Genomic DNA, 144,179 nt, shown 5'->3' with positions numbered 1-144,179 from the left:
TTCCTGAAGTCTGGGAATGTCTGTTTTCAAGGTCTATACTGGATTATTTTACAAGAATTAGCATCCTGTATCACAAACCCTTACTCACTCCAGCTGTCTGCGCTGGTGATGATGACTGGCTGGCTGCCTGGTTACATGTTTTCGAAGACCATTCCTACCAGGTCTATAGCATGTTGTCCCATCCCCGCTCTACCCATGCAATCTGTTTCTTTAGATTCTTTATTAACTTGATCTATTACTCCATATGGAGTAATTAGACTGAGATTATGATGTAAATAGATCGCAGGTGTACAGTGTATAGTGCAGCCTTGCCCCAGGAGTTGTAAAGTAAATAAGACTGATGATAACACTTCAAATGTACAGCACATTGGTTGATCAGAAGTCAAATTGCGGTAAATGCAGATAATCTCTTTTAAAAATGAAGGTTGAAGTGAGGGTTTTTTTAATGAAGAGTTTGAGTAAAGAATGTTGTGATATCTGGTTAGACCAAGTGTATATAGTGCATGAAGTTTCTGGCTAGAGCGAACAAATGACATAAATGTTAGTGATTGTGTACAACAGTGGAACAACTTAGTGAAATACCTTTCGCAAAACTGATTTAATTAAAATGTTGTATAACTAGCTTTTCATACACAAGGCATTTTAAGTCTTAAGTATTTTATACTTACTCCCCCAGGATAATAGCTAACTCTCATTAACTGTGTAGTACTAGTTCATATTATGTAGATCATGTCAGAGTACATTGACCAACAATATTCATAAACTAAATATAATTGTAACTTAAAAACTGCCCTTCATATTCCCCTGAAAGCTTTAATTAGTATGCTGTGTGGTTCCTTGTCAAACTATCTCTGTATCTTTTAGGAATGAGCAGATCGAGGTCCGTCTTGTTAAACGCCGAGAATATGATGAAGACACAGTTCAATGGGCAGATGCTGTTATATCAGCAGGAGGTATTAACTAGTGCCTGGGGAAAGGTGTCTTGGATTTAAGTAAATTTTAGTAGATACGTTTGAAGCAGTATGAAGAATTAAAATGCTTTATACTCATAAGAAAGTATACCTATTGTATTGGAAGTATATCTGCTATGATTAATTTGGCATTATTGAATGGCTTGGCCCATTTATTGTCTTTTTACTCTTGCTTTAATTTTAAGATTTTTAGTAAGTGAACACACATGCTTAGTGGCTTTGGGGAAGTTTGTGATACAGCATGAAATATGTAAATTGTAGAATTGAATAAATGCTCAGCTTGTGTAAAAAGCAAACAGTATGTTCTGCTGGAGACCCTGTCATACTTAGGTGTCTGTGTTAGTAAAGATGAGCAATTTATTTTTCTCCTGCTACTTTCGCTTCCCCCCCCCCCCCCAACCAAATCTCTTGCTCACACTCTCATTCATCCAGTTAGCTTGATCATTGAACTAAAATAATAGCCATAAGACTAAACCTACTAGTTCAAAGACTGATCATAAAGAGGGGGATCCCAGTGCAAAACAAATACCCTGCTAGCTGTTGGGATTCTTTCCAGGCAGTTGTCCCTAGATGGTGCTTGTGGGTTTCATCGTTAGTGTTAGCCTAACATCGTTAGGATAGTAGGTGTTCGACAAATTCAGAGACCTCCAAATCCCCTCTCCTGCAAGTTGGGAAGAACAGTCTCCTCTTCTTCTTCATCCATACAAAATGTATTTGCTGCTGCAAGGGAGCTCTGGTCTCTGCTGCTCTACTTCTTTCCAAGTTGCTGCTTTTGAGGGAATGTCTGTTATTTTTTCTCCTTCCCTTAACCTCTGACTTTTGGTGTTCCTCCCAGTGATATCTCCACTACCCACCTGTGCTACTGCTTATTGCTTTCTAAAGTAGCAACAGAGAAATTGACCTGATTCTTGTCCATTTCAAAGCTGCCTACACAATTCTGAATAGCAACAGTGAAAACTGATGGAATTATGTTCAGTTTTTACTTTGTTGGCAAAACTATAATTATCAGGAGAGATACTGGAGCTGTTTGCAGTGTATTCTTGGGTCTATATTAGTTCACACTTGCTCACGTTTGGAGATCCTCTTTGCAAACGTGAGGGCTAGAAATTTAATATGTATTTTCAAATGAGAGCTTAAAATTTAAAGAAGTTGATGGTACTTACTTGGAAAAGATTCCTACTTGACTGAGTAGTTGATTTTTAAAGCCCTGTTATTAGGGAAACATCTATGTCCTTTGTTGGATAATAAACAACTGGAAGTCGTAATTTAAAAAAGAGAACATCACGTACAGTTGAGGCAGAACTAAAACCCAAATGCTATTTCTGAAGTGCATGATGGATGTTAAGAGTTGTATTACAGATGTACCTTATTCCCTTCTTGTATTGGTTGTAGTTCTGATAAAAAAATAATTAACAGCCCCTTTTTCTTAGAAAAGGTAGCCAAAGAAGTTTGGCTTTTCTTAAAATTTCAGTTTTTGTTAATGTATAAAAACCTCCAGATGCTAATCTAAGATTTGCCAATGCAAAATGTGTTGTCCAAGCCTCAGATAAGTGGTGCTTTCATTGCTGCTCCATTGTGCTGCTTATAAATCTTTTGGATTTTCACTGCAATTCTGAATTCATTTAATATCTTGGTAGTATCCAACATTTAATTTGAAGGTCAGACAAATGTTTTCAGTGCAGAATAACAATTCACTGTTTTATTTTTGTGCAACCTATTTAACCTACTGTCTAGCAACATTACAAATGTGATTGCAATGTTAATGTCTATATACGACACTGAATGCATCCGATGAAGTGAGCTGTAGCTCACAAAAACTTATGCTCAAATAAATTTGTTAGTCTCTAAGGTGCCACAAGTACTCCTTTTCTTTTTGTGGATACAGACTAACACGGTTGCTACTCTAAAACCTGTCAGTTTAGTTTGGAATACTTAAATTCTTAAGTAAAAATAATCAGCTGTTCTTCATGCTGTTTTTCTTTAGGTGATGGCACAATGTTGCTGGCAGCTAGTAAAGTCTTCGACAGATTTAAACCAGTTATTGGAGTAAATACTGATCCAGAAAGGTAAGAACAGTCTCTCTACTTAACGTAAACCACAGTACTGTACATACTACATAGAGTACAATTATTACTCTGTGTGCAATTTTAGTTATCAGATTAAACTGTTGCCATTATTAAGGTGAACAGTATTATCAAGCAGAAATGTTTTCACTTATATCTATAGTCAGTAGCTCTTTCCATCCATGTTCATGTGAGCCTAGCATCATTTGAATCCCATGCTGGCTCCAAAGCAAAAAGCAAGCATACACTTGATGAATGGAGATTAACTACTATTGTTTCAAGGTGAGAATATTTCTTGTTTCCTGAAAGTCTCTTGACTGCTGTTGGGCTTTTCCTAGGCTAGAGTTGTTGGTCTTCTTGTAATGTGAGTTAATTGACAGGTGACTCAAGCTAATAGAATTGTACATGATCTAAATACTCCACAAATGCTTTTCCAGGATACACGCATTTGTTCCCAGCTATGGGACCAGGAACAAATATTTGCAATCATGTAAACTCAAGTTAATTGTGTCAATTAACTACTCCTAGGGGGATTCTGTGTTTAAAAAAAAAAAAAAATTAAAAATTCTGTGCACAATATTTTAAAATTCTGCCTATTTTATTTGTCCAAATAACACCATATGGTCACACCATTTTCAATTATTTTGGTAATTTATTTCAAAATACCTGTCAGTGGGTATGTCAGTAGCAAAAAAGATTCAGGAATTTTTTTTGACAAATAGATTCCTTACTAGGCATATTAATACAGAACCTTAAGTAATAACTCATTTAAACTACAATAAAGAAATGTATGTCCTGCACCCCTCAGAAACATTGCAAAGGCTTCTGGGGGTCAGAGGTAACAGAGGAGCTGAGGGAGAAGCAAATAATTCCTGGGAAGGAGCCTGAGAGTGAACCTGGAGGGTTGTTGGGTGACAGTAGGAGCAGTACGGAACAGGGTTTGTTTTTTTTTTGGGGGGGGGCAGGGTGGAGAGGAGTTGTTAGAGTTGGGGAGCCTCCCTCATGCAGAGACTGATCCCTAGCCTCTCCCATTCAGTAAAGCACATCTGCCTCTGTCCCTCTGTGTCCCTGCACCCCCACTCAGCCACCCCTCCTCCTTGTCTCTGTGTGTCCCTGCACCCCCACTCAGCCACTCCTCCACCCCTGTCTTCATGTGGCCCTGCATCCCCCTCCTACTCAGCCCCTGGCTCAATGCTGTCATCCCACTAGCTCCTGTGACCCCCTCCAGCAGCCCCCTCAGTCTGCCCCCCCCATATCCTGTGCGGGGGGCAGGGTGCTGTGAGGAAAGCAGCTTCTCCTCCTCCTTCTCCAAAGCTGTCTGCTCTGGTCCTGAGCCAGCTGCCCTCTCTTCTGGAACCACAGCAGCCCCTCGTGGGTGAAAGGTGTAATTGCAGCGCGTCTCCAGTAGAATGTATTTTCTGCAGGCAGGGGAGAATCTTCAGGGGGACATGAATTCTGCACTTGCACAGTAATGCAGAATTCCACCAGGAGTAAATTAACAGCAGGACAAAATCAAAATCTCTAGTCTAGACAAGGCCATATGGAGTTAGTTGAAGACCAAGATCTTCAAAAATAGGAGTCTTAAGTTAGGCATTCAAATCTGTGTTTAGACACTTGTCTGATTTTTTTTTTTTTTTTTTTTTTTTTTCAAAAATGGCAAGCACCCAACAGCTCCTGTTGAAAATCAGGCAGGTGCTTAAACATGGTTTTCCTTAGAGTGACTGTGCACATCTGCATTCCACTGAAGATGTGTGCATCCAGTGTACTCAAGTTGGAGACTTTTGTCAGCAGTACAACTAGGTCGACCGTGTGCCTCAGTTCTCCTCCTGCTCTCAGGTGAGGGTATAAATGGGATGTGTCTGCCACCTACCTCTCAGTTCCTTCTCATGCCTGTGATGAGAGGTGGAGCCCCTGTAGCATTTGCTTCAGTTAGCCAGTGTCTCTAAAACTTTTAGTATATAGTTAGCAGTGGTTAGTAGTATAGTTAGTTAGAAAGTTTCAGTTTTTAGTAGCTAGCCTGGATGATTTTGGTGTAGAAAAAATTCCCAGGTTTTAAGCTGTATGCCACATGCAGGGCTGTCATCCTTGTCACAGGTAGGCGGAATTGCTGCTTGATTTGTCTTGGGGAGGGCCATGTGAGGGACAGATGCTCTATTGTATCTCCTTCCCCACCATAACTGAAAAATAGAGGGCTCCCCTCATGAAAGAGGTGATGTGTCCGCATTAGAATTGAGCTCTGGTTGTGCGGCCGGGGACTCAGAATCAGACAGAAATGACCCTCCAGCTCCTTCTGATTCAAAATGCAAGTCTAGTGACAAATGTCATGCTTCATCTTTCCTGTCAGCTTCCTCGAAACAATGCAGGCATTCTGATGCTGATGAGCTTGAAGTCTTGGACTTCCCCAGAAAATTTCTGGGAAGGCCTCTAATACCAGTTTGAGATACACTCGTCCTGTCTGAGGCTGCACTTCTGACTTGGCACCTTCAGGGCTGTTGAGGCCCCGTATCTTTATCTGTGCTGGATTCTTAGTCCTCCTTTCACCCATTTCAGTCTGTCTTGGCTCCATCAGCACCATCCGCTTCACTGACATGCTTACCTGAGGTGCCTTCCACTGTGTAGGCCGTCTTGTCTTCTCGGAGTGTGTGTGGGGGTCCTCCTTTGTTTTCCATACTAGACTCTCCTCTGGTGCAACCAGTGTCAGCTCCCTCATGCACCTGGCACCCTTGGCTCCATCTGTTAGTCATCTCTCCGACCAATTAGGCTGGCACCAATCATTTTGTCTGCATTCCCTCCACCCTAACCCTTGCTTCCTTCGGACCTTAATGTGTCTCCTATACTTGGGTCATGTAGAACATCAAGGGGAACTGCTCCTCCATACTCTGAGGATGTTTGTTTTTTCTTCCAACTCTGAAAGAGGAGCCTGTCTAATCCTCAAGGTTGTTTAGGTTATCTTACAGGTCTTGTTCTACTACAAGACCTCAGGGTCAGCACTGGTCTTCCTATAAGGAAATCCTAGCATGGGGTCTCCCACTGTGGATGGCTTAACTCGTGCAGAATCTTCCAGGACTTACTGGTCCAAGAGACTGTAGACGTCCATCACAGTCACACTCTAGGAGGAAGTCTCCTACTTCCTAACTGAGGAAAATTTCTGCTCGGTATCCTGCTACTATCCTTCAATCCACTGAACTGGACCTGTGGAGAAGGAATTAACAGAGGAGCCCTTAGATCTTCCTCCCCATGTTTTTCCATCTTCACCAGATAAGGCAATCACTTCAGAGTCCTGCCCTCCCGCGATTTCTTCCTGGAGGAATTCAAGTCTTTTGGGACCTCATGAAGAAGGTGGCCTCCTCTTTAGGGATGCAGGCAGAACTTGTGCAAGAGAATCCACATACTTTCCTAGATGTTTTACAGTCTCCTGCACCAGGAAGAGTTGTCCCATCACTGAAGTCTTACTACAGCTGGTGAAAACTCTCTAGCAGACTCTGGCCTTTATACCTCCTTTGGCAAAGCAAGTGAACAGATGATACAAAGTCCCTCCTGATTTTGACTGTTTCTTTATTCATCCAGTTGATGATTTTTTGGTGATCGCAGCTGCTAATGACTATTCCAGTCAATCTCACCCAATCACTCCCAAGGATAAGGAATTTAAGAAGCTGGAGTTATACATCCAAAAGGTTTATTGCACCATCACTCTTCAAATGAGCCTCACTAACTCTCGGGCTCTTTTGTCAAAATATTATTTTAATAATTACTTTGCAATTTCCAAATTTGCTGACAGGTTGCCAGAGGAATATAAAGAACAGTTTCTAGCTCTGATTTCTGAGGAGCGTATTATAGTTTGTACATCCCTTCAGGCAGCCATGCCACTGATACAGCTTTGTGTTCTGTAGCCACTGCAGTCATCATGCAGCATGCTTCCTGGCTGTGGCCTTCGGGCATTCCAGGGGAGCTTCAGAACACAATAGGGGACTTACCTTTGCAGGGTTCTGAACTCTTTTCTGCTGAATCAGATGACGCTGTATGCACACTGAAGGACTCTTGCATAATACTTTGTTCGTTAAGAGTTTATACTCTGGTTACAAAGAGGAAACAGTTTAGGCCCCAGTCTTACTCCAAACCCTATTTCCAACAGAAGTCACAATATGCCTCTAAGAGAAAGTCAAGATCTCTTTGATGTCTCCAACCATTTTCATCGGAAGGAGGCCCTTCTTACCAGACAGTTTCATCCTCCAAGCAGTCATTTTGACTTCTTGCTCAAGGACAACACACCAGCTATATTTGCTCCCTTTTGGATCATGCTTACCCTTCTTTCACTGTGCTTGGGAAAGCATCATATCAGAAAAGTGGGTGCTCAGTACAGTGAAGGAGGAATATATTATCCAATTTACCTGAGCCCCACCTCCCTCCATGTCTCCGTCTCTTCCCCACGCCCCATCCCTTTTCAGGGACACTTCTCACGAGACTGTATTACTTCAAGAACTACAATCTCTTCTAGAATTGGGAGTGATAGAAGTTCCTCACCAACACAGAGGAAAAGGCTTCTATTCCTGGTATATGTGCACAGTCACTTAAAGGAGAAAAAAACATTTGCCTATATAGTAACTGTTCTTCAAGATCTGTTGAGCACATATACATTCCATGACCCTCTCACATACTTTGGACATTACATACAGTGGTGTGAAGGAACAGAGAGGGGGGTGGCAGCCATATCCCTTTTATGCCCTCGCCTGATAGGACTAGTTGTCCAGTGGTACTGCTGGCAAAAGTCTCCAACTCAAGTGCATTGGGCACACTTATACCTGTAGGGGAATGTATTTGTGCACAATGCATCTCGAAGAACAACAGTTACTCTGCAGGTATGTAACAGTTTTATTTAGGATTTTAATTTGTCTCCTAATTTTGAAAATCTTGGTCTCTGTCTCGTAAATCATATAGAGTAATCTGGAGTATAAATTTGCATCTCTCTGCCACCAATGAACTGTGATTAAACCCGTCTTATGAATGAATGTTGGGTGTGTTACGAATTACACCTGGTAGGACACGCACACCAATGCTGCGAATTACACCTGGTAGGTCACGCACAGTTCGAATCTAGGCTGAGGCACAGAAACAAAGTCCACAACTGCAGAGTTCCCAAAAAACACTAAGTTTATTACGCTCGAGCGTGGTGCCCCCCTGCTAGCCGGGGGGGACCCTGAATACAGATTATACAAAGGTTATATATTTTTTAGCAAAGCATGTTGCCCTCGTGCATCGGAAACCTTAGCCAATAAACAAACCCTTGTCTTATCTACCACCTATCCCTGCTTGGTGCATTCCTCGTGCTATACCAGTATGTTAATTACACAGCATGGTCCTAAAGCCATGCATCAGTAACTTTTATTATCAGAATGGGAGGCCTCACATCAAGGCCAAGAGACAGGGAGTTAGACTGACAAAAACCAGATACTGGGAGTCAACGCAGGCTGGAGACGAGGAGGATTTTCACAGGGATTCAGTATCTAAGGATCACTCCTCCTGGTGTATGATGTGCTGGCATTTAAACAATGGTGGGCCCCAAACCAAAATGGACTCACATGTGCTAACTTTTCCTTAACAGGTGCATGAATTTGCCCACCTCCCTCCCCATGTGGACCTTTTCCCTTGAAAAAAGAAAAGAGGGGATGGAGACATATTTTAGATCTAATACTTTTAAGCAACTTTGTGAAAGCACAGAAGTTTGGGGTGCCTCTTGTAGGAATAAGAAAAGGAGTACTTGTGGCACCTTAGAGACAAATTTATTTGAGCATAAGCTTTTGTGAGCTACAGCTCACTTCATCGGATGCATTCTATCATTGGGTCCAGGGGATTGGTTTTCAGACCTTGATCTTCAGGATGCATATTTTCACATTGCAATTCACTCCTCTCACAAGAGATGCCTTTGCTTTCTGGTCAGGCAGGACCACTTCCAATATAGGTACTCCTATTCAGATTTTTCTCTGCTCTGAAAGTATTCTCAAAGGTTCTGGCAGTGGGCACTGCCTGTCTTAGTTGAAAGGCAATGATAATTTTACCATACCTTGATGACTGGCTATCAAGGACCAGTCTTACAAAGTTTGTTTTTCTGTAAAGATAGCCTTAGCCTTTTTCCTCAGGCTTGGTCTCCAGTTCATCAACAAAAAGTCCATGCTGACTTAGGGGCATCCTTAGATGCAGTATCAGCAAGATTTTACATCCCCACAGAAAGATTCATGACTATCATACCTCGTTGCAAAGATTCAGATAAGCCAGCAAACTTTGGCAAGAAACTGTCTCCAACTCTTGGGACATATGGGAGCTTGTACAATTGTAACACATTATGCAAGGTTACACCTTTGCTGCTTCCAGGGGTGGCTCAGAACAGTTTATTCATGGAACAGAGTCTGGATAGGTTGATATTAGTCCGTCATCAAGTATGAGACTTCCTCACTTGATGGAAGGACCCTCATAACATCTGTGTGGGTGTTCCCTTTATCCAACAATTACCATAACGACAGATGCATCTCTGTTGGGAGGAGGGCGCACCTAGGGACACATACCATTCAGGGAAGATGGTCTATTCAAAAAGTGCATTTGTACATCAACCTTTTGGAGCTGAGGGCAGCTAGGAATGCCTGTATTCACTTTCTTCCAGTTATCAGAAATAAATCTATCAAGATCATGACAGACAACATAGCTTGCATGTTTTACATCAATCCACAAGGGAGAGTGAGATCCTCTTCTCTTTGTGCAGAAGCAATAAAGCTCTGGAACTGGTGTATAGTCAGTCACATCCTCATTATGGCGACGTGTCTTCCAGACCTACAAAACAGCAAAGTAGATGCTCTCAGCAGACTCTTTTCCTAAGATTACAAGTGAGAGTTGGATTCTTGACCTCTGTCACATCTTTCTGGCCTTGGTGTTTCCAGAGTTGAGCCTTTTTGCCACTGCCACCAACAGGAAGTTGAGATAGTATTGTTCAAGAGGGGGGCTTGGCCTTCATTCATTGGGAAAATCTTTTCTCATTCCATGGATGAGGAGCCTTCTGTATGCATTTCGCCCAATGCTTCTAATATTAAAAGTGATGAACAAGATCAAGCAAGACAAGGTCATACTAATAGTTCCAATGTGCCCAAGACCATTCTGGTATCCTTACCTCGTTCACCTGGCTGTTTGTTGGGTAGTAAGTCTTCCGACCATTCCTCATCTCCTCTTTCAAGATGCTGGTCAGACCTTCCACCCCAATTTAGGAATTCTTCAGGGCTTGGCTACTCCATGGTTTGTAGAAATAGAAACTTCCTGTTCCACAGAGGTACAACAGGTGTTAAACAGTAGGAAAGGATCCATGTGAAATATTTAGCTCCAAAAGTGGAAGAGATTGAACCATTGGTGTGACCAGCATTGCCTTTCCTCCATTCATTCTTCCCTCTTGGCTTTTCTTGACTGCTTTCTGAAATTGAAAGTCAGGATTATCTGTGAGTTTTATCAGAGTCCACTTGGTGGGAATGACTGTTGTAGCCCAGTTGAGGGATTTTCTGTTTTCACTCATCCCATGACATTGAGGTTTATCAAGAGATTGAAGAACTATTTCCCTCAGATTAAAGAATCCATTCCTGTATGGGATCTAAACTTGGTACTTTAGGTGTCCTATAAGACCTCCCTTTGAACCAATGGCTCCCTGTTACTTCCTTAACCTTTCCATGAAGATAGTCGCCAAAAAGGCCATCACCTCTACCTAAAGAGTCATGGAATAGGGGGTCTAATAGTGTGCTCCCCCCACTCCATTTACAGTATTTTTCAAGTATGAGGTTTTGTTACGTCCACATCTTAAATTCTTTCTTAAGGTGTTCTCTGAATTTCACATCAGCCTGGTCATCATTCTCCTAGTCTTCTTTTTTCTGAAACCGCATCAGACCAGGGAGGACATTGCAAGGGTGTTAGCCTTCTGTCTGGACAGAACCAAGCTGTTTTGGAAATCTCCCATCCTGTTCATATCAATTGTTGACAGAGCCAAAGGGACCACGGTTTCCACTGAGAGACTCACCAGTTGGATTTCTGTATGCATTATTTCTTGTTATGAATCTGCTGATATACAGTCTCCTCCTACCATGTATAGCCCATTCCACAAAATATCTATCTTTCTCTTTCTCTCTCTCTCTCTGTCATTACTCAAACATGTTCCTATTGTGGAGATTTTCAAGGCTGCAACTTGGACTTTGATACACACCATCGCCAATTATTACATGGTGGTCCATTCTTCTAGATCAGATACTACCCTTGGAAATCCGGTCTTGTCTTCGATCTTGAACTCAGCTCCAAAGCTCCTACCCCTGGCTGAGGGTACTGCTCGGTAGTCACATGAAGTTAAGCACCCAAAGGGGCAGTACTCGAAGGAGAGATTTACTTCATTCAATAACTGGAGTTCTTAAAGATGTGTCCCTATGGTTGCTCCACCACCTGTGCTGCCTCCCATCTATTTTGGAGTTTCCTCTAGGGACTTTGCAATGGAGAAGGAACTGAGGGTGGTTCGCCTGCACAGCCCTATATCACCTCAGTGCTGGCAATGAGGATGTGTACAGCAAGCACATGCACGGGCCAATGGGCACTGCTACTGAAAATCTCCAATCAAATGTATGGATGCATGCACATCTGAAGTGAAGCACCTAGAGGAGAACACCTCTCAAAGAACTCCAGTTACTGCACAAGGTGAGTTAACCTCTTCTTCTGTGGTCTGTTTAGAAGTGTGCATATGCCAGATGGTGAAACTGATGAGGTTCATACCTGCTATAGTGTACAGACAGCACTGGAGATCTGTTCAGCTCCCAGAAAGAAAGAAGGGGTTGAAAAACTTTGGTCTGCTATCAACAGGCTTCCCAAAAGTACCTGACCTATTAGTATGTGTTAGGGGTAGCCAACCGGCGGCTCTGGAGCTGCATGTGGTTCTTCAGAAGATAATATGCGGCTCCTGTTAGGAGCCAACTCTGGGGGGGGGGAATGGTGGGTGTTCAGCAGCCCTATCAGCCCTTCAGTGCCTCCTGTCTGCTGGCAGCCGCCCCCCCCACCCCCCATCAGTGCCTTCTGCTCCCTCCCCATGCCTTCTGCCCTCCACGATCAGCTGTTTCGCAGCATTGAAGAGGCTCTGGGGGGGGAGGAGCGAGGATGCAGTGTCCATCCCCCAGCGCCACCTCCTTCCTCTATGCCTCCTGCCCGCTGTGATCAGCTGTTTTGCGGCTAACAGGAGGCTCTGGGAAGGGGAGGAAAGAGGACACGGCTCACCTGGGGAAGGGGGTGGAATGGGACAGAGGTGGGGCAGGGGCAGGAAGAGGTGGGGTCGGGGTAGGGACTTGGTGAAAGGAGTGGAGTGGGAGGCGGGGTTTGGGGCAGAGCCCATGCCTGTGTCTCCTTGAATAAAGCACACAGTGACTAGCTGGTGTGGAAATTTTTAATGAAAATTTTTCTTACGCCATCTAACAATGGAAGGCAAGTGCAAATGGAAAATAAAGTACACAGATGAAAATTGAGGCTTCCAACAGGAGTGGGAGAATAAGTACTTTTTTGGTGAACGTACTGGTAAGACCGTGTGTCATCTTTGCCAGACGTGTGTATCTCAGTTCAAATCTTCAAACTTGCAGCGTCATTTTGCTTCTAGCCATGCATGTGTGGATCAAGAATTCCCACAAGGTTCTGAACCCTGCACTTTAAAACTGAAAACTTGGAAAAAGCAAACACGTGTAGAAGCCCAGTTCTTCACCAGATTTGCCAGCTGATCGCAGACTATAACGTTAGCCTCCTATTATGTGGCTGTCAAATAGCCCATGCAAAAAAGCCCTACTCTGAAGGCGAGTTTATAAAACCATGCCTTACTGATACGATTTCAATCCTGTCACCAGAGAATGAGAATCTAAGGAAGGAAATTCCTGGCCTACAGCTTTCATGCCACATAATAGAAAGCAGAATCTCCAACTTGAATAGTGACATCAAATCACAACTGCACTTGCAACTTCAGCAGTGTGAGTATTTGAGCATCACTTTGGATGAGTCATGTGATGTACAGGATAAACCTCAATTATCAGTATTTTCCCGGACTGCGTCTGATGACTCTGTAAGGGAAAAACTCCTTGATATCGTGCCACTAAAGGATAGAACTCGTGGATGAGATCTAAAGGAGGCATTGATGATGATAGTTGCGAAACACCACTTCCCTTTACAGAAGCTCACTGCCATTGCAACGGATGGGGCTCTGCCCATATGGGGATCTGTGAATGTATTAGTATGACGAGAGCTTTCCTGAACTTTAGACATTTCACTGTAATATTCTTCGGGAGCAATGGTATCTAAAAATCTCAAATTTGATCACATCATGAAACCTGTCTTGCACATTGTGAATTTCATTTGCTCAAATGCACTCAATCACAGACTATTTCAAACTCTAATTGAAGAACTGGATGAAGACAACTTCCTTGCCGATTTGCCATTTCACTGCGCAGTTCGATGGCTCTCGAGAGGTAAAGTTGTTTCTTGTTTTTTCAAGCTCCTGGAACCAGTCATATTGTTTATGGAGGAGAAGCACAGAATACACCCTGAGCTTACAGAAACTGGGTGTGTTCTAGATTTGGCATTTCTTGCAGACATGCTGCTGCATTTGGATAAGCTAAATGTAGATTTACAAGGAAAATTCCAGTTGCTGTCTGATCTAGTGCAAAGCGTATTTGTGTTCATGAACAAACTGCAGTTGTTTCACAGACAAATGGTTGAGGGAGCGCTGACGCACTTTTTCCCTCAATGTAACAACTTCAAGCCAGATCAAAAGAGGATGCAGCCGAACCCCTAAAACGGAGCGCAACTAGGTATGCGAGCATGATTAAAGATCTTAAGGACACTTTTGAGGAAAGATTCCAAGATTTGCAGCGGAAAAGATCTCAGATCAGATTTCTGATTGACCCTTTTAGTACTGAAGCAGATTGTTTGGAGCCCCCTTTAGTCACTGATGAAGAAACATCCCGGAAGGAAATAATAAAACTTTTGGAAGATGGCAGATGGAAATCTGCTCAGAAGACAGAGGGGACCCTTAATTTCTGGAAATCTGTACCAAAGGATAAATACCCCAACATGAGAGATGCAGCCCTAAAATTAGTCTTGATGTTTGCCTCGACCTATCTTTGTGAGTCTGTTTTCTCAACATTCAAACATGTGAAATACAAACACTGATCCATTTTGACAGACAGCCACTTAAGAGAACTGCTGTGTGTGCGCACAGGTGAACACAAACCAAACTTCAAGGGAATTGTTGAAAGCAGTGATTGCCAGAAGTCCCACTAAGTAAAAAGTTAAGACAAATTGTTATTGTTAACGATACATTATAAATGCATAATAAGTATACCTTATCAAATTATATGATTGTGCATATATATAGATATCTATACGCACACGTACGTACGTTCCTCCTCTGCCTCGGTGGGTCCTGCGCTTATTGGCGGATTGCCTTAGAGATTCACGGCAGCCCTCAGTTTGGCCACTCTTGCTAGTGGCTCAAACCTGCTGTCCACTCAGCTAACCTCATCACTGGCCAGCATGAGGGAAATGGAGAACAATCTCTGCAATCTCTGTGTCCCACCTAGTGGGTCGGGGACAGGGCAGATCCCTTTCCAATTTAGATCTTCCCTTCTGGTGTTTCTCCCAGACCAGGTTAAACTCCTCCTGTGTCCGATCAGGGGATGGGGGGGTACCCGGGCCCACCCTCTACACCGGGTTCCAGCCCAGGGCCCTGTGGATAGCAGCTTTCCACAATGTTCCCTGTATCAGCTGCGTGACAGCTACAACTCTCTGGGCTACTTCCCCATCGCCTCCCCCCAGCACCTTCTTTATCCTCACTGCAGGATCTTCCTCCTGAAGCCTGATCACTCTTGAACTCTTCACTCCTCCAGCAGCACACCTTCTCACTTCCTGCTCCTGGTGCACCACCCTACTAACTGATGGGAGGTCCTTTTTAAACCAGGTGTCCTGATTAGCCTGCCTGCCATAATTAATCTAGAAAGTTCTTAATTAGCTCCAGGTGTCTTGATTAGCTTGCCTGTCTTAACTGGTTCTGGCAGGTTCCTGATTGCTTTAGGGCAGCCCCTGCTCTGGTCACTCAGGGAACAGAAAACTGTTCACCCAGTGGCCTGTATATTTGCCTTCTACCAGACTCCAGTATCCCACTGGTCTGGGTCTGTCTCACAATATATAATCATTACATATTACTGTGGCGCTTCAGCAGTGTACATTGGTAAATTCTGGTTCTTTCTCAGGCTCGGGTTGGGCACCCCTGTTATATATGTACTCATGTGGCCCCCTGTCAGCATATTATCAGAATGCCTCACAAACAGTTTAATCTCAACAACCCCTATGAGTAGGGAAACAGTCTCTCCATTTACAGAAACACAGATCAAGTGACTTGCCCATGGTCATAGTATGCTTGTGTAAGTAAATCCTTTTCCTCATTTCACATAAAATATTTGGTAGCCTAAGGCATTCTGCTCTTTTGCACACTCTTAGTCAGAGCTGCCATGGCAGAAAACAAAAACAAAACAAATACTTTTCATATGCCAGTTCAGATTGAGGGCAGAGAAATACTGCTTAGCTGTCAGTTTTTAAAAAACATGTTTGAATATAGTACTGGTGAAAAGTGGTTCGACAGCCTTCGAGACTGAAGTCTGGTAGCCCCAGAGCAGGTACATATCAGGCAGTGCAAGTTTGCCCACACTTCTTCCATTGTGCCTCAGTCCTGTTCTTCAGGGATAATTGCGTAGGTCTGTTTCTCTGCTGTGTAATTGTTTGCTTCTTTGCAAGAATTGCCAGCAGGATTGCCTAGGTGTACTAGTTGTGATTTTGAATGTATACAACTTGTTTGTTGAGATGAGTCATATTCTGTTTTCACATAGGCTACCAAATAGCCATCTGATAGCAGTAACTGCCAGTAGCATCCTTGTCTGGATTTGACTCATCTACCTACAGGTGAAGGGCTCTATAACCCATTGCCATGGAATAATGCCGAACTTCCTAGTGAGAGAGATTACAACTGCTTTTAGGAAATGAAAATCTAACTTTGCTTTAATGTAGCTAGCAGAGCACTCCCAAAAGGGTCCTATTCTCACTGCTTTGACTGCCAGCTCAGTTGTTCTGTCTTCTTTTCACTTTTAGATCTGAGGGCCATTTGTGTTTGCCTGTACGATATACACACTCCTTTCCAGAAGCATTACAGAAGTTTTATCGTGGTGAGTTCAGGTAGGATTCTATCATCTTTGTTTTTACAAAATATATTTCCGAAGGAAAGCATGTGTAATGATGGCAGTTGTACAAATAAGAGAATAAAATTTAATAAAATAAATGCATTAAATCGTGAACTGAATTTTGAGGCTTAACATCTTGAAGGATGACCATGAGCCGTGGTGAAGACATTGAACTGGGGTTCGGGAGACCTAGGTTCAGTTTCGAACTCTACCAGAAACTTATGATGTGCCCTTGGGCAAATCACTTAAACTCCCTATCTTGGTTCCCCATTTGTAAAATAATACTTCCGTCACAGGATTGTTGTGAAAATAAATTCATTAATGCTCGTGAGGCACTCAGTGCAACTATAGGGCCATATTCGTATCTAGAGGGATAGAAAGGTAACTAATTCCAACATTATACAAATTGCATAGTTAATCAAAGCTAATGTGAGGGTCTTGCAATTGTTAATAGAGTGGCTTAGGCACAAAGTAAAATGGGGGAAGCATTTTAGTGCTAATGCTAGCTTGTTAGCTATAGCTACTAGACACTTGTACAAGAACTGATGAGCAGGTAACTAAAACTAAGCATGATCTTATTGCAGTTTACATTAGAGGGCAAGCTCTAACTGTGGAATGAACAATGCTATGAAACAGGATAAGAATTGTTCCCTTGTACATACCAAATTTGAGGCAGAAAAGGGACAAAAGGGACAAAATATTTGTGGAATTTTAATATACCCTAAAACATAATTTGTATGTTAATGTTTTTGCTCAAAAAGAAAAGTAGTACTTGTGGCACCTTAGAGGTGCCACAAAGTACCCCTTTTCTTTTTGTGAATACAGACTAACACGGCTGTTACTCTGAAACCTGAGTTTTTGCTCAAGAAATTTTACTAGTTATGAAAATAAATCTCATAGTTGCGATGTATTATTGTAATGTATTGTAATTGTATCTAGGAGGGCTAGACATAGAGCCTTTTGTACTAGGAACTTTACATGTTAATATTTGGTGCATTTTATTTACTGTCATAGACAAATTCAGTTTGTAGTTGGATTATAACGTAAACTAGATCTATGGCATGGCAGAGTTGACATGTAGCATCGTGACTGAAACAAACTAATATGGTCAGTTTATCAAGACTAGGTATGAATAACTAGATGATTCGATCTGCATGGGTAAATGGAGTATCACTTCAACACTGGTAATTCCATTCGTACTCTGACCTGGTCTGTAGTGAGGAAGCTTTCTAAACTTTGCACCATTTTAAGTGGTTCAGTTCTACTGGTGTTAATATTGGAGTCCTGGTGTGGATGGCCTTCATGCTGCTGCAACAATTGATCAGACCTGGTCACAGCAATGTTTAGATGACCTGGTGTTAAAAAGTTATTGCAGCTTGTAGACTTGTATGCTAGTGCTCTGGAATTGATGTTAACTCTGGAAATAAACCTATTGTGATGAGGCTTTAGCCTCTCCACAGGTAAGATTCCAGCTTGGCTTTTGTTATAAGCCCAATTTTGCCCTCTCCTGCAATCTAAAATCCTCCAAGTTGTTATACTAGATCTTGTCTAAGAGAGAACTTTTCTATCAATTCTGAAGGAAATGGTACAAGAGATTCTTGAATTGTCACTCTAAAAATACAAGTGATTGCTGGAGTCCAATATCGCATTTAATATCTAAAAAGCTATTTTGGCTCACCTCAGGAGGTGGCTTACATTTATTTTTTTAATTTTCTTTGTCTGAATCCTGTACCTGTTGGACCCATGGTAACTTAGACACATATCTTTACAAGTGGAATAGTGCCAGTAAGACTCCCGATCTGTCCTCCTCCCCCCCACACCTAGTCTGTCTCCTTACCCAGCCAGTCCAATACCCCACCCACTCGTTTAATCTCCTTGCCCAACTAGTCCCAGCCTCCACTTCCCACATCCCTTGGCTCCTAGTTCTAGTTTCTCTTCTCCAGTGCCAGTCTCACCAGACTTCATGTCTCAATCAACTCCTTTTCCTCACCCCTGATCTGGCTTCTGTCCTGTCTGCATTCGAATCAGGTGTCATGTTGCCTGGATGTCACGGGGGAAGAGTGCGGGGATGGACGACACAGAAGAGAGGCTCCCTGCTCTCCCTTCCAGTGTATGGCCCTGGTCCAGAGCTGCCCTTAAAGACAGGGAAAGTCTGGCTTCGTCTTTGTAGCCGTGGGTTGGAGGGAGCATGTTCAATCTGATCAGAGCTAGGAGCTGTGAGAGGTTCAAGCACATTCAGTGAGGATGAAATCTTTGGGGATTTTAGGTGTTAAAGTATAACAAGTCTCCACTGATCATGTGTGACTTGCAGTTTTTCAGAAGCTTATAACTTGGCCAAATTTACATGGATTTTCATGGGGGACAGCAGAAGGCACATCCATGACAGAAAAGGATACCACGTGACAAATTCAGCATTCCTTCTCCAAAACATGGGGGTATTAGAACCGCTCAAAGAAAAGGTCACTAGAATTTTTTAATGTGGGCAAAACGTATTTTCCCCTAATCTCTCGCACAGAAACCTCTGAACAATTTTGGCTGGAAATTTCTCCCAAAATTCTACCGGAGGCAGACACCTGGCACGTAAAATTTCAGTCAGATGATTAGTTTATAAAGCAGGGTCTTGTAATGGGAAGTGTGGGGCAACCTTAATAGTTTGGTGCCACCAGCCCCACCTACAGCACATAGTTCAGTGGGATGGTATAAAGGTTCCATGAGCGCATTCACTTATGTGCTGTCGTGTATTTTTTCATGTCTGGGTCCTTTATTGTTTTATTTTGTTCCTCAAACAAGTTGAGCAGTCTTGTTTGAGGAACAAAATAAAACAATAAAGGATTTTATTTCAATCTGTAGTCTCTTTTTTTAAGCCTATCCTTAGAGCCTTCTGAGTGAGGGATGTTGTGATTTGATAAGCAAACTGTTTGCTGCTAAATTGCCGTACCTAATTCTCATCACCACCAAGTGGGTGGCACTGTGTTTCAATTATCTGTTTGTAACTGCTGCAAATATTCAGGCTTTCTGCTCAAAACTGGAGAAGAAACTGCTGTAGTTTCTTCCAGGTAAAATAGGAAAGAGTGAGGAGGAATTATTTCTTTTCTACTCTGGGGAATAGACAGAATGTTGCAGCAATTTGGGGGGGAAAAAAGGGAAGGACATGTAAGTAGCGTTCTTCTTTGAGTGCTGGTCCCTATCTGTATTCCACTGTGGGTATGCCCAGACATAGAGAATTTGTCAATCAGCATTTAACAAAACAGAAATGGATGTGAAATACATGTTTGTATCAGTTCTGTAATGAATTTGAATTATAATTGATAGATTTGGTGGTTGAAATTGGTAAGCTTTTTAAACTGACTTATGAATTTGGACGTCTCCTGCCTTTTTAAAAAAAAATTGCTCTATCTGATGAATGGTTTGACTGCTCCAACACTGGTACCAGTCTCTTTTCCTTTTCTAAGGTGGCAGTGGCGGCAACGAATTCGGATGTATCTTGAAGGAACTGGTATTAACCCTACCCCTGTAGATTTGCATGAACAGCAGTTAAGCCAGGAGCAGCACAGCAGGGCCCTCGTTAATGGAAGATTTCATGATCAAAGTAGGTTGAAGCTGATACTAATGAATGTAATCAACAAAACTTAGCAGTGATCACTTGAATGGTCAGTTGTGTAATAAAATAACTCAAATACTTTCCTGATGAACTCTTTCTAAATGGACAACCTATTCTAAATTCTCAATTACTGAGGGACAGTCTTCACTCATTGATATATTTTGCTTTCCGCCACCAACTCTCTGAATAACATTTTTCATGAGTAGTGTACCCAAAGACTTGTATTCTAAATATCTAAACTGTATTCTTAAATTCATTCACCTAAATTTGGGTTATTACTGATTATGCACTATATGCATCTTATAACTTTAAAAACAAACCTTGTATTTGTGGATAATCTAAGCACTGTACCCAGATGTACAAACACTCTTTTCTCAACCTGTATATTATATAATTTTAACATTAGCTTTAATAATTTTTTGGGGGAATGTAGTTATTATAGGCTTGTAAAATTGTCATAAATGTAGCAGCACAAGCTCATGGAGATGGGGTTTGGTCCGTTAGATCAGGACCCAAACTTGGAGCAGGGACTCTGTCTTGAGTGTTGAAATATGTCTACCTGTCACTATGTACGTGTGACCTTCTAAAATTGTTCATATATATTCGTTGACTGTCTATCTTAAAAATTTCATCACTGGTCTCTGGAAACTTGGCTAGATGGACCACTGCTACATTCCAGTATAGCTCTACCTGTTCATAGATTCTAAGGCCAGAAGGGACCACTGTGATCATCTAGTCTGACCTCCTGCATGATACAGTCCATAGAATTTCCCTGAAATATTTCAAGTTTGAAATAGAGCATATCTTTTAGGAAAATATCCGTTCTTGATTTAAAAATTGCCAGTGATAGAGAATTCATCACAACCCTAGGTAAGTTGTTCTAGTGGTTAATTACCCTAACTATGAAGAGAAGAATTCAGTTTGCCTGGTCATCCACTTGTCTTTTGACATGACACAGTCAAAACTTACTTTTTTCATTCTCAGATTCATATGTCCAAACTGGCTTTTCTCAGCTTTCCTGGAAGAAGTCTGTCTGAGTAGAGACCAAGCCTGAAAAGTCTGTCAGAAAAATGAACTCTTCAGAAAAACTATGAACAACTGAATAGATATTAAGAGTGCATAAGTTCACATTCTTAATTATAATCAGTTACTGCTTTTTTTAATGGATTGAGAAAATTTTGAGAATTCTGTTTTTAGAAATGTAATTTAAAACTCACCCCACTAATTCATGTTTTAGTAACTGTCATTTGCCCAATACCTGCAGAATCTGAAGTTTCTGGACCACATCTTTTGCCAGTGAGAGCACTAAATGAAGTCTTCATTGGAGAGTCTCTCTCATCCAGGTACACTTAACTTCTGCATTGTTAAACATTGAGGTGTGACACAGTCTGAATTTGTTTTCATTTAAATATCAATTTTATGAAAATTCAGCAGGTAATCTTTGTGTTTGTTGCCATATTTCTTTTCAGCCTATGAATATTAGACTTTCATCGGTTACAAAAATAGATATTTGCTAAGATGTGGGAGAACAGTTGAGTGACATACCTCTATTCCTGATCGTTGTCCTACCTCTCTAGCCAATCCTTCAGATCTGTTCTTCCTCTCCTTGTGCCTGTGGGGTCCCACAGGGCCTTGTCCTGGATTCTCATGTTGCTTTATACCCTTCCTTTTGGTGGTTTCATGTTCTCACCTGCCTTCAATTGCCATTTTTATGATGACTTGATCTACCTGTCCATTCCTAACTTACTGAGATATGAGACTGGATAGAGATCTGTCCAACATCTCCTCCTAGATGTCTTGTCATAACGTTAACATGGTCAAAACCAAACTTCTGATCTTTATTTCCACAATCTCCATCACTAGCAACATTACCATTCTCCCTGTCATTCAAACGTTTGTGTCCTAGGAGAATATCTGAATTTTCACTCCCTTCCCCTACAAAACCAATCAGTATCCAAAGCTTGGTGCTGCTTGCTCCAAGATATCTAATTACTTTTTGTCCCTAGGTTTAAAATTCTTGTTTCAGGCCTTTATCTCCCATTTCTGTTCTTCGAGTGCTTGCACATGTCCATTCCACTGTAGGTGTGTGCTTGCCTTGTGCACCATTATCAGATAATTTTTTTTCTCTCAACTGTACCTGTCGGGGCGACTCGAGCGCCCTCTGCCACCTCACACCACTGCATGCTGGTATAAGAGATTGGAGCTGCCCTGACTCCCCTCAGTTCCTTCTTACCACCAGTGACAGTTACCAGAACGATCGTAGACTAGTTATCGTAAATGCTTTCCTCGCTCCTTTGTACAGATATACCCTCTTGTTGTTAGGAATTAGTTAAGTTAGTTTTAGCTGTTTTTACTGATAGGTCTTTTGGACTAAGTTTTTTTTTTCATTTTTCGGTACCAGGTTGGGTGCCAGAATGATGCTTTGCTCACCGGGGATTGTCCTGCTGCACTTGCGCTAAACCCCTGTCAGTCAGTTACCCACACCTGGCCTGTTTAGAGTGTTTGGGAGAATCCCCTATCAGTGAAAAATGTCACACCTTTAAGGGATTTAAGCTCTGCTCAAGAACAGAGTGGAGAGGCTCAAGTGTCTACTCATGGAGGCAGCGCTTCAGCCCAGATCAGACTCATTACACAGGGAGAGTGCCCCAAGCTTGTCGGCCTCGGTGTAGCGTGCACCAGAGATGTCTGTGGCTCCACAGTCCCACTCATTGGTACTGAAGAAAAGAATTAGACCTTCCTCAGACTCAGTACTGTGTTCTGTTGTTTTGGTTCCTAAGCCTAGTAAAGGCAGAGACTCTAAGAAATATGCTGTGAAGAGTCTTTTGCAGGAGCAACCTTCAGCTTTAAAGAAGGGATTGCTACTTCCAGAGCCTGTGCTAGCTCCATTGGGGGCATCCCCTGAAAGGTGTCTGAGACAGAGCCATCAGCCACTTCTGCTCCCAAGCTCTCTGGAGGTGTATTCAGCCACGAGAAACTTACTTAGCCTCTCAATACCAGTATCCCCGGCAATGCAAAAGATTCACAAAGATCTCTTTGAGCTAGAATGTGTTTTAATTAAAACTATCTTTAGATAGGTTTTTTTCCTCTAAGCATTTTATCAAAAAGATCCCATTTAAATAAAAAAAAAAATAAATCATTGATTTTTATCCACCCTGGTGACCGTTGCCAGGGTGGCTCTGCCAACTAAGAAAGCCATTATGAAGTTAGTCAAGGTGCTATGGCAGATGCTGTCCTCCTTACCTCCTGTAGCAAAGCGAGCTGAAAGGAGGTACTATGTCCCCTTTAAGGGATATGAATATTTGTATTCCTCCCCTCCCCTTGGTTCCTTGGTGGTGACAGTTGCTAATGAGTGAGAGGGGTAAGGTCACCAAGCATTGATGCTGAAGGGCAAAGAAGTGAATAGGCTGGACTTGTATGGACACAAGCTTTATTCTGCAGGGAGTGTACAACTCAGGATTGCAAACCAACAGGCACTCCTGAGCTGCTATGACTTCACCCTCTGGGAGAACGTTATAAAATTTAAAGACAAACTGCCAAAGGACTATAAGTAAGAGTTTGCAGTAATGGTAGATGAGGGCAATCTGATTTCCAGAATTGTTCTCCAGGACAGTTTGGATGGTGCAGATGTGACAGCTTGAATCATGGCATCAGCTATTACCATGAGAAGATGTTAATGGTTACAGTCTTCTGGTCTCCCTCTGGAAGTCCAGCAGACCATTCAGGACCTCCTTTTCGAAGGTCCCTCTTTGTTTTCATATAAGATGGATGATAGGCTTCATAGCCTAAAAGGTTCCAGGGCAACACTAAAATCTCTTGGGATCGCTATTGTTACAAGAGAGGAAACAGTTCCATCCTCAGCAACCATATAGACATCATGATCTTCTCCCCAGTCTCAAGATCCACTGAGGAGAAAGGGCAGGAGTTAGAGGAAGTGTCTTCCACTGCCCTCCACTCCTTCTTTGAGTAGTGTCCCTATGGGTGCTCCACTTTAGGTGTCTCTTTGCCCCTGCACCTCTAATCTGAGATTTTTGGTAGCAGTGTCCCATTGAGCCCACGCATGTGCTCTCCCTTCCTTGTGGTCTGCCTCAAGGCACTTTAGCACTGCAGGGGTGAACCCCCCTCACTTCCTTCTCTACCACCTTTGGCCTCTGACTGAACTAGCAGTTGTCCCTTCCTTATCTGTGTCATTAGCATAAGTAGTGTTTGTTTTGTTACCTTTGTTCTCCCTAAAAGTACTCAAGCTAGTGTTTTTGTTTTGTTTTGGTTTTATTTTATTTTATTCCTTTTGGTTTAAAAAGGAAAAGAACTTCTTTGCTTCCCTGTGGGGGGGGGGGGCATCCAGCCCTCCCTCCCCCCAGGCATCTAGTAGACTCCTAATTATTTCTTTTTCAGTTTAAAAAAAAAAAGTAAAGACAGTGTTCTTCTGCATATTCCTCCCTGCTAGAGGATGACAACCCCCTGCCCAGGGGCTTGCCTGCTCTTTCTGCTCCAAGCCCTGCCTCTCCTGCCAGGAGTCAGTTCCTGTAATGGCCAGACACTCACTGTGCTTGGGAGACCCTCACAGAAGTGCTTTATCTGCCACACTTAAAACTGCAGCGTCACAGGAGCTGGGAGCTGAAGTAAAAATTCCTCCATATAGAGAAAACACTTCAGTCTGCCGGGGACTCCGGTGGGTGTTGACCCTGGGTCATCCCCGGAGCCTTCACTTCAAAAGGGGTCCAGTGGTGGGGGGAGAGAGAGAGAAGAAGCCACCAGCAGACTCCCCCTGGAAAGGCTCTTCCGAGCAACTGGCCAGCCAGAGGGGTGTTCTCTAGTGCGGCCATGCCATCTCCGTAGCACAATACCAGCAGAGGAACCTCCTGCTGTGAGCTCAGCTGCCCCATGATTGGCACCGAAGCTCTGGAAGTTGAAACCTCAGAAGGGGCTTCCTGCTGTGAGCTCTGCTCTCGACACCAACAAGGGGCTTCTGTAAGCTCTGTGTTGCTCTGAGTTCTACTCTGGGCAACTACTGCACCAAGAGGGCACAGTTACTATACTATCTCTAAAAGAGTGACACAGAAAAGCCCTGCTGTCAGCTCTGCTTCAGCACAAAGACACCAGAGGCTTCCACCATCATGCTCTGAGGCTACAGTACAGTCCCCTAGGGAGAGGGGGACTGTAACACATCTTGAAGAACAACAGTTATAGAAATGTAGGTAACTGTTTTTTATTATAATCTTTTGCTCTATCTTTCCTGACACCTAGGTTTGACCCTCTTCAGACTAGAAAATCCAGCTGATAGGATCCTCTTTCTTACTCATACATTTGACATTGTTCCCTCCTCTTAGAATTCCTATCTCCCCCTCATCCCTGTATCCGTTTTAAACTTCTTGTCCTTGCCTGGCATAAGTTTGCCTCTCTCTATGTGCCCTCATTTATTTGCATTGCCCTATCCTTTGCATGCTACCATGCTAACCTCAACATGCTCTTTGTTCACTTCTCCCACACTGCTTCCTAGGCATGAATATCCTTTCTGAGCAAGTCCACAGGGCTGTTGCTTTTTCCACATTCAAATCCTTCCTGGAGACCTACCTGTGATACCCAATCAACTGATCATGGCAGTGTTGTGGGATGGGCAGTTAAAACATTATCATAAATCATGATCTGATCAGTTACCACGTGGTCACTTTACTTCTATCTGTAATTTTTTACCTTTAGAGTGTAACGTCTTGTGTTTGTACGGTGCCTAGGACATTGGTACTGCTGAAAACAGTATAAATATTTCATGAGTGCTTCCTCTTCCATCTGAACCGCAACCACAGACTGGCTGTAGGAACTTGATTCAAAGCGTGAAATGTTTTGCATTCTATAATTTTGAAACCTACTTCCACATGAGATTCTAAAAAAGTTTCCTCATCACAGTCTCTGTATAATCTTGATAGATATAGGCACACACAGACGCATCCCAATACTTTTCAGGCACCTTTTTAAAAAATAGTACTTTTGCTCATTGACTATACATTACGTAGAAAACACTCTTTGGTTCCGTTGTATTCCACAAACACAGTTGCACATGGTCTCCCTTTAGGAACATCTCCTGGATCAAAGATTCTTATAGCAAAGATAGTGTGACTAGGATTGACTATTTTCTGTACATTATATTGTAATCCTATTAGTAGTAATACTGGTATTTATGCAGTGCTTGGAAGATCATTTAGAGATTATGCCTAGATGCCGCAGGGATGGTTGCTTTACAAATACCAAGAAAGACAAATATACAAGTGCTTATTTAATCTTTTGTCGCAGTAACAGTGGAAAGAACCTACTAGGAAAGGCTTTAAAGTTCCCTACAAGAGCTTACTCAGCAGGTCAGTAAAGAAAATGAGTAATGACATTGGAATAATTGTCTATTCTAAACTTGCTTTGAGGTGCTTGTCACGTCTTTGACAAGTTAGTCCACTTTATCTGTGCTCCATTTCTTAATAACTTGGTTTCAATTTCCTCCATCTTTCTATGTTGAGTTCTTTAAAAATGTGCTCATCCAAAGCTCTGGGTTCATGTACAAAAATGAAGCCAGTTAGGACCAATTTTCAAGGTATAGTCTTCCTAGCCTATCTAGGTAAGAGCTTTCGTCATCCACACAGCTTACTTTCTAATAAGAGCTTTTGAAGTGTGACTCAAATGTTACTATGATTGTGTGCTGCTGACATACTCTGTTTATCAGGAAGCTAGATTGCATGATCTAGATTGGATTTTATAAACTAACTCTCATATTTCAGCAGCTCTAGCCAGGGAAGTTTGAGACTTAAAGAAAAATGCCACTCTCAGTGTAGCTTAGCAGATGTACCATAATGCATTGCACAGAAAAATGATTACTTTCCAAGACAGTCATGTAACAAGACTACTACTTTACTACATTTATAGTTTAGAAGGAATTTGTATAGAGCAGAAACAAAGCTTGGTGATTTTACTTAAGTCAAAGCTCTTTGAAGAATCCAACTGTATTTATAACTTGCTATTGAAGTGATCACAAATTCAGTTTGAAGCTTTGCTCTTACTTACTGGCATTAGAATTTTTTTGTTCATTGGAATTTCCTACCAATTTGAGTTTTCTGATGTAATCTGGTAACATGAGACCAAATGACGGTATTAGCATAGTTTATGCAGTAGTTCAAGAACTGTACAAGTAGAGATAGTTGCATATGTAATTTCATTTCTGAAAGCACAGAAATCCCAGCTGTACACAAGGTTGTGACCAGTATATAAACTATAAAGAATTTCTCACTTGCACAGAATGCAATATGAATGGTATCAACAGTTGAAGAATCTGCTTAGAAAAGCTCATGTTGAAATATGGAAAATACTAGTATCTTCAAAACATGTCATAAGCTATTTTGTAGTAGAAACACAATGTTTAAATTTAACATTTATGTTGATTGGACAACTTTGAAAGGTTACCAAAATAGTTTAACTTTGTGATTTCCTGCAGGTAACACAATGCAAATTATTTTTTATGCTAGAAAAGTAGTTTACTTAATAAAACTGTCATGAGACGACAAAGCAATACTTACCTCCATATCAAAAGTTACTGTACAAAACTCTATTGTGAAATTGTCAGCCATATATGAAACCGGTCCTTCTAGATTTATACATGCCTGATATAGGGCTATGTGTTCTGTCTTATTCAGGGTGAACTATAAGTCCTGCAAACCCAGTTTTAAATTCTCGCTTCATAGGGCCTCCTACTATGAGGTATCAGTTGATGATGGTCCATGGGAAAAGCAGAAGAGTTCAGGGCTCAATGTATGCACTGGAACAGGATCAAAAGCCTGGTAAGTTAGTTTCACAATTTTAATATTAAAGTACTAAATGTTTCTCATCTGAAACAAATTTTGAATGACTTAAAGTTTGTAAAACTGTGTTTTCTGATATGCTCATTTTCTTTAGCTTGTAACGCATCGGGTCAATTATTTTGAGCAATATATGTTACCATAAACAAGTTTCTATCTGATGAATAACTAATGCATAATTTAAAAGAAAAATTGTTGACCAATATGTGCTCAGTTTTTCTGCCTATCGTGGCTCTCGTGGCTGGGAAAGGCAGACAGACAACCACATGATGTAAAGGGAAAGTCTTGGAGGATCTGGAGAGTGAAAACTACATTGGGGACACAGGTTGTAGTCAGGAGAATGTGAGGGGGAAGCCACCTGGAGGTGAGAGTTGGCCTAGGGGGGATGGGAAAGAGCCAGCCTCTGTTGGATTTGCAGAGTCCACCAAATTTCATGTCACTCATTGCAGTGTAGCCCGTGTGTTTTTATATTAAATTGTTGTTTCACAGTGGCCAGACATTTTTTCAGTTTACATTGTGCTGTAGACTATTGTATTGGAAAATACATAATTTCAGGTGGTAGTTGTTGAGGATGAGCATGGAGGGCTTGGCAGCCAGGCAGGGCGAGCCGCTACAGTGTTTGGCAGCTGGGAATGTACATTAGGCAGATGATTCTGGATGGGTGATGGCAGATGGATAGCAATAAAATAGTTGTCACTTAAAGACAACTCAATTTCAAAGTTAAAAATCCAGTGAGATGAATGGGGCAGGTCACATGGATGCTTCCTGCACACAAGAAGACAACACTGCACTATTCCTATTTTCATGATTATCTTCACAATCTCAAGTGTTAGAAACATCAACTTTTAAAATGAATCTGGAGCATAAGATGGCAAGGGTTGAAGTTTATAGCAGATTCTGTGGCTTTTGTTCCAGTAGTGCCCAAATCCTAACTGGGCTTTTTTCTTCCTTTGGTTCAACAGCTAAAAAGAATGAGAACTTGAATCTTCCTTTGAGCAGGAATTTAATACAGGATCAAGGCCTTGTGCTACTGTACTGTGTAAAAACATAGTAAAAGACAGAGCCTTCTAATCTAATTTAATATAAAACATAATGGGCCTGATTTTCATTTACACAAAGACTCTTTTACTTTGGTATAAAAGGGCCTTAAAGCATAAATATATATTTGTTTCAGTGGTGGAAAGCCTGCCTCAATGAGAATCCAGCCCACTGGGTCTTCTATTAAATTGGAAGACCTAATGGTCCTGATTCTAATTTACGCTCAGGCACCTTTACATTACTCAAGCATAAATATATTCCATTTTGAGTCCCTTTTACACTTCCAAAGTAATGGAAAGAAGTCTTTTGTATATGACAATCGGGTTCAATTAGGGTTGCCAGTTTTGGCTGGACATATTCCTGGAGGTTTCATCACAACGGTCTTTAATTAAAGATTAATCTTTCGTTCCTGGAGATTCTAGGACAATCCTGGAGGGTTGGCAACCCTACGTCCAATAAGTAGGTGGAAGAATGAGGGTAAGAGGGATATGCACATAGACTAACTGTGCTCAATTTGCAGGTTTTGAGCTGATTTTTCTTTTAGATATAAAGAAAACAATTGCCAGCTATTGCTTGGTGGATCTAAGGATGGCGACAGAGGCAGAATTAAGTTTATATAACTTTATTTATGTCTTTCCAAAATGTAGATGATTTTTAATCCAACAGTTGTGTTAAGGCATTTTCTGAAATGGTTATCATCTTTACTAAACTTTGATTACAAACATTTTTTCTGCTCGATAATTTTGAAATCTTTGTGGAAGAGATTTTGTCAGCTCGTGTTACTCACCAAACACTATCTTTACTTCCGTGTTTAGGTCCTATAATATTAACAAGGTGGCTACCCAGGCTGTTGAAGAGATCCTTAAGATTGGTGAGTTGACAGCACGCACAGCATTACATGTTAATTTTATCTGAAGATGATCATGTCTAATTGGGTCCTTTTCTTCCTTTGGTTCAACAGCTAAAAAGCATGAGAGCTTGAATCTTCCTTTGAGCAGGGAACTAATACAGAAAGGTTAGTGAAAATAACATTTTTAGTAGTTTTATAGCATTTTTTAAATAATTCATATTTATTGTATTCTATTACTTAACAATTACAGCACTTAAAAGTGCTTCATTATGCTAAAGATTAGTTTTTCCTTAAGAGAAAGCACATTTAATTAAATATAATGTACCATATGATCTGCAATTCAAGAATCTTTATACTTTAATGTGTAACAGGCATAAATATTTTGGTAGAGAATTTCAGATCTTTACAATTGAGAACGGATACTTGGAATAATGGTTCTGAATTGAGAGAGCCAGTCAGTGGTTAGTCATGCAGTGGAACTATAATGACTCCTCCTGTAAAGATGTATCCTTTTAATTTTAACTGGGTACTTCTAAAAATCATAAATGCTTTCTAAACAGTTTTATAGTGGAACTGTTTCCTCTGCTTGAAATGTGAAACCTTGAGAATGACTAACTCCTTTAGAGAAAGTGATGGTCCAATTTCTGTATTTACAGTAACAAATGAATATAATGACTCCCTGCTGTATAGTCCAGAAGAACCAAAGATGTTTTTCAGTATTCGAGAGCCTATTGCAAACCGGGTTTTTTCAAGTAGTCTGCAGCGTGGGTTCTTTTCAAAGTAAGTATTGCCTATAAATGTAATTGAACACTTAGCATTTAACTGATATGTAGAATAAAATAGGTAGCCTGAGAGCTTGTCTTAAATGTGCTTGATACTCAAGTTTTTGTGTCCATACTGAGTGGGAAGCAAGTGTCCTCCTTTCTCTTAGATGCTTTCAGGACTAATAGTGCAGACCAAGGAAAGAATTTCACTTCATCTGAATAGATCACATGAGATGGACAAAAATATAAACAATATTAAAGTGAACAAAACCATGGAGTTTACTCAAAGTGCTGAGGTCTGAATGTGATCGAGGCCCCCAAAAAATAATAGTAAAGGAAAACTATTAAAGCAGGAAGCTTTTGATATGGAATGTGTTCTTAACAGTGTTCACCACCAGTTGCATATTTTGTATTGGAGACATTCTATTTGAGTATAAATTTACACTAGGTTTGTTTGGTAGAAAGTTAAAGATGGGACAGTGGAGAGGTAAAATGCTGGATAATCTCATTCCAATTTAATAGATTAAGCCTTGAAATTCCACACACACACCCCCACATCCCCACTAAGATTGCTTTGTTTCTATGAAATTCTTTCCAAAAGTCACATCACAGTCACCCTCACTAAAGGAGTGAGTCACTGTTTCTTTTCTCCCAGCAATGGACACTGTTCATACAGCCTTTAAAACTGACTCTGCCGCCTCTTTCTCCCCATTCCTCTCTGCACACCAGTGCCCCCTTGCAAAGGAATGGCTGATCCTGTCTTTTTGTGGGCTAGTTAGAAACTCCTTTTCTTAGGAAGTTGGACAGAACCCTTGCCTAATGGGAACTATGTAGTAGAATGAGACTTTGCTTGCAGGAAATGCATGGGTGGTAGCGGAACATAAGGGTCTATAAAATGTCATCCTCATCCCCATGAAAATATTGAAGCTTTTAATATGACAGGTCTTCCTCAAACTGTCCAGATTAAGGCTACGCCCACACTGCCCAGTTTACAACAGCACAGCTGTGCCTCTGCTGTTTATCGGCAGGAGAGAGCTGTCCATACTGGCGCTTTTTGTCGGTAAAACTGTTGTCGCTCAGGGGTCTTTTTTTTTTTTTTCATACCCCGAGCGACAAAAGCTTTACCAATGAAAAGTGGTGAACTCTACCCCTGCAACAGCAGTCCACCCAGGCCAGAGATTGGTAGCATTGTTTCTGAGGGTGGTGCTTTGGAACGTTTAAGGAGTTACCATTTCGTACCAGAAAAGATTGACAGGGACCTATTCCTTCCATCAGAGGCAGGGGGCAGGACATTTGACTGTACCTCAAAAGTAAGAGGATAATCAAGTAGAAATATAAAAGCTATGTTTAAATTAACCTTTTTTGAGATCACATGAAGACCAGGATTGGTCTTTGGCTTTACTGGAGCTTTTTTCCTACTTTAAGCATGGTTGGAAGAAGGTGTCTGTTTCTGAAGGCTTTTGGCCTGAAGTTTAGGTTATACTGAGCTATTGTAATACTTGAATATATTTATGTTATAAGATATGAGCCGTGATAAACAGACATTAATGACATTCATTGGTTGTCATTAGAAAAATGATATTTTTCTGAATATTTATCTGAAATCATCCACTCCGTGTGCAGCGGCAGTCAAAAAAAAGTGAACAGAATGTTGGGAGTCATTGAGAAAGGGATAGATAATAAGACAGAAAATATATTGCTGCTATATAAATCCATGGTATGCCCACACCTTGAATACTGCATACAGATGTGGTCGCCCCATCTCAAAAAAGATATATTGGAATTGGAAAAGGTTCAGAAAAGGGCAACAAAAATGATTAGGGGTATAGAACAGATTCCGAATGAGGAGAGATTAATAAGACAAGGACTTTTCATCTTGGAAAAGAGATGACTAAGGGGGGATCTGATCAAGATCTATGAAATCATGACTGGTGTAGAGAAAGTAAATAAGGAAGTGTTATTTACTCCTCCTCATAATAAAAGAGCAAGGGGCCACCAAATGAAATTAATAGGTAGCAGGTTTAAATCTAACACAAAAATATTTTTTCACGCAACGCACGGTCAACCTCTGGAACTCCTTGCCAGAGGGTGTTGTGAAAGCTAATACTATAACGGGGTTCAAAAGGGAGATAGGTCCATCAGTGGTATCCCTAGCCTCTGTTTGCCAGAAGCTGGGATTGGGTTATGGCATGGACCACTTGATGCTAACCTGTCTGTTCATTCCCTTTGGGGCACCTGCCATTGGCCACTGTCAGAGGACAAGATACTGGGCTTGATGGACTTTAGGTCTGACCCAGTATGGCCGTTCTTATGTTATATTAATTCATTCTTCTAAATGGTTGCATTGTACTTCTTATTACAGATGGCAAAGTTCTGGGTTCTAGATAATGTACAATAGAGCAGTGTTTCAAAATAGTTTTTACTACATGCGGATTGTGCATGGGGGTCAAAACTAGATTAAGACGATCTGGGGTGCTAGTTATACCCCAACACAAGGCCCCCTGAAGCCCTCTTTTCTTATTGTGGTCCTGCCACCCCATCTGAAGTGATGGTGATGGAGAGGCTGTGGCAGTCGCCCCATTAACATCCCCCAGGAGTGGCAGCAGGAGCCTCCCTCTCCCTGGGAGCAGCAGGGGTAAGGGCCAGTAGGAACTTAGTAGTGGGGGTGAGTCTGCATGGGTGTGTGGGCTGGGCTTACTGCATTCTTCTGTCACACTCTCATTCCAGTTTCTGGGGGTGATACATAGGCCAGTTCACACCTCTCGGAGCTATTGTTTCAGACTTTCTGCACTCTCAGGCAGACATCACTGCATCAGGTATACTTGAGTCATATTTTCCTTGTGACGGTAAGGATAGAAACTTTCCTTTTTTTTAAATGAACATTTACATTCTGACTTTATTGTGTTGGATCTGGGACCAGGGCTTGTGACTATAGTGCTCATCTCTGCCTTAATCCATCCCTGCTCACAGAAGTCCCCCATATGCGTAAGTGTAGATTTATGGCTTTAGGATTCTTCTTGCTTTAATTGCTGTCGCATTTTTGGTCAGTGTGACATTTTTGAAAACTTATTTTTTATTTATACCACTCTCACTTTCTACACATTCTGAAGGATAAACCCCAACAGTTGAATTCCTTTTCATTTTAAAGGTAAGTTAACTGGAAGAATATGATAGTGGCAATGTCTGTTGGTGTTTTGTTCAGTATTAGAAGAGGGTGCTTCTAGAAAATTTATAGGTAAAGTTTTAGCTTAAAATACATGTAGTCAAACTCATTTAATATTGACAGTAATCAGCCAGTTCTACATAAGGGATTTTCCAATAAGCAATATCACTTTCAAGCTTGCAGTTCTTTAGTGGTAAAAGGCAAAATCATTCCCATCTGCCCACATCTGTTTTGCATACAGTGAAGAATGTTTAAACCTTTCACCTTGTTTGAAAATCACTAGTGCTGCTGATTAGAAATACTGAAATTGCTTGTGCGGTATGCAATGATGAATTGATGCTCATGACTTTAATTGGACATCAAATAGGTAGCATTGTGCTGAACTGGTTTCTTACAAAACTACACGGAACATAAATCTTCCATTAAGCAAGTCAGTATTAAATGGGTTTAATTGTAGCTTCCTTTCAAAACTTAACTGAGCAACAGCATTCTCATTATTTGATCAGTCGCACTATGTAGGCTGTCTTCCTTTTCTAGCAGACAATATAATTCTGGCTGGATGGCATTTGGATGGCTACTTTCATCCTTCATGTAGATTCCTTCCCTCTCCTAAGCAAAGTGCTAATACTGTAAATTTTTTACTGTTTAGTACAGTTTGAAGTTCGTTTGAAAAGATGCTTAAAGGATAGTGCATTCTTTCAGTGGGATTCTATATGGATGGAGACAGGGAGGATTGATTTAAATTGATTTAATTGAATAATTGATATAAATAATTGATTTTTAACCTTGTTTTGCATTTGTAGTTAAGTTATTTTCTTCAAGTGTAGTTGATTCTTCTTTGAGTGATTGCTCATATGTATTCCACAATAGGTGTGTATGCTCACCATGTGCACTGGTGCCGGAAGTTTTTCCCCTAGCAGTACCCATAGGGGAGCGCCCCTAGCAACCCCTGGAGTGGCACCTCCATGGCGTGGTATAAGGGGCGCTGCGCGGTCCCCGCACCCTCAGTTCCTTCTTGCTGCCAGTGAAGGTGCGTCAGGACTGCTCTGCTCCAGCTTTGCTGTAGCTCGTCCCCAGTACTTCTTGTTTGTTCAGTGTTGGTACCTGTAGGTAGTTATTTAGTCTAGTTTAGCCAAAGCGCCTGAGCGCATCCCGGGTTTTAAGTTGTGTGACACTTGTAGGCAATCTATGCCAGTGAGTGATCCACATGCAGACTGTTTACGCTGTTTGGGGGGAACCCATCTCAGCGATCACTGCATGATTTGCAAGTCATTTAAGCCTTGGACCAAGAGAGAAAGGGACATTAGGCTCCGGGCTATTCTTACGGAGTCGGCGCTGACCCTGGCTCCGGTGCACTGCTCCAAGTTGGCACCGGGTACCGCGGTGTTGGTGCGTGGTGACCCATCAACTAACTGGCACCACTCCCTGTTCGTGGGACTCTCCGAGAAGCCTAGGAAGAGGCTTTCCTCGCCACAGCACCAGAGTAAACCTGGGACAGGGGCTAGACCCATGTCGGGCAGTCCTCAGTCCCAACTGGCCCCTAGACCTCTGACTCAAGTCGAGTGGAGTAGCCTGGCCCATTCGGAGCAGGCCTCCCCAGATGTCCTCCACACTGGAGGCCCTGCAAGCGGCCCGGGATGTTATGTCCATGCCGGTACCAGGAGCACCACTGGTGTCGGCCCCGCACTCCAGAGGCAAGCTGCCACTGGGATCTCCACAGTCGCCCCGGCTCAGTACCGGTCTTGGTCGAAGGAACGTTCCAGATGCCATTCGCCACCCAGCGACCGTTCAGGGCAGAGTCCACGTGGATTGCCCTCAACTTCCATCAGCCTGTCTGGCTGGGTTCCATCCGATCAGGACTCTCCGCACCACTCTGCCTCGAGAAGCGAATACCAGCAGGACCGAGGCAGACAACGCCATAGGTCCTCACCTACGAAGGGCTATCGCAGCCTGTCACGGCACGGGCGTCGACGTCGTTCCCGTTCGTCATCCTGCTCCAGGACCCCGCCTCGGCACTGCCTCTGCAGTCCCGGGCGTCGATTGCCGGCGTCTCGCCATTGTGGGTCCGCCTGTTGGAGTCAATCGCAGTTTACTGATGGTACTGGTCCTTCATGTTGGGATCATGGTCCCATGGTCAGCACCGCTCCCGGCTCTGCCACTCCTCCAGGTCCAGGACAGCAGCGGGTCATATGTCAGCCCGGCCTCCCTTTGTAGTCGTCCATCGATGGGCCAAGCCAGCCAGACCGAGCAGCTGGCTCCCCTGGTGCTGCAGCAGGTGCAGTGGCACCGGGCCCCGTGGTCGGCCCAATGGTACCAGTGGGCGCCGTGGCCCCCGACGCAGCCCCCGGTGGGGGCTTGCTCGGTGGCCGGAGCCTTGGAAGGACTATCGGCCTCCCTCTCCAGACCCCCGAGGAAGGAGTTGGTGGGACGTACATCCTTGGGACTGTGCCTGGAGAGCTACTATGTGGTGGACCCTCCGGTGCCAGTGGACACACAAAGTACCGCACCGGCCTCCTCACCCTCCCCAGATGAGGCGATTACAGCCCCTTCTCCCTCCGTTCCGCAGGAGGACTTTAGGGCCCACCAAGAACTCTTTAAAAGGGTGGCATCGAGCCTCCACCTCCAAGCGGAGGAGATGGAGGAGCCCTTGGGCTCCCTGTTTAACGTGCTGTCCTCCTTGGCACTGGGCAGGGTGGCCTTGCCTCTCCACGAAGGGGTGGCAAAAATTTCAAGTGCCCTGTGGCAAACCCCGGCCTCATTGGCCCCCATCTCTAAGAGAGCAGCACACAAGTATTTTGTACCCACGAAGGCACATGAATACTTATACACTCAACCACAGGGATCGGCAGGGCCAACCAGCCTCTACCCCGAAAAATAAAGATTGAAGGAGGCTGGACTGATTTGGAAGGAAAATTTATTCGTCCTCGAGCTTCCAGTTATGAGTGGCGAACCACCAGGCTCTCCTAGGCTGGTATTAGTTCAATCTGTGGGGCTCCTTGCCCAAGTTTGAGGACTTACTCATGGAGCGCAACACGAAGGAGTTCAAAGTGCTGGGGGAGGAGGGCACAGCGGCTGCCAGGGCAACCCTGCAGGCAGCTCCAGATGCAGTGGATACGGCCGCGCGGTCCATGGCCTCTGCGGTATTCATGAGACGAGTGTTGTGGCTCCTGCTCTTTGCACAGCGATGCGCGGACCTCCCATTTGATGGCAAAGCTCTGTTTGCGGAACAAACGGATACAAAGCTGCATGGCCTGAAAGGGAGCCTCCCTCCCACTGGACAGGTTCGAGAGCCTGAAAGGGCTCATCGACACGGTCACAAGGTTTCCAGTGATAACAGCCAGAGCGTGCCTCCAGGTCTTGGGTCACATGTTGGCGTGCATGTATGTGGTCTGCCACACCAGACTCAGGATGAGACCCCTCCAGTTCTGGTTGGCCTCGGAGTTCTCCCAGGCCAGGGACAGGATGGACAAAGTCCTCATGGTGCCCGAGCCAGTGCTTGCCTCCCTAAGGTGGTGGTCCTCCCTGAGAAATATGCTCCAGGGGCTCCCATTCAGGGTCAGGGCCCCGAAGGATCAGACCTGGGGTAGGGGGCCCATGTGGGGAGCGTTCAGACCCAAGGTCTGTGGTTGGCTCAGGATTTGACCCTACACATAAATGTCAAGGAGCTCAGGATGGTGCGGCTGACATGCATGGCCTTCCGTTCGCACCTGGAGGGCCGGGTGGTCAGGTTCCTCACAGAAAACACGGCCTCAATGTTCTACATCAACAGGCAGGGCGGGGACAGATCCTCTTCCCTCTGCCGCAAAGCTCTCAGGTTGTGGGACTTTTGTATAGCCCACATCATCTGCCTACAGGCCTTCCATCTGCTGGATGCCCAGGTGGATCACCTGAGCAGGAACTTCTCCTCTCAGCACGAGTGGTCTCTCCACCCAGAGGGGGTACACCGACTTCTCCAAGAGGTGGACCTGTTCACAACTCGGCAGAACCATCGCTGTCCCCGGTTCTGCTCAGGGGGGGCTGGGACAGGGCGCTATTTCCGATGTCTTCTTCCTGTCCTGGTCAAGCCAGTTTCTCTGTGCCTTCCCCTCATTCCTGCTGATCAGCATGGTCCTGGAAAAGATAAAGACGGACAAGGCCTGGGTCTTCCTGATTGCCTGGCATGGCCCAAGCAGCATTGGTATGGGACCCTCACGGGCCTGGTGGTTGCCCCGCCGTGGTTGTTGCCAGCCTGCCCGGACCTGCTCTCCCAGGACCAGGGCTGCCTCTTCCACCCCAACCTTGTGGCACTCCACCTCACGGCGTGGCTGCTCAATGGTTAGGTAGGGAAGAAAAGACGTTCTCGGAAGGGGTTCAGCGCGTCCTACTGGAAATCAGGCAGCCCTCCACATGCCGAGCCTACTTGGCAAAGTGGTCTTGGTTTTTCCAGATGGGTGGACGAGCGGGGAGTGTCCCCAGTGGCTGCCCCGATCCAGCTTATTCTGGACTACTTCCTTCATCTTAGAGCCCAGGGCCTGGCACCCTCGTCAGTCAAGGTGCACCTGGTGGCCATATCGGCCTTCCATCCACCGGTGCAGGGCCACATGGTATTTTCCGATGCTATGACTGGCTAATTCCTTAAGGGGTTGGATAGTCTCTTCCCGTACGTTCGGCCCCCAGTCCTCCAGTGGGACCTGAACCTGGTGCTGGACTGCCACACGGGCCCCCCGTTTGAGCTGCTAGCTACATCCTCCTGGTCACACCTCTCGTGGAAGGTAGGCTTCCTGGTGGCGATCACGTCGGCTAGGCAGGTCTCAGAACTCAGGGCCCTGACCTCCGAACCCCTGTACACGGTGTTTCATAAAGATAAGGTCCAGCTCTGCCTACACCCCTCGTTCCTCCCGAAGGTGGTCTCCGCCTATCACATGGGTCAGAACATTTTTCTACCAGTCCTCTGCCCCAAGCCCCATGCATCCAGTGAGGAGCGCCGCCTCCACACGCTGGATGTGAGACAGGCTCTGGCTTTTTACCTGGAGCGGACTAAGCCATTCAGGAAGTCCTCACAGCTCTTCATCACGTCGGCCGAATGCATGAAAGGTTGGCCGATCTCCACTGACCTCGTGCATCCATACCTGTTATGACCTGGCGGGAATTCCTCCGCCACCAATTGTAAGGGTACACTCGACTAGGGCGCAGGCCTCGTCGGCTGCCTTTTTGGCCCATGTCCCCATTCAGGATATTTGTAGGGCTGCCACATGGTCTTCAGTTCACACATTAACCTTGCATTATGTGATAGTCTCCCAAACCAAGGAGGACGCTGGGTTTGGCCTGGCCAGCCTCCATCCCAAGAGTCTGTGAACTCCTACCCACCGCCAACAAATATAGCTTGGAATTGCCTGTTGTGGAATACACATAAGCAATCACTCAAAGAAGAAAAGACGGTTACCTTTTCCTTAACTGGTGTTCTTCGAGTTGTGTTGCTCATGTCTATTCCACATCCCGCCCTCCTTCTCCTCTATCGGAGTTGTCTGGCAAGAAGGAACTGATGGTGGGGGGAGTGCACAGCGCCCCTTATACCGCCCCGTGGAGGCGCCACTCCAGGGGTCGCTAGAGGCGCTCTCCTACGGGTACTGCTAGGGGAAAAACTTCCAACACTGGTGCACATGGTGAGCACGCACACCTATTGTGGAATAGACATAAAGAATACATCTCAAAGAACGCCAGTTATGGAAAAGGTAACTTTCTTTTCTTAGTGGTTGGTTTGCAATTAAATACAGCATTTACACTAAATTTACTGTTTCTTTTTGCTAACTAGGAACATATATTATATCTATATACCTTTTTTTATATAGCTTATTTTACACTTATTAGGATTATTCGTTTTCAACTTCTAATTACGTTGCAAAATGAATGACGCATTTCTTATTTACTAAATCACTGGTTTTCAACCTGTAGTTTGCAAACCTCTGAAGGGTCTGCAAAGTATGCCTTAAGATTTCCAAAAGGGTCCGAAACTCCATTCGAAGTGCAAGGGTCTGCAAATGAAAAAAGGTTGAAAAACACTGTACTAGATGGTTAATTATTTTACTTGTGATTTGTGCCAAGCTCTATTTGGATGGAAATTCAAATTCAATTAATATACAAACAGAAACATTGTAAAATGATTTTATTAGTTAAATAAAATTACTTTAAATGTGCTGGATACATACATTTTATGATAAACTTTTTTCTTATCAAAACATGTTTTGCATTTAAAACTGATTTATTAAAGTAAGTGTCATCTGTATGAACTGAGTTGAACAGATTGTTTCTGGTCACCATGTCTTACAAGATTTTAGAACTAGTCGATCTCATCTAGTTTTTATTTGTAGATTGGAAGAGGGAAAACAAGCTGTCCTGCTTTTCTAACTTCCAATTAATGTCTCAGTGTTGGATTAAGTAGTCATTTAATTGAACTAGTTGAATAAACTGAAATAAATAAAATATTCTTTATGTACAGAAGAGGCTGCTGCTGTCAAAAGCGGGTTCTGCAGTTCAACCATTTCTAGTTCCTTCTGCTGACCCAGTGACTTCCACCAGTTCAGTGCTTTGACTTTATAGATGTTTGCTGGCAAGTTTTAAACATACTGCTTAATATTTTTTATTTAATTTAAATTATTTTAATAGATTATAGTAAATTTAGGCCTTAAAGTAGACTGTCAGTTTCAAATGTAATTTTAAATAGGTTTATTTTAAAAAAATTGATTATTTTAAAATAAACGTATTTAACTTAAATTTTAAAAAATCTATTTTTATCCACCCTGGCTTGGGATGTTTTTTCTGATTTACTAACACATAAAACAAAAGGGGCTATTCAGTCTATTAGAACTAACCCTTTGTCCGATACTGTAGTGTATTTTCTAAATATTTTATAGGAAATCTGAGTGTAACACTTGATGACTTGTCTCTTTTTTTGCAGGGTTTGTGTCCGATCACGTTGTTGGGATGCCTGTATGGTGGTAGATGGAGGAATTTCTTTTGAGTTTAATGATGGGGCAATAGCTTCAATATTGATCAATACAGAAGATGCATTGCGCACTGTTTTGCTAGAAGAATGAAGAAATGTCATACATTCTGTTGAAATCCTACTAAATCCTGCACCCAGAGAAGGGACTCACTGCAGAGATAGACAGTACATCAGAATGCTGCATTATTTTGTGTTGGAAAATTTGCTTCTCTTGATGCAAGAATATTGAGAAAAGTGACCTGAAATAATTTCCCATCCCTGGGATGGGGAAGTCTTGGAAAAAACTGTTTTTTGAGCTTTATTGCACCTGACACAAAGGAAGTGTATCCAACTTCAGTGAAATGTGATTTTTTTTAACCTTTTAAGATGAATGTGACAGAACACTTTTTTTAAAAATTAGGTAGATGGGTTCAAATGAAATAAAGTGGTTAGCCTTGAATATTCAACTGTACAGGTTTTTAATAGCAGTCTGGAACTGAATGAACCAAACACCTCAACTGTTCATACATATTATACTTTTACAGAAAAGTACGCTAAGATTCATTGAGTTGATGCAAGCATAAAGAATAGACTTTGGAAAATAAATGCTGATGTTGGCCTAACTGAAATGGAGATTTTTTTTTTACCCTCTTCAAAATTTTATAACACTACTTTGTGGTATGGTTTGTGGTAGATGTTTCAGCTCTTCCAGTGATTTTTCTACTCTTTTGGTATTTACTTCAAGACTTTTTTTTGGAAAGTGTTTGTTCCAGTGACTAAAAAAACTAATTTATTTTGAGTGAGGTAACTCTTCCCTATGTTTCATCTGAAATCTAGATTTTTGTTGTTGTTGCCTGCTATAAATCTCTTTTTTTAATACAAATTATTTTAACTACAATAAATTATGCTGCTTCAATGAATACATTAACTGGCCAGCAAGTGTTCTGTCAATCAGACAGTTGAAGAGAATGGTATAGAATTATATAGTTTGGGTTTTAAAAAGCGGTATTTGGAGTTAGTAAGTAAAGTGACTTGGTTTTAAATTGACTACTTGATCTGCTTCATAGCTATACTTCTGAAAATGCAGAGAAATCACATACCATTCTTTTTGTATGCCAAACATGTATGGGAGACATTAGGGTCTAATGGAAGAGGCACAGGATTAACCTCTATACCTGTTTTCCCCATTTGTAGAATGGAGATAGTATTTTGAAGGGAAATTAAATACTTTGATATTTATGCATAAAGAGCCCTATATGAGTGCTAAATTATTCTGCTGACACTCTCGACTGACTGACCAATTTATTCTTTTGGTCCCATACACACAACTTCATTATGCAGATAAGTATTTAAGCACAATGTGTCTGCAAAAGGGAAAAGCCCATTGTTAGCCACAGAAACAGTAAACAACTCCATGATCATCTCTGGAAAGGTGGTGTTCTGAGTAGCATGTGGATTGCAGGGCAGAACTGGGCAAATAGCAGTTTGAATTTTATGCATGTGACTTAATAGCAACAAAAAGGGCTTGTTTCTACTGTAGAATTAACTTTTATTTCAGAAGTTACTCTTCAAATGATTCTTGTTTGAAGAAATGTATACTGCAGATTTACTCAGAAATTCTAATGGCAGTCAATGTATTTATTGTTTACATTTTGAAATGATAAACTCTTACTTTACAGGTGGAGCAAGTAGATGAATGATTTTACCCTTATTATCAAATAAGTAGTTTAAATAGGCTTATTTTTTCTGTACTCAGCTTGAAAAGTTAAACTCCAATTAAATGTTAAGAGGATAGCCCTGAGATGGTTGAACCAATGATGCCATTGTAATGAGATCAGTTATAGTTACAGGTTTATGTACACTTTAGATACAACCTTTTCTTTAAAAAAAAAAAAAAAAATGCTGTAGGCTGAAATGTGGCATAAATGTCCACTTGAAAGCTCTTTGGGCTGCAAGTGGGAAGGTGGAGTCAGAATAGCCCAATAAGCTCTTTTGAAGCCATTGAAACTATTGGGCTTTACTGTTACCAAACTGATGCTCTTCTACATGTCTAATGCAAAAAACCTGCAAATTTGTTCTAAAACTGAATGTTAGTACACATTGTGGATTAATCCCTTTTTCAAAAGAGAGATGTGACTGTGCAGGAACCAGAGTATTCCAGTAAATTCATTGTTATGTAAAAAAGAATCCCCCTTTCAACAGTAGTTTCTGCATTCTGTCAATGGATAGGTTGTTTGGCAAATATCCACTGCTGCTGATTGAAGTGTTGCAACTCCTCCATGTAAATATGCACTTTAAATGCGCTAACCCCAAAATAGCTCTTTTAAGTATTTAAATACCTTTTAAGAACACTTTATTTTTATGGCGTTTAAACTAAAGTTAAATAATAGTATGATTTAACTTACTAAAGTAAGAACACTGAAAAGTAGGGCAAAAACTATATCTTCCACTCAGCCAAAATTGTGAAGACTCTCCAAACAAATGAGGATAGATATCATGTGCTGTAATATTTAGAACGGGATGGATGGATTAAACAAAATGAGGTTTTTTTGCTTTTGAGTTTCAGACCCTTAAATTGAGAATGCTGTGTCTTAAAAGCAACACTGCCAAGTAGTATAGTTCCAGTCTTTGACCTGCTTTTAAGCTTTGGTATGAAATATCAGTTGGATTCATAACTATTAAAAAAGACCACCGAATGAGTTAGTGGACCTGAACTGCTCTTTTGTGCCCTCTACTGGCTTTGTAGCTGAAGTTAATCACTTATTGTATTTCTGCTGCTCTTGATGCTGGTGCACAAACTTAAGTAATGAGACGGAACTGTTAGTTTGTGCTCATTAGAAATACTAGCATGGGGTCAAAAATCCATATTGGACAAATCAGTAGGAAGAGCTTATGTGTATTATACAAATTAAGTGTAAACATCCCTTTAAAATTTGGTAAATTCTAGTGTTTATAAAGGAATGTAATATAAACAACTGATCTGATAGTCTAGGATACTTCTTTGACAAGTCACACAATCTAACTGCTTTGTCCATCCAAACAGGTGCTAACTCCAAAATCCAAAGGTGTTTTAGCAGCCTGCTCAATCCAGAACGTTTCGGTTAAGCGATAGTTAACACCACTTAACGTTTTGCTAAACTAAAATTTGACATTCTTTGCTTTTTAAAAAGAAAGTGGTATGTTGATACAGACATGTAATAAATGAAATCTGAAGAGTTACATGAAACTGTTTAACGCCTTGTACTTATCTGTATCTTGCAAGTGCTCTTTTAAATATTTATTGAAATCTTTTGACTTGATATGCAGTTTTTCCAATGTTCATTAGTATTTGGCTAAGCAGGAAACATTTCTTTATAGCAGGGGTGGGGAACCAATTTTCAATCACGGGCCACTGACCCACAGAAAAAAATCAGTCGTGGGCTACACACAGCACTGCGGGGGGGTGCAGAGGCTCTGGACTTCCCCCCACAGCAGGGCAAGCTGATGCTTGCGGCTCCAGGCCCCCAGAGGGCATGGAGGCTCTGGGCTTCCCCTAGGCTCTGGGGTGGGGTTCAGGGTGTGGGGGGGGCTCTGGGGTGGGGAGTGGGTTGGGGTGCGGGAGAGGGTTATGATCTGGGGCAGGGCGTTTGGAGTGCAGGCTCCGGCTGGGCGGAGCTCACCTCAGGTGGCTCCCAGTCGCCGGGACAGCGGGGCTAAGGCAGGCTCCCTGCCTGCCCTGGCTCTGTGCTGCTCCCAGAAGCGACCACCATGTGCAGCCCCTAGGCGGAGGGACCAGGTGGCTCTGCGTGGTGCATGCTGCCCACACCTGCAGGCACCGCCCCCGCAGCTCCCATTGGCTGCGGTTCCCAGCCAATGGGAGCTGCGGAGCCAGTGCTGGAGGTAAGAGAGCTCAATCCAATATGGTGATTATAAATGTTTCAGGATTTCCTGTAAGCGACTACTATGGTTACAGCAAGCTTTGCTTGATTTATATCTACATAATAGTACTGAATCTTTTTTTTCAAACAATTAAACTATCTTTACACACTTGTCCATATAATGAGAGCTAGATTTTTTTGTTAATGTATGAATGGCTGTCCTGGGTCAGACCAGTGGTCCATCTAGCCCACTATACTGTCTTTGACAGTGGGCAGTGCCAGATGCTTCACAGAGAATGAACAGTACAAGGCAATTATCGAATGATCCATCTCTTATTGTCCAGTCCCAGATTCTGGCAGTCAGAAGTTCAGGGATAGCCAGAACATGGAGTTGTGTCCCTGACCATCTTGGCTAATAGCCATTAATGGGTCTATTCTCCATGTACTTATTTGATTCTTTTTTGAACCCAGTTATACTTTTGGCCTTCACACCATCCTGGCAATGAGTTCCATAGGTTGATTGTATGTTGAAGTACTTTCTTATGTTTGTTTTAAACCTGTTGGCTATTAATTTCATTGGATGACCCCCTGGTTCTTGTGTTTATATGAAGACATAAATTCCCTATTCACTGTCTCCACACCATTCATGATTTTATAGACATGTCTCATGCCCCCCAACCCCCCGGTCATTTCTTTTCTAAACTGAACAGTACTAGTCTTCTTTAAATTTTTTCTCATGGAAGCTGTTCCCTGCCCTTTTTTAATTCTTGTTGAACTTCTCTGCACCTTTTCTAATTCTAATATCTTTTATGAGATGAGTTGACTAGAACTACACACAGTATTCAATGTGTGGGCATACCATGCATTTATATAGTGGCTTTTTTATTTACTGTCATGTCTATCCCTTTCCCAATGGTTCCTAACATTGTTAGCTTTTGTGACTGCTACTGCACATTGAGTGGATGTTTTCAGGGAACTATCCCATGATATCCAAGATCTTTCTTGAGTGGTAAGTGCTAAGTTAGACTGCATTTTTGTATATATAGTTGGGATTATTGTATTTATCAACACTGAATTTCATCTGCTGTTTTGTGGGAGCCCTTTAACTTTTTGTAGTCTGCTTTTGACTTGACTGTCTTGAGTATCATCTAAACTTTGCCACCTTACTGTTTACTCCCTTTTCCAGATCATTTATGAATATGCTGAACAGTATAGATCCTTTGTGGACCCTGCTATTTACTTCTTTCCAGTGTGAAAACTGTTGGTTTTACTCCTGCCCTTTGTTCCCTAGCTATCCTCTCCAGTTACTGATCCATAAGGACCTCTATCCCATGACTACTTGATATTGCTTTAGAGCCTTTGAGGTGGGACCTCACTGAAGGACTTCTGAAAGTCCAAGTACACTGGATTACCCATATCCACATGCTTGTTGAGACCCTCAAAGAGTTCTAATGGGTGAGGCATGATTTCCTTTTATAAATAGTCATGTTGACTCTTCCCAACATACTTATCTTAAATATTTAATTTGGACAGGATTTAAAGCATTTTCTATTCCATCACCATGCTGTGAGTTTAATTTCAGTGTACAGACTTGTACCTCACTTTAGGTTGTATGGACTTCAGGTTTTTCTCCCATGCTCCATTTTCCCCCAGTCCCTTGGTGAGGGTGTGGAAGAGCTCAGTTAAAGTAGGTTTTTGCATCTTACTCTGACAGATTTGCACCATCCCGATCTTGATGAACACAGTAGCATGTTGTGAAAGTCTTCAAATAAGACAGACCTAAAGTAAGAGTGTAGTCCAAGTATACTTATCCATAGCTACAGCTTTTAGTGCACTTCAAGTGTATCCCATTCCACAGGTAACTGATATTTTATTCAAGTTACTTTCCTGTTACCACAGCAAGAGGGGGGTTGATTTTTTAAAAATTAGTTTATTGGAGTACAACAGTGAAATGCTGTAGCTTTTGCTAGTACAATAGTTATGGAGAGAAATACAAGTTATAATACTCTTCTGTATTCCAAGCTTAAAGACTTTTACTTGATCTAGATTTATTACTTATCAACTTTAGTTTTGTTGTAGTTTCCTAAACTATGAAACACATGCAACTGTGTTAAACCTAAGTTTTTTTTTAAATGTATGAAGTTATGCAGAGAACACTTCAGCCCTTAATGCCTTTGTCTTTATAATTATAAATTAAGTCTTTAGGATCCCATGCTATGAAGACCTTACTCAGGCAGGTATTTCAAAAATGTGAGGCTGCTTAGATATGAAACTTGGCTGTCCTCAGTAAACTCAAAGCAAGATGTCAAGTGGGAGAAATAGTTTGACTGGAAGTAATAGTGCCAACACAACCCCACACTGTTATATGTGATAGTAAAGGGTCTAATTCCATACCTTAATAAGTGATTCACCTCCAGCTGGAGATGTTTAAGGACTTTTGAATGGGTTAAGAGTCATCAGATGAAAGAAAGCGTATCTATCTTAGGCCTGGTCTACACTAGAAAATTAGATTGGCATAACTGTATCACTCAGAGGTGTGAACAATTCAAGCCCCTGAGTGGTGTAGTTAAGCTGACCAAAGTCCCTGTATAGCACTAGGTTGACAAAAGAATTCTTCCATTGACCCAGCTATGGCCTCTTGGGGAGGTGGATTATCTACGCCAACAGAATCCCTCCTATCAACATAAGTGATACAATAAGTACAATATAATACAATATAATAAGTACAAAATACAATATAAGTTACAGCAGTGCAGCTGTAGTAGTAAGTGTAGATGTACCCGTAATGTTTTATACTGCTGCTCCTCACTATAGCACTTGATCACCTTCCATGTAAAACTGATTAGCAGTAGCCATCTCTAGTAGACTGGATGGTCCTGTTGCTAGTTGGAGGAGAGGGGGTTCTTTTTAAACTCCCTACTGGGGACAGACATAGAATGGGGGGGTTAGTGCTGAGTGCCATATCTTGTCACACTGGTTCCAAGTATAAATTCAGAAGTGAGACTTAATGGAGTGTTACAGCAAAAGACTGACCAACTATGGTGAATCTGTGACCAGATTGGTGGGATATAGAAATGGGAGTATCCAGGAAGACTTAGATTGGTCTCAACTTCTGTTAGCTGCTTAAAGTGAAAGCACAGTTAAGGATACCTAGGATATGTGAATTGGTACATAAATGTTTAAGCCTGCTGCAAATTTGTCACCCCTTCCACCTCCAAGGGAATAAGGGTGGGGAAAAGTTAAAACCTAGGTTCTCCTCTTTCTCTGTTCACACCACACATTCGATTACTGAAACTACTTTATGGTTTCAGAGTAGCAGCCGTGTTAGTCTGTATCCGCAAAAAGAAAATGAGTACTTGTGGCACCTTAGAGACTAACACATTTATTTGAGCATAAGCTTTCGTGAGCTACAGCTCACTTCATCGGATGCATCCGATGAAGTGAGCTGTAGCTCACGAAAGCTTATGCTCAAATAAATTTTAGTCTGTAAGGTGCCACAAGTACTCATTTTCTTTTTACTTTATGGTTGTACAGTAGAATCTAAGAGTTACGAACATCTTGGGAATAGAGGTTGTTCGTAACTCTGAAATGTTCATAACTTTAAACAAAACATTATGGTGGTTCTTTCAAAAGTTTACAACTGAACATTGACTTAATACAGGTTTGAAACTTCATTATGCAGAAGAAAAAACATGCTTTTAACCATTTTAATTTAAATTAGAAGCACAAGTTTCCTTACCTCAAATCTTTTTTAAAAACTTTCCCTCTTTATTTTAATAGTTTGTTGTTTAACACACTTCTGTACTTTTTTTCTTCTTCCCATCTCTGCTGCTGCCTGATTGTGTATTTGCGGTTCCAAATGAGGTGTGTAGCTGACCAGTCAGTTTGTAACTGAGCTTCTACTGTACATATATTTTTTCTGAAGGTAATCTTATGGCCTGGGTACCTTTCTGTCTAGCCACCTCAGTCATGAATAAACTTATTCTCAGCACCTCAAACATAGGGATGTACTACATCCATTTTACAGATGGCGAACGGTGGCCCAAAGAAGCAGATCTAAGACTTACACCTGTGCCTTAGGCCCATATCTATCCTTTCCCTTCTTATGGGCTTGAATAGTTATCTAGTTGTTCATTTCTATACTTTCATATTTTTCTTTGCTGAACTACGATCAAAGTTGCTAAGTTTTTGGTGGGTTTCTTTAAAATACAGGAACTGGGACAACAGAGCCTAGAACCTTAAGGTTTGCCACATTTTCTGCATTGTAGAACTTAAGGGAGTATGTGGGGACCTATATCTCCCTTTGCTATAGCAAACATATCTGCAAGACTGCTGCTTCTGTACTGTGGAGTGCTTGACACCCATTAGATCCCAGCAATCCCTTCCTCTCCTTGCCCTGAAGAGCTCTGGAGTTCTATGTATTTCCCTCTTTATTGCTCCTTAGCCCTCCAGTGTCTCAATGAAGGGATGTGAATACAGGGCTATATAAAAAGAAACATCATACTAAGCTTACCTATGAAGAGATTCTTGCATTAATAATGCATCTTTAGAAACTGTGGAAATCACAAAAAGTTAAATACTGATTAAGTAGCACAGAACTGGAATGTAAGTCAGACAATACCCAATGAAAACTTCACCCTGACAGGTGAGATCTTGGTTTCAAAAACTTGCAAAGGGGTTTCAAGTTTTAAACTACTCAGCACAGTCATTTTGAGCCAGTGAGGGTCACTTCTGTAATTGATAGGAAAAAATGCACTGTAGCTCTGTTCTGCTGCCTTATAACTAGTGTCCGATTCAGCTTCCTCATAGCTCCTTTTGTGTGGATCTCCCTTCCCATGGCTCCTATTGCATTAAATTTCAGTGAATTTAGTGTCCAAAGCCATGGTTCCTTCCCGGTCCCTCCAAAAAGTAGATAGCACCAAATATTCCATCCTGTTCAGTTAAGAGTCTAAATAGACTTAATGCCCTTACTCATTCTGAGCTCTAAACTCTGAAACAGTCAGGATCGTACTGAGTTGTAATGAAATAAAACAGTTCCTTAATGACTGAGCATCACTCTATTTTGCAAGGGCTTTACTCAAAGCTGTGTATTTAGAAAAATATTACAGAAGCACCTTTGGACTCTCACAGTTCAAATAAAGCAACATCACAGACTGCAGAATTAAGCACATTGCCAAATAACTAGAACAGCTGCAATATTTACCAAACTTTCTAACTTAATCATGTTTAGCATAGTTGCAATAGTCACTTGGCTTTTGCAAACATCTTTCTAAAAGCAAGATTGACTTAAAATGCCTACAATTACTCATACCTGATTAGATTTCGGGACACATTTCTGAAGGCAGTAAGAGAAGGACAATATAAAAATATACTTATGAAAGTAAATTATAGCATAAGACCACGTTGAAACACTTTTTACAAGAAGAACTAGAGTGATGCTCCAGTGTTTGGGTTTCTTGATGAAGCATACCACGCTTGGTGCCAACAAAAGAAAACATCCAGCAAACTCTGTATCACAAACCACTAGGATTTCTCAGTGTCAGTCTGCATTTGATGCCCCAGATCTCCTGGTTCTTTTTGCTGCCAACAGTTGGCCGTGCAATGGTTGTAAAATGTGAACAATTGATCTTTATGTGGGGAAGTGTTTCTTTTAGGAGCTGTAGGGAATTGTCAGTCACTATTCCAAAAGCTTGAAGAGTCTTTAGTGTGGGAAGTTCACCAAGCTCACTATAAGGAGAGAAACAAAAGAAGCAGATCAATGAGCTGCAAAAATGGCTTAAACCTTTTACCCAAACTGAATACTACAATTTTTTTCATGAAAGTCTGGAAAATAGTTTTTGGATAAATGTTTGCTCCTATCTAAAAAAATCTGATTTTAAATATACTTAATTGAAACTTTATGCTCTGTTCTGGTCATTCAGTAAGAAGTTCAATTGCCAAGCCAGACTGAATAGAGAAATAGGAATTTAAGTGCAGTGAAATGTAAGTAACTTTATTCATAACTAATGACCCTCACACATGCTAGGTTATTGCAGGAAACGGTTGGTTTGTTTATTTAGTGTCTCTGCAATAGCAACGGACTATTAAAATCAACATTCAGAATAAGTGGAGCAAATTGTGCCCAGATGGCAAATCCTACACATCAGTCGTCTCCTTAGAAATACTTTTAATAATCTTAGTTAATGATTACCTATTCTTCACTGTATGGAATATTCTATCATCATCAATGGTGTGCTAAGTCCTTTACAAGCGAGAACAGAGGTAGACAAGAATCAAAATGCTCAGGGTGGAGAGGGTAAGGAGCTTAATCCTGATAACACAGGGCAAGAAATAACCAGTGAACAGACTCTGGAGTGGCCAAGGTTTGTGACTTTTGTGGTGGCGTTTTGAATGGATTGAAGGGTTGTGGTAACAGGCCAGATAAGGTGATAGTCGCAGTAACAGGGCTGAGATTACAGTCTGGACAAGGAATCAGCAGAATGGAATTTGTGGTGATGTTTGAACTGGTCATACAGACCAAGTTCCTTGTGTTTCTCCAGCTATCATTTAAATGTGTATTTGCAAGTACAGTCAGGGACAGATGGATTCATCAGAAGGAACAAACACTACAGAGCTATCCCATAGCCGCATCACTATTCCAGTATTAAACGTCTTCCAATTCCCATTTTAACAGCCTAGGTTTAGGAATCAATATAGATCTGTTGCAAGTTCTTTTTTTTTAAACTTTGACAAACAATTTTATTGTACATAAATTGTTTCAACGAGTTTTATATTATCATTAAAGTAACAGATTTGGATTTCTTATACATCCAACCATTTAATGCTTTGTTTTACTAAATATTGTTTTTTCACAATTTTTTGTGGAGCCTAGGTAAGGGAATCTATCTTGTTTAGAAAACAGAAATGGCTTAATGAATCATTTCCTTAAGGATATTATACTTCAACAGCCCCTTCATAGACATCAGAGGCTGCAGTACCCCTGTACTACTGAGCAAATTATCGGAGTTTTAAAATTCTTTCAGAGCAGCTACCTAATATCCCTTTAAAGAGTATGTAAATATTTACAGAGCTATTAGTCTGTGATAAGCTTTCACATACTTACTCCCTTCTCACTACTACTGAGAAAAGTGACTAACATTGACATAGCTGACCCAGTAACAAACAAGGAGTAAAGTGACAGGTTTCAGAGTAGCAGCCGTTAGTCTCTAAGGTGCCACAAGTACTCCTTTTCTTTTTGAAAGAGTAAAAGGTTTCACCAGTCATCCTTAAGTCTCTCCATTACACATAAGTACTGAAGGAATCTCAGATCAGTGTAATGTGCTGTTCAAAAGTTCTTTGCACTTCTATAACATCTTCCACCGGAGAATATCAACATGTCTTTGGAGGAGATTTTTAAATGACAGGTACCCAACTCCTACTGAAAGTCAATAAGAGTAAGATGCCAAACTGCACTTGGCACCTTTGAAAACTGCTCCATTTGCTAAAAATCTTCACGGACCACCCTGAGACAGATGTTCCCATTTTACAGATGGGGAAGTACAGTTAATTGATTTGCCCGAGGTGTCACAACAAAGCTGTGCTAGCCTACACAGATTCTGACTTAAAATGGAGTTTTAACACTCAAAGCATAACTTCCTTTGATATTTATTAAGAACAGCAATGTGGCCCATCATATATTTGAACTAAAACCCAAAATGTTAAAGAGGAACAAGAGGGAAAAACAAGAAGTTTCACCTATTGTTAACTTTAAACTTTAGGGGCAGATCCTCAGCTGGTGTAAATGGAAGTAGCATAATTCCACTGATGTCAGAACCATGCTGATTTATAGGAGCTGAGGATCTGGCCCTCTTTCTTTGTTTTTGGTCAGTTTGACACAACCATAATTTTGTATTAGTTTTTTGTTTAAGTTAAAAGATGTTCAGGTTGCAAAATCAAGCACTCAAAAGTTAGGAAATGCTAAAGTTAAGGTTGCCTGTGCAACTTTAATTCATGCATTGACAGTCTTTAGTTATATGACTGCATACTACTATTCTCCACAACACTTGCCCCATTCAGTTCACAGGATGGTTCTGGTGTGAGGGATGACTCAGGGTTGAGTAGTGAATGAGGCTGTGGCTTCAGAAGTTTTTGAAGGTGTGTAGCGAATGAGGAAGGGTATTGCAAGAAGAGACAAGATAGTCTCGTGGTTAAGGCGGTTGAATGCTGCCCTGGAGAACTGGATTCTATCTCTGCCTCTGCAACAGAGTTACTATGGGATGCTGAGTAAGTCACTTAAACCAAACTTGTCACAGGTGGCCACCGGTGTCTCATTTTCTAAGTGCCCGATGTGAGACTGTTGTCTGCTTTGCAAAAATGCTATGCACGCACAACTGTAACCAAGTCAACGAGAGCTGTAATTTGACCATGTAAAAAGATATATAATGCTAACTACTCTGAAGAAAAAATAATAATCAGGTCTTAGGTGTCTCAAATCCAACACCCATTAGTGGACACTTCTGACAATCTTTTGGGGACAGATTTTTAAAGATATTTAGGTGCCCAGTTAAATTTTCAATGAGTGTTCAGCAGCTAAATATCTTTAAATCTGTCTCTCTATGCCTGAGTTGTCCATCTGTAAAATGGGGATAATACCCTCAGACCTCAGAGGTTTTGTGCAAATCAATTCATTAACGTTTGTGAATCATTCAGATACTGTAGTAATGAACATCATAGAAAAGCCTATAAGGAAATGAATTTTATATTCAGAGTCTTTTTGAATGGTGTGCAATAAGTAAGGCATAGGGCCACAGCAAGAAAAAAATAAAATAGTAATTAGTTGCTCAGAGTACCATCCAGGTTGTACACTCAATGAGGCAGGGGTCCCCTGGAAAAGACAGTACATGTAATTAGATTCTATCAATGCATATACACACAAGGGAGGCAAATTAAGGTTATATAGGCAACCTTAATTTGGGCAATTCCTAACTGTTTTTTTTTTTTTTTTACTTTGAACCTTAATATTCTTTTTAACTTCCTCAATATAAAAGGTGAACTTGGAAGAAAAACAACACCCAGGAACTCCATTAGGTGGAATCATATTTACACTCTCATGGTGCAATAAGCAGAGCTGGAACCTTTAGATCCACATCACAGACCTATGCCACTTGAGCTAATGGATTCACTGATAGCAAGTTGTCATGTGCATGCACCAGCACTAGAGGGAAATGACACAGACACTTCACCAGTGGGTTCATAGATTTTTGCTGATGTCAGAGGAGACCCAGTAATCATCGGCTCCATCCTGCCTTTTAGTCCCAGCCTTCCTCTTCTGTTTTTAAAGATATTATTTGCAGTTCAGGATCTTTAACAGTTTTTATTAAGTATTTCTGATCACCTTTTAATTCAGTTTTAATAGTAAAGAACTATAATGGGTGTAAGACATTACTCACAGTAAGTCAGCAGGAGATATCTGATAACATCTACTAAGAGACAAATGCTGTAGGTAGATGAGCTGATGAAAATATTGAAAACATTCAGGCTTCAACATTGCACTGTCACTGTAATAAAAGGGATATATAAGAGTTGGATTAAAAACGTTCCTTTTCAAGAACACAAAGCTTAGAAGCAAAGTTTCAAGTGTTTCTGAAATTTGGAGAGAAAAGTTTTGCACGCATTAATATTAAACACTTATCTGCCTTCAAAAGCTTTCTTCACTAGCTTATTAACTATTTTCAAATTTAACATGTTTTCTTCCTTATTAGAAATTAATCACCAATTTCCATCATTTTTATTTTTTGGAGGAGGGAAAACAGTAGCTTGTTTTGCAGGAAGCTGTTTTGGCACAGGAACTTAGGTCACAAAAGGAAATTGCTCTACATGTCAAGAGTTCTAAGCAGTGTTTAGTTGATATGGCAAAAATCAACTTATACTTTGACATTTTATAATCCGGTTACAAATGCACGACAGGCAAGAGAGTCAGTGACAGCAGATGTGGTTTATTACTCCTGAGGGATTCTGCACACATTTTAAATGTTTTACAAAATTCTCTATATTTTAGTGGTCAACTAGAGGTGCAGGCTCCAGCATGGCAGTGGGGAGCACAGATCCTAGCTGCACGGAGGTGGGAGATCACCCTGCAGTCCCACCCGGACATGGAGTCAACCGTAAGGCTGCACCCGACCCTGACACACCCCAAGGCCCTGTCTGTCCACGTCAGGCACACCGAGATAGCAAGCGAGAGGGACAGAGTCTCGCGGCCTCTGATCCAGGTGTGGGGCAAGTAGGCTCAGCTCAGCAGGATCCAAGCGTGGAAGGGCTTAGTGTGGGTATGTGGGGTGAGAAGGTTCTGTGTGGAGCAATCTCAATGCAGGTGGCTCAGTGGAGGATCCGGGTATGGGGGGGGAGGGGGGAAAGAGCTGGATGCACAGGAGCTTGTTGGGGGGTTCTGGGTACAGGGGGAATGGGACTCTGCAGGAGGTCCAGGTGAAAGATGACGCCTGGGGGTGGTGGTGGTGGAGCGACTGTGTGCTCAGTGGGTCCAGGTGCTGGGGGAAGTGGGGCTTGGTGGGGTGGAGATCTATGTGAAGCTGATTGGGTGATCAGTGAAGTAGGGGTCGCTGGGCCTGCTTAACTGGGGAGCCTGAGCTGCGGCCGAGGGAATACCACAAGCTTGGCTCCCGCTTACCACCTGAGATGCCCCTCCCCACTGCTCTGTGCCCTTCCCCATCCCACCCCTCTTCCTTCCCTACTGCCTCTTCTCCCTACCCCACCCTCTTTACCCTGCCCCACCGTGGGTCTTCACTGTTGTACAGAAAACAGGATGGGCCCCAGCCCGCAGAAGGGGAGCATGACCAGCACTAGGACCATGAAGGTGGGGGTCTAGCTGCAGCAACAGTAGAGCAGAGCAGCGCAGCACTCTCCTTCAGCTGGGCAGCTCAGTGCTCTCAGCTATTGGGAGCAGGGGGCCAGTGGCATGTGACACTGTGTGCCCCCCATGCTTTGCCTCTGTTTGGGGGGCAACGCCCCCCCACCCCGCCAAACTACACCATGGGTGTTCTGACCCCCACGCAGCTTCCCTTTGCTTTCCCGTCATTTTCTGCAGTGGGGACATGAATTCTGCATGCAATGGTGCGGAATTCCCCCAGGGGTAAATGAGTTTAGCTTATCCCTTCCAGAAAAATATTTTTTCCTATCTTGGTAACTTGCATATTACCCTCAAAGATACTTCAAGCTGTATACCCCCTGTGACTTACAGTCAGCAGCACTTAAGACACTGAGATCTAATATATAAGGCTACCATTTTCTCATCTGGAAGTTATTGTACCTTAAGTCTATTAACTTCAAGCATTCATAGCATTTCTCTTGACAGCCACCCCTGGCACACAGCATACGCCCACAGCACTACAAGGTTTCTCGGTAGCAGTGCAGCCCCTTGTCAGCTGCCCCAAGCGAGAACACCCCCGAACCCAAGTAGCACAAAGGCAACTTAAGATACCTTTGCTTCTGCCCCTTTCAGGCTGCCACTTCTATCTTGTTGGGGTTCCAGCACAGAATTTGCTCCCTGTGCATCTGGATTTCTGCCAGCAAAAGCTACAGGAACCTATGAGTGAACCTAGCCTAAAGTTTATAGCACAACTGACCAGACAGCTGGAAGGGGCAAAAGGTAAGAGAGAGGGGGGTGCATAACCAATTCTCAAATAAATTCCCCTTTATTAAAACAAGTTTTAGATCTTGTACTAAATTCTATGTATTCCCCCCTTTTATATAACTTGCTCAATATCAAAGTAAGCAAACTCTACAGTAACATCGCAAACTGGTTTCTATTTTCACACTCAGAACTCTCAGCCCAAAAGGTGAGTTTCAGAAACTTTCTGTGAACAATTTCTGTCTCAAGGAATTTTTTTTTTTGGTAAAAAGTTTGAGCAGAATACCTTCAAAATGTTTGAGCCAGCCACAGTGTATTTGGGGAGGCAAAGAGGAGGCAAGAATCCTTTTATCATTAAGAAAATCCCAGCATATTGTGATAGTCGGTACCACAGTAAACAGGTAACGATGGGCACAGTTTAAGAACCTGATCAGAACAGAACCCAGCTGAAGCCTGAAATTTGGCAAAGAAATAAATCTTCCAAGGAGTGACATCTGTCTATGGTGGGGGCGGGGGCAGCGGCAGGCGTTTCTGAGCACCTTCAGATCTTGCCTGAAGGTGCTCAGAAACAACAGTGATGAGCTTGGTATGAAAATGTATGTAGATATCTATCACTCACTGGTTCCTCTAGCTTCTGCTAGCACAAACCCAGATGCACAGGGGGCAGATTCTGTGCTATGGCCCCAGAGAGACAGAAGTTGCAGCCTGAATGGAGTAGGGGCAAAGATTTCTTGATACTGTTTGGATTCAGGGCTGCTGAAGAGTTTCTGATGCAGTTTTTTTTACCTTAAATCTAACTGGACGAGATAAGGGCATCTTGTCACCAATGTCTTAATATCTGGAGGCGGGGGGAAAAAAACATGTATATAAATCAGCCAGGCATTTTTTTCCAGCAATATTACAGCTTCTCCTGACCAGTAAAAGCTACCTTTAAAGTTATATGTCGTTTGAATTATTCACTGCTATGAAAGTTACATGTTTTCTACCAACATGAGTTCTTGAAAGAAGGTTGTACTTGTTTAAAGAACACTTGTACTGCACTTGAAACATATACCAAATCTTTTTCACCTAGTGATGTTTGGTGCAGACCCTTAAAGGATTTAAATTCTTAGCTTTGTCAAGAAAAAAAATATTTTGTCCGCAGAAAAAAAAAGTGCCCCTGAAATGCCATTTGCACCATCAATATATAGTAAAAACTTTTTTAACCAGTATGCTGGGAAAACAGGGGATGCCAGTAAAGTAAAAATGCTGGATAACTCAGAGGGAGGGGTTTGGAGTGCGGGGCGGGACAGGGGCATGGGAGGGGTTGTGGGGCACAGGTTCTGGGAGGGAGTTGGGGTCCAGGAGGGAGCTTGGGTGCCAGATGGGGGGGAACGCACCTGCAGCAGCTCCCCGTCCCTGCTGCTCCTGGTGGAGGCGTGGCCAGACAGCTCTGCAAGCAGGCACACTGCCTCCATCTGCAGGCACTGCCCCCCCCCGCCCACAGCTTCCATTGGCCGTGGTTCCCGGCCAATGAGCTGAGTGCCATGGAGTCCGTGCTCAGGGACTCGAGGGGGGTACAGAGGAAGCATGCCTGCAGAGCCGCCAGGCCGCGCCTCTGCCTGCAACAGCAGGAATGGGGAGCGGCTTGGGGGGAGCTGCTGGAGGCAAGCGCTCCCCTCTGCATCTGACATCTTGAGCCCCCTCCCACGCCCCATACCCCCATCCCATCCCATGCCCTTCCTGGCCCCACACCAACCACACTATAAACCGGACTTTAAGTGCAGATCAGAAATGCCGGTTTATAGAGCTCGCCAGTTGGTGAAGTGCTAGATAAAAGAGCTTTTACTGTACCAGCCGGAAAAACATTTGAATTTAGTCACTGTTTTCTTAGTAGGAGAAATTTACGAGGTTTACAGGCATTCTGAGGTACTCCAAAGCTCATTCATGCAACTGAAAACCACTACATGACTTCCATCATGTAGAACACACTCATCTTTGTAGTGTCTGGGTTTTTTGGATACCTGAAGTTTTTCCTCTGTAAATCGAAGTCTTGTAATTTCTAAGTTCCTTCCTCATGACTCAAAATTATATTGTTTGATTGCCTTTAAGTGTAAGGTCCGTAAAACAGGGATAGTCTTTTCATTATTTATGTGTATAGCACCAAGCCCAGTGGGGCTCGGATTCCTGATTGTGGTGCTTAAGTGCCAATAATAATAATAATAATAGAAGTGGTTACCAATGTTTCAGAGCTCATGTACAAAAATTAGCAATAATGCTGGTTAAGTTTCCGGGTTAATGTTTTGTTTCATGAATTGTACTACATAAAGCGTACCTTCATGTAGGCAAAGGCACCATTGCATTTGAAATCAATACTCTGGGTCTGAAGGACCAAGAGGAGATGCAAACAGTTAAACAATCACAGCTACACTTAATTAAGGTTCCACATATCATTCCACTAGACCACCAGTTTTCAGTGGTGCTATTTACCTGGTATCTGTAGATTTTGTCTGTATCCGCTAAAATTTAGTTGAGTTACATTTGTAGAAATGTGGCTGACTGCTGCTTTAATGTGATCAGCTGTGAAGTCACACCAGGACAAGTTCAACTCTTCCAATCTATGCACAAATAAAAATACATCCATTTGGAAGCATTGCAGAAACATAGGTTTGGCCTTAAAAGCATCCACATACTGTTCAAATACCAAAAATATCAAACTGTACATGAGATAAGATATATACCATCAAGTTTCTTCATTAATGACACCAAATTTTGAGAGATCAGATTAAATAGATGGCATAGAGGAATTATAATGGGATAAAGAGCATCTTGGTTGCCAAAATGCATCAAGCCAGCAATGGCAAAGTAATCATCATTTGTTGTTGCTGTGAAGTGGGGTATCTGCCATAGTCTGGTTCCTAATGGATAGGACTCCACCTTTAAAGAAGAAAAACACAGCTGTTTGCTCCTTAATCTATCCATTATTAACTGGCCACCGGATTTAGTTTGTGTGTATTTTTTATAATGTATAGAAATATCATACATGTTTTGAGTGCAACCCTCTTCAACCCTTCACAAATTGCTTGTGTTGTCGGTAGCTACCGGTGAGGTGCTCTGCTCTGGTTCGATGACGATAACAGCCAGCTGCGTGCGTGTTCCCCCTGTGTGCTGCCCCAGCTCCGCGCAGATGGCTGACACAGCAGACCCCGAGAGAACCCTCAAAGACCACAGACTCTCGTAAGGTACGAAGGCACCCGGCCAGGTTTATTGTCAAACGAAGCACAGGAATAGTTTCCTATAGACTCTATAGGACATACTACGAATATGTGCCCCCTGGCAATGGACACAGCTCAATCAGTGGCGGGACACTCCACTTCCCCCTAGGCTGGACAAAGATATGCGCTCCGGGACCTATTTTTATACAGTTGCAGAATAGATTACTCATCCCTATTGATGTACTGAGATACAGCCCCTGGACTCATTAGGGTGCTGTCTCCCCCTTCGATCATGTTGGTTCAAACAAACAGATCTGTCCATCATGCTGTCCTTTTGACTCTGTCTTTGGGATGCACCTGACTGTTCCTTGTTATCTCTGAAGTGTCCTCGTATTGGGATGTCCAGGTGCCATCTTGGCACACGTTCCTCTTATTACTACTTATATCATTAGCCCATGCTTTCTAGGAGCGCTGTTCGTGCCAAGTTCTGCAATTAGGGCCTGCCTCTGGCTCACAGCCCAGCTTTGCTTAGCAATTCCTGGAAGTACTTTGGTTCAGGCTTTAGGCCTCATACCAGGCGTCTGATACAAGGGTTTATGTTTTAGGGCCTCTTACTACAGCTTGTCGTAGATTGTAAGCTGCTTGGGGCAGGGACTGTGTACTCCTTTGTGTGGACAATGTGTAGTACATTGTGGGTGCTACCAGATTACAAATAAATAACCAGTACTGCTGAATTTTTTTTTGATTGTCTCAACGTAGGTCAAAGAAACAAGTCACCCTCCCATCCTTACGGGTTCCTCAAAAACAGGGTTAAAGCATGTTGGCGAGGCAAAGAAACGTGCACTGCTGCGTGACAGGATGTATCAACCCCGCACGGGGCCAATGGGGGCTGACCAATCATTGTGGGCCCAGGAAATGACACCCCCACACCCCTACTGCACATGGTCCAGGTGGAGGGGACAGATAAAAGGAGGCTGCTCAGCTCAGTCAGTGCTGGTGGAAGAGGAGGAAGGATGTGTGCTGCAGGCTCCTGCAGGGGAACCATCGACTCTCCGTGGATCTGGACTATGCTGTGGATGACCAGCTGACTGCAGAGACGCCGAGCTACTGCCAGCTGAGGAGATGCCCGAAATGGGCTTTATGGTAGGAAGTGACCCAGGGAATCTGTTAGGACAGAGGTGGGCAAACTACGGCCTGCAGGCCACATCCAGTGAACTAGGGTAGGTGTGGGTCCCCCTGTCCCACACTTGCCACTAGATGTGACTACTCGGGTCTCCTGATATAAACTGAGTGTTTGCTCTGCCTCGCCCCAGGGGCTACAGACTTATTGATTGTTCTGCCCCGACTGGGAATCCTGACAACCATGTGACTGGGTGTGTCAACCCCACACTGAGCAAACAGGGACAGCTCCCACTCAACATGCCAAGCCTTCGTGACATGCTGTGTGTCACCAGTTCTGTTACTTACTATCAAAATATACCACCACCTAAAGCAGTGTTTCCTCAACCCGTGGGTCGGGATACCAGAATGTTTCAAAGGGTTGTGTGGCAGCTCCTGTCCCATGGGGCTGGCAGGGCTCACCACCCTGCTCCAGGCACTGCAGCCTCTGGGGTCCCAGCACCACTCAGGTTTGGCCCAGCCGTCATGGTGACTGGAGTCTGAGGAGGCCACATCTGAGTGAGTGGCACTGAAACCTCATGAGCCAGGTCACAACTCTACTCACAGAAATTTGGTCCATTCAAGGGGGTGTGGCTGAACTGAGTGGTGCTGCAACCCCAGAGGCTGCAATGCCTAGAGTGCAGAGCCAAGCCCAGCCAGCCCCACAGCAGCTGTAGGAGCTGCCACTGTGGGGTGAGTGCCAGGCAGGACCCAACCCTCCTCCCCCAGGGTGCGGGATCCAACTTAAGCCACCCTAGCCATAAACTTTTACAAATGGGTCCTGAGCCCAAAAAGGTTGAGAACCACTGGCCTAGACGTCCCAACCAAGATCAGATCCTCATTCTGCTAAGCAGTGCATATACATATAGTAAACAGGGACAATCTACAACCTAAGTTGATAAGACAAAGAAAATATTATCCCCGTTTTACAGACTGCAAAGTGTGGCATAGAGATTAAGGTTTTGTCTACACAATTTGCACTGGTATAACTGAGGAAGTATGTTTAAACCCACATAGTTAAATCAGTACATGTTAAGCTTGCCTTTGCATTATGTAAAAAGAAAAGGAGTACTTGTGGCACCTTAGAGACTAACATTTATTTGAGCAAAAGCTTTCGTGAGCTACAGCTCACTTCATCGGATGCATGCAGTGGAAAATACAGTGGGGAGTTTTATATACACAGAGAACATGAAACAATGGGTGTTACAGTGTGTATGGTAACAAGAGTGATCAGGTAAGGCGAGATATTACCAGAAGGAGAGTGGGGGGCGGACACGACACGACGACGACACACCGTAGTGATAATCAAGGTGGGCTCCCCACTGTATTTTCCACTGCACACATCCAATGAAGTGAGCTGTAGCTCACGAAAGCTTGTGCTCAAATAAATTTGTTTGTCTCTAAGGTGCCACAAGTACTCTCTTCTTTTTGCAGATACAGACTAACACGGCTGCTACTCTGAAACTTTGCATTAAGTAGTTTCTCCAACATTACACTTGAACTCTGGATTCATTTTCTGCCAATCTCCCAAGTCCCAGTTCAGTGCCTTAACCACAGACCATCCTTCTTCATGTTGGCAGATCACAGAACATTAGTCTCCACAAGCTGTCAAATTTTTATAACAGTACTACATCAGTTAGAACGACTCTGTATGTTTTTGAAGGATTGTTTTAACATGAAGTGATCTTTTCTACCATCAAAGTTGCACACACTGTGTAAAGGGGGCTCATCAGATATCATTTCACAATTTTTAAAGACACACTTTCACTTTGACAGAGTTTGACTTGTCACTCTTTCAATAAGGAAATCAACTTTGCATGAGGATATTCAAAACAGACATAGTTAAACTCCCTCCCCCACCCCAGATAAATGTACCCATCTTTAAGGAAGATAAGTTTAACAAAAACATGAATTCTCTGAATCTTCCGCAGAGGAAAATACCCTATTTAGATGTTCAAGAACACAAATTATAGTTCATAAAAGTTATACACTCATGCCAGGGGGTGCTCAGATGATCATTTCTCCCAGGAATATCAACAGGTACATAAATTAATTCGGTCTTACCCAGAACAGTTGATCAACATCATCATCAATGCTTCTGCAGAAAATTCAGAACATCCAGAGAGATTTAATCGCACCAAACTGGAATTCTGAGCGATGCTTCTGTGAAGACCATAGATGGAGTGTCACAATGCTTTCACATCTCTCCTGGTATTATCAATTTTATGGTTTGTTTTCATAACTAAGTTCCAGGCTCAAGATGGCCTTAATTTAGTAAAGATACATTTGTGCATCTCTGCCTAGTGAGCCCTAGGTTTTCAATTTAATGGTTAAATAGATGTTCTGTAACTGTTTACCTGCTGCATTAGTGTACTTGATAAATCATACACTTGAAAAGGGCTATTATCTCTAGGGTCCTGGCCAAATTCCTATTTGGATATTTACATTCTGCCTAATTGAATATTTCCCTTGCAGTTTTAATGTTCCTCTGCCCTGTTAAACAGCTGCCATGTTTCACCTCAGAGGTGGCTGCATTTCTGTGATGGATAAAGCAATTATCCCATTTGTAAAATAAGCCTCAATCCTGTAAGTAGATGTGCCTATGCAGACCCCTGCACCCAAGTGTGATCTTGCTGAAGTCTGTGCTACTCTAGCTATTTACAAAATGAGGGCCTGCATTTGTAAGTTGTCTGGGGAGCCTTCTGCACACGAGAAGGCAAATAAATAAAGTTATTATTGAATACTTCTTGTGACCTCATTCCAGCACAGAGGAGGTTAACTCACCCTGTTGGGCTCAACTAAACCAGTCCCTTCTCTCTCTCTCTCTCTCTCGCAGGGGCAAGTAGTACAAGAACAGGGCCCCACAGCTCAGTTAAGAGTCAGACCAGGGAAGGAGCAAGACGTCCGTCCCACTGTGGCAGGCGATGACCCTCCAGAGCCAGCTTGGAGGGAAGGAAACTGCTACCGCGGAAGACTGAGAAACCCAAAGAGGGAGTGGAGAGCAGGTCGTCTGACAAGGAGAGGGGGAACCAGGCCCCGGTGGCCATGGAGCAGCCCCACCAGATGCTGGTAGGAAGAACCCTAGTGTTGTGTTCATATTAAAGAAGTTTTGTATTAAAATCACAAATGAATTTGATTCCCCATAGTTTAAATTCCAGGATATTACTAATTAAGAGGTCTCTTGGTTTTTGGTACTGTTTCTCTCCCTCTGTGTGAAACTTGCAAGCTGCTAATTGTGTTAGTACATTCTAAGACAGAGTCTGTTCTCAAAGCAATTCTTTGTAACAACAACTACACACACAGAGAGAGACTCAAAGCAACACTCTGTAACAGAAACAGCACCCAGAGACTCCCCGCCCTTTTGTTGTATTCATCTCGCTTTGTTAACAACTGTGATTAAAATAGAGACAGAGGATGTATCTGGATGGATGCTTGGTGTAGATAATAACTGAATGATCAGGGAGGTGCCAGCCTAAGAATCCAGTGTCCATTGACTGAAGAAGGCATCAGGTGGAAATAACCAGAGGACCCCCAGAGGGCAGACTGGAATCCACCCAACAGCCTCAAGAATGAGAGAACCAAAGAACAAGATAACATCTGGCAGCACGGAGCCGTCAGGAATGTGCCATCTGCTGATTGATTCAGCAACAGCATGATGAAGCAATTCCCATAGACTGGCATAGGAAGAAATTCCTATAAAAATGGACTCCAGAAAGTGAGAACTTTGGGGTCTGATTCTGCAAACCAACTTCCAGGAGCATCAGATGAGCATCTGACAAGGCCCTGCTCCCTCCTCATGTCCAGGCCATCTGGCCAGTGGCTTGGCATGAGCAACTCTAAGGCTGGTAACTATGATAACAACCTTGCAGAACCTGTGTGTGTATGAATGAATATGAAACTGAATGGAATGTTATAGCTATAACTAACTGCTTACTATGATTCATTCTTTCTTTGTGTATTCACAATAAATGTGGCATTTTGCCTTTTCCCCTTTAATAAGATACTGCTGGTTTTTATTTTATTGGTATAACAAAGGAACCAACACATTGGTCTGTTGTGTTGCTGGGAGGCAAGACAGTGACCCCACGTTCTCCCGGCAACCCCAAGATGGAATCACCTGTCGTTTCTAGTGCCCTGGGCTGGGACCTGGTGGAGCAGGGTGGGTCCAGGTTCCCGTGCCCCCGACCCTCCATTTTGGGCTGGAGGAGTGCTAACCCTTAGGTCAGAAGGCCAGAGCCATTAACAGTTGACTTATTCGGCCCTCATTCAGGAGGCCTAAGCTGCTACTTGCTCAGTTGGAAGCTGGGATGCCCAACAGACTAACCAGGCATAAGTGCTGATGATTCACTGATGCCACCAAAGGAGGTGCCCATGGTCCTGAGATGCAGGAACCTTACACTTTTGAACATGCCCACTCACCTAATTATATCATCAGAAAGCACCAGTCCTTCTAAGCTGAGGTTCTGTAGTCTATCACAACGACAAAGAATAGTATGGAGATCTGCAACATTTATTGTGCAGTTGGATATGTCCATATGTTTCACTCTAAGAGGTCTAAAGAGGAGAAAGGAGAAAGGCAGACCATAAAAAATGGATTTTAATATTTTTTTAAAATTCAGGTAGCATACTGCATTTGTATACTACAAATGAATGCACAGCTAGTAGAAAATGTATACGCTTTAATGAATGTCTGATCCATCATTGCTACTAAGCTGGTTACCAAAACTGCAAAATTCTATGTACTTTGAGGCATACAAATCTTTAAGACTCATAATATCTCTGTCTATGCTAGAGTTAAATCATATTTCCTTTAACTTTGCAAAGAAATATACTTCAGTGGTCAGCAGTTCTTGGTTCTTAAAAAAAAAAAATTTACTGAATGGTAGTAAACTATACTCAAGATTGTGTTCATCAGTTCTTGAACAATTTTGAATCAAGAACAGAATGCAGCTCCCCTGATAGTCAGCCCAGTGCCTTATTCCCTGCTCCATGCTGCCTCTATTCCAAAATTTATAGATGCCACAAGTGACAACCAGAGGTGCTAAATCAAAGAGATTGGTTGAAATATATGAAAAACTGAAAGAAAGACTTTGTTCCAGGGCACCAAAAGATGGTGACAGCCTTACCGGTTGTTTTTAAACAATGGTTTCCCAATACAGGATCTTGGACAACGGAATACAGTTACACCCACAGGGAGCAACTGCCCAATCACTCCTGGCAGCAGATTTTTACCAGTCAGATCAAGAGTCTGCCAGAGCGATTCATCAAACCTAGGGAGGAAAGGAGTTTGCTGGTTAGTAAGTAATGAAAGGCCAAAGCAAAGGACACTGTCATCAACAGGTTTTAATATTACAAATGAATGTGCAAAACAAGGAAGTCAACTCAGCAAGGATTTACTTATACAAACATTACTGAGATTTCTCACTGATCTGACAGCAAAGTGCATTCATATTCCTGAATATGAAGAGCCAAGATACTGCATGAAACTCACTGCAATAGGCTGTAGTCTCCTGCAAGTACTGGAATTCTGTGGGAAAGGGGGCATTATTTGTTTAGTGGGAGGCAAGACTTAGGGAATTTGGGGGAAGATAGGAGCCTGGAATCAATGAATGGAATGGGTGGGTGCATGATGGAAGAGCTCAGACTACACTACATACTGGGGGGAGGGAGTGAAGGAGTGGGCAAGACCCCAGGTCTCATTATTGGGAGGCCTGGAAGAGAGCAGAGGCTTTAAATTAGTTAGGGGCACAGCCCAAATGTAAAATTTCCAGATAAGTGTGGTTCTCAAGTGACAGTCTCCATTTAAACATCAGGAATCAGAGTCTAGAGTCTCTTAATGCACGTGTAACCCACTTTCAATGTAGACAGAATTATACCTGCACATCAAAATGAGAAAAAGACCATTTAACAACCTTTAAAAAGCACCGCTGTTCTCAATACCTACAAGTAAAAAGCAATACTCACGCTAGGCGTTGCCATCTCTTGCAAATCTGGGAAACTTTTAGCAGGTCAATTAGGGGTAAGTACGCCAAGATCCCTAATAGTAATTCATCTGGTAGAGCATCCCAAGAAATACCTTTAAGAAAACAGTCAACAGGTTTTACGTAGATCGGATTCATTTTTGTCCACTGATTAGCCACTTCAACAGTTTTGCCATTAGACAAAAATATTAAAGACAACAGACAAATTCCCTGCCCTACCATCACTACCTTATTCCTTTGTTGATCTAGGGATACACTAGTCCACTACTTAGGTACTTACATTTCCTTATTGGAAAGGTATTATATTACTACTACTACCATCTCATCCAAGATGTTACTAGGTGCTGTGTGCATAGGTGCAAAAATAGCTGCCAACAGCATTGTCCCACATTTGTCTTCTGAAGCTTGTTTGTCCAATCCATCGTCTTCTGAGAAAGTGTATAAAGAGTTCCATAACCAGAATCTCTTTCTGAAAGGGATGCAGCTATTCTGCTCTTGTGCAATTAGCCCTTCTTAAGATTCATGACTCTACCGACTGCAGCCCCTAATGCATATTGAGCTATTGCTCTGCCTAAAATCCAAACATTCTTTTCTTAAGCAAGTAAATTTTCAAGGCATAATGTACATCTAGAAAATGCTGTTACTGCTCCAAAGAGGTCTGTGGAACAAGGAATTACCTCCCTAAATGAGATGGGAGACCATGTACATTTTAGATAGGAACCCCAGCCAGCACTTCCCAGATCACAACTTTATCTGAAAAGAAATATTTGACAGGTTGAGCACAAATGAGATGGGTGACCGTTCAAAAAACAGCCCCTGTAAACTCACCAAAATACCATAAAGAAAGTCATAAGCATTAGTAAGTTACTAGATGGTAAGGAGGCGGCTCAAACTGAGGTTTTATGAAGGCTATGAGAATATTCATCTCTTGTGACGTTTAGATCAGAGGTCTTCAGATAGATTCAGAAACATCCCTCCAGCAACAGATTATACTATCTGAGTTGATCTCTTTTTTAATCCACCCTCTGTTGGCCAAAACTGCTGTACTACAGATCTGGGAAATGGGCGAAATCCAAAATCCTATTTAATCCTTATTGAAGAAAACAGAATAGAAGAAATGATAGGCTGCATAGTAGCTATCAGTCTCTATGACTTATGGGAAATATTTTCTCCAGAGACGATAAAATACTATCCATTCACAGGTCTCCTTAAAGGAAACAATAGAGTGAACCACTTCCTTACAGTAATGCTCTCTTTAGGACATGCAGGCTTGTCTAGATGTGGGAGGGGAAAGTCAAACTTGTGGGAGATAAAAAAGAAAGACTTGAAAGAAACACACACGATTCACTAGATCCAGGGACTAGAGTTTGCTCGGAGAGACCAAACTATGTAAGAAGCAACTAAACTATTAGTGATTTGTAGTACCCAACCTCAGTCATTGTCATTCTTACAAGCTGACACAAGCTTGGGCTGTTGTTACTCTACCTGACTCTGTCTCTCGAAGCAGCCTAGGCCTGCGTGCAATCACAAAGTCCTTGTCCTTCTCTTTCACTTTCTGTCGTTTCTGAGGAGGATAAAGAGACACTAGCAGCTCCTGAGGGGTGTTCTCACTGCCCAGCTTCTCTTTCTTAAGGACAGACACTCCCATGCCCGAGAGTAGCTCTGATGTCTTGGTGGGGTCCCATGACCATGTGAAGCTTGTGGAAACATTGCTGTCTGAAGCTGGGATTTCCTGGAGATGTCTCCTGCAGGAACAGCACAAGTTACACCCCAAATGTTGGAAGACAAAATGGCACAGGTGCCTGCACCTACATCCCCTACAGTAAGCAATACAATTCACAGTGAAAATCAATAACATTTTGTACTTCTATAGCATTCAAAAATCCTGTAGGGTTTTACAAATGTTCACAACACCTCCAGACCTGGGATACATATAAGAATCAAATTGAACAGATTTATGTGATACTCTGTGGGGGAAATAGTCAGAAACACACAAACTTAATGGAAAGAAGTAAGCTGGGAAGCAGAAATGCTAAAATGGACCCACTTAGGGTGACAAGAGTAAATCAGACTGAATTTACAGCATGATATGATTGCAAAAAAGAATATTACAATTTTGAACTGTGGCATCAAAGGGATGGGAATCTAGTCAACAGCAACAAAGCAGAGATTGTGGCTCTGCGGTCAGTTAGAATACTGCACATTATCACAGATAAAACCGTAGGAAGAAGAAGAAGAAGGTAGAGAGGAGGCGCGGGAAGGGCCGGTCAGAGAAGGCAGCAGCAATGATCAGGGGCCATGAGAACTGATTTAAGTAGAAAGATTAAAAAAGCTAAATATATTTAATTTTGTATTGTTTGTTTTGTTGGACAGAAAAAAATAAAAAGCGAAGGGGAAACTTCAGTCTGAAAATTAGGACAATCTTCCTAAAATACCTATCATGCTACAGAATAGTGTGCCAAAGAAACTGGTGGAAATCTAGTTGTTTGGGACTATTACAATGAGACTGCACAAATAACTGGAGGAAAGTTCTGCAATGGCTGAGGTTACAATGAATGATCTAACAGGTCTTCTCCATCTTTCATTGCCAGAATTGCTTCATCCACCTGTGTGAACTCTGTGCAATTTACAATCTATAGTCAAGTATGTGACCTGGTGGTTTAAATAAAGAACAGGGAGTCAAGACATTGAATTCTAATACTGCCTCTGAAATGGACATCTGCTTTCAGGCTCTTTTGCTTCAATTCCCTCATGTATAGAATAGTGATAATAGTGATTACTTATCTATCTCACCGGGGAATTAAATTACAGTGTTTGTACAGCACTTTGAGATACTGCAGTGAACTAGTTAGTGCGTACATGTACCCTTATCATTTACTGTATAGAATTAGCACTGCTCAAAACTGTGTATCACAGGCCTTGTACCGCTAACAGGGACCCTCAGTTAGCACAAGTGATAGGCGTTTGTTCTCCATTTTTGGTCCTATTATCATCATAGAGTTCTAAATAGCCATGGTGTGATGCAGTGACATCTGTGAAGTCCCAGAAGGCCAAAGACACAACCATCAACAATGAGTATGAACTCAGTTAACCTCAGATGCTTCATTTATAGAGGGGAATATAATGAACTGGCCAATAGCTATATATCTCTGCCCTACACTACAGATAATCAGAACTAGAAAATTATGCCCACACTGCTATCCACTAATGGAGAGTGTTTTGGCTCAAGCAGTAGAGCCTATGTCTTCGAAGCAGAGGGGATCTAGCCGCACTACCGCTATGAAGTTCCAAATGGCCATAATGTGCAGCACAGTAAAAACTGCAAAATCCTCCGTGAACACTGGTTTGTTACAGGATCACTGTATTTTGGACAACACTACATACACACACCCCTCCAAGTCACTACCATCCAGGCTACTGGCCCCGCTCAGATTTCCGCCAAAATCACATGGCTACCTGCTATTAATTACCCTTTAGCGGTCACACCAAGACATGTATGACTTGTGCTCACCAGGGTAGCCTTGGGGGATGCAGATGCGGTTTCCCATCCCCTGGGTAGAGGTGAAAGGGGCAGAAGGACGTACAATGTACTGCAGCGTTAGAGACTGAACACCGCGTGGACAGACAGATAACAAAGCCCAGTGCAACACTTTGCACGCACCCCCCCCGCCCAACACAGCAGCAGCCTACGCTTTGGGCGGCAACTACCACCACTCGCCCCTTCCCGATGCAATACCCCACGCGGACTCCGGCCAGTTGCCCCCGGCCGCCGCATTACCTGTGCATGGTGGCCTGGCGCAGAAGCATCAGAAGCTGGGAGCCTGGGTCCCCGCACTAACCAGCGGCAGGAGCGACCGGCCCTTCCCGCGCCTCCTCTCTGCGCAGCAGCAGCACCACCACCAAACTGAGCGCGACCAGCACAACGTTCCATTCCCCAGCGCGCGCTACTCCTAACGGAAGTGAGGCTAGCAGCCGGTGAAAGGGGCAGCCGCCATGCCTCCTGGGATTTGTAGTTCGTTCAGCGGCGCCGGAGTCGGCCTACCCAGAAGCCCGTGCGGCCCGGCTGGGCGTCGGTCGATGACGTGGTTGGACGGCGAGCGATTGTCCAAAGGGAAATGTCAGGCGCTGGGGAACCGGCTGCCCCAGTCGCGGTGACACGGAGGAAGCCGGGCCTCAAGGGAACTGTGGCCGGCTGCTGTGGCGCAGTTTGAAGCCCCGCTTCGGCCGGGGCCATCGCTCACGGAGCCAGGCGCCCGGGGCAGCAGCCGCAGCAGGGGGAGGATGGAGGAGGGCAGAGGCCGGCGGAGGCCCCGGTGCTGAGAGAGTGGCTCAGCCCCAGGTGAGCCAGCGGGGTGGCTTGTTCCTGAGGGATCGCCCCAGACACCGTTCCCCTCAGCTGCCCCCTTCCCCGCGCTGCGGCCAGAGAGCAGCTCCTGGCAGGGGTGCGGGGCGGCCTTGGGAGAGAGGGGCCAGTTTTGTGTCACCAGGGCGGGAAGGGGGCACAAGGGAGCATGACAGCGGGGGGTGTACGGGGGCGGGACGGCGGTAGGGGGAGGGGTGTAGGGGGGGCGTAAGGGGGCGGCATGGCGGTGGGGGGGGCGGCATGTGGCGATATCTTGCTCCCCCCCCGGGTGATCTCTGGGCCCAGAGCACAGGCCTGTATTCCATGCCGGGCCCCACAAACGAAGTGGGCTCAGAAAGGAAGACGCACTTATAAAGTTCAGAATGTCTGAATAATAGGCACCCTTCAGATGGGACCTTAAAAACTGAGCTGTGTCTGCTCTCAGGATAGGTTTGGAGGGTTTTTTGGGAGGTAAGAAATAAGTGTGGTTATTCTGCGGTCGACCAATTTTCCCTATCTTTCCAAGACCCACAACTGCTGAATAACATTTATTATTCTGCCCCAAAGTGTGTCAGATGCTTAAAGACAAATAGACAGATCCCTGCGCCAAAGAGCTTACAGTCAGATTATTTTCTGTTTTACTGTCAACTTCTTGTTCCCAAAGAGAGAGAGTTATTGTGCTAGTCATGTTTCAGAGTAACAGCCGTGTTAGTCTGTATTCGCAAAAAGAAAAGGAGTACTTGTGGCACCTTAGAGACTAACCAATTTATTTGAGCATGAGCTTTTGTGCTAGTCATATTACAAATTACTAGGTTACTTCTCCAAGGTACTGACAAAGTGATTGACTAGTCGAGTTTAGCATATTTTATATAGCTACTTATTTGTAAAATCTGCTGACGTCTGCTTTAGCAATATTTCTGTGGGGAAGCACAGGCAACAAAGAGAGGGTTTGTGGTTCAGGAAGTCTGGCACCATGTTGACAAAAGGATTTGTTCTGTTTCCCTTTGAAAGGCTTTTCTGTTTTTTCAGAAGCAGTTCTAAAGCACCTTTGTAGAGCTCAACTACTCCACCCAAGTGTTTTAATTGGATCATTAATCACATCCATTCAGACTTTGTGCAAGGTTCTTACTAAAACCTTCATAATAAAATCTTTTGTGGAGTTTCATATGAGATTTACATTTCAGTAATGCAATTTTTCATCATGTTTGTCCTAACAATATGTTTTAATATTGGTGATGAAGGGGGAAATGACTCGGATTTGAATATTTTTTGGCAATTTCTCTCCCAGTCAACAACTTGTATCCAGCCTGATCAGTTGCACACTGGATTCATTTTATAATGGCTGATTGATTATGTAGAAAAATTTAATAAGCTCACAAAAGAACAGAACTATGTGGAACTGTCGGCTCTGTCCAGTTCATGTTAAATCTCATTGCACAGTAAGATAACAGCTGTAAGTCTTGTGTAAGTCATTACCAACTTATCCCTCCAAACCATGAATTTTATGTGAAAGGGTAAAGGAGCTTTTCCTATTTCCCATCTGTCTGATTCCTACTTTATAAAAGATTTACTATTTGTTTGCCTCTTTGGAAATAAAGCAGTATGCAATAAGGAAATAGATTGTTTGTTTTTTTATTTACTTTTTAACTTGATTCAGATATTAAGATTTGAACTCTTTTGAGGATTTAAAAAAAAAAGTTTCTCAGACTAATATGCAATTTTTCTTTCTTTCCTGTAGTTTATAATTAACCAGTAGGTACTGCGACAGACTGACAATATCCTGTATTACCCGAACACACCTTCTGACTTAAGATAAACTTTATTGAATTCAATTAAACCTTAATGTACATCGAAGGTATTAACCCCAATTCAGTGTGTTGTTGTGGCTTTGTATGTATGTCCTCTAGCAGGAGGGGGATGCTAACGTACTTACTTTATCAGCCCTTTGAAGCCATCCTGGAGAGGTATGCATTTAGTAGTTCAAACTGGATTCTCCAGGGACCAACAGACAAAGAAAGGATTTTTGGATAAAGAGCCTGGTTTAAACTGGCTCAGGGCCACTCCTTGATTCCGTAAATGGACAGGACTCTGATGACCATGGAGGGCCTCCATTTTTAGAGTAGGATTGGAAGGACTTGGTCTACTGAGGCCCCATAAAATGGCGTGCTTGTGATCAGTTGAAACTGATGAATTTTCAGAGTAACAGCCGTGTTAGTCTGTATTCGCAAAAAGAAAAGGAGTAACAATAAATTGGTTAGTCTCTAAGGTGCCACAAGTACTCCTTTTCTTTTTGTGATGAATTTGTGACCATAAAGTTAAACCCCTTGGGTGGGGCATTGAAAGACTGCTGCTCCTGCCAGAACCCATGTCAGAGCTCAGGTGATGTCTGGTAAGCTTATTAGCATGTGTATAGCTTCTGTTGTTTTTAATGTGTTCTCTCTAGTGCTTTTAGCCTAATAATAAAATAGGTTTGCATAAAAAGAGGTGTGGTGATACCAATGACTATGGGCAGTCAGTCTCACTGAGCCTGGGCAGACTGTCTCTGCTGGGAATAACACAGTGAAAGCAGGGAATTGTGAAGTCTGGTGATACCCCAATCAGAAGGGAGTGAGATGTGGGTCTTTACTCAAAAGTGCAATTGCTGGGTAACTGGAAGCCTGAGAGTGGGTGCCCTTTGCTGTACCACTGAGGGGAAATACAGCTGAAGTTCCTCTGAACAGTGACCGATGCCTCTTAAATGAGAAACCAAGAACAGGTCTATACTAAAACGTGTGCCATTTTAATGGAACCAGTATACTTATGCTGGTAAATCCCTCCTGGTGTTGACATTTATACTAGTATATAAATGTTGATACTGGTATAGCTTAATCACTTTTATATTGATAAAACTGTGGCTTCCCTAGTGCTTTTACTGGCATACCTATGTCAGCAAAAAAAAAAAAAAAAATCAAACTCCTAACTGATATAACCATGCCAGTAAAATTTTTAAGTGTAGACCAAGCCCAAGAAGTCTCTAGATATTAAAATTCTTCTGGAGTTAATTCTTCTGGCTATGTTGCAGATGGTCAAAACCAATCTCCTGAGGCTGAGATTTTCATTCAAAGCCAGGGCACGTCATTCTATCCCAACCTAGGATACCTCTTCTAGCTAGACAGGCTACTGACAGGACAGAGGACCATAGTTCCGTTTTCAGGTTGGTACAGGTCTGGTACTTTTGAAAGCTCTCTTTGTCATGAGGTATTAATGTATTCCTGGTAGAAGGAGACTCCTTTTGAACCAGTCATTTCAGCTGAGTTTAACTTTCTGACATGTGAAGTAATTTTCCTGGTGGCAGTAACTTTAGCTTGCAGTGTAAATGAGCTTTCATGTTTTAATGACTTTCATCTTATTCTAAGTTTTACAAGGGTAAGGTGGTGACAGAGACGAATCTAAGATTCCTGCCAGAGTGTGTTGGATTTCCACCTGAATCAGACTAAGATCTTCCTAGGCACATGTGCCTATCCCATCAAGATCCTTCTCCTGCACCCAGTGTCAAAAGGCACTAGGATTGTATTTGCATAAAGCATTTAGAAAAAAGGACATGCATATAATCTGGCTGGCCTTAAACCATCACTTTCTTGAAATGGGGACACCATGATGTAAGCTTACCACCATTCCTGTCTCAGGTGTTTCCATTAAAGATACAGGAACTCCTCACTTAGCGTTAAAAGAAAAGGAGTACTTGTGGCACCTTAGAGACTAACCAATTTATTTGAGCATAAGCTTTCGTGAGCTACAGCTCACTTCATCGGATGCATACTGTGGAAAGTGTAGAAGATCTTTTTATACACACAAAGCATGAAAAAATACCTCCTCTCACCCCACTCTCCTGCTGGTAATAACTTATCTAAAGTGACCACTCTCCTTACAATGTGTATGATAATCAAGGTGGGCCATTTCCAGCACAAATCCAGGGTTTAACAAGAACGTCTGGGGGGGGAGGTGGGTAGGAAAAAACAAGGGGAAATAGGTTACCTTGCATAATGACTTAGCCACTCCCAAACTCTATTCAAGCCTAAGTTAATTGTATCCAATTTGCAAATGAATTCCAATTCAGCAGTTTCTCGCTGGAGTCTGGATTTGAAGTTTTTTTTGTTGTAATATAGCAACTTTCATGTCTGTAATCGCGTGACCAGAGAGATTGAAGTGTTCTCCGACTGGTTTATGAATGTTATAATTCTTGACATCTGATTTGTATCCATTTATTCTTTTACGTAGAGACTGTCCAGTTTGACCAATGTACATGGCAGAGGGGCATTGCTGGCACATGATGGCATATATCACATTGATGGATGTGCAGGTGAACGAGCCTCTGATAGTGTGGCTGACGTTAATAGGCCCTGTGATGGTGTCCCCTGAATAGGTATGCGAGCACAGTTGGCAACGGGCTTTGTTGCAAGGATAGGTTCCTGGGTTAGTGGTTCTGTTGTGTGGTATGTGGTTGCTGGTGAGTATTTGCTTCAGGTTGGGGGGCTGTCTGTAAGCAAGGACTGGCCTGTCTCCCAAGATTTGTGAGAGTGTTGGGTCATCCTTCAGGATAGGTTGTAGATCCTTAATAATGCGTTGGAGGGGTTTTAGTTGGGGGCTGAAGGTGACGGCTAGTGGCGTTCTGTTATTTTCTTTGTTAGGCCTGTCCTGTAGTAGGTGACTTCTGGGAACTCTTCTGGCTCTATCAATCTGTTTCTTCACTTCTGCAGGTGGGTATTATAGTTGTAAAATGCTTGACAGAGATCTTGTAGGTGTTTGTCTCTGTCTGAGGGGTTGGAGCAAATGCGGTTGTATCGCAGAGCTTGGCTGTAGACGATGGATCGTGTGGTGTGGTCAGGGTGAACGCTGAAGGCATGTAGGTAGGAATAGCGGTCAGTAGGTTTCCGGTATAGGGTGGTGTTTATGTGACCATCGTTTATTAGCACTGTAGTGTCCAGGAAGTGGCTCTCTTGTGTGGACTGGACCAGGCTGAGGTTGATGGTGGGATGGAAATTGTTGAAATCATGGTGGAATTCCTCAAGGGCTTCTTTTCCATGGGTCCAGATGATGAAGATGTCCTCAATATAGTGCAAGTAGAGTAGGGGCATTAGGGGACGAGAGCTGAGGAAGCGTTGTTCTAAGTCAGCCATAAAAATGTTGGCATACTGTGGGGCCATGCGGGTACCCATAGCAGTGCCGCTGATCTGAAGGTATACATTGTCCCCAAATGTAAAATAGTTATGGGTAAGGACAAAGTCACAAAGTTCAACCACCAGGTTAGCCATGACATTATCGGGGATAGTGTTCTTGATGGCCTGTCGTCCATCTTTGTGTGGCATGTTGGTGTAGAGGGCTTCTACATCCATAGTGGCCAGGATGGTGTTTTCAGGAAGATCACCGATGGATTGTAGTTTCCTCAGGAAGTCAGTGGTGTCTCGAAGGTAGCTGGGAGTGCTGGTAGCATAGGGCCTGAGGAGGGAGTCTACATAGCCAGACAATCCTGCTGTCAGGGTGCCAATGCCTGAGATGATGGGGCGCCCAGGATTTCTAGGTTTATGGATCTTGGGTAGTAGATAGAATATCCCAGGTCGGGGTTCCAGGGGTGTGTCTGTGCAGATTTGTTCTTGTGCTTTTTCAGGCAGTTTCTTGAGCAAATGCTGTAGTTTCTTTTGGTAACTCTCAGTGGGATCAGAGGGTAATGGCTTGTAGAAAGTGGTGTTGGAGAGCTGACGAGCAGCCTCTCGTTCATATTCCGACCTATTCATGATGACAACAGCACCTCCTTTGTCAGCCTTTTTGATTATGATGTCAGAGTTGTTTCTGAGGCTGTGGATGGCATTGTGTTCTGCACGGCTGAGGTTGTGGGGCAAGTGATGCTGCTTTTCCACAATTTCAGCCCGTGCATGTCGGCGGAAGCACTCTATGTAGAAGTCCAGTCTGCTGTCTCAACCTTCAGGAGGAGTCCACCTAGAATCCTTCTTTTTGTAGTGTTGGTAGGAAGATCTCTGTGGATTACTATGTTGTTCAGAGGTGTATTGGAAATATTCCTTGAGTCGGAGACGTTGAAAATAGGATTCTAGGTCACCACAGAACTGTATCATGTTCGTGGGGGTAGAGGGGCAGAAGGAGAGGCCCCGAGATAGGACAGCTGCTTCTGCTGGGCTAAGAGTATAGTTGGATAAGTTAACAATATTGCTGGGTGGGTTGAGGGAACCGTTGCTGTGGCCCCTTGTGGCATGTAGTAGTTTAGAAAGTTTAGTGTCCTTTTTCTTTTGTAGAGAAGCAAAGTGTGTGTTGTAAATGGCTTGTCTAGTCTCTAAGGTGCCACAAGTACTCCTTTTCTTTTTGTGAATACAGATTAACAGGGCTGTTACTCTGAAACATTTCCCCTTTAAGTATGAAGAGCGGGGTCAGAAGTACACTGGCTTCTTAATTAGATCAGCAAGCAGAGACCTGACCAAAGCTGCAGCTGCTGCCTAAGGCAGCAGCTCCCTCCGTCTGTGTGTTCCCCTGCTCTATGGAAGATGGGGTAAGTGGGGTGCAGGAGCAGGGGGGAGGGGGACACCCTGACATTAGCCCCCCCTTCTTCCCCTCCCCCCCCACAGCAAGCAGGAGTCTTGAGGAGCAGCTCCAAGGTAGAGGGCAGGAGCAGCACATGGCAGTGGGGGGAGGGACAGCTGAACTGCCAGCAGTTGATAGCCTGCTGAGCAGCTGCTGTACAGGGAACTTAGGCGAGTGGGGAGCTGATAGGGGGGCTGCCTGTCCACTTTGGTTCCAACCACCCACCAGCTAGCTGCAACAGGCTGCTCTTCCTGCAAGCAGTGGACAAAGCAGGCGGCTGCCAAACGATGTTAGAAGGAAGCATTGCACAACTTTAAATGAACATGTTCCCTAATTGATCAGCAACGTAACAACGTTAACCGGGACAATTTTAAGTGAGGAGTTCCTGTACGGTACAGACCTGTTTACGCGCGGATGTTGGGAGTCAAGCCATCACGACTGCATGTTAACGGACCGCTGGTTAAGAGGGCCATGCTGAAAAAAGTGTCTACTGTTCAGTTAGAAAAAAAGATGTTATTTTCTGCTCTTTCTGGCTCTCATTTTCTTTCTTTCTTATGAAGTCTGTCATTCGCCGCAGATGAATGATTTCAATATTTTCTGCTTTTTGCTCCTCCATAAATCTTACAACAGTTTCTACAGCACTAAGGGCTTCTGTGGGCCAAATTTTAACCTTTTCAACTACATCCTCACCATCACTTTTGCGGTCCAACATAGCCTCGCAACCTGTTAATATTTTTAACTCGGACAGAAATTCTGAAGTCGGGCAGTCTTCATGCATCTCCAGCTACTCTGTAATGATTTCCGGTGACGTATCCAAACTAAAATATTTTATCATTTGAAAGAGAAATTTACCTTTATCCTCTTTTGTCTGTGTGCGTGTTTGTAGGAGGTCTTCTTTCGAAAATCCTTCAAAGTCTGGCTCTGAATCTGTGCCACTGCTGGAGTTTTCAGAGTCTGAGCCGTCTTTGACAGAAAAAACATTACCGAGAGCCTTCATCCAGCAGTTTTCAATGGACTTTGTTTTACTCCGTCCCAAGCTTTTTTAACTAAATAAATAATTTTCTTCATGTTTAACTGTTTCAGGAATTCTGAAATGCCTGAAGACGTGCATGACATGATTGCTGAAATCAGCTCCCATCGATAATTGTTTATTTTTAAAATTCTGAATAATGCCCTGGTCTAAGGGTTAAATTTTTGATGTTGTGTTGAATGGTAGGTATAGCACTCAAATTTTTCCATCGCTCGATACCAGTGATTCAGCTGGAAGATAGGTTGGACAATTGTCAAGTAGAAAAAGTGCTTTGGCTTCCAGTTCTTCGACCGCAGATGCTTACAAACAGCTGGAACAAAGCTGTTGTGGAACCAGTCGTCGAAAATGTGTCTCGTCATCCACATATTTTTGCTGTTAGCATATATTACTGGCAGTTTGGCTCTATTGAGGTGATTAAAGCAGCAAGGGTTATGAAAGCGGCCAACGAGAAGAGGGGCAAGCTTATGGGTGCCCGTCTTATTACTACAAAAAAGAAGAGTCACACGATCTTTATCTTTTTAAATCCATCTGTTTTTTGTGTCTCGTAATTAAAGGCTAGAGTCTTATCAGGTAGCAGTTTTGCAAATAAAGCTGTTTCATCACAATTATAAAGTTGTTCTTCGTGGTAGACTTCATTTTGTAAAATAGATTTTAACTCGGCGGGAAACATGTTTATGGCCAATTCATCAGCTGATCGGCTTTCTCTAGAAATCGATATCTGTGCTATGCCATGAAGCTTTTTAAAATGAGTTACAAACCCCTTGCTGGCTTGGAATGATTCATCCCCCTTAAATTTCCAAATTTTGTTGCTTTGGCTTGAAGAATTGGCCCACTTAGTGGCATTCCTTTCAGCCATTACTGAGCAAACCATGTGTTCATGGGTTTGTCTGTTTTGGGTTTTGCTGAATAGCACACACATTTTTGCTTAAGCCCTGCGGCAGAATCAGTATTTTGTACAAAGCTATTCAGTTTAGATTCGTTTTTTAACCATCCTCGGAGAGTAGATTCGGCAATCCCAATCCCAATGCATCCGATGAAGTGAGCTGTAGCTCGCAAAAGTTTATGCTCAAATACATTTGTTAGTCTCTAAGGTGCCACAAGTACTCCTTTTCTTTTTGCGGATACAGACTAAAATGGCTGCTACTCTGAAACCAATATCTTTTGAAACTTTAGTCTGGGTTTCTCCGCTATTTACTTGATCTATTCAGCTAGCTTTTCTTCTATGGTGTAGGAACGCTTGCCCTCTGCCGTTATATTAGGCCTAGAAAATTAAAATTTTCTAATGTAGTGTGTGTGTGTGTGTGTGTATATATTACTATATAACTACTATATATTATATATCTCTCTAGCGTGACAATGACTAAGTGTGCGTGATACGTCTTTACCAATATCGGTAAAGACGTACAACGTATTTCCACTCCGCATTTCCTGTCGATTTCTATGTCAGTGAGTTAGTGAGCAAATCTGTACTGCTACATAGCAAGTTCCTGTACCACGTGTTAACAAGTCTTGCGTGTTAAATAGGTAGCACTGGGAGGCATGGCACTACTGTGTGTTAAGCGGATTCGTGCGTAAATGGGTCTGTACTGTATCCGTAAAACAGTGACCTGATCCCCTCTACACATATTGGCAAAGCATTTTTGCTTGGATTTGGCCTCCAGGAGAGAATCTGTTTTTGGATTCACAAGAATTCCAGAACTTGTTTCCTAAATAGCGGCAAATTCTCCTCTGCAATATAAATTTTATTTATTCAGTGATGTCTCTTACTGACCATTTTTGGTATGCATAGATAAGTCCTCTCTTCTGTTTTATATGTGCACATGTGTGTCCACACACTTCCTGTTGATGTTTTTGGCACTGGCCTTGTACAAAGTGCTTCTGATTGCAGCCTTCCGTACCTTTTCTTTTGGGACATCCCTCAATCTTCTTACTCTCAAACGTGAAGAATCCTGGTAAATGGTAACTTTTTAGACAAAAGGAAATATATATTTTTCTCTTCAGTCTTGAATTTTTAAACTTTGTCATCATGGCAGCATCTCTCTCTGTGCAATTGAAGGAACTGATTGAAATGTTAAGAAGGCAACATTTGTACCCTGCAGAGTGATTCACTGCTGGTCCTCTGCCCTGCTACTTCTGTCATCAGGGCTCAAAATTCTTCAAGTGTTGGGAATTTCAGTCATCTGATACTAAGGAACCCCTTCAAGCTGAAGTGCCTTACCCAGAGTGGGGCAGTCCTGGGGGCAGCTCCACCCCGCCCCTCTCTTCCCCTCCCTGACCCCGAGGCCCCAGCCAGGTTGGAGCCGGGAAGTCGGAGCTGGGCAGTGCAGAGCGGCTGCTGTTCTGGCTGATGCCATGGAATGGGCAGCTGCCGTGCTTTGCGGTCTCCTCCTTCTGCTGGTGCCCAGAGCTGAGGCTGCTCCTCAGCTTCCAGCCCCCTTTTGACTGCTTGCACAAGTAGTAAGAGCCACCTGAACGGGTGGACCTGGCTCTTGCGCTGGCAAAGTCCTCAGAGGAGCAACCACAGCCCATAGCTGCCTCTCTCCCTGCACCCGGAGCTACCCCCTGCCTGCACACAGCCCCTAGCTAACCGCCTGTCTGCACCCTGAGCAGTTTTCAATCTTTTTGAACTGAGCCCTCTGACCTGAGTTATAATTTTTAGTTGCACCCCCCCCCCCCCCAACCTAAACAAGCTGGGTGGTCTGCTGAGGTGAGTCAGAGGGTGGAAGTGGTGCTCCCTCCCTGGGCCCCTCCATGTGGAGCTGAACTGAGCCCAGCTGGGCCTTACACTTCCAAAATAGAAATCAAGCTATGCCAATGCATGAGGACCCCCTGCCCAGCAGTTGCAGCCTCGGTGCACTGTGGGGCTAATGCCCTGTCTTCACCCAGCAGCTGAAGCCCTGAGGTGCGCCTCTTCCCCCCAACACACACTGGGTCCTGGAGGTTTTTATAGAACGTGGGCTGGGCCTTACAAAGAAAAAAAAGGTTGAGAACCCCTGCTTTGTCCTGCGTTGGAGGATAGGATTAAAATTCAAAATGATCTGGACAAACTGGAGAAATGGTCTAAGTAAATAGGATGAAATTCAATAGGGACAAATACCACATACTCCACTTAGGAAGGAACGCACAGAAAATGGGAAATGACTACCTAGGAAGTACTGCAGAAAGGGATCTGGGGGCGATAGTGGATCACAAGCTAAATATGAGTCAACACTGTGACACTTGCAAAAAAAAGGCAAACATTCTGGTTTGTATTAGCAGGAGTCTTGTAAGCAAGACACAAGAAGTAGTAATTCTGCTCTACTCCATGCTGATTAGGCCTCTACTGGAGTATTGTGTCCAGTTCTGGGCACCGCATTTCAGGAAAGATGTGGGAAAATTGGAGAAAGTCCCCAGAAAAGTAACAAAAATGATTAAAGTCTAGAAAACGTGACCTATGAGAAAAGACTGAAAAAATTGGGTTTGTTTAGTTTGGAGAAGAGAAGACTGAGGCAGGGGGACATGAACAGTTTTCAAGTACATAAAAGGTTGTTACAAGGAGGGGAGAGAAAAATTGTTCTAATTAACCTCTGAGGATAGGACAAGAAACAATGGGCTTAAATTGCAGCAAGGGAGGTTTAGGTTGGACATAAGGAAAAACTTCCTGTCAGGGTAATTAAGCACAGGAACAAATTGCCTAGGGGTTGTGGAATCTCCATCATTGCATGTTTTTAAGATCAGATTAGACAAACACCTCTCAGGGATGGTCTAGAAAATATTTTGTCCTGCTTGAGTACAGGGGACTGGACTAGAAGACCTTTTGAGGTCCCTTCCTGTCTTGTGATTCTATATTTTCCACAGGACCCCGTCTTACTCAGTGACAGGAAGAATCAGGGTTGGGTAGTGAAGGAGACAATTGTCCATAGGAGACAGAAGGTGTGTAGTGAATGAGGAAAGGGCTTGCAGGAAGAGAAAGGATGGTTTTATGCTTAAGCAGTTAAATGCTGCTCTGAAGAATTGGATTCTGTCCCTGCTTCTGCCCCAGAATTCCTGTGTGATGCTAGGCAAGTCATTTAAACCAAACTTTTCCCAGATGGTCACTAATTTTGTTCCTCATTTTCAGGGTGTCCAAGTTGAGACCTTTAGGGTCTGATTTGCACAAGTGCTGAAACAGTGAGTGCATAACCGAAGTCAGTGGGAGTTGTGCTTTGGACATTTAAAATGCTTTATAATGCTAAATATGCCGAATAATCAGGTCCTAGATGTCTCAAATGGGGACACCCAAAATTAGTTGACACTTCTGACTTTAATCTGCCTCTTCTTCCCAGTTGCTAAAGTGGGATAATAATACCCATGCATCTCACAAGAGTGTTATGAAAACAAATTAATGCGTGTGAAGCAGTCAGATAATATAGTGATGAGTGCCTTAGAAAAGCCCATGAAGAAATCCATAATTATGTCTTCAAAGCAGCATTTGAATAATGTTCACTAAGGCGTGGGCCACACGTTGAACAAGGAGAAAACAAAATATTGAATAGCTGCTCATTAAGTGAGTACCCTTTGCTCACTGAATGAGACAGGACTTCTGTGTCAAAGTAGTATGTGATAATGTAATTAAAAACTCATAATGCATATGCATAAGGAGCCAAATTAAGGTTCCATAGACAACCTCAATTCTGAATTTCATAACTTTTGAGTAACTTTTGTCTTTGCAGTCTGTGTTCTTTTATTGTAGGTTTTTTGTGTGTAGCTTTCTAGATTTAAAAAAAAAAACTGTAAAAACAACTTCCATCACATGGCATCATATTGATGCCTTCCTCTAACATAGAATAAGTAACTGGGAAAAGTGAGCACAGCAAAAAAAAGATTGATGAATGTAAGGGACAAAATTATTCAAGATAGTTAAGTCCTAGGCAGACTGCGAAGAGCTACAAAAGGATCTCTCAAAACTGGGTGACTAGGCAACAAAACGGCAGATGAAATTCAATATTGATAAAGGCAAAGTAATGCACATTGGAAAACATAATCCCAACTATACATATAAAATGATCGGGTCTAAATGAGTTTTTACCACTCAAGAAAGAGATTTTGGAGTCATTGTGGATAGTTCTCTGAAAACATCTACTCAGTGTGCAGCAGCAGTCAAAAAAGCTAGCAGAATGTTGGGAATCATTAGGAAAGGGGTAGAGAATAAGACAGAAAATATCATATTGTCTCTATATAAATCCATGGTACACCCATATCTTGAATACTGCATGTGGTTGTGGTCGCCCCATCTCAGAAAAGGTATATTGGAATTGGAAAAGGTTCAGAAAAGGACAACAAAAATGATTAGGGGTATGGAACAGGCGCCATACGAGTGAGGTTAATAAGATTGGGACTTTTTAGCTTGGAAAAGAGACGACTAGTGGGGAATATAATAGAGGTCTATAAAATCATGATTGGTGTGGAGAAAGTAAATAAGGAAGTGTTATTTACTCCTCATAACACAAAAACTAGGGGGTCACCAAATTAAATGAATAGGCAGCAGATTTAAAACAAACAAAAGGAAGTATTTTTTTCACACAACGCGCAGTCAGCCTGTGGAACTCCTTGCCAGAGGAGCCAAGACTATAACAGGGTTCAAAAAAGGAACTAGATAAGTTCATGGAGCATAGGTCCATCAGTGCCTAAGGGTGGGCAAACTTTCTGGCCTGAGGGCCACATCTGGGTGTGGAAATTGTATGGTGGGACATGAATGCTCATGAAATTGGGAGTGGGGGTGAAAGCTCCGGTTGGGGGGTGTGGGCTCTGGTGTGGGGCCGTGGATGAGGGGGTTGGGGATACAGGCTGGATTCGAGAGGGTGGGAGGGGGCTCTGGGCTGGAGCAGGGGGGTTGGGAAGGGGGTGAGGGATCCGGCTTGGGGTGTGGACTCTGGATGGGGCTGGGGGGTTTGGGATGCAGGAGGGTGCTCTGGGCTGGGACCGAGGGGTTCGGAGGGTGGGAGAGGTCTCAGGGCTGGGGCAGGGTGTTGGGTGATGGGATGGATCACTTGATTACCTGTTCTGTTCATTCCCTCTGGGGCACTGTCATTGGCCGCTGTTGGAAGACAGGATACTGGGCTAGAATGACCTTTGGCCTGACCCAGTATGGCTGTTCTTATGTTCTTAAGGGACAGTTGTGTTTGAAGACAGGATAGAAGAGCATCTAGAAGAGATGGAAGAGAAGGAAGGATTTTAAATTCTATCATGTTGCTGTTTTTTTTTTCTTGTACTGAAATTACATATGATGAAACACAGTAGATTTTTCCATTGTATTAAAACCTGTAAGCATCAGTGAGAAAACACAGATACTGATAAAAAGTAATGCTACTCCATTAAATTAAATACCCCAAGAGGACCTGCTTCAGTACAGGAGGAGAAAAACACTATGACTGCACACCCCTAGTTGTTACTTATCACCCCACTTGGAACCCATAGAGGGTATCATCAAACTACTACAACCCATACTTGATAGGGACCCCATCCTGAAATAAATCTTTCCTGAATCCCCTCTTCTGGCCTTCAGACCCCCCAGCCTCTCCAAGTTCATCCCCAGAAGCAAGTTCCCCAGAGACCAGCACACACCAAGTCAAAGTGGCAGCAGGCCCTGCCAGAACAAGATACAAAACCTGCAGATGCATCTCCGCTGCTACAATGATTAACACCCCCAAAATACGCCTTTCAAGATCCATGGGTCCTATACATGCCTATTACAACCAGGGCTTTGGAGCTGTACTCCGGCTCCGCTCCAGCTCCAGGCAAAAACCTGCAGCTCCACTGCTCCGGAGCTGCTCCATGCTCCAGCTCTGCGCTCTGTTCCAAAGCTCTGATCACAATGTGTGGTGTACCTCATCCAGTACACTAAATTCCCTAGTAGCAACTATCTGGGTGAAACCAGACAATCACTCTGCTCTCAAATGAACTCGTACAGAAAAATGATAAAAGACAAAAACATCACATCACCTAAGGGTGAACACCATCACTCTATATCTGACATATCAGTCCTCATCCTCAAAGGAAACTTGCACAATGCTTTCAAAAGAAGAGCCTGGGAGCTTAAATTTGTAACTTTGCTAGACACTAAAAATCATAGACTGAATATAAACAGTAGATTTATGGCTTATTACAACAATCTATAACCCACTAACAACTCCCACACCCATTCCTTTCCTTTCCTCGCCTCCCTATGACTGAAGGGATGTTAACGGGGTGCTTCACCCTGATTGGTCCTTTGAAATATGTTAAATAGTTCTGCTAAACAATCTGTTCTACCTTGTATTTAGCTGTAACACTCTGAACCATGGCCAAAAGCAGTGGTTTTCAAACTTTTTTTCTGGTGACCCAGTTGAAGAAAATTGTTGATGCCTGCAACCCAACAGAGCTGGGGATGAGGGGTTTGGGCTGTGGAAAAAGGTAGGCACTAGCCTGCCTTAGCTGAGCAGCACCACCTATGGGACTATTAACTAGTGCCTGACATGCTGCGACCCAGTACTGGGTCGCGATCCAAAATTTGAAAAATGCTGGTCTACACTACAGTTGATATAACTGTCGCATACAGGGTATGGAAAAGTCACATCCATGAGTGACATAGTCATACCGGCCTGACCCCCTGGAGTAGACAGCACTATGTTGATGGGAGGGCTTCTCCCGTCAATATAGTTGCCACCTTTTGAGGAGATGGAATACCTATGCTGTTGGGAGCAGTTTTCCCATTGGCATAGGTAGCGGTTTCACTAAAGCACAACAGCAGTGTAGCTGCATTGTAAATGTAGACAAGCCCTGAGTACATTTCCCAGACCTGAAGAAGAGCTCTGTGTAAGCTCAAAAATTTGTCACTCTCATCAACCTAAGTTGGTACAATAAAAGATATTACCTCACCCACCTTTGTCTCTAGTAAATAACTAAATATACGATCAAGGTATATAGCATTAATTTTAAAAATTCTCAATATCTTGCTGAAAATGAAATTGGTATCTTACCAAATCTTTTTTTTTCTTTGTTCAAGCTCTCTAGTTTCTTATGCTAGAGATAAATAAAGGTAAAATAGTATGTTTTAGTGTTAGAAATAAGAGCAGAATTTCGTATTGGATTGTTACTGCTGTTAATCGAATTGAAAAGTTAGGGCTATATTCTCATCTAGTGAACAAGAAGTTGTCACTCATGCTATCTGATATCAAGTACTTGAGACCGAGAAGGGGGAGCCTTATAAATATATTACAAAATGTGACTGGAGGAATGCATTATTTTTTCTAACAGAACTGTGGGACAATGTGTTGTTTTGTGATTATAGTAAATGACTGTAAGCCAGGTGAATCTTAGTGTCCAATACCAATTGTGCCATTGACTCACCATGGAAGTTTTTGGACAGATGACTTGGTCACCTGCCTCAGTAAAACTATATGGAAAATTAGGTGAAAAGTAGGATCCTTCTGAAAGTCATATGATTTATCTACGCTGTTCTTATATAAACTTAAAAAGTGTGTGTCAGTAAGCTTCCATAGAAACATAGTTTGAGCATTCAGAGCTCATTTATTTCATATGTATCTTCTAGAGGTTTTAATGCAGTGGTCCCTATACTTTTCAGGATTGCACCCTCCCTTACCCTTGTCCACATTCCCCAGCGTCCCTGGAGCTGGGAGCAGGGCCGTGGCTCGGGGCAGGGGCGCGGTGTGAAGTGGGGTAAGGGGGCCAGGAATGGAGCCATGGCCAGGGGTGCAGGTTGAGAATGGGGCTGTGGGCAGGGCCGGAGCAAAGCTGGGAGTGGAGTGGGGCTAGGTGGTGCTCCTTCCCCTCCCCCAGTGGGGCTGGCCGTCCCCTCCACTCCCCTCTAGGGGGGCATGCCCCACAGTTTGAGGACCTCTGTTTTAATGTAATGAAATGTGTTTTTGTCTTACAGTTATGATCCACTTTCATAAGTGAGCTGCATTGGCTGGTTGGAGTGAATATATAATAATGAGTGGTGCAGCTTTGGGCATTGAGATAATATTTGTCTTTTTTCTGGCTTTATTCATACTTCATCGGTATGGAGACTTCAAGAAACAACATAGACTTGTGATCATAGCAACCCTGCTGGCTTGGTATCTTTGTTTTCTTATAGTATTTATATTGCCTCTGGATGTTAGTACGGTAAGGTTTTCCATTTTTGTAAAGCTTAGTACGTTATTGCTCTATTTAAAAAAAAAAAATCACAAAATACACTACACACTAAGAATACAGTTGTGTAAATCAGTAGAAAATATCTCTATAAGACAAAGAATTTTCAATTAAAAAGGCATCTTTTAAAAATTGTAAAGTTGAATAAAATGTCCTGTTAGTTCTGTCAAGTTAAAAATATATTTAAAATCAGCTAACTGAATTTTAAAATTCACTATTTATGTTGTTAATTTTAGTATTTCTCTCAACTTGAACAATGAACTAATAGAGTGAAATCAATTTTTTCTGGTCAGTTTTTCATCAATTTCACTCTCAATTTTTTTATGCACTAATTAAGTGCTGGGATGCAAATACTTAGGAATTTTTTTTTTAAACCTGCCTTACAAGAATTAAAAGTGAAAAGCCATGGAAATATTAGCATTTCACTTAATTTTGGTGCCAAATTTGATTTGTATCCCTATTCTTGTTTTTTTCAATAACTGTTTCACCTTGTTCCTAATAGTTGTTTACATGATGATTTCATTGTCTTCTAGACTATATACAATCGATGCAAACTTGCTGTTAACTCCAGCCCTTCAGAAAGCAGCAGCAGCAACATCATCATCAATGGATCTTACCCTACTTCTGCTCCAAGGTACAAAGAATGGTCTTATTTTTCTGCATCACAATATTAAAAGCATTAGTATACTTTTTAAGTAGGCAAAAATGTGCAAATAAAGAACTAGTACCTGTGCTGGAGAGAGTGCACTCTAAATTGAACATGACATGGTGATTGAAAGCTGTTAACAGGCACTGTTGTGAGGAGGGACAAGCATGACAATAAGATCTTGTGATTAAGGTATCTGCAGATCTCAATGCTTCTATTTTTGTTTATTTTTAATTGTTTTTAATGTTGTTACCTCCTCCACTTTGTCATAGACAAGACAAGAGAACTGAGGTTTTTAGAAGGAATTTGAATATACCAAGAGAGGAGCTTTTGTGAATTTCTTTTATTATTCCACAGACCTAATGCTTATTAGGGTTTTTGACCTTGACAGTATGCTTCAGAGACACACAGTCTTTCCTTTGTTTATGTATTCGTTATATCCAAGACTGTAGACCTCTGTAAATTTCAGACAACTCAAAAGTTATGATAGGTGCTCTATATCTGTCTGCTGGCAGAGAAGAAATCACACTTAGATGTCTGAGTTGTAGTGTGATGATTGGAGCACTGAAATCATAAAATCCGGATCCTCTTTCTGGCTTTTCCCCATTTGACCATGAACAAATCTCTTAACCTTTTTGTGCTATTTCCATGTTTGAAAAATTAATGTCATACTCTTACTCATCTCACAGAGACTTGAGGCTTAGTTAATTGTCAGTAAGCTATTTTGAGATTCTAGGATGCAAATTGATGTGTATGTGCAAAATTTTTGTTATTTCATCACCCCAAAGTGGAGAATATTAAGATTGTTTAACACCCAAAAGTCAGGAGATACCTGCATTAAGGTGGCATGCACAACACTTTTCCCCTTGATGGGTATGCATTGCTCAACAGTCTTAAATTATAAGACTTTCTGTTTCTCAAATAATGCATTATCCTACTATCTCTTCTACAACTTTAAATAAACCACTATCACATCTCTTTACTATAGTACATACTATACATACATACTCTTTACTGTACATAAGAATGGCCATACTGGGTCAGACCAATGGTCCATATAGTCCAGTATCCTGTGTTCCAATAGTGGCCAATGCCAGGTGCTTCAAAGGGAAGGAACAGGACAGATAATCATCAATTGATCCATCCCCTGTCACCCATTCCCAGCTTCTGGCAAACAGAGACTAGGGACATTTTAGAGCACGGTTTTGCATCCCTGCCTATCCTGGCTAATAGCCACTGATGTACCTAACATCCATGAACTTATCTAGCTCTTTTTTGAACCCTGTTATAGTCTTTGCTCTCACAACATCTTCTGGCAAAGAGTTCCACAGGTTGACTGTGCATTGTGTGGAGAAATACTTCCATTTGTTTGTTCTTTAAACCTGCTGCTTCCTATTAATTTCATTTGGTGACCCCTAGTTCTTGTGTTTTGAGAAGGAGTAAATAACTCTTCCTTATTTCTCCACACCAGTCATGATTTTATAGATCTCAATCATATCCCCCCTTAGCTGTCTCTTTTCCAAGACAAAAAGTCCAAGTCTTATTAAACTCTACTCATATGGAAGCTGTTCCCTACCCCTAATAATTTTTGTTGCCCTTTTCTGTAACTTTTCCAATTCCAGTATATCTCTCTTGAGATGGGACGACCAGAACTGCAAGCAATATTCAAGATGTGGGCATACCATGGATTTATATAGAGGCCATATGATATTTTCTGTCATCTTATCTATCCCTTTCCTAATGATTTCCAACATTCTGTTAGCTTTTGTGACTGCCGCTGCACGTTGAGTGGATGTTTTCAGAGAACTATCCACAATGACTCCAAGATCTTTTGTGAGTGGTAACAGCTAATTTAGACCCCCATAATTTTATATGTATAATTGGGATTATGTTTTCCAGTGTGCATTACTTTTAATTTATCAACACTGAATTTTATCTGCCTTTTTGTTGCCCAGTCACCCAGTTTTGTGAGCTCCCTTTGGAACTGTTTGCAGTTGGCATTGGACTTAACTATCTTGAGTAGTTTGGTATCATCTGCAAATTTTGCCACCTACTGTTTACCCCTTTTTTCCAGATAATTTCTGAATACATTGAAGAGTACTGATCCCAGTATAGACCCCTGGGGGACAGCACTATTTACCACTCTCCATTCTGAAAACTGACCATTTATTCCTACCCTTCGTTTACTGTCTTTTAACCAGTTACCGATCCCTGAGAGGACCTTCCCTCTTATCCCATGACAGCTTACTTTGCTTAAGAGCCTTTGGTGAGGGATCTTGTCAAAGGCTTTCTGAAAATCTAAACACACTATATCCACTGAATCACCCTTGTCCACATGCTTGTTGACCCCGTCAAAAAATTCTAGTAGATTGGTGAGGCATGATTTCCCTTTACAGAAAACCTGTTGCCTCTTCCCCAACAAATCATGTTCATCTATATGTTTGATAATTCTGTTTACTATAGACTCAGTCAATTTGCCTGGTCCTGAAGTTAAGCTTACTGGCCTGTAATTGCCAGGATCACCTATGGAACCTTTAAAAAAAATTGGCATCACATTAGCTATCCTCAAGTCATCTGGTACAGAAGCTGATTTAAATGATAAGTTACATACTGTGGCTAGTAGTTCTGCAATTTCACATATGAGTTCCTTCAGAACTCTTGGGTGAATACCATCTGGACTTGGTGACTTATTACTTTTTAATTTATCAGTTTGTTACAAAAGCTCCTCTAATGATACCTCAATCTGGAATTGCTCCTCAGATTTGTCACCTAAAAAGAATGGCTTAGATCTCCCTCTTATTCTCAGCCATGAAGACCAATGCAAAGAATCCATTTGGTTTCTCCTCAATGGCCTGATCACTGTTGAGTATCCCTTTAGTTTAATCTCAATTGTCCAGTGGCCCCACTGGTTGTTTAGCAGGCTTTCTGATTCTGATATACTTTAAAAAAAATTGATGTTACTTTTTGAGTCTTCAGCTAGCTTTTCTTCAAATTCTTTTTGAGCAAAACAAAGACATTAACTAAATAAAACTTTTTTTTTTTTTTTGTCTGCAATCATGTTAGTCATGCAGCCTATCTTAATTTGGGACATAGGCAGATTGTTAAAAATATCTCTGATTAAACTACTCTGCATGTGCAAATTGCTAATAATTCAGGCAAATCAAAAGCAACTTTTCACTGGAACACTCCAAAACACTTCTCAATAACTGCTATCTCTGTCAAACAATGTAACTTTCTTATCCCTTCTGTTCCTACTGCTTTGATACACAAGCAGATAAAGTTATTCTGTAGTGAGGAATGTGTTGGTGATTAGAAGCATTTGTTTTTCACACTCCTTGTACTCAGCAGTTTGAGTGGTTTTGCTCAAAGTTTCCAGCTTTCTCAGGCAAAGACTAGATTTGGAAAGTATCAGCCCATTGAGTGAAAGTTTTTTTTGTAAAGATGACTGACTCTCAAACTGAATTATAATGGAAATGCTTAGGTAACTGCACTGTTAGTAATGACTGCTCTGGGTAGAATTTTCAAAAGCTTCTAAGGAAGTTATGCACCCAAGTTCCATTGAAAGTTAATGGGAGTTATGCGCCCACTCCTTTAGGTGTTTTTGAAAATCCCACCGCTCAGAAACAATTACAGAATACGTAGAAGGGAAAACAACCATTTACTGTTTTTCACTTTGGCTCTTCCTTTTCTAAGATCTTGTTCTCTGAAAAAGAAACATTCTATGTAAGAAAAATATGAACATGCTTTACTGAACACAACCAAAAAAATTGCCTTACTAGTTGACTTCTGGTGAGTCTCTCATGGAATGCCAGTTGGGACTACCCTTTTTTTTTTTCCCCTTAAGAGAAATTGTCTTGTTCAGATATGTGCTCTTTTTGGTGCCAGTATTTATCAGCATAATTTTTAAGTGGGCTATAAACTAAATCTCTTACGAAACAAGTTAGTCATGCAAAAACATTTAATTAAAACAGTTTTCTGCAGTGGCAAGACTGAAAATAGTTTCTGGATAGAAGTGATGAATATTATGATATTTAGATTTTACAATTAACATGTGGCTCTCTGACCTTTTTACAGAAAACATAAGTGTTTCAAACCATGGAGTTATATTCCCAATGGAATTATGCCAATCTTCTGGCGTGTAGTATACTGGACATCACAGTTCTTAACCTGGTAAGTGAGGGAACTAGATCGCAAAGACCACAATATATATTCTGAAAATAAAAGTTGCTAGTATTTACAAATACCTTTAAGATTTCATTCCGAGAGATTCTTACATTGTCATCTGATGGTCTGGCAGAAGAAAATTGTTTTGAAATCAAATACCTTCTAACGTAGTTTCAGTAAAGCATTTAAACATGTTTAACTCCCATTAACTAATGGGGATTTAATGAGGAATATATCCAATTAAAAACCCAAGCACTGACAGTAAAACTTAATACAAGACAAATATACTTAACTAAATTCAAAATTAAAGAGTTTTGGTGTAGCAGACAGAATATTCCTTACTCTGGCCACTCTGAAGCTCATAAAAATGTTCTTTTATTCTGTGCTGCCATTGCTTCTGTATACTCTTGGGGGAGCAAGCGGCACAATCTATATCTAATATTCTGAGTCAGAGATATAATCTTAGCACAGATCAAAATAAGCAAATAAACAAAACCATTCCTGCCCAAGAGCAAAATGTTACAAGGTCTCTCTGTTCAGCAGTGCTCTCTTTTTTGAGGGTGAATTCTTCCAAGAAATGTGTGTAAGAACAAATCCTACATTTCATCATTATGAGAGGCTATAAAAAGGACTTAGCGGAATTTGAGAGCTACATAAGAGAAGGCACATGCCTGCAGTAGCTGCAACCAATATGTTTAGAGGGAAAACAATATGTGTATGCCTTGTTTTAGATATATTGGTTAGTGTATTAATGTGAAACTACGACCAAGAGGAGCAAAGCCTGTAGTGCTCTTATAAGTGGTGGTTTTTCATACTAAAGCTGTCTATAGATATTAATCTAAACACAAGTTATTTCAAGGTTTACTGTCAACTAGATGTATCTAAAGAGAACACAAATGTAATAGGTAACAGGTTTTGCTAGGAGAACTCTGCAAGTGAAAACTGGCAAATAGGGTAAAATGGAAAAATCTTACATCATTAATGTGTTTTTGTTTGATTCTAGGATTCTCTTACCTTTCATGCAGTCATATGCTAGATCAGGAGGATTCTCCATTACTGGAAAGATTAAAACTGCATTGATTGAGAATGCAATCTATTATGGCACTTACTTGCTGATTTTTGGAGCATTTTTAATATATGTGGCTGTAAATCCAAATTTCAATCTACAATGGTAAGAGTAATACTATTGTAAGTATTTGTCTTTGTTTTTTAAACTGTGTTTGTATTTCTCACAATATCTCTGCAATGGAGAAGTTGGGCAGTACTAATCTAACCTAGAATTTGGACTTGCTCTAGACCAGGGGCGGGCAAACTTTTTGGCTTGAAATTGTATGGAGGGCCAGTTAGGGGAGGCTCTGCCTCCCCAAACAGCCAGGCATGGCCCTACCCCCATCCACACCCCCTGATGGACTCCTGCCTCATCCACTCCCCATGCTCCCTGACCACCCCTGGAATTCCCGCCCCTGACTACCCCTCAGGACCTCTGCCCCCATTTCCCCCCTGTTCCCCACCCTCTGACCGCCCCCCGAACTTCCCTGTCCTCTATCCAACCCCCCTACTCCCTTACCGCACTGCCTGGAGCACCGGTGGCTGGCAGCCTGGCTGCACCAGGACAGACAGCCGCACCGCAAAGCACAGAGCATCAGGTCAGGCCGGGCTCTGCAGCCACGCCGCCCAGAGCATTGCGCCAGCGGCATAGCAAGGTAAGGCTGCAGGGGAGGGGGAACAGCTGGAGAGGGGCCAGGGGCCAGCCTCCCAGGCCAGGAGCTCAAGGGCCAGGCACGATGGTCCCTCAGGCTGGATGTGGCCCACGTGCCGTAGTTTACCCACCTCTGGTCCAGACTTTCCCTGAATATACTACTATTTCTGTTGATTTTTTTTTTCAAGACGTGTGTGTGTGTGTGTGTGTGTGTATAATTTGTATATGGTTTAGTCTGATTTCCAATATTTTCTCTCTAGCACTTGCTTTTCAGATGGCATTTCTGGAAAAACTTTTATTGGTCAGGTTTTTTTAGGAAGGCTTGTGGTAGTATTGTCTGTTTAAATGTTTCTGGGATCACATTTAAATTTTTGATCTGGGCCTTTATCTGCAGTTAACTTTGAAATGGAAGACTTCAATCAATAAACGTCTTTTCAAATCCTGGAATGTAGTATTTACAAAGAAACTTGCTAGCATTAAAAAAGACACTTGAAAATATGGAAAATAGTACAAATTAATATAAACCTCTACCATCATCTCTGGTATGGTAGTCTATTGTTCCAGCAAGTTTGCTGCTGGATTTTCTGATTTATTCTTTCCCCTTGCATGCCCCTGCCCCTTAAGCTTCAGAGGCAGGAAAAGGTGACTCTTGTATGTTGTTTTTCCCAGTATAGTCTGCCTCTCAGCACTCTGTATGAGTGCACCTGGTGAACAGCACTCACGTTGCTCGTTTAAGGCAGAGGCTTCTTAGTGGCTTTTTCTGGGGTGTCTCGTTTCAGGATATCTTTGTCATCTTCTCCTTTTCTCCCCAGCTTAGTCTCTGTATGATAGACAAGAAGATCTTCCGGGGCAGCATGTTAAGGAAAGCTGGGGACTGCTCTAGCCTAGTGGTGGATACTCAACCCTTTCAGTGCTTCAGCATGGGAGGTGGCCTATCTGCAAGAGAAACCTTTGGCTTATTTCAAAGACTTGAAAGATATAGACAATGCCAGCAGTTTCAAGTGTGACATAGTAGATAGGAAACTAATCTTGGTTCTGTGTATGTGAAAACGTAATTACTTACTGGCGGTCACTCTTCTGTTTTAGGAACCAGCTTCAGACAATTGGGATAGCAGCTGCCAACACATGGGGTCTTTTCCTTCTTGTGTTGTTGTTGGGGTATGGTTTGGTAGAAATTCCACGCTCTCACTGGAATGGAGCAAAAAAGGGGTACCTTCTCATGAAGACTTATTTCAAGGTTGCCAAACTGATGACTGAAAAAGCAGATGCAGAGGAGAACTTAGAAGATATTATGGAGGTGAACAAGCTAATTTTAATTAAGAAATATAAAGTGGGGAGGGTTTAATTATTCATCTTCAATTCCACATTTCCTCAAAAGGAGGAACATCTTAAGTAACACGAGCCTACTTTAGAAAGTTACTGTCATGAAATTATGGAAGTGGCCAGAGGTCCCAGTCGGGGTGCTAATTATTGTATAAAATCAGAAGTAAAAACAGTATCTGCTCTGAAGAGCTTACAAATGGCTACATGGTGGTAATTTGATGTGGTGCATCAGCAACGAGAACAGCAATCATCAGGTGTTGACTCTTGGATCAGTGCTGATCAATAAGGGGTGCATGCATAAAGATTTAGTGCACAGACCCCATTAATGCTCATGCAGCTTACACTGTTAACACTTCTGTGCGCTACTTAAAAACTTTCATTCTTAAAAATCTATCTTGTAATAATATATTCAGGATCTGTTTCTTGATTCTATTTATACTTCTTTTTGATGAGTGAACAGAAGGTATATTTGTTTTCCAAAGAGATTCTCTTGAGAAATGCACTACCATTATTCTTCATTCCTATGATTTGCCAGTGAGCAATAGAATCAAATCTTCTATTAAGAACAAAGTGTGAATCAAAGAAATTCAGCAATTAGTATTTACTGTCCTGTTCTAGTGCCCATGACCATAAAATTATGCATTTGACACTTGTGGGGATTTGTATGGTATGGTAACTCTTCCTACATATATACAGTGTGTTAGGGGGCATATTCCTTCACCCACTTACTTCCCTGGTCCTTCTCGCACGAACAGAGAGCAACAATACCCGAAGTCCGAAGGTGCAAACAATGGGATGTTTATTGTGAACTTCCAGCAAGTGTGATTCCAGTTTCCTTCCTCAGCGTCCCCGTTCCCAGCTCTGACACCACAGAGCCTTGCCTGTGTCCCTGTTCCCATTCCCCACCCATTAGCAAAACATGATTCCAATTTCCCACCCCCATTCCTTGTTCCCATTCCCCCCTTACTTCCTGATTGACTGCAGACTATATAGTAAAACTTTGTTCTGCTTAGCCATACCTTAACCAATCATTTCACTGAAATTTAACTAACCAATCCTAACATATTGTAACACGATTATCTAACCAATTCTATCCCACCACCTTAATTAGTTTACACCCAACAAAATTAATTATACAGCAGACGGAAACAATCACAGAACCAGACATAGATTATACAGACAAACAATAGGGAAATGGGGACTACAGTGATAGAACAACAAAAAATGAGGATTTCACATCCCAGCTATTGATAAATGAGTTCTTGCCAGACAGGATGCTATCAAACTAAGTTTTCTTTAAATCTTCTAGGCTCTTCCATTACTCTGGAGGTGATAGGCATTATCAGGACAGGAATGTATTCCTAACAGCCCAATAGCACCTTATTTCAGTGTGACTAGTTTGGAATGTAAGGATGTGACCGGTCGCTTCCCAGCTTATGGCTGCCTCTGCTGCTTAGCCAAAGGCCTTAGCCTAAGAACAGGGCCTCAGACTGTCACAGTAAGAGAAGGCCCTTACACTGGCAGACAGTGATTTTGATTCTTTCTTTTATACCTCTATAACTATCTAAGTGATAAGAACACACTTAAATTCTTAAATTATAGGCCTTTGCAGACAGCCCTGAATATCTATATCCTAACACAGGTGTGATAAAATGGCAGTGGAAACTTCATCTCCTTATTCTGGGGATGTTTTGGTGAAAGAGATACTGACAATTTTGCAGATCTATGAACTGAAAATTATGCTTTCTGAGCCTTTAGAACTTCCGATATTCAGTCATAGTTTATTGCCTGAAAAGCACTCCTGGCTGGAGGGATTGCTCACAGATTGAGGTCCAATATCTGCAACCCACAAGAACTACAATACTCAGGGAGGGCATCATTAGTTCTAGAAAGTAAAACCAGTGCTAAAATGTCTAGTATCTGAAAGCTTGTTGTGATTTTAAGGTTTGAAATGTTATGAACTTATTCTGAAAGTGAATGCACTATGCTTTGGATATCTGTGCATCACATGATATAATACATTCCTTGACATTGGTGAAATTCTCAAGGGCAATAATACCTGAGACTTCAAACAATGCTGACACCAGCTCAGCGAATTCAACTGTAGATCTCCAGATAAATTTGTCACTAGTACACCAGAAGAACTGTAGATTTCAGTCTTCCTGTAGGAGCACAGAAAACACCCAGATCCTTGAGTAAACTCATATAAAATAGTTATCTCATGCATTACCAATTGGATGGAGGAAGATATATGATTCTCCCCCATCTCTTTGACCTGTCCAAGCCTGGTGCATCACTGAGTTCTTGGCTGGAAACAGCTGTGACAAAACTTGCCTGTGTGTTAGGCAGCATCTTCCGTCTACTCGGCTATTATTGATGCTTGTCAAACATTCTTTGAAATGTGGCAACCAGAGGTGAGAGGGCAATACCTAGGCAGAGGGATTACAGGATATTCAAAAAATCCTTAATGGCAACAAGGGGATTCTCTGAAGGAACCTGGGATGAGTCACTTTCTGCCACTTCCAAGTTTACTTCCCTCGTGAGTCACCACAACAAATATCTAAAGCCACTAGCATTGCACCCTGGATCATTTTACATGTCTTATAACCCACTCACATTGAGTCACATACCAGTATTAAACAATATGTGACAAAATCAGGCAAGAATAAAACTTATTTCCCATCCCCAAATTAAAACAAAAAGCATTTTCCCGTCAATGTGCCTGATTAAAAACAGACCATCAGTTTCTGTTTTGTGTGCATGCACAGACATGATAGCATTTGTAGGTCTATTTGATGCCGAGAGTTTTTCTGATTTACTTTCCTATACTATAGGGAATATTGTGAAATTATTTTATATTGTTGATTTGCGTAATAAAGCTCAGCAACATTCATTGGTAAGAAATTTCAAAATTTTTGAAGAATCATTTGGGTTGGCGAGGACCTCTATTGGGTCACATAAGATTTCCACTTAAGAGCTTTTAGCCACTTCATACACTGAAATGACATGTAATGTTTCTGGGTTGTTTTTTTGTTTTAAACAGGAAGTCCGTAAAGTGAATGAGGGTATCAAGTATAATCACCCTTTGAGAAAATGCGTTGATACAATATTGAAAAAGGTAATTAATGAATTCTACAGTTTTAGAGATTCTTGCTCTTTTGTAAGTTCCTGAACATATTAAAATCTGACTTTAGCCCTTTTAAGACTCTTGTCCAATGTGAGAATTTCTTTTCTCGTAGTTTATTTTGTTTCAATAAATGAAAACCTTTTGAAAGCTGTTATTCTTTAAAGCTCAGTTGAATACCAGCTGTCCTAATTATGTTGTTATGAAATGTGAAATTATTAACTTGGGATTCTGTTTATAGTATTAGGACTTCTTCTAGAATATGGAAAGCAAGCACAGAGCATTTTTGAACATAATGTAACTTTTAAAAAAGATTTTCATCTTGATGATCTGCTGACCTAACACTTGAGTTATAATTTATAATTTCTTCTTATGAGAGTCAACCTCTCAATGCAATCACATCTGTTTAGTATGATGTATATAATTGCTTGTCTTCTATAAATTTAGTTTGAGCTATTCTTTGGTGGTTGATGTATAGTTTTTTCCATATCTAGCAATAAAATTACATTGTAAAGGATAACTGAAAAATAAGTATTCTTTCTGCTTCTATGTACTGTATCCTATTCTGAATTTATTCATACAAACTTGAATAAAATACATTTTTCTTTAACAAGATATGTCTTTTTTTTTTATATTCTTCGAACGTGATCGTTTACATACAGGGAAATGCAGACTCCACTTTTATAAGTGAATCCTTTGCAGTATCGGAGGGGAAAGAAATTGAATATTTTAAGTGAAATGCATTTCAGTTGCATCTACTCTCCAAAAAAAATATTTTAAGACTTCAATAAAAGACCATATCCTACTGGTAATGTATGCTCTGCTTCCATAAATGAAGTATTTCAATTATTTTCCTTTTCCTACCAGTGTCCTACTGAATACCAGGAAAGAATGGGTAGGAATATGGATGACTATGAAGATTTTGATGACAGGCAAAACAACTATCCAAGTGAGAAAAGTCTGGTCAAACTTCACAAACAGGTAACTCGATAAGTTTCTGTTGCAACATCACTTCTCTTGCTAACTTATTCATTTAAGACCATTGTTTGTTCTTAAATAGTTGACAAATAAACTGAGATCCTTAATTTTCATGATTTTTTTTTTAATTCTGCTCATAAAACTGTACCTGTTTGTTCTATTTCTGAAAGTGGAACAAAACATGTATTAATGTATGAAATTCAAAAGGAATATCTATAGGAATAAAAATTGCTTATCTTATGATTGTTGTAGCATGTTTTAAATAGATGTGATGAGGCATAGCACTATATGCGCTCTAATGAAGAATCTCAAACAGAAATCGTAGTGAAAGCACAAGAAACTCATTGGGGAGATAAAGAAAGAAAATGGTGGGGGAAAGAAATGCTCAGTTTTGAAATACTCCTTTCACGTCTCTTTTTATAAATAGAATTAAATACACACGATCAAAAAATAGGCAGAAGTCATCTTTGTACCTGTTACTCCTTTTTAACTTTAGCAGCTAGTCAAAGTTCAGGGCCTTGTAAGTTGTTCTAGTTGGGAGTAGAAATTGATGACTGAATCTTATTCAGTGCAATCTTGTCTGTTTACAGGGAATGTACAAAGTTCTGCTTCTCCAAATGCAGGAGAAACTAAAAGCAAAAGTAGTAATTTCTTAGTTAACAGGCCTAAACCTCTTTCAGTCAGGACTCCTGACTCAGAACCTCTTTCTAGGCTTTTCCCAGGGTCACGTCTTTTCCTAGGGCTTACGGACCGGTGCTTGGCTTTCTTGCTCTCCTTCTGAGGATATGTCTACATTGCAACTGGGAGGTGTGATTGTAACATATGTAGGCATTCCACAAGCAGAGCTCCACCCAGGACCCATACATGAGTAGCTATCCCGTGGTGCCACAACTACACTGCTGTTGTTACTCAAGGTCGCTTTGATTTAACTAGATGAAAGCTAGCTTGGGTATGCATACATCTGCTACAGTCACACCTCCCATTTGCATTATAGATGTACTCTAAGTCCCGCTTAGGCCAAATCTATGTTACAGAGTTCATTTGACACAAGTTACATTGGCATACTGTTGCCAGCTTTTGTATATCACTTGGGTGCATGTACACTTGGCTGTTGGTGTCGTTGCTGTGCATTCTCACACCAGATGGTTGAATCAATGGAAAATGTGGATATCCCAGCATTCCCTGCACCGCCATCCAGTTCAATGCTTTGTTAAACATTTTTGCAGTGCTTTGTGGGATAGCAGCAATTTACCCAGGGATTTCTGAGAACTAAAGGTCAAGTTCCCATCCCATAATGCTTGTTCTATCTCATAACTTTTGTACTGTTTTTTAAAATTCCCACAGTCCTACGTGCTGCTTTTCAGTCTCTGCCATCTGCCTGACAGAAGCATGGACCCTGTAGAGCACAGCAAAATTTTAATGACCCTTGCTAATACAGGATGCACTATTCTCCTTTGTGGAACTTGAATGAGTATTACTACAAGTGAGGATGTGATGAGGAAAAAGAGATGAGGAATATCACAATAACTGGATGTTGGGCACAGTGAATAAAAATGTCAGGTTACTGCTGGCATTCATGGACTAGTTCCACGCTGTGGTTTGCCACTTCTGGGCCTGAGAAACGAGCAGTGATTGGTGGGATCACATTGTAATGCAGGTTTGGGATGATGAGCAGTGGCTGCAGAACTTCCAGATGTGAAAGGCCACGTTCCTGGATCTGTGTGCTGAGTTTGCTTCAGACTGAGTTTGCTTCAGTTTGGGTGGTGAAACACTGGAATGCGTTACCTAGGGAGGTGGTAGAATCTCCGTCCTTAGAGGTTTTTAAGGTCAGGCTTGACAAAGCCCTGGCTGGGATGATTTAACTGGGAATTGGTCCTGCTTCGAGCAGGGGGTTGGACTAGATGACCTTCAGGGGTCCCTTCCAACCCTGATATTCTATGATTCTATGACTTTGAGTGCAGGACACCAGAATGAGATCTGCATTGACAGTGGAGAAGCAAGTGGCCATCAAGTTCTGTGGGTTTGCAATGCCAGATTGCTGTCCGTCAGTGACCAATCAGTTTGGAGTTGGAAAATCCATAGTGTGGGCTGTTGTCATCCAAGTTTGCAAGGCCACTAAGCATTTCCTGCTGCATAGGACTGTAACTATTGACAATATGCAGCAAATCAGAGTGGATTTGCAGCAATAGGACACATATCCCTGTTCTGGCATCACCTCACCTTGCTAGTGGATACATAGAAAAGCATCTCTTTCTGTTGTTTGTTACGAAAGTGCTAGTGGATCACGGCCGACACTTCACTGATATCAGCATGGGCTGGTCAGGGAAGTTGCATGAAACTCGCATCTTTAAGAACACAGGACTTTTCCAAAAGCTATAAGAAGGGGCATTCTTTCTTGACCAGCACATTACCATTGGCGGTACTGAAATGCTTGTAGTGATTTTGGGGGACTCAGCATACTCCTTGTGCCCCGACTTATGAAGTCATACACTGGCTACCTAGACATCACCAAAGAAAGATTCAACTACTAACTCAGCAGGATGACTGTTGAATGTGCTTTTGGTAGATTGAAGTGTTGCTGCTCTTGTTTACTCACTAGCTTGGGTATCAGTAAGGCAAAAATACCCATCATCATAGCTGCATGTTGTTGTGTACTGCCTGATATCTGAGAGGCAAAGGAAAAAAGGCTGCCGGAAGGGTGGAGGGGTGAGGTGGACTGTTTGTCTGCTGAATTTGAATAGCCAGACACAATGGCTATTAGAAATGCCAACCATGTAGTCAGCTCAGGGAGGCTTTAAGAGTCTATTTTAGCAGTCAGCCACGCCAGTATTATGTGATGCTTTTATGAACTAGTGTGCCTTTGAGTGTATGGTGAGTTACTGACTCCCATTATGAATTCTGTAATGCAGCAGTTGTGCTTGGAAGTTAACAAATATATTGAGTTTCCAAAAATAGAACCTTATTATGTGCAAAGAAACAGGAAACAAAATTAAAGTGCAAAAACACAAGGTAAAGACATTTTATCAGCGCTGTAACAGGGTAACCGGTACTGTAAAAATCCAGATAAACAATAAACGTTTACATTTACATATTAAAAATGTATGTTTGTCATGTTACGAAATATGTAGTGCATTGTGGCTGATCTTGTGGTTTTCACACATTGTTATATGTATGGTTACGATTCTCCTCGTTTTTCCTCTGGCATGGAGTGGTAGCGGTAAGGGTTCATACCATGCTGCAATCTGTTATGAAGTGTGTGGAGGGTGGGGGAGAGAGGTAGGGGTGTGTGTGTGTGTGTGTAGAGGAGTGACCAGGGATTAGAAAGGCTGCTGAGTCTGGGGTCTTTGGACATGTAGATTGATAATGCTCTGCAACATCTGAGTTGCTTAGCAAACCCTTGATATCCTGGTACACTTTTCAATGCACCTTTCAGACCTTTTGCCTCTCTTGAAGCAACTGATCTCTTCATTCTTGGTCCTTCTCCATGGCCATATGGCTCCTTCCAACCCCTTTTTTCATTGCCAGTAGCCGTAGAGGACTGGAGGATCTCACAGAACATATCCTCCTAGTCCACTTCTTTCTCCTCTTGATAAGGTCAGATGTTCAGCGGGGGTGGAGGGAGCATCTCTCAAGCCACCACACCAGAGGGCTTTTGATTAGAGCAGGTACCTTTTAAGATTTACAGTCGCAACAGAAAGGGAAAGATAAGTCTCAACACTCCCTTACATTATTCCTCTAAATACCTTTAAAAAGAAATGCCAATTGTCACTGTAGTTTTGGAGTGCCTTATTACCGCACCGCTCTGTAGGTCAAACCATGGTGAGCAGGCCCTGAAGGAAGAGGGTGTACTGTTGCATAGAATGTTTTAGATGCTATAGAGGGAAAGTGTGGTGAATATTGCCAATATCTTTGCAGGCAGTGGTGATTTTGGCTGATATCTCCCTCCTGGGGGGTGACCAATACACAGAGAGACAATCTTCAACTGGTGTTCTGAAGCCAGCCCAGGCCCATATGCTGCTAGCCTATTTACTGTAATGGTGGCAGTGCAACTCATTGCAGAGTGGTGTGGGAAAGTGTCCTATTGCAGGGGAAGAAACAAACTACAATGCCTTGAAATGTTTGGGAGACTATTCCAGAGTATCTCCATGAAAGTTTCATCAAGATCACTCAAGGATAAAAGGGACATTCTTGTTCAGATAACCAAAGTATTCCATGTTGTTAGAGGGCTTATTCCTTCACCCACTTACTTCCCTGGTCCTTCTCGCATGAACAGAGAGCAACAATACCCGAAGTCCAAAGGTGCAAACAATTCGATGTTTATTGGGGTGAACTTCCAGCAAGCATGATTCCAGTTTCCTTCCTTAGTATCCTCCTTCCCAGCTCTGACACCACAGAGCCTTACACCTGTGTCCCTGTTCCCATTCCTACCCTTAGCCAAACATGATTCTAACTTCCTTACCCCCATTCCCTGTTCCCATCTCCCTTACCCACATGCCCATGCCCACCCACACCCACTCACTTCCTCATTGACTACAGATTATATAGTAAAACTTGAGTTCTGCTTAGCTATACCTTAACCAATCATTTTCCTGAAATTTAACTAACCAATCCTAACATATTGTAACATGATTATGTAACCAATTATATCCCACCACCTTAATTAGTTTACACCCAGCAAAATTAATTATAACAATCACAGAACCAGACAGAGATTATACAGACAAACAATAGCAAAGTGGGAACTACAATGACAAGACAACACAGAAGTGAGGATTTCACATCCCAGCTATTGATAAGTGAGTTCTTGCCAGACAGGATGCTATCAAACTAAGTTTCCTTTTACATTTTCTAGGCACTTCCCTTTCTCTGGAGGTGATAGGAACTATCAGGACAGGATTGTATTCCTAACAGCCGAATAGCACCTTATTTCAGTGTGACTAGTTTGGAATGTGAGGATGTGACTGTTCGCTTCCCAGCTTATGGCTGCCTCTGCTGCTTAGCCAAAGGCTTTAGCCTAAGAACAGGGCCTCAGACTGTCACAGTAAGAGAAGGCCCTTACACCAGCAGACAGTGATTTTGATTCTTTCTTTTATACCTCTATCACTAGCCAAGTGATAAGAATACACCTAAATTCTTAGAGTATAGGCCTTTACAGACAGGCCTGAATATGTATATCCTAACACATGTGGTCCCCTGTCCAGCCCAACAAACCAAAGAATGGAAGTGCAGACACCACCTCTGCCTTGTTCTTTTACCTCTCTGAGCGCAGGACAGTGATTGGATGTGGATTGTGTATTTAGACTATTATGCTACTTATTAGTAAAATGTTAGAGAATAATTTTTTTTTCTAACATATTACAAGTAAGCCATCAAAAGTCAGTGTTTGTTCTTTATACTTGCAGATGGGATGGGCACCATTTTTAAATGGGGAAGAAGGGCAGGTGGGCAGCCAAGGGAGGAAGGGAGATGAGATTTTTGGGAAACAAAAAGGTAAAAAATTCTTACAAGGCATAGTGTATGTTCATGGTTACCAGGGCTCAGCTGCACTCACCAGGTGGGGCTGGCTTGAGTTCAGTGGAGTTTGATAACTCCTGACTCACCACATGGTTTCAGTCCCCCTCTTCATCGCTGCCACCATCCCTCCACCTCAACATGTGCCTTGGGGGTCTCTGTCTCAGGGTCCCACAAAGTATCCAGTCATAGGCAGGAGGCTAGTGGGCTCTCCTCCAAGTATGGCATGTTCTTCATCATAGAAGAAGCAGGTCTGTGGAAGTACCAGATTTGTTGTTTGCATCCCTTGCCTTCTGGTTTGCCTACTGGAGTTTCTTCACTTTCCCATGACACCACTTCCATCCACGCTCTGCCCCCATTTCAGCATCCCCTGTGCAATCTGCACATAGATGTCTATATTTCTTTGGCTGTTTCTTAGCTGGGTTTGCACAGTCTCTTCTCACATGCTGAGATGCTCTGTGACTTCTTTCCTGCTTCAGGCAGGAGTTCATCTGGTAGTCTATATGCATGCTTGGAGCCAGCAGGGTCAGATGCTTGCAAAAGTGAGCTAGTGGGTGTGCTCATCAAGCTAGTCAGTCAGGAAAAATCATTTCAGAAAGACTGTAGGGGTTTTAAAGTGGGGGGGGCGGAATGTGGCTTCTGGTTTCTCTAACCTTGGGCAGTGGAGTTCAAAATTGTGACAGGATTGGCCACTGTTGCAGCAGTAGGGGCATCGTGGGACAACTGCTGGAGGACTATTAGGGTCAACACAGTTGATGCAGTATCTACACTCACAGTGCATTGACCTAAGTAGGTCAACCAGGCCTCTGCATTGCTCGGGGAGGTGGTGATGCTATTGAGTTGCTGTAATGGGGTGCATATGGTTGCAGAAGACAAATACAGGGAGTCCTTGGACTTAGGACACACAACGCAATTCTGAGGAACGAATTAAGTCAAAACCGCTTTCCCATAGGAATCAATGGTATGAAGAGGGGATTGATTCCTGAACCAAGGCTTGACACACTATTTTCACCACAATAACCCAGTTTTTTGTATTAACTGAATTATAGATGACTAATGTTGCAATATCAGTGTATTTACTGTACACTGTATTTTGTAAACAGAATTCAAATAAACATATAAACTCGCATATGCTGCTCAGAATGCCGGCAACACAGGCCCTGAAAGCCAGGGAGAACGGCACACTTGCTAAGCCTCCGCCAATCAGTGTTCAAGCTTTCTGATTGGCTCCCGGCCCCGGGCTCAGCCAATCAAAAATAAGCAGCAACAACTACCCGGCAACAAGCTACCCTGCTGCCTCAAAGCCAATCAGAAGTGACCCCTTCCAGCTCCATACCAGTATAACACAACCAGGGAGTGATTTCAAGTGAACTTTATGCAAATCGAGCATCGTAAGGGCGAAACGGGCAGTCAATTGAAAAGCAGCGTAAGTGGCGTCCGATGTAAGTCGGGCATCGTAAGTCCGTGGACTCCTTGTATAAGAGTAGAGACATGCACAACTAGGTCAATGCAAGTTGACTTAGATCAACTTAACTTTTTAGTGTAATCCAGATCTCAGTTTCTTATCTGCCCTTCTCCAGCTAGTCTTTTCCACACCCACAGACAGACCTGGTCAAAACAACACCCATTAGAACCCTCTGCCCACATGATCCTAGTTTCAGGGCAGACTCTTTTAGGCTTTGTTTTAGGTGTGGCCTCTTAACTGTCTCTTACAGCTCTCTTATGTTCACACCCATTCAGCTCCAAATTGGTTTTAACTCAACCCTTAACACAGTTTAACTCAGCTCAAAATACACCTATATGAGGTGGTGAGCAGTCAGTGTGGAGTTTAACAATTTTCTCCTATTTCTTGGAGCAAGCATTCTGTAACTGAAACTTTGGGGTTTGTTTACTATAGGTAATTTATTCAGTTCAGAGACACCGTCGTACGCAGGTGCAGTGGCGAATTCTTTTAGAACAAGCATTCTACTTGGAGGATGTGGCGAAAAATGAAACCAGTACAACTCGTCAGTTTGTTCATACTTTTCAGTTCCAAGAACCTGAAAACAGAATTACCCGATATTTCTATACACCAGCTGTTGGTAGGTGTTGTCATACAAATGTTGAGTACCTAAATGACTATAACTCATGCTTTCCTGTAGAGAGCATGGCATTTTTTCTCCTGTGTGAGTAATATTCATGTATACTAGTAGCAATAGGCAAATATACATCCCTTTGTGCTTGTGTGATGGAATAGACACGCTCCCTCCCCCAGTTGCCAAAAAGCAGTTGTATTTCTGATAATAAACTTAACGTGAAGGCAAATTAAGAGCACTTAGATACAACATAATGGCCACCTCCACAGAAATTCCAAAAGATTTTTCCTGGACACTATAGGAACAAAAACAATTTGCAACATTAGCAAGCAACACAACTAGAAAATTATCCAGCAATAACTCATTCAGTGCAGGTCATCCTGCCTTCCATAATCTGTAACACCTTAGAGAGGGCTGCCTTCAGCTCTCCATACCTTTAAGTTGGCCCAGTACCATTGCTGTGACTCTTCCACCGTCCTCTCCTAAAACAGTTGAGGGTATGAGGAAAAGATGTTGTTTTCTCGCTGTACCAGACAGTTGGAACCCCAGCCCCATTCTGCTCCTTCTTTAGGAGATGCCTTCTCGTAATCCAGCTTCCATTTCCAATTTATCAGGGAACTAACCCACTATAGAATGATGCATTGTGAACCTGCCAAAGTGCAACAACATTAATTAAATAACCTAACCTACTCTCTAGGTCCCTGAGCTGTGGAGAGAGAGGCAAAAAACCCCATACCAGGCCAATCTGGCAATTTGGGGAAAATGTCTTCCTACTGTCAAAAAGGTGACTAGCATGATGCCCACAACAAGGGGCAAAAACCCAGTCTTACTCTTATTCCAAAGGGAGGAGCTGCTGCTCCTGGATGAAGAATAGTTCCTCAAGCAAGAGGAAGGGTTAATAAGCCCTCCCCTTGGGTGGCAGGAGCCAGTAGTCTTCTTTGGCAGCATTCTGATCAGCCAGTCAGCTAAGGAGTACCTCCCATTTCACCTCTCCAAGCCCATGAGGAGGAGATGAGAAGAAAGGTGGAGTGCACTGCAGTCATTAAAGGAACCCAAGGTTTTCTTTCCTTTGTTGGCCCAGACACAGGCTCCCCAAGTCTGGGGCTGTGAGTTGTGGGAAGCACTAGCTAAACTAGCAAAGACATGAGTTATAATTATGCTAACATATATTGAAGCATACATCTTATGCACAGAGAGTATCTTCACAGTTGAATATTTAATATTCAACCATCTTAATTGAAAAACTGAAAATCAGTCATTGCTCCAAATATACTGTCTAATTCCTATAAGCAATGTAAACCACAGAATCTTTGTTTTTGTTTATTTTTTGGATGGAGTAGTTCTTCCTGTTACCAGCCCAAAGTTTATACATGTATGCATACTTTATTTTTAAACGTGAAATTGCCTTTTTCTATATATTTGTTGCATTGTTTCAGAAATAATAATTTACGCCTGAGACAAAGTTACAGGCATCACAAAATCAATGAGTTCTTAGATTACTATCTCCACAGATTCCACTCTTAGTGCAATTATGCTTGAGATAGGATTCTTTTCAGCTAGCCATGTCAGTTGGCACCGTGCCTCAACAATACTATTTTGAAAATTTCCATCTCTCCCTATTTCTTATATAAATTGTATTAATCTGCTATTTATTGGGTTTTTTTCCAGAATGGTACTGGGAATGTCTCCTTCGACCATGGTTTTACAGAATTCTTGCTATTGTTTTGGCCACATTCTCTGTAATTGTTGTGTGGTCAGAGTGCACGTTTTTCAGCACTGAACCTGTTCTGTCCTTGTTTGCTGTCTTCATACAATTGGCAGAAAGAACGTACAACTATATTTACATAGAGGTCAGTTTGGAATGTTCATTTAATAATCTTATTGTACAGATTTTAGTTCCTACAGTAATGAAAGAGACCAAGTTTATTAAACTTAGCCCTTGTAATCTATTATCTATGAAAAATTAACCTCTGACTACTGAACCACAGAAGCTCTGTAAGCTACCCAGGTACTAAGACTAATTTGGTGGCAGTGTCTCCTCTTCTGTGCACCACTCTATTATAACCGGTGGAGTCTGACCCAATTCAGTCATCTGCAGGAACATAAAACTGGAGTAACTTGATCTAGTTATGTAGACATGGGTTGTTGGCATGGTATATGGGACTCCTCATTCTCTTATCATCTGGGCTAGTTTCTTTTTCAAGGTTCTCATGTGTGCAATATTTGCTCTGAATATACCAAACTGCCACCAAACGGCAAGTCCGTAGTCTTAGGAGCTGTGAATTACTTGAGAGACATACCTCATAGGAAATGAGCCCAACATATGCAGACAAAAATACATGAACTTTAAAATGCCTATTTTATTATTAGAGGGTCCTGTATAAGTCAAGGAAGAGCTTCCAAGCTACTTATGGTAGTGTAGTATTAATCTATTTCTTTGTTTGTTCAACTCATCACCATTGTCTAATTGCAGTTACCCGATTTAACTGCAACTATATCAGTAAATGCAGCCTATAACATGCTTTATTTTACACTGTGGAAATAGGAAAGGAGCCCTTTTAAATCCTTCTTAGCTGTTTGAAAATACACTTCATACTTTTGCAACTTAGTGGAGCTAACATGTTTGTTTTTAAACAATATGATTTCATTGCTGTATTTATTTAAGTACATCTTGTATGCAGTACATTGACAGCATTGTATATAGGCCTGTATAGGCTAAATTTATGCATTAGTTATGTTGTAATTCCATGACACAATAGAAATAAACAATTTTGCCCTAAGTCTTTTGTTGCTATAGGCTAGTATTGCAGGAGTTATTCTGATATAATTATAAATTTGAAAGAAATAGTAAAAAATGAATATTTTGTTTCTAGATGGCTTGCTTCCTTACCATCTTCTTCTTAAGTATCTGTGTTTACTCAACTGTCTTCAGGATTCGTGTATTTAATTATTATTATTTAGCTTCACACCATCAGACTGATGCATATAGTCTCCTTTTCAGTGGCATGTAAGTACACCATATATTTTGTGGGTGTGTATATATAGATTGTTTCTGGGACTGCCTCTTTTTAAATAATAAATTAATTTTAAATCAATAGTGTTTCAGATATAACCCTTGATGATCAGATAGGTGTAATTTATTCAGCATTTCATCTTTTAAAAGCCACTTCATATCTAGTTGTGATATTATTCTTTAGATTTTATTTTATTAAGGGGGGAAATTGCTTAAAAGCTGCTAACTGTTAAATTTATACAGGTTATTCTGCCGTTTAACTCCACCATTGTGTCTGAATTTCTTGGGTTTGACTCACATGGATTCATCCATCTCTCACAAAAACACTCAGGCAACTGCATATACGTCAGTAAGTATAGAGAGAATTTATCTTGATGCAATATAGCTTAACAGTCAGAAAAACAGTTATGAAATGAAATGTTTACTGTATAAACATAGTTCTTCATTTTGTTGCTTACTCAGTATTAAAGCAGGATAGAATTAATAACTCCTGAGAGAATTCTGTGCCAAAAAAAATAATTCTGTGCCCAATATTTTAAAGTTCTACATATTTCATTTGTCAATAAATGTGGAGATACCCTGCACGTGGATTTGGTGGTGAGACTGCACCCAGCCCTGACACAGCACAGGAGCTGGCCCTCCCCAGATACACCCCGGGGCCCTGTGCCACGTACGCCAAGATAGCAAGCAAGAGGGACAGAGGCATGCATGCACGCCCAGCCCTGGCCCCCGATTTTGGTGTGGGACATGCAGGCTCAGCCCAGCAGGATCCAAGTGAGGAAGGGCTTAGGGTGAGGGGATCCAGGTGTGGAGTGAGAGGGGTCTGGGTGAGGGCAGTTTGGTGGGGGTTCCGGGTGCGTGGGGGAATCTGGATGCACAGGGATTCATTGGGGGTTTCCAAGTGCAGGGGGAATGGGATTTTGCAGGGGGTCCAGGTGAAGGTGGTTGGGGTTCAGAGGGGGAGTGGGGTCTGGGTGTGTGTGACTTACCGGGGTGGCCTGGGTGCTGGGGGAATGGGGCTTGGTGAGTTGGGGGTCTGGTTGCAGCTGATTGGGGCTTAGTGTGCTGGGGATCCTGGTATAGAGGGTTCGTCAGGATGGTTCAGGGGCAGGGTGTACCCTGCGGTGATTTACCTCTCCACTAGCTGTTTTAGGCGCCCAAAATGATGCACCCACACAGCTGGGCAGAGGCGTATGACCAGTTTTGCAGCTTCCCTTTGCTTCCCTGTCAGAAGTCATTTTTTCTGCAGGGAAACAAAGAAATCTGTGGGGGACATGAATTCTGTGCACATGCAGTGGCACAGAATTCCCCCAGGAGTAATAGAAACTGTTCTCCAGACTTATTCATTGGGCAAGGTCAAGATACTCATTGTCCCTTCTTATCATTATCACTGGCAGGCTTGTACTCAGTTTGACTCTCTGAATAGTGTGTGCTGTGCTGAGCTAAATGAGTGCAACTTACTTGTAACTTCCAAGTGATATTTGTTTTTGCACATGGACTCCAAATTTGTAGATATCAGTAGCAAATATAAGTTGAGAATGAAGATAGTAAATCTGGTTTTTGTTAAGCAATCAGTGGTTTGACATTGGTAGAATTATCATTTTGGTGGTAGACTATAATCTTGTGGGCGTAGTTTATTTATTGATTTAGATTGAAGACAAGATTTCTAACCATGGCTGTATGTGCCCTAAAATAATGAATCATACAATAAATGCAATTAAATCTCAGCTGCATTAAAATCAGTTGCACAGTAGGGCTGTCTGTTAATCACAGTTAACTGATGCGATTAACTAAAAAAAAAAATTACTGTGATTTAAAAAAAATTAATTGCAATTAATCGCATTGTTAAACAATAGAATACCAATTGAAATTTATTCAATATTTTTGGATTTTTTCTACGTTTTCAAATGTATTGATTTCTATTACAACACAGAAGAAAAAGTGTATGGTGCTCAGTTATATTATTTTTATTACAAATATTTGCACGGAAAAAACGACAAACAAAAGAAATAATATTTTTTCAATTCACCTCATACAAGTACACTTTCATGATAGAGATTGCACTATAGTAACTTACAAATGTAGATTTTTTTTTTGTTACATAACTGCACTCAAAAACAAAACAATGTAAAACTTCAGAGCCTACAAGTCCACTCAATCCTACTTCTTGTTCAGCCAATCACTAAGAGAAACAAGTTTGTTCACATTTACAGAGATACTGCTGGCTACAAAAGTGCCATGCGAACACCTGTTCTCAATTTCAGGTGACATCATAAATAAGAAGCAGGCAGCATTATCTCCTGCAAATTGTAATCAAACTTGTTTGTCTGAGCGATTGGCTGAAGTAGGACTGAGTGGACTTGTAGGCGCTAAAGTTTTACATTGTTTTATTTATGAATGCAGTTATTTTTTTGTACATAATTCTACATTTTTAAGTTCAACTTTCATGATAAAGAGATTGCACTACAGTACTTGTATTACAGGGGTGGGCAAACTTTTTGGCCCGAGGGCCACATCGGGGTGCAAAACTTTATGGAGGGCTGGGTAAGGAAGGCTGTGCTTCCCCAAACAGCCTGGCCCCTCCCACTTCCCGCCCCCTGACTGCCCCCCTCAGAACTCCCCATCCATCCAACCCCTCTTGCTCCTTGTTCCCTGTCCGCCCCTTCCCGGGACCCCTGCCCCTAACCGCCCCCCCGGGACACCACCCCCTATCTAAGCCCCCTGTCCCATGCCCCCACCCCCCAGAACCTCTGCCCTATCCAACCACTCCCTGTTCCCCATCCCCTGACTCCCCGGCCCCCCCGAACCTCTGCCCCATGCAACCGCCCCTTCCAGGGACTCCTGCCCCAACTGCTCCCCGGGACCCCCTGCCCCTTATCCAACCCCCCAGCCCCCTTACCATGCTGCTCAAAGCAGCATGTCTGGCAGCCGCGCCACCCAGCCAGAGCTAGACACGCTGCCGCCCAGAGCGCTGCCCACGCGGCGGTGGGGCAGTGAAGGGGGTCAGTGGGGGAGGGCCCAGGGGCGAGCCTCCCTGGCCCGGAGCTCAGGGACCGGGCAGGACAGTCCCGTGGGCCGGATGTGGCCCACGGGCCATAGTTTGCACACCTCTGTTGTATTAGGTGAATTGAAATATACTATTTTTTTTTGTTTTTACAGTGTAAAGATTTGTATTCAAAAATAATATAAAGTGAGCACAGTACACTTTGTATTCTGTGTTGTAATTGAAATCAATATATTTGAAAATGTAGAAAACATCCCAAAATTGATTAACTCATTTTTCATTTGTCAACATTCATTACAAATTAGTTATTACAAATAGAGTTATGTAGATATTTAGAGAATGGATAACTTATTGTATTGTGACTGGGTCCTATGGGTGCGAAGGTGGTAAATTCTAGACAGAAACAAAAAGAATGGATGCAACTGTCTTATCTTTGTACTAATCAGTATTTTTCTCTTCAGATAATGGGCTCCATGAGAGTGTTGTCCGTCATTGCAGATGGGTTTTATATATATTATCCCATGCTGGTTGTCATTCTCTGTATTGCCACTTACTTCAGGTGAGTAATTGGCAGATCTGTAATCCTTTGCATTTATAATTTACTTAGCACTGATTTCAAAATGTAAGACATTCTTTCTCTGCTCCTCCCCACCCCCCCCCACTCCCCCGCAGCATCATGTTAACTCAAACTATTAAAAATGAGACTGTAAGTCAGTTTAGCATTTTAGAATCTGCAGCTTTTAGATAGGAATACAATTTTTTTTAATTCTTAAAAAGCTGAATGATTCAATAAAATGTTGAACCATTCGCCAGAGCTCAGCAGTCTGAAAGTGCAAAAGTTACATTAAAAAGTTTTTCACACCATGAATAAACTGTTAAATCTACTTAAAAACAAGCAGATATTCTCTCTGAGAAAAGAACAACAGTTGTCACCATGGAGAGAACACAAAGATGGTTTCAGGCCTCCTGATTCCAGGGTCAGACCATTCCCCAATAAAAGTTAGAGCAGCCTTCTCATGTGGTTGCCCATGACTCCATGAGGCTGTATTAGCAGCCAGAGGTCACTGTGGCATAAGGATACCTGGGGCATGACTCCTGCACTGGAAGCCAGAAGTGAGTTTACATAGGCTCCTCTATAGTAACTCATCCTCCATTACTTATCATCTACACAGAGGGGAAATCCTCAGTGTTTTTACAGTAGTATCAAAGATTTGACACAGCAGCTATAATTTTGGTACTTGTGAGATTACTGCAAGCAGGTGCATTTCTTCTTTTAAGTTACTTGCAGTAGTGATAGGAGGGAACACTTCTAATAAATTGTAAGCATGCTTCCATTCTGCTGTATTTCTGATTTAACATAATTGAAAGGACTTTTGTGGGGTGATGCATGCCTTTCATTCACAATCTCAGTCTAAGTACCTCCTTAGTGCTCTGAATTTTCATCTTGCTTGCTCAGCAAAATAAATTATGTCCTTTTTAAAATGTAAGTTGCCAGTATGGTAAGCTCTTCTCCCTGCATTTTGGGGATAGCTAGCTTTGCATGCTGCAGTGCAGTTAGTTTCAACTTCATTTTTATGAATTAAAACTTTTTTCTTTTATCCTTTTTGTTTTTGCCAGCTTAGGAACTCGTTGTTTGAATCTGCTGGGGTTCCAGCAGTTCATGGGAGACAATGAAATGACCTCTGACTTCATTGATGAAGGAAAGGAGTTAATCAGAAGAGGTAATATGGGTAAAATCAATGTATCTAAAATTTTGTGATAAAACTGAATATTGTTTATGGCTTTTTAGTACTTAGACCCAAAATCTAAAATTGCAAGGATCATTTTATAAACTAAATGTCATATTGGTTTAAATCCCACACCTCTCACAATTTGCACACTATAGGGCTTCATCAGTACCTGAAAGAGAGTCTAAGGAAACCTTAGATGCTGCAGGAACCGGTGTTTGTGATTCAGTAGGCCATAGTCTTCTCTTGGAATCCACACTGAACTAATGCCCCAACTTGGTGGTAAGGGGTAGTGTAGAAGTGAAGTTTTTCACATGAGATCCCAGTTTGTGATACCCTTCGGGGTATTTCAGGGCCACTGTGATTCTTAATTAGTTAAGATTTATAAAGCTGAAATCCTCAGCTGGAAGGTGCTATAGTAATGTGTAATCGGTTTTTAATAAGTTACGTAAAGACTTTATATCAATCATAAAGTATAAAATGAAGTTACTTGTACTCAATTTTTATTGGAAAGGTGCATGCACCGCCACCCTTAAGCAAGCAATTATGACACCATGCATTTTACAAAGAATCTCTTTTGAAAGGACCCTTAAACATCCCATCATTAAGTTTACAGAGCTGAATATTGATTGTCATTGTCCCATTAGTTCATTTTTAGAACTGCCAGGCCTTCAAACAAAAACAAAACCCTTGTGTATTTTAGGTAACATTTTAGTTTCTCTTTGACAGAGATCCTTCTATCTGGCACATCGTTATAATTTTAGATTGATTCATTCTTCTTCCATGCCCCATCTGTTGATACGCCATGTTTTTAAATATTGGGGAAGTTCATATTAAGCTTCATTCAAATTTATAAAAGTAGGCAAGTAGTTAATTTAAAACTTCAGTGTTTTTCCTCAGGTGAGCCCCTTCGTGAAGAATGTATTGGTTTTAATTAAATTTAATCCTTTTAAGAGTATTGGTATAATTTTATTCCAGTGCCTTTTTAATCCTTGGTGCTTTAACTGTTGTATAATCACTGATGGTTTTTATTACTCTGTAGTTTAAATACAAATATGGTTCCTTTTCTAGAGAAAAGAAAACGGCAAAGGCAGGAAGAAGGTGAAAATAGAAGAAGGGTATGAGAATATTTTAGAAAGTATTATACTAATTTTCTATGTACTGTATGTTGGTATGTATTACAACTTTCCATTAGGACCTTGGTTTTCATTCCATTATAACACTAGTGTGGAATTTGGCATATAAAGTCATAATCCCAGAAGAAATATGTCAAAATAGTCTATCCCCCTCCAGTCAATTCATTATTGTAGTCTACAGGAAATGAATTAGTACCTATGGCATGCTTTTCAAGCCCAAACACTATAGAACTTTATTTTTTTAATTCAACATGAATTAAAAATAGAATCTGGTTTATTGCAAATCTGCAGCACTTAATTTTACATGTTTTCTTCATGTGTGTATGTGTTACATTGTCACTGAACTTAAATTGACATGAAACATTTTGGTCTTTCCAGACCATTTTCAATTAATGGTTCAGAAAGGTTGGGTAGTTTTTATTCTGCAGACTAGAACTGAAGATCTTGCTCTGTTGTAAATGGGTATATTGTCTTCAATGGAATTATGCCAGTTTACGCCAGCTCAGGATCTGGAACCACTGAGCTGACTTTGAGCCATATTGAATGTAATTAAATAGTGTCCAATTGGTTTTAATAGAAATTGAATCCGATCCTGCCTCTCTTTTACATAAACCAGGGGTTTTCAAACTTCATTTCACCACAACCCCCTTCTGACAACAAAAATACTACATGACCCCAGGAGGGGGAGGGAACCAAAGCCCAAGGCCTATAGACCCAGGTGGGGGGCCTGTGAAGTGAGCCCTACCACCCAGGGCTGAAGCCCTGAGGCTTCGGCTTCAGCCCTGGGCAGTGGGGCTCAAGCTTGAGCTTTTATCCCCAGAAAGTCTAATGCCAGCCCTGGCAACCCCATTAAAACGGGGTCGCAATCCACTTTCAGGTCCCGACCCACAGTTTGAGAACCGCTGATGTCACTGTAATATTTTCATATTAGAGTTTACAAGAACTTTTACTGTAAGCATCATATGACTGTGTGGCTATTGTATTATCCTACCAACAGGTGGCATCTCATTTCTACTGCATTGACTATAGAGATATTGAGCATATTTTGTATGAATAGATTTAATACGAAATTAGTATAACTATGATACAGCGGACCCTCGCTAGAACTCGTGTCTATATAGTGCAAATTCGCTTATAACGCTGTCACAGCCATGGATCCCAAATTTAGTAACTTTCGTTGGCAGTCATGATAACGCGGTCCTGGCTATAACGCAGTACTGCGCATGGATCCCGAATCCTGCCTTCTAGCGAGGATCCAGTGTACTTACTTTTAAAAAACTATTGGGTGGGAACAATTGCTAGTAAAATATATTTTAGAATGAAAGGGCACATTCTGATTAAAATTTTTTAAATTGAAGAAGACACAGGCACACAATCTCACAGCCTGTACTCAGTAACACCTAATGTATAAAGTTACTGCTCCTCTAGTTTATTGTGTGAGGGTGAATATCCCAAGATAATGGATCTAGAATTTCAGAGGATTCCAGATATGATCCGAGTAAGTAACTTTGTTCATATCGCTGATGGGGTGTATTTTGTTGATTTTGTTTTTTGGGTCAGGAATGGAAAGAACGATATGGAAACAGCCGAGAAGATTCCACTAGAAATAGAAATGTTCACCCAGACCAAAATGAATCTAGTTTCTCAGAGACCAGTGCAAGCAGACGTAAGTAATATGCTTTTTTCTATACTTTCTAAAACCTTCACTAGCATAATTGTAAAAGTAGCAATAATTTGTTTTCTGCTTATCACCTCAGCATGCTGAGTTTACCCCTTTTTGTCTCACGAAGCCATGCTGTTCACTCCAGGAGGGACAGTAGGTCTCCACGGGGCTGGCAATCTTTGATATTTCTTCTTTCCACTCCATGGGAAGGTTCTGAGAATAATCACAGATTCCTAGGTCATTTATTGGACTCTCTGATTTGACCTGTAGTCCTTAACAATTTGAGCCGCTGTTCCCAGCTGTGGGATTGACAACTAAGGGCTTATCTACACATTTGGCTAAATCAGCACTGCTGTGATCGATGCAACTGTGTTGATTTGACCCGCTAAGTCGATGGGAGAGCACTTTCCTGTCGACATCTGTATGTCAGCTCCCTGAGAAGCATAAAGTAAGTCAGCGGGACAGCATCTCCCGTCGACACAGCACGGTATAGACACTGCTGTAAGTCGATCTAAGTTATGTTGACTTCAGTTACATAACTGAAGTAGTGTAATTTAGGTTGATTTACAGCTTTAGTATAGACCAGCTCAAAGTGGATTGTTATACTGTGTTCTGAGAGGTAGGGATGCTTGCAATTTTCTACAGAGTCTAAGATTTTAAAATCTGTAACCCTTCTAGTTGCCCAGATAATCTTTCAAATGTATATTGTCACAGTAATTAGATTTATAGAATATTAATTAAATATACTGAATATATAACCTATTATACAAACTCGTAGATTACATTTTTTATAATGTGTGAAACTACCATATGTTAAGTCATTTGAAGTGATATATTTCTTGAGGGAAAATAGTAAAATATTGGTCAAATTTTCAGTGGGCAGGTAATTTGTTTTTATGCTTATTGGAGAGTTTTACCCATCTTTTTTTTTTTTCTTCACTTGTACATATTTCTGAATTTTTGCATGTTTTACATGTTTGCCCATGAGCTTCTCGGAGCTGAACACAAATAATAGTATGCTAATTTATGAAACAGAAAATACAGCTGACCCATCAATACAGTGAAACTGAGTATGCACAAAGTGCTATTAAATTAATAAATATATTGAGTAGAGAGAGATAATTTTCCCATGTAACTACTTTCAATTATAGTAATCTTATGTGTAACTATGATAGGTACAAATTTTGAGGAAGAAATGTGGCGGGTTATCTCTCCACCCCCCGCCCCACGTGGAAATCCAATATTTATAATAATTAACTGAAATTATTTTAACAAGGAGTCCAATGGCTCCTTAAAGACTAACAGATTTATTTGGGCATAAGCTTTCGTGGGTAAAATACCCACTTCTTCAGATGCATGGAGTGAAAATTACAGATGCAGGCATTATTATACTGACACGTGAAGACAAGGGAGTTACCGCACAAGTGGAGAACCAGTGTTGGCAGGGTGGATGTAGTCCACTCCCAGTAATTGATGAGAAGTTGTCAATTCCAGGAGAGGCAAAGCTGCTTTTGTAGTGAGCCAGCCACTCCCAGTCCCTATTCAAACCCAAATTAATGGTGTTAAATTTGCAAATGAATTTTAGTTCTACAGTTTCTCTTTGAAGTCTGTTTCTGAAGTTTTTTTGTTCAAGTATGGCTACTTTAACATCTGTTATGGAATGTCCAGGAATTATTTTAATGATACCCAAATAATATGCAGCATTCCAATATTATAATGGGAAGCACACCAACTGGTATTGTGAAGACTGCATAACAGATTGCATTTTAACACTTGTTCCCAGTCATTAATAACTTTTTGAAATTTTGGCATTTGGGTTGATTTTTTTTTTTTCCCCCCTGGCATGGTTTTTGCCCAAATGTTTGATTTGGATTTGATTTGGCATTTGTTTTAAGAAACATAGTTTCAACCAATATTGTCTAACTTTTGAATCATGGTGCAGGAGGAATATATTTTTCCAGTTACAAAAGCTCATAATTTTAAACTCTGTGTCAAAATAGGTTTAACTGAAAAGTGCTTTGAAGTTTTCTGGTTAGATTTGGCAATCTATACCCAGTGTTGGCCCTTTTGAAAAATTGCAAGTTGTACATGCAGAGTGAGTGCATTTTTTGCAGGGGTACTGGTTGGAACTGTGAGCATCCAACTAGGATTAACCAAATATTGAATCTAGCTATAGTCAGGCTTACTTTTTGAATGACTTACAAGTAATATGTATATTAGGTTTGTTTGTTAGAGAGAGAGCATTTATAAGACATGGGATTTTAAGATGTTTAATGATATTTGCTTATTCTATACTTTTTTAAAAAAAATATTCAGCTGTGTCTAAGTATACCAGGTCAAATGGCAGGACCGAAAGGGACAGAATAGAACTCCTCCAAGATGCGGAACCTTTGGATTTTAATGCGGATTCAGTTAGTGATGATCCTCTTGATCATCCTCTTGACTCAGGAAGGTGAGAAATTTTCAGTTTTATCTAAATGAAGTGTTTGGACTTATTATGTCTTTGATCCATGGCAACTATATTCAGTTCACAGGTGTATCATTGATAAACAGAATTCAGAATCTCCCCTAGTTTTTGTGTCTTCAGATGACTAGGGCAGTATTTGAAACCACTTGAAACTTAGTGCTGGTGATTTCTTCTTCATCTCCCAAACGCCTAATGGGTCAGACTTATTTATTTCAGTCAATATTTTTGACATATATGTAAAATATATTGGATACATGTGAAAAATTTATTTCATAGAGGCAAAAGTGAAGGAGTCAGCTTCTGTGAAATCCTGTAAAGAATTAAGGACATTGCAGGGGCTGACTGTGGCTCAGCTAATTGTTTCCCACGTTGCTGGTGATCTGTAATTAGCAGATGATGAAGCAAAAAAGGATCATGAATTGTGTTGGAGAAAATAAACAAGCAGAAGTGAAAAATGTGTGTGTGTATATATATATATATATATATATATATATATGTAGCCATGAATTTTTGCTGTTCAGTCATAGTTACTGAGTTCATGTTCATCAACTTTGCATAAGTTCACATGAGCAGAAATTCTGGCACTAGTGAAGTTAATTGCAAAACTCCCATTGAGTTCAATAAGGTCAGGATTTCATCCATGATTGGTACCTAACTATAGTCTTGTAAGTTACTAAATTTGTTTACAAAGACACAGGGCCAAATTATCAAAAATCTCATAACGTGAAAGTGTGCTATTGAGTAGTAACTCATTAACTTGTACTCTCTAACCCAGTGGTTCTCAACATGGCCCCCTGGGGGTCTGCAAGCCCTTTCAGGGTGGATGCAGGGCCCCACAACTGAAGCCCTAATCCCCAGCACCCCCCGAGGGGCTGAAGCCAGGAGGTGCAGGGCTGAAGGCCTGATCCCTGAGCCCTGGTGCTCTCTGTGGGGCAGAAGCCCTGAGCCCATGGGCAGAGCTGGGGACATGGAGGGCATTGCCCCTCCCGCTCCAACTGCAGCGCAAGAGCATGGCAGTTCCAGGGGCAGCCCCACACCTCTCTTCTCTCCTTACCCCCTGGCCAGGTCAGAGGTGGGAATCCAGAGCCAGGCAGTGTGGGGCAGCTGTGGCTCTGGCCGATGCCATGGAGCAGGCAGCGGCAGCATTCCCTCCTCTCCTGCTGGTGCCCCAGGTTGAAGCTGCTCCTCAGCTCCCAGCCCCCTTTGCTCTCGCAGAGGCAGCCAGTAAGAGCCCCCCCTGGAGGGGAGACCCGGCTCCATGGCTGGCAGACCCCTCTGGAAACAGGGACTACAGGGGAGTTCTCCCAGCCCACAGCCCCTAATATCCCTCGCCCTGCACCCTGAGCTATGCCCTCCCTGCACCCTGAACTACCCATTGCCCACACACAGCCCCTAGTAACCCTCTCCCTGCACCCTGAGCTAACCCCCTGCCTGCTGGCTGACTCAGGGGTTGGAGGTGGCACTCCCTCCCTGGTCTCTGCCATGTGGAAGTGTCTCGAGCCCCACTGGCCCCTGCCCCCGCAAAATAGAAGTCAAAGTACCGCCTATGCCCAAGACGCCTGCCCTGAGTGCCGCCACCCCTCCCCTGCTGGGCCCTGGAGTTTTTATAGCATTTTGAGGTGGGCTTCAGAGAGAAAAAGGTTGAGAACCCCTGCTCTATCCCATGCATCATATAATTTACACACACATAATTCTTGCACTTGTCAAATGAACACAGGACATTGTATAATGCATTATTTCTGCTTCTTTAATATGTGTTTTCATCTACTTGCTAAACCTGTAAAATTGAGTAATTTTCAATGGGTCTAGCAGCCAGAATGAACTAGACTCTAACACACTTGTTTTAAAACAACTTAACCAATTCTGTCTAAGCAGTAAGAATTTTTTCTCACACCAGTGTAAATCAGGAGTAATTCTATTGAAACCACACTGGTTAAAACCGATATCAGGGGAGAATCAAGCCCTGTGTTTTTTTCCATGGCAGCAGTTTAAAGCATCTTAAAACATGTAGAACAGTGCTAGAAGGGCAGGTCCCTGCTTTGCGTCTGTTCAGGATTATTAGAGAGAGAAAAACACAGTTGTGATGATCTTTTCAATATATTTGTGTTTTTAAGTCTTCATATATTTGGCTACTAATTTGGGGAAACATATTTTTTCCCCTCAAAAGCTGCTGTTCACCTCTTAATGGTGTTGGGTGGTGCTATTTCACTGGATATCATGTAGACTCTCTTGCTGCTTATCCAACCTGAAAACTGTCAGATACCAATAAAAGTATTTTTCCTTACAATTTAACAAAAATATAATAGTCTTTGGTTTCTTCATGGCTAATAAGAAAGGTAGTTTAGAAAAAAAGACCTCCTCAAATATGTTTAAATAGTCTCTTGGTCACATGATATTTAAAAGATTTAATTTTGGATAGCTAACTGCCATGCATAAAATTCTTATACACATATTTTTTAGATTACGAGAATTTCAATTTTAGTGTAATTTTATTGTACAGATTTTTAATGTATTTATTTTATTATATATAAGTGAATAAAGTGCATTGGGATCATCCAGGATGAAAATCACTCTAAATGTAAGTTATTTTGCAGTTTAGATATTTCATGTGGCAAAATGGGCAGAATAGATTTCTTTTTAATACATACTAGATGTGACTTTGCTTCTATATGTTACTGATGTTTTCTTTCTTTCCTCTTCTCTTATACAATTTCTTTATGTATGTCCTACAGGTATCAGCCTGGTGGAAGGTATTTATCAATGTCACGAAGCCGAATATTTGATGATGTCTAATCCCTTCATAGCTTATGAAAACTTAATAGAAATCAAAGTCTGCTACTCATTATTTGGAAAATACTGTTTGTAACATTTCTGAACCAAAAAAGACATTTTTCTCTTTAAAAAAAATTGTGGAAAATAAAGGAACAATAATAGTTAGAAATGCACCTTGTATAGTAACTCACTTATCACGGCTAGAGTATACTTGTATTAACAGGCATTGTTACACAGTGTGGAGTGTTTTTTGTTTTTGTTTTGTTGTTCTTGGGGAGGCTATAAAACTATTTAAAAATCCTAGTTTAGTTAGTTAAAGGTGAATCTAGACTAAATTTTATACATGCAAATAGGGCTCAAATTGAACTGTAACTTAAAGGTTTGGGATGGATTTTGTTGTTTTTGTTTTGTTTTTAGTTTTGGAAGGAATCATTTTTTTTAAAGATGCTCTGAGAAATATAATATAGTTTAGTCATCCAAAGTGAAGTTAAATGAATTACTGTATTACACATTATTATTAAACATCTTGCTATTTGAATTTTGAGCCTGAACCGGAGTCCGCTGAAGTGAAAAGTCTTCCATTGACTTCAGTGGCCTTTGGATCAGGCCGTTTATGAGTAGAAGGGATCAAATGTCAATTCTGTATACACACGCTGGCATAAAATGTGGAAGGCTTACACATCAGTCATAGAATTGGGATTTTTTTCTGTTTCAATATTATATGCAGATAAACAGTAGCATGTGTAATTAAGATTAAATATAAACATAACTATTTTTGCTATCAGTGTCATTCAAGTATTTGTGCAATGACAGGAATGCATTCTCTAAGGTCTGGTGGCTGTTTAAGAAGACTTTTTACAGTAGTAGCAGTTGAAAATCTTTATGTAAGAGAAATTTTAATGTGAAATATATCCATTTTAAATTTTAAATGTTAGTTTTTCACAAACTTCTAGCACAGCATAAAACTCCTGGAGCTTTCCATTTGAAAAAGTGAACTATGTAGCATGAATCATTATTGGTAAATGCTTTTGACATCCCAACTTGCCTTGCACAAGGTATCTGTGTTTTTAAGGTGCCTATATTTTACAATATGTAGGCTTTTCATTGCAAAAAGAAGAAATGCTTATTTTATGCAAATAAACGCCATCAAAAATGCCAATGAATAACAGTGGAAAAAATGCTGTTATGCAAATGATTTTTGGGGAAATATGCTCAACTTCAATTTTGCTTTGTTTGCAATTTTCAGCCAAAGGTAGGTTTTAAGTTGACATTTTTTAATCACTTAGGAGTTTTCTCATTGCAAAGTGGGGGTGAAAGCTGAAGCATTAGATCTCAGAACTATTTTTCTTTTTCATACTTGAAAGATGGGTAACTCCTAAAGCATCTAGAAATGGAGTTACACTGAAAAATAGGTTTTCACAGATGAGGTATTCCATTTAGTAATAGTCTGTTTTCTAAAATCTGTGCTAATGTGATTCTATCCTGCTTTAATGAATAATAATTCAGAAGTTCAGAAAATAATGCTACTTGTCGTGTATTCTCTGCTGATTTACAATGATTTGAGTAACTATTTTGAAGGATAGTGAAATTCTGGTCCACTTCTATAGAACCCATTAGATAAATAAATAGACATATAATAGCAGATTAAACTCTGAATCCTTTCTTTAGATACATGTACTGTTCCTGCTGAAATCAGTGGGAACCTCATTTGCATCCAAGCGCATAAATTCTCTCTTAAAAGTGGGCCTGTGAGAATTTTTTTCAAAAAGCATTCTGGAGTTTGGGGAGTTCCTGCTCTTGTGTGTGTTTTTTAACTTTAGAAATCCAGGTCTTCTGTGCCCTGGAAGACTGATCATTGGAGAACTAATGACATCACCAAAGACTAAAAGCTGAACAATTGAGAGGAAAGAAATTTTTATTCATACTGTTTAAAAGTTCGTCGGTCTTTATGTTAACACCTATTTAACTCCAATAACAAACATTTTGGAGAAAGAATCTTTATTAAATTATTTCTATCCCTCCTCTTCAATCAAAGTATGATTACTGAAAATACACAGGCTCTTAGGCACATTCTCCTCCTCCTTTAAGTCTTCCAGAAAAACCATGCGAGACTAGATTTGGCATTCCAATTTTTTTTTTTATTTTAAAAAAATTGATACCTAAAGACCTGAACGCTTGTTTTTAAACTTCATAAAGAAGCCTTCCTACCCCCTCCCCCACCCCCAAAGGCACAAGCTCTTCATTAATACGTTACAAGTCATATTGAAGGGGCTCTATTCTTAGCTCCACTGCTGTTAAGGAGAGAGAGAAATTCGAGGACTTCAGTCGCTCAGACCATAGGTTAGAGGTTTGTTACAGGAGTGGGTGGGTAAGATTCTGTGGCCTGCGTTGTTTGGGAGGTCAGACTAGACGATCATAATCGTCCCTTCTGACTTTAAAGTCTATGATTCTGTGATTCTATTATAAACTTCACAGAAGGAATGCTGGATACTCATGAAGAGCCTGATCCGCTTGTCATTGTGCAAGTAGAACCTAGCCCTAATAAGAGCTGCTCTTGCTATCATTTAAGTCAATGGAAGTTTTCTTTGAGTTCAGTGGGAGCATGGTCAGATCCATATAATAAGAAAATGAGCTAGACCCCATGTCTGGATTCCCACTGATAATTTTCAAAGTGGAGCATAAGGATTTAGCCAGGTGACTCTAATGTTAATGGGACTCCGGTGACTAAAATACAAACCCCAACATGGAATTTTAACCCCCTAACTGTGGTGGGAATTTCTTAGGTTTTGTGGTCTACTCCAGGTGATGATGCAATGAACTGATTGTCTAGGGATTGTCCATAACGCATAGGAGTAGTTGTATCATTAAAATGTTGCTTTCAGCGTTTCCCTAGGTTTTGATTTGTTAGCTAGATGACTGGGGTGAGATCCTGATCTCATTGAAGTTAATGGCAAAACTCTCATTGACTTTTAAAACCAACGGTTGGATTTTTAATAAGCGTTCTTGTACTAATTAATTTACACTCTGAAAAAGAATCCTGTATGGTTTCCTGTGAATGTAAACCTGGAAGATTTATCAGTGTTATCATTTTGTGAGAGGACGCAATTGTGTAAGTACATGCTGTTTACTGATATAGTAATTTATTTTACTTGGTAAATCTCACAAATATGTACCTATTATGTTCCTGCACCGCTAAGACTCAAAATTAGAAAGTCCAAAAATAATTGCATTGTAAACTGTACCGTGATTTGGCAGACTGAACAATAACATGTATTTATGCTGCCACTATATAAACATACTTATATGCAACTAAAGAGTATGTAAATCATATTTTCTTATAAACTAAAATGTCACTGTATTAAATTACAAGTAATATACACTTCCTATCTTGCATCATGTTTTTCACACGGTTTGATTTATAATTGTGAAATATGCCAAAAAAGTAGCAAGTTAAATAGAAACTATGTTTGGATGCTGTCATGTCAGTGATGTACTAGTAAACCCATGCAAATTTTGAATACATTTTTAAAAAATCAGAATGCGCAACATAACTGTACTAATAACCCAGAACTGTTGTGTTGTGTGTTGTTTTTTTAAAGTATGGGTAGAGAAACTGTTACAACCAATGAAACTTAATGTCTTTGCTAGACATGAAAATCTGTATTATCAGGTGTTTAAAAATGGGTGTAGAAATAGCTACATTCTGAAGTGAGTTCTGTGCACTTTATATTAGGTCTGGCGTGTAGCATTCAAATGTAGAGAATCACTTAACAATTTGGGGAGGAACTATAGAACTTCGTTTTTACTGTATATTAAAACCAATATCTAATGTTGGGGCTGGGGAGATGTAACATGTTATCCCTGAGGTACAATTTTAAAGTGCTAAGGAAAAGGTCTTTTTGGAACAAACCTTATACTGCTGTAATTCACACTACTGAAGAATGCTTAATGTCTTCTGCATTTGTGTTTGTTCAAATAGTAGTCATGTAAATTTAAGTAGCTATGATTACAGTATTAAGAGAACTGGGGAGAAGCTGCTATTTTTTTCACTATTTATGTTCTTGCGATTGCAAAATATAGCCCTAACAATTATTTGTACAATTGAAGGTGTAATAATTGTGGTTTTCCACTCCAATTCAGTGTAATTATGGTAACTTGTACTTTTATTAAATTAAACCTGGAATATTGTAGCTGTTCCATGAGAACAAGTGAAGGTTTCCTGTTCTTTTCTTTCACTATCACTGTTAACTACTTGAGACCTAACGTGCACTTAAAATATTAGAAGCTTATGAAAGAAGTTCTCATTGATTCATTCATTATAATCAAATGAATATATCGTAATTGTTAACAAAAAACACTAGTTTTGAGGCTCTGTATATTCGGTGTCCTAACATTTAATTTATCTAAAATGCAAGAAAGTCATTGCAATTTTTACAGAATATCGTCTTGTAAATAATAAGTTGTAACATTTTGACTGAGATTTTGAAACCCTCTTTCTGCAGTGTGCTGTAGAGGGCTATCTACTGCCTCACAGCAGTACTATGCCAATACTACTTGTGCCTCTAGCAGACTAGTCTAGTCTGAAGTTGAGACGCTCCTACGTTTCTCCATTCCCTTAATGTGGACCAACCGTTATCTACAAAAAAGTTTCACCTTAAACCAGACCCTCACTCTACTGTATTAACTGTTGGTATGAATTATGCTTCATTACATCCAATAACTTTTGTTTCAGTCATAAAGGAAGATGAGCGAGTTTATTCTTTGTAGGTGTGCTCCTCACTATGTTAATGTGTCCAGGTATTTAGATTGTAACAGATAAGCAATGCCAGTTTTCAACTTTTGGTTATTCATGACTGTGTCTTACTAGATGACATACTCATATGAAATGTAGTAACTGGAGAATGGTGTCTCAAAATTTCTCTCTCAAAACTCTTCCTATAGACCAGCTGTTCTCAAACTGTGGGTCAGAACCCCAAAGTGGGTTGTGACCTCCTTTTAATGGAGTCGCCAGGGCTGCCATTAGACTTGCTGGGCCCCAGGCCGAAGCCTGAGCCCCACCTCTTGGGGCCGAACCCCAAGGGCTTCAGCCCTGGGTGGCAGAGCTCAGGCTTTGGCTTCAGCCCTGGGCGGCAGGGCTGAAGTTATAGGCCCCCCGTCCAGGGCTGAAGCACTTGGGCTTCAGCTTTGGTCCCCTGACTTGGGGCAGTGGGGCTCAGGCTTTGCCTGGCTCCAGTGTGCTCAGGCTTCAGTCACCCTCTCCTGGGGTCTTATAGTAATTTTTGTTGTCAGAAGCAGGTCATAGTGCAATGAAGTTTGAGAACCCCTGCTACAGACATAAGTGGAGGGGCAGGGAATTAATTTATTTCTGTTGGTACAACTTTAGTAATTGCAGACCTTATTCCATTTTCAAATGTGTACTGTATTAAGAATTAATAAGCATTAAGAATGCTGCTTATGGATAGACTAGGTTTTTGCCTTACGATACAAGTATAAGTGTGCATAATTTCATGCTGTGTTGTTTTGACCCTCACTTAATTGAAGTTGTTTTTGTGTAGTGTTCTAAATTATTGATGTACTGGATATATTTTTTAATTGTATGTTTGAATATCTAGTGAAATAAAATTGTTTGCATGAAATAAAATGCATTTCTACAATACTACTTGTATGTGCTTATACATTCAGACTTCCTCTAGAAATGCTTTTGTTACTAATCTTTTTTCAAATAATTTTACTTTTTCCCAATTAATAATTGTGAATTGATTTAATTGAGAGTATAACCTTACTTTGTTTTTTTTAACTTCCTTCAAATAGCAGACTAATATTAAACTTACAGGATTTGTATGTACTCATCACACATTTTTAAGAGGGGGAGGATACTTTTTGGAATAGTTTACCAAGGTATTCTGAAAAAGAACAGTGATATATTGGGTTTGTTTTGGTTTTTTCCTGCAGCCCAACTGGTTAAACATAGGAATAAACTGTGTTACCTCCCATCTTCGTTGGGAAGCTTTATCTTCCACACTATGATCATTAAGCTGCTGAAGTATGTAGTTTCCCTTGTAGTCCATCCAAAGTGCACTATTAAAGATTGTGATCTGAACCTCTGCTTTTTGCAGACCAACATCTCCCATGATTCTGATGTATAGTAGGCTGCTTCCTTCCTCTCTGCAGTTCCAGAGTCATTGCAATGTAGTTTCTGCTGGCCATGCCCCCTTTTCTGGTTTTCCACCAGAATTTCTACCTCCGTGGCAGCATTTAGTGGCTGTTTGCTTTGCTCCTCACCATTTCCTTTGTCAACTTTGCTTTTTCAATTCATTTTTTGAGGAATAACATGCAACTTTATAATGCTTGTTCCTCTTACTTTTCCTCTTCGTCTTCCCCGGATCAGATAATTGGCAGAATGATGGTTTCAGCCACCCAGATCCACCCTTGTAGCAACCTCCTCTCTTGGACTCCTCAAACAATGGCAGAGCATACGAGCAGGAACCTGGCTAAACCTATGCAGCATCTCCCTATGTGAAACAGTATTTACAGGTTCTTCAGGAGTAAAATGATGCCCTCCCTGTTCACAACAAGCCGACACTTGCATTGCACCTTCACAGGGCTCAAGCAGACTGGCATATTAGATACCCCTCCTGCCCTGAGGAGCCACAACTCCAATGCAGAAAAGCCCAATCAGGAGCTTCCCAGACTTTCAGGGGGAGAGTATAAGGATGATGATGCTATTATCACAGTTATGGGAGTAAGTCTTACAAAAGACCTGGGCTGCAAGGAAAAAAAACCCTTGAGCAATCCAAAGTCCCTCCCAGAACTGAAGGAGGTCCTCAGATACCTGGGGAAAGAAGCAGGACTCCTACACATCTCTTCCTTCGATGTTTGGCAGAATTCTTAAAAAGAGACTGTCTCACAAGCAGTGGAAATGGGACCCAGAAAGTTAGTACACAGAGGAAGACCTATCTAGAGGGCTCAAGGCTCTCAATAAAAAGGGTCAGGACAGACTGTACCCTGCCCATCGCATTGCAGGGACCTTTGTAAAAAAGGCAAAAAGAGACAAAACACCCTAGAAGCACAAAAAGGGAAAGAAGATATAAAAGATCTAAGAAATATTTGTACACACTCTCCCTTCTCTATTGAGGAGGGAGAAGTTCCGGATTCAGACTCTGAGCAGGATAAGGAGTTAAAAACAAAGGTTTCCTCCCCCTCCCTCAATGAATTTGATACTATGTGTAGGAAAATGGTATCTACTGTATATATCGAACCAGATGAGATATTAGATGAGAAGCTTAAGAGCAAATACCCGCCAGCTTAATTCTAGCTTGAGATGGCAGTTCTGCTGTACTCTTCCCTTATAGATGTAATCAGGGATGAATGGGAATACCCTGATGAGGGAAAGGGTATAAGCAGTCACACGCTTAGATACTATAAGATGCAAGAGCCAAAAATGCCATCACAGAAATATTGAATGTTGATGCTGTGGGGGTGGTATTGGTAAAGGATATGATGATCCCATCAGAAAAGAATATCTTCCCTAAAGATACAGCTGACAGAAAGATGGAGGTTAACTTTAGGAGGAATTTTGAGGCTTCCTTGGCCACTAAGCATATTCCTGGTCATTACCTGCTTTTCAACAGCTGCAGTGTCTTCTACAACATGCACCCTCCAAACCCTCAGGTACTAATGACAGAGGTCAACCTATTGGGGTGGGGAGCACACTGAATCACAGAAATGTAGGGCTGGAAGAGACCTTGAGAAGTCATCAAGTCCAGCCTCCTGCACTAAGGCATTACCAAGTAAACATAGACCATCCCTGACAGGTGTTAGTCCAGCCTGTTCTTAAAAACCTCAAACGCTGTGGATTCCACAACCTCCTTGGAAGCCTATTCCAATGCTTAAAGTTAGGGAGTTTTTCCTAATCTCTAGCCTAAATTTCCCTTGTTGCAGATTAAGCCCATTACTACTTTTCCTGCCTTACTGGACATGGAGAACATTTGATCACGTCCTCTTTATAACAGTCCTTAACATATTTGAAGATTGTTGCCAGGTTCCCCCTCAGTCATCTTTTCTCAAGTATAATCATGCCTGGTTCTTTAACCTTTCTTCATAGGTCAGGTTTTCTAAACATTTTATCCTTTTTGTTGCTGTCCTCCGGACTCTCTCCAATTTGTCCACCTCTTTCCTAAATTGTGGTGTCCAGAAGTGGACACAGTACTCTAGCTGAGGCCTTGGTGATGAGTAGAGCAGGACAAATACCTCTTGTCTTACATACAACACTCCTCTTAATACACCCCAGAACTGCATTGGCTTTTTTTGTAGCTGCGTCATATTGATGATGACACATTCAGTTGGTGATCCGCTATAATCTCCAGATCCTTTTTGGCAGTACTACCATCCCCATGTTGTGCATTTGATTGTGCAGTTGTATATTTAATTCCTGGTCACCTGCTGCCAAGTTATCACAACAGAAGTCATGGAACAATCATCTGTTCCATCTTTCAAATGTAGATGCTTAAATACAATACAATCCCTACAACTACAGTTGCAACCATTCAGTTGCATCTGAAGTGGGGTTTTTACCCACGAAAGCTTATGCTCAAATAAATCTGTTAGTCTTTAAGGTGCCACCGGACTCCTCATTGTTTTTGTGGATACAGACTAACACGGCTATCCCCTCATACTTAATCCCTACAACTGTTCAATTTAATCAAAGTTTAAAAGTCAAATAATTGATTCAACTTAGAAAAAGAGCATAATCCTAAGTAAACAGCACCAATCCTGGGACCTGCTTCTGTATTCCCTATTCACCCAAAGCTCCCATAGACTTGGGAGATTTGCCTAAATGAGACTGCTGGAGTTATGATGTACTGTTTATGTTGTAGTCAGAACCTAACGTCCCAAACATGATCATGGTCCCATTGTACTCAGTGCTATAGAAACATACAAAGATAAGGTCCCTGTCCTAAAGAAATCTCAACAGGTAGCAGTTAATCTCATGAGAAATCACTAAGCCAGCAACTAACTTTTCTGGCTGCACTGCCTCAGGAACAGGACAAGGACCCCATTGTGATTCTGAGAGTTACAATCTGCTCCCCCAGTTTTGTCAGCCTTTGCTTGTGGTGTAGCTTGCTTTTTCCTCTGCACCACTCTTCTTCATGGGAGTATGATAAGCAGCTGCTTTCTCTCCTCCTGTGCAGAGTTTGCTGTGGGTAGTGCACAGCCGAGCTCACGATTGAGCCCTAAGGGGCAGGTTCATAATCATGGCCAGCGTCAAACTTCAGAGATCAGTTCACAAACACCAGGGTGCTACAACATTGTGATATACTCACAGAGCTCACACAGCAGGGAAAGCTCAAAATCGGGACACAGGTCATGGCACATAAAACAAAGTAAAATTCAAATACTTTATTTCATACTGTGTCGTTGAGTCTGCCTGTCTTGCCTGTTAATCACTGAGACTTCAAAACAGTTTTCTGTATTTGTTTTGAAATCATTTGGCTCATTTTTAAGTTGCAGGCTCAGAAGCTACCCTCCATTCAACTGTATATGTCCCCTTTTAACTTCTCACAAGTTATCTGGGATAGGAAGGATTCTGGTTCCAGTCATACAGCATCACTCACACACTTTCAGAATCCCATTTAGCAAAGAAATAAATGCTCCAGACAGTATCATCCCTCCACTGAGGGCTCAATCCTGCAACGTGCTGATCACTCTGGGTCTAGTCAGCAAAGCACTTACTTATATTCTTCACTTTAAGCCAGGTGAGTAGGCCCATTGAAGTCAATGAGAATACCAACATGATTAAAGTTAAGCAAGTCTTTAAGTTCTTTTGATCCAAGCCAGAGTGCTCAGCACCTGGCAGGATCAAGCCCTAAGTGATGCCTTAAAAGAAGGAACATAATTTATAAGAGTGTGAATTTAAAACAAAACAAACATGCAGCTCATTTTGTTTTTTCATCAAATGTTTATTACATTATTCCATTGCAGTTAGGTCATAGAGAATGCTTGGATTATCCAAGAAATGTATCATTTCCCTCAATCAAGATCAGGGCCTTGTGCTAGTGTAACGCCGAGAGACCGCAGTTGTCGGTGGGCGGGATCAAACCTGGGACTTTTAGATCTGAGTGCATGAGCCCCCCCTACTGCTTGAGCTAAAAGCCATATGGCAGTAGAGCAGACTCATTAATCTCTAGTCTTGGTGCCACTTGATGGGACAGAGCACCACACCTAGGAGGTGTGTGGGGTACACTGGGTACTGTACAAACACAGTATGAGACAATTCCTTACCTTGAAGAATTAATAATCTAAACAGACACGACAGTCAAATGGGGCAGGGGACAGATAGAGGAACTATAACCGATAACTGTGACTGTTTGGGAAATCTGTCTCTGTAAAACTTGTGAACTCTAGTTAGACTTTGTGAACTTTGTATCATTATGCCTCAGTGAATATTGAATCAGCCCTTTGTCAACAGGGACTGTCACCTACAGATAGAGAACTGTTACAGGAACATCCAGGCTCATTAATATTTGAATACATCTACCCAGTGATGAGCTGCCAAAATCTTAACAACGGCTTCCCTCCTCACCCCACGAGGAGGTTGTTGCCCACCCGGGACTCCTGCCCCGTCCAACTCCCCCGTGTTCCTTGATGCCCCTCCCTGGACCACTGCCCCCAGAACCGGGCAGGACGGTCTCGTGGGCCTCATAGCGCACTCCTAAGAGCCAGAGGCACCTGCCGGGGGGCGAGATGGGGAGTCCCCGCGGTGCTTACCTGGGGCAGCTCCCAGGAAGCATCTGGCAGGTCCCTCTGGGTCCTAGAAACGGGGGAGGGTAGCAGGGTGAGCAGCTGCTCCCCCACTGATCGCATCAAAAGTGGCGCCTTAGGTGCTGACTCCCTGGGTGCTCCAGGGCTGGAGCACACACGGGGAAAAATTGGTGGGTGCAGAGCACCCATCAGCAGCTCCCCAGCCCCAGCTCACCTCTACCTCCTCCCCTGAATGTGCTGCACCCCACTCTGCTTCTCCGCACCCCTCCTGCCCCCGGCCCGGCTTCCCGCGCATCAGCTGTTCGGCGGGAAGCCTGGGAGGGCTGAGCAGCAGGCCGCGGCTTCCCGCTCAGGCCGAGGGAGGCGGAGGTGAGCTGGGGCGGGGAGCGGTTCCCCTGCGCAGCCCTCCCTAGGTTACCTGCTGCAGCGTGGGCGGCCCTCCTCGCGCCCCCCGCCCCACCTTCCTGGGCCTCATCTCCACCTTCCTGGGCCTGAGCGGGAAGCCGCGGCCTGCTTCTCAGCCCACCCCGGCTTCCCATGCAAACAGCTGATTCGCGGGAAGCCTGGGGGGGTGGAGAAGCAGAGCGGGGCGGCGCGTTCAGGGGAGGAGGCGGAGCGGAGGTGAGCTGAGGCCGGGGGTGGGGCGGGGAGCTGCCGGTGGGTGCTCTGCACCCACCCAATTTTCCCCTTGGGTGTTCCATGGCTGGAGCACCCATGGAGTCGGCACCTAAGGTGCCACTTTTGGCCGGTTAAATTTAGAAGCCCTTTTAGAACCAGTTGTCCCTCGTGGAACAACCGGCTCTAAAAGGGCTTCTAAATTTAACAACCGGTTCTAGCGAACCGGCTCCAGCTCACCACTGGGTCTACCTTGGCCATACAGTGAGTTGGCTATATAGAGTAGTTGAAAGGCAATAAAGTAGTTTTTCCAGTTTGGACTTGAGCTGAGAAGTAACCAAAAAATGGATCACCTGATGGCTCACGTTGATAAGATGATGGGACTTTGAGGCTGACCAGGAGGGTCACCTGACAGAAGGGACACAAAAGTTATAGGAGACAAGGTCTGCTCTTAGTTGTGACACACTCTCACTGACCAGAACAAGAGAACGAGACTCGAAAGGAGGAAGGAAAGAGGAGAGAAGGGTCTTGGAACCCTGAAAGGACTGACCAAAACCCAAATGGGTCTTGAACAGGTGAGGACGCTGAAGGCATGTTTTCTGTGTGCAGGTTTTGTTGTATTTCTGCATGGATCTGTAAGTCTCTATGCTTTTGTATGAGTAAAATGTGTGTGTTTAAGAGTTTACTTTTCAAAGCCTCTGAGTTTCTTGCTTCACTTGTCACATGTCTCCAAATGGGGTAAGTTGTAAACTGGAATATCCATGTGGGTGGAGCTCTGGGGAAGGTGAGTTTCAGCTACTGGAGAGACTTGAGTGCCTCAGCACCAGTCTCGTGGATTTGCTTTATATAATGAAGAAGATCTGACAGAATAGCTGCTCTTTGTACTGGATGTTTTATCCTGTTCCATGCACTAAGCTGGAGGGAAAGATACTGCAGCAAATCTTAGATACTTTTGCATGAGCTGATATGTTGTAAGAGTGACCACCTCCTACCTGCCCCCCATGTGGCCACCCCACCTCCTCTGCTGCAGTGGCCACTCCAGCCTCTCCTCTGGGTCCCACTCGTATCTCATGTGTATGGAGGGAACCATAGTGGTGTCCTTCTCTTGCTTCTGCAAGAGTGCTGCGGGGGGGGGGGGAGGGGTTGTAAAATATCAGGGGTGATAGAAACAGGGGCACTAGCTTGCTCCTGCTCTCCCCTCCCCCTGGTTCTGCCACCCCATTGCTCTTTTGCATTGGTCTGCTCGTCCCATGCCCACTGACGAGCTGAGTGTGGCATATTGAGGATGGTGTTGGAATTGCAGTTTATCATTTTGAGGGTTGGGGTGTGTGGAGGATGGTGTTCCTTGTTCTGCTTGCAGGTTAGGGCACTCTGTAGTAGAGCATGCAATCTGGGATGGAAGCAGCAGTCAGTCTGGAAAAAAAATAGCTTCAAACAAGGTGAGGTGAGTTGTGCCTCTCTGCTGTACAAAGCACCCTGCTTTGTGTGTGTCCTTGTTCTGTGTTCTAAGAATAAAAGAAGCACAGCCTTCCAGACAGTATTTCGTGGTTTTTTTTTAATTGAATTTCTCTGTTGTGAAAATAATACTGACCCATGCCTTCCTCCTCCAAATCAGTGGATTTGCAGAAGAGACTCCTAGCAGCATTTCTAGCCCTGAACCTACAGGATACCTACTTCCATATCTCAATACAACCATCGTATAAGAGATTTCCTACGGCTTACCTTTGGGGCAGGATCATTATAGGTACGGACTGCTCCACACAGGTATTCTCCAAGGTTCACTTCATTGTAGTGGCATATTAACCCCAGTACAGTGATGGACTTTATCAGCACCAACCTGATGCAGTACAAGCAAGAGCGCTCCTCTCACTACCCACATTCACCACCCTGGGACACATCTCCCTAATATGCTGGGGAGCTCACCTACACGACAACAAGGTTCAGGACAAATGATCTTCCACAGAAATGACCTTCCATATCACTCTTTTGGGGTTAGGGGCTGTCAGGAGTGCCTGTGCACAAACTCTGCCTTTCATCAAAAACAACACACAAAGGTTATGAAAGACTTAATGTAACCTGTATGTTTTGTATAAACTGCCAAGAAGCTGCCAGATCTCCCTCCCTCTGCAAGACAGCAATCAAACTTTGGAATTGATGCACCCATCCCAATGTGCTCATCTCAGCTGTCTGTCTACAAGGGATACAGAATGGGATAACCAACAGTCTCAGTTGGAATTTTCTTACAACAACGAGTGTATACTGAATTCAGAGGTGCTTCAAGATATAGCCACCCTTTGGGGAACCCGGCCTATGGATCTCTTCGCTACTTATCGGCACAAGAAAGGTCCTTGTTACTGCTCCAAGGCCGGCTCGGGGAAACATTCACTGGCAGTTGCCCTCATCTTCCCAGCGGACAGGGCCCACGTGTATGTCTTTTCCCAGTTTCCTACCCTATCCAAGATTCTGTTGAAAATTCAGTGAAACAAAGCGAGAGTTATTGTGATTGCCCCTCTTGACTATGACAAGTCTGGCTCCCTTACCTGATGCAGATGGCAATGTGCCCTCCTGTTCCTCTGATGTCCGCCCATTCCTCACCTGCTCTCTCAAAACAATGGGCTGACCCTTCACCCCAACCCATGGGTCCTCCGCCGACAGGCTTGGATCTTGCTTTGTTCCATGGCTTAGAAGCAGAATGCTTTGACAAGCTGAAACATATGTTGTACCACAACCATAAGTTGACCACATATCTACAAAATGGAAATGACTCCAAGTTTGTACCATTCCAAATGGACAGGCCCAACCTCATCTTTCCTCCCTCTGATTTTTGCACTACATTTTAAACGCTCACTCAGCTCCCTTAAGGTACATCTCATGGTGAAAATGGCTTCCCACTGGGAGTTTGCTCAATGACTAAGGCGTAGATTCTTTAAGGGCATTGGGACTCTCTTCCCCCACCATCCGCTCCAGCCTGGGACTTTAATCTAGTTCTCAGGGCTTGGACTAGACCTTCCTCCGAGTCCAGGGCAACTTGTTCTCTCTTACACCTGTCCATGACAACAGCACTTCTAATTGCCATCACCTCAGCTAGGCACATAGGAGAAATAGCGGCCCTGATGGCACACCCATCATTCACGCCCTTTGTCTTTTAAAAATAAAAGAATAACTTTAAGACCATATCCCAAGTTTCGCCCTACTTTTTCTGCACTTGCTATATGAATCAACAGATCCATCTCCCTGTTTTTCCCCAAAACCACATTGTAACAACTGGGAGACAATTGTGCATATGCTAGATATTAGAAGGACATTAGCATTCTACTTAGACAGGACTAAGGACTTGAGGAAATCCCCTAAACTCTTCCTTTCATCGACAGAAAGATCCAAAAGCTCTGTGATATCTCCTCAAAGACTATCCAAATGGATCTCTAGTTGCATTAATCACTTAGCAAGGGCGCAACTTGCTTCCATCCATACGCACTCCATGAGATCAGTTCCTACCTCAATCACATTCCATAAGGATACCACATCTCCTCAATCTATAGAGCAATGATTGGAGTCTTTGTCCATACTTTTGCAGAACATTATGCGATCACTGAAGATTTGGCTGCTGACACCATCTTCGACTCCACAGTACTCTCTGTAGTAAAAGTCTCCGCTCCAAAGTCCCAGCCTCCAGTGGTGGGTACTGCTCCGGAGTCACCTAAAGTGGAGCACCCATAGGGACACTACTCGAAGAAGAAGGGGAAGTTACTCACCTTGTGCAGTAACGATGGTTCTTCGAGATGTGTGTCCCTATGGATGCTCCACAACCCGCCCTCCTACCCTCTACTTCACAGTTCTCTATAGGGCTCTGTGGTAGAGAAGGAAATGAGGGGGGTTCGCCCGTGCAGTGCTAAATAGCCTCGAGGCAGACCATGAGGGAGGGAGAGCACATGCCCAGGCTCAATGGGACACTGCTCCCAAAAATCTCCAATTAGAGGTGCAGGGGCACAGAGACACCTAAAGTGGAGCACCCAGAGGGACACACATCTCAAAGAACCATCATTACTGCACAAGGTGAGTAATTTTCTCTTTCTGAGGGGCTCATGTTTTTTAGTGTGGATTCATCTCAGCTCTCTCTCTTGTGGGGCCTCTGAAAAACCCACTGAGCTTTGACACAGGCTTAGAAAGGGGGAACATGGACAGACCCCTGATTCCATTCCTGTGTTCCCCTACAAGCTGCAGAATGGAAGGCCCTGAGTCTTTACTCAAGCAAAACTCCCACTGAAGAACTTCACAACTGAATCTGGTGTCTTTGTAGTTGGTCTGGGTGGGGGAAAAGAAGATTGTGAAGGGGTTAATTTGTTTTTATCATCTCCATTCTTTTTCACTAATTAGTACATGAAGTAACAGAGAGAGTGCTTGCTGTTCCTGAGGCTGAAGTGAGGCATAGCCAGGGGATATTTCCTTACAAGTCTAACCAGCTGGTTATAGGTTTCAGAGTGGTAGCCGTGTTAGTCTGTATCAGCAAAAAGAATGAGGAGGACTTGTGGCACTTTAGAGACTAACCAATTTATTTGAGCATGAGCTTTTGTGGGCTAAAACCCACTTCATCAGATGCATGAGGTGGAAAATACAGTAGGAAGATAGATATATACACAGAGAACATGGAAAAAATGGGTGTTGCCATACCAGCTATAACAAGACTAATCAATTAAGGTGGGCTGTTATCAGCAGGAGGAAAAAAAATTTTTGTAGTGATAAACTGTCTGTTGAATAACTAATTTTTAAGATTTAAATCAACTAAGGTGGTGGGGTATGATTAGTTAAAGAATTGTTTTGCAATATATTAGGACTGGTCAATGAATAATTCTGTAATATTTTAGTAAAATGATTGGCTAAGTGCGATTCAAGTTTCACTATATAAACTGGGGTCCAAGAAGGAGAGCAGCTGGAAAAAGAAGAATATGAAGAAGGAACAACCTGGAAGAACTCACCTCTAAGACACAGCCTAAGATCAGAGCTGCCAAGAATCCCCTGCACAACTGTGACATGCAGCAACCAGAATCCAGATGAGACTGACCTTTGCCTGGCCAACAGGGGAAGTCCACCTGCATGATCAGGATAGGTGAGCATAGCATTGTATCGTTAGCATATATATTCTGCTTGGTAATTGTTAATAAATAGAGGATAAGGATATTACTGTGTAAGGCTCTTTCACTGGTAAAAGGTCCTGCAAACCCACAGAAGATTGCGCTCTGAGCCCTAGGAATTGGACTCTAAAAAGGACCCTGGTGGCTCTGGTCAGCACCGCCGACTGGGCCTTTAAAAGTCCGGTCAGCGGTGCTGCCCAGCTAAGGCAAGCCAGTCCCTACCTGTTCTGACACCACACTGTGACCCGAAAGTGGCCAGCAGGTCTGGTTCCTAAGCAGGGGGGCCACGGGGCTCCGCGGTCTGCCCCCACCCCAAGCATCGGCTCCGCACTCCCATTGACTGGGAACCAGGACCTGCTCCTGGCTGCCTCTGGGTGCAGCGTGGTCCGTGGTGCCAGGGCAGGCAGGAAGCTTGCCTTAGCACTCCCGCTGCACCACTGACTGGGAGCTGCTGGAGGTAAGCCAGTGCCCCAACCCTGCACCCCCACCCCAGCCCTGTGCCCCCCCAAGCCCGGAGTTCCCTCCAGCACCCCAAACCCCAAAGTCTCTACCCAGCCCCATCCCAGAGCCTGCACCCCTAACCCAGAGCCCTCAGCACCCTGGCATCCCTACCCCAGCCCAGAACCCCCCCTCCCACACACTGAACCCCTCATCCCCGGCCCCATCCCAGAGCCCGCACCCCCAGCCCAGAGCCCATACTCCTTCCCACATCCCAACTCCCTGCCTCAACCCACAGCCCCCTCCCACATTCCGAATCCTTCGGCCCCACCCCCCAGGCTGGAGCTCCCTTCTGCACCCCAACCCCTACCCCAACCTAGACCCCCTCCCACACCCTGAACCCCTCATTTCTGTCCCATGCCTCCAGTTCGAGCCCTCAACCCCTCCTGCACCCCAACCCCCTACCCCAGCCCAGTGAATGTGAGTGAGGGTGGGGGGGGACAGCGAGCCACCGAGGGAGGGAGACTGTAGTGAGTGAGGGGTGGGGCTAGGGTGTTTGGTTTTGTGCGATTAGAAAGTTGGCAACCCTAGGTGGCCCTGAGCCCTAGGAACTGGGTAAGGGTAGGTGCCTTTCACCCAGAGCCCTAGGAACTGGAAATGGTGGGGGGGCCTAAATCAACTGGGTTATGCCTTGAGCCCTAGGAACTGAGTAAAGGTGGTGCCCTAGAGTGTGTGGGTATAGTCACCTCTTGGACCAGATCCTGTGCTCCACTTAGGACTAAATAAAGAATTTCCTCTCCCCTTTTGGGTTCCAGGACTAGCTGCCTAAGAAGCAGTTATTAATGGTGTCTAGGAATTGTATCTGATTAAGTTGATTAGTAATTTTGTACTTTGGATGTGTGGTATATCCTGTACCCACTCCCTACGTGTGAGTCCAATCAGCTCCGTGTAGTTTGATATTACGCCAGTAAAGAAACCTTAGTTATGAGTTTGGAGTTGAGCTGAGTTCTTAGGAACTGAGTGCATAAGGTCTCTGAAGCCACTCAAACATAATCCTGAGTGAATAAAGTCATAGGGCTACCCCCAACCTATTGTAAAATAACTTTAACATGAGGCTGCACTGTAATAATTCTACCTTGTGGGAAAGAACAAAGCTATTTAAGCTTGACAAAACATTTGTAGGTATTAAGACACATTCTTCATGTTGTTCTGTTTTAAATTCAGATGCAAAAAAAATCACATTGAAACATTTTTCTAGAGCTGGTAGAAAATTTTATGACTGTATGTTTTAACCTTGAAACATGATATTTCATCAAAATAGAAACTTTCTGTGGGAACATGTTGATTTCAACAAACTCAGAAAAATTAATGAAAAAAGCATTTTGATTTTTGTTTTGAAATTACTTTTCAGTTATAATATAGAAAGTAAATATGAACTCAGTAAAATATTTTGATTTTATCATAATGAAATGTTTTGATCAGGAATGAATTTTTTTCAGAAACTTTTGTTGTACAGGAGATTTTGGATTTTTTTTGTTTTCATTCTGATTCAGAATGCAAACAGATTTTGAAATGTTAGACTGTCTCATGGAATGGATATTCTGAATTTTAATCAGCTCTACATTTTTCACTGTAACATTTTAGCGAACTATCCCCTATGGGCAACTTCAAAGCAAAAGTGTCATAAAATACTAGGATTTTAGATGACATTTGCAAATAAGTTAGTTTTTAGGCATGCCAGTGGGAGTTGGCCATTTAACTCCCTTGGGTCCTTTGCAAACCCCAGCCTTTATGTTTCATGCATCCTTGCATCCAGAGGAAGTTGGGATTAGAATGTTGAAAGGATTGTTACTCTTTTTCATTGCTTGAGAAAGGTGCCAGACAATTAAATCTTGGAATGATGGGCAGAGCCCACCAATGCAACAAACAACTCACCCCCCATGTGAGGGAGAGGATACAGAACCCAGAATCTAAGTGATTATGGGGGGACAAAAATGAAAAAACTGGGAGACAGTGCAGGTCACAGCGTCAAAATGAGGGACCTAAAGGGGGACACCGAGCAGAAAGCATTGATATTTCAGCCAATCACAGTCCTTCCCATTTAACCACAGAATAGCTACAGCATGGGCAGCAGCAGTACAGACTTTATTCTTTGCCAACCCAGCTCAGCCTTAGCCTGGAGGGATCAGTCTCTGTGACCTGTGCGCCCTGTGTGGGGGTGTTAAATTTTTGTCATCCTAAAGGAAACTATATTTTTATTTGAAGTAATTGTAATCATGAATCCCCAGGAAATGCCCTGGACCAATGGTTTTTATAGTCGTTGTAACAAAGATGCTCCAACGTTATCATTGTTCAGAGCTAATTACAGGAAAGAGCTCCATCATGCTGGGCATTATGATTATGTATGGACCACCTTCTATAAACACCCTGCTCCTCCAGGGCTTGGTTTCCAAAATGTTTAGTTATGACTCTTGCAATGGAACAGCCATAATTGGATCTATAAATCTGTGAATTACCAGGAAGAGCTCCATGGGTCACTGACAGGCCACAGAGCACAGTGTGAATCCAACTGTGAGTGGCACAGACCATGGAGCTGTCATTCTATTTAGTCAGCTCCCGCTCTACCTTTCACTGCCCTGCTTGTGTATTACAAATAGAGGGAGCAGTGAAGCCATGTTGGGCCATGATGTGGTTACAGCTGAACTGAGTGCGGCTTCATTACAGGCTTTGACTGTGGTATTCTGTTGTTCATGTGTCCATCTCCCCCATCCCATGGAGCTATGGAAAGGACAACTAGCTGCTGCTGCTAGCCACCAAGCAGTTCACTGGCTGATAAGCTGGCTCATCTTTTTGCTCGACCTACACTCAAACTAAGAGTCCCCCTCTGAGGGCTGGTCCATATAAAAGGTTTTTGAGTCTACTACTTGTGGCTCCAAACGGCTATTGAAATGAATCCTTTTGCTCAAGCCATAGCCACACATGCATGTTAACACTGAGGGTCCCTGAGTCAAGCTCTGCAGTTGGCCCAAGTGGGGTTGTATATGCTTTCATTTAGTTGCGGTCTGTTTTACACAGAGTTTAAAAAAAAAACTCTCTACCTTCAGACAGTCTGGTCAGTGTGTCTTGTTTTGTAGAGGCCAAGGTGATGGGCTGCCCTGGAAGGCTTTGAGTCAGAGATGTTCAGATTGCTTCTCAAGGCTACTTTTCTTCTGCATATGGGCCTCTGATAGGGTATTTGTTTTTCCTCTGGTATTTTACCTGATGCTTTACTTACATCCAGCGCCTGATCCTGTGGTGAGAGGAGCTCTATCAATGAGAGATGAAGGTGGTCAGAACCTCACAGAATTGGGCCCTTTTCATTAATTAAGCTTTACTCTCTTTGTGGACTTAGGCACTTCTCTCTAGCTGTGTTCGCAAAGCACTGTGTACATTTACAGCACTACCCTATGTAACAACAATGGAAGCTGGTTCTTTTGCTTTCTGTTACTTTCTGTACAGTGATTAGAACTTTCCGCCCCATCCCATCTCAGATTTCAGCATTCCAGGAAGAGATGCACGATTCTGCCTGCACTTGGCCCTCCTCACAAGGGCTTTGCCTGGGTTGTGTCTCCTTGCTGGCTCCTGGGTTGTTATTCTGAAGGAATTTCTTGACTCTCCCTTTTCTCAGAAATGCTTTAAACTCCTCACATGCCTCATCTGAAACTTGTCAAGAAACTGGAATTTCTGATCACCGGCCAGCACAGGCACTTCAGGTTTATGTTTCATGGGAAAATCAGTTAAATGAGGCCTTGCTGATTCTCACTTGACAGATCCATTGAATTGAACAAAAATAACATTTCGGAACAGTCGATTAACATTTTTTTGTAGCTGTGCACTTGTATGTCAACACAGTTAATAGCAGTTAATCTGGGTTTTTACACAAGTATTAGCCCCAAGCCCCTACTGTCCACACAGAAAAACCTCTGACCCATTTGGAGGTGCTTTTAAACTTGGGCTAGCTTACTTGGCTGTGTGTACAGGTTTGAGCTGGGCTCTGGTTTAACTCAGGTAGAATCCATCTACTTTGCAGTGAAGATGTAGGCAAAATCACTTACGTGCTGAGAATTCTTCAATGCCCATCCCACAATTCCCCACAAATTCTTCAGCAATTGACTGTGAAAGAACCTTACAGCATCTCAGCACAAAGAACCATGGGCTATGTCCCCAGACATATGGGTGAATGCAGAAACAGTGAGGACACAGTAACTTGGGTAGGGGTTTGCAGTGGGGACACTTACACCTGGGCTAGGCTAACCCAGATGTTCAGACCCTGGTGCCAATCACTTATTTATTTAGGTGCACAGTAAAAGCCTCTGAACACTGGTAAGGGTGAGAGCACCCATTACAATAAGCAACAACCCATCTCTTCACCCCATAACACAGCAACATCTTTTCTCTTTACTTACACAAGTTTCTGGACTTTGCCTAGGTGATCAGCAGATAGACCTGCTTTGCAAAGTGATCAATTTTGGCTGTTTTGGGTTAAAA

The 144,179-nt window shown here is 42.2% G+C and overlaps 3 protein-coding genes and 1 long non-coding RNA gene across 14 annotated transcripts in view; 3 read left to right on the top strand and 1 right to left on the bottom strand.

The window, feature by feature from the left end:
- NADK2 (NAD kinase 2, mitochondrial) overlaps positions 1-43,796 on the top strand; it is a 63,709-nt gene extending 19,913 nt beyond the window's left edge. For 3 of the 7 annotated variants that reach the window (XM_073343761.1, XM_073343763.1, XM_073343759.1), the window contains exons 3-12: positions 865-953; positions 2,956-3,037; positions 16,211-16,294; positions 19,752-19,888; positions 21,165-21,243; positions 27,568-27,711; positions 29,583-29,638; positions 29,729-29,782; positions 30,274-30,397; positions 40,479-41,309. In XM_073343761.1, coding sequence (XP_073199862.1) covers positions 865-953; positions 2,956-3,037; positions 16,211-16,294; positions 19,752-19,888; positions 21,165-21,243; positions 27,568-27,711; positions 29,583-29,638; positions 29,729-29,782; positions 30,274-30,397; positions 40,479-40,617 — 988 coding nt within the window. In that variant the 3' untranslated portion in view covers positions 40,618-41,309. Of the gene's footprint in view, positions 1-864; positions 954-2,955; positions 3,038-16,210; positions 16,295-19,751; positions 19,889-21,164; positions 21,244-27,567; positions 27,712-29,582; positions 29,639-29,728; positions 29,783-30,273; positions 30,398-34,518; positions 40,131-40,478 lie in introns of those variants that run through there. The other 4 variants (XM_073343757.1, XM_073343758.1, XM_073343762.1 and 1 more) reach the window with 4 other exon arrangements.
- A 4,038-nt stretch (positions 43,797-47,834) lies between these two features.
- SKP2 (S-phase kinase associated protein 2) lies at positions 47,835-70,311 on the bottom strand. Of its 3 annotated transcripts, XM_073343765.1 has the most exons (11): positions 70,097-70,104; positions 67,804-68,063; positions 66,302-66,413; positions 65,464-65,607; positions 64,757-64,891; positions 62,402-62,500; positions 58,455-58,582; positions 56,772-56,823; positions 53,791-53,898; positions 53,191-53,225; positions 50,019-50,089 (listed from the first exon to the last, which is right to left on the bottom strand). In XM_073343765.1, exons 1-10 carry the CDS (start codon positions 70,102-70,104, stop codon positions 53,207-53,209), a joined length of 1,065 nt encoding a protein of 354 aa, XP_073199866.1. In that variant the 3' UTR covers positions 50,019-50,089; positions 53,191-53,206. The 3 variants fall into 3 exon arrangements, with proteins under 3 accessions (XP_073199867.1, XP_073199865.1, XP_073199866.1); XM_073343766.1 differs by lacking the exons at positions 53,191-53,225; positions 70,097-70,104 and adding an exon at positions 70,158-70,311 and having other exon boundaries at positions 47,835-50,089; XM_073343764.1 differs by lacking the exon at positions 53,191-53,225 and having other exon boundaries at positions 47,835-50,089.
- On the top strand, positions 51,182-64,282 carry LOC140911210 (uncharacterized). Its single transcript, XR_012158865.1, has 5 exons — positions 51,182-54,609; positions 55,857-56,003; positions 59,063-59,206; positions 59,939-60,322; positions 63,174-64,282. It is a non-coding gene; the product is annotated as an uncharacterized lncRNA (long non-coding RNA).
- A 57-nt stretch (positions 70,312-70,368) lies between the features above and the next one.
- On the top strand, positions 70,369-126,917 carry LMBRD2 (LMBR1 domain containing 2). 3 transcript variants are annotated; one of them, XM_073343754.1, is made up of 18 exons: positions 70,369-70,657; positions 87,151-87,380; positions 87,941-88,041; positions 92,128-92,223; positions 93,221-93,388; positions 95,003-95,213; positions 98,283-98,357; positions 99,231-99,344; positions 106,750-106,933; positions 108,596-108,777; positions 109,801-109,934; positions 110,184-110,289; positions 113,406-113,503; positions 114,562-114,665; positions 115,743-115,789; positions 117,368-117,473; positions 119,787-119,922; positions 122,670-126,917. In XM_073343754.1, the coding sequence occupies exons 2-18, from the start codon at positions 87,207-87,209 to the stop codon at positions 122,728-122,730; spliced, it is 2,097 nt and encodes a 698-aa protein (XP_073199855.1). In that variant the 5' UTR covers positions 70,369-70,657; positions 87,151-87,206; the 3' UTR covers positions 122,731-126,917. The 3 variants fall into 3 exon arrangements, with proteins under 3 accessions (XP_073199855.1, XP_073199856.1, XP_073199857.1); XM_073343755.1 differs by lacking the exon at positions 92,128-92,223; XM_073343756.1 differs by lacking the exons at positions 70,369-70,657; positions 87,151-87,380; positions 87,941-88,041 and adding an exon at positions 89,802-89,886.
- The last annotated feature ends 17,262 nt before the right edge of the window (positions 126,918-144,179 follow it).

Source organism: Lepidochelys kempii, chromosome 5 (genome assembly GCF_965140265.1).
Source record: "Lepidochelys kempii isolate rLepKem1 chromosome 5, rLepKem1.hap2, whole genome shotgun sequence".
Classification (NCBI taxonomy): Eukaryota; Metazoa; Chordata; order Testudines; family Cheloniidae; genus Lepidochelys; species Lepidochelys kempii.
Note: the sequence above shows the minus strand (reverse complement) of the source record. Positions and strands in the feature narration are given on the sequence as shown.

Bases quoted from the DNA above. Each gene is read 5' to 3' on its own strand.
- SKP2 (XM_073343766.1), bottom strand. From the start codon at position 70,249: ATGGAACGTTGTGCTGGTCGCGCTCAGTTTGGTGGTGGTGCTGCTGCT. The intron at 56,824-58,454 runs GTAAATAGCACC...CCCCGCCTCCAG, and splicing joins ACAAAATCTACAGATACCAG to ATATTAAGACATTGGTGACA. The intron at 53,899-56,771 runs GTAAAAAAAACT...CTTTTATTACAG, and splicing joins CTCGTCCAGTTAGATTTAAG to TGACAGTGCAATGTTGAAGC.
- LMBRD2 (XM_073343754.1), top strand. From the start codon at position 87,207: ATGAGTGGTGCAGCTTTGGGCATTGAGATAATATTTGTCTTTTTTCTG. The intron at 99,345-106,749 runs GTAACTCGATAA...TGTTTACTATAG, and splicing joins TGGTCAAACTTCACAAACAG to GTAATTTATTCAGTTCAGAG. The intron at 113,504-114,561 runs GTGAGTAATTGG...TGTTTTTGCCAG, and splicing joins TGTATTGCCACTTACTTCAG to CTTAGGAACTCGTTGTTTGA.